General features: G+C 37.2%; 3 protein-coding genes across 4 annotated transcripts; 1 reads left to right on the forward strand and 2 right to left on the reverse strand.

Moving 5' to 3' along the window:
• The first annotated feature begins 6,245 nt into the window (after positions 1 to 6,245).
• On the forward strand, positions 6,246 to 28,346 carry MS3_00008752 (uncharacterized protein). The gene is made up of 5 exons (XM_051217093.1): positions 6,246 to 6,899; positions 7,216 to 9,769; positions 21,952 to 22,058; positions 22,092 to 22,154; positions 26,269 to 28,346. The coding sequence occupies exons 4-5, from the start codon at positions 22,141 to 22,143 to the stop codon at positions 28,079 to 28,081; spliced, it is 1,827 nt and encodes a 608-aa protein (XP_051065728.1). The 5' UTR covers positions 6,246 to 6,899; positions 7,216 to 9,769; positions 21,952 to 22,058; positions 22,092 to 22,140; the 3' UTR covers positions 28,082 to 28,346.
• A 2,229-nt stretch (positions 28,347 to 30,575) lies between these two features.
• On the reverse strand, positions 30,576 to 73,409 carry CHD1L (Chromodomain-helicase-DNA-binding protein 1-like). Its single transcript, XM_051217094.1, has 21 exons — positions 73,201 to 73,409; positions 69,391 to 69,689; positions 69,252 to 69,355; positions 69,105 to 69,213; positions 68,956 to 69,069; positions 66,623 to 66,773; positions 63,162 to 63,329; positions 60,659 to 60,772; positions 58,541 to 58,759; positions 56,921 to 57,034; positions 55,219 to 55,333; positions 53,912 to 54,068; positions 51,881 to 52,166; positions 50,925 to 51,082; positions 49,723 to 49,802; positions 45,036 to 48,527; positions 41,174 to 42,772; positions 40,240 to 40,331; positions 38,535 to 38,603; positions 34,320 to 36,351; positions 30,576 to 31,927 (listed from the first exon to the last, which is right to left on the reverse strand). Exons 2-16 carry the CDS (start codon positions 69,589 to 69,591, stop codon positions 48,191 to 48,193), a joined length of 2,427 nt encoding a protein of 808 aa, XP_051065729.1. The 5' UTR covers positions 69,592 to 69,689; positions 73,201 to 73,409; the 3' UTR covers positions 30,576 to 31,927; positions 34,320 to 36,351; positions 38,535 to 38,603; positions 40,240 to 40,331; positions 41,174 to 42,772; positions 45,036 to 48,190.
• Positions 73,410 to 79,028: 5,619 nt separating this feature from the next.
• KIF2A_1 (Kinesin-like protein kif2a) lies at positions 79,029 to 118,950 on the reverse strand. Of its 2 annotated transcripts, XM_051217096.1 has the most exons (20): positions 118,655 to 118,950; positions 117,332 to 117,426; positions 116,167 to 116,217; positions 114,841 to 115,234; positions 112,133 to 112,390; positions 110,677 to 110,935; positions 109,823 to 109,926; positions 109,224 to 109,378; positions 106,875 to 107,040; positions 105,394 to 105,482; positions 100,598 to 100,798; positions 99,417 to 99,569; positions 97,422 to 97,600; positions 89,855 to 89,889; positions 89,135 to 89,272; positions 88,923 to 89,077; positions 87,612 to 87,713; positions 84,906 to 84,978; positions 83,333 to 83,395; positions 79,029 to 80,758 (listed from the first exon to the last, which is right to left on the reverse strand). In XM_051217096.1, exons 1-20 carry the CDS (start codon positions 118,716 to 118,718, stop codon positions 80,679 to 80,681), a joined length of 2,814 nt encoding a protein of 937 aa, XP_051065731.1. In that variant the 5' UTR covers positions 118,719 to 118,950; the 3' UTR covers positions 79,029 to 80,678. The 2 variants fall into 2 exon arrangements, with proteins under 2 accessions (XP_051065731.1, XP_051065730.1); XM_051217097.1 differs by lacking the exons at positions 97,422 to 97,600; positions 99,417 to 99,569; positions 100,598 to 100,798; ... (8 more) ...; positions 117,332 to 117,426; positions 118,655 to 118,950 and adding an exon at positions 90,378 to 91,195 and having other exon boundaries at positions 79,029 to 83,395.
• Between the last annotated feature and the right edge of the window lie 21,178 nt (positions 118,951 to 140,128).

The raw sequence follows: 140,128 nt of genomic DNA on the forward strand, positions 1-140,128 counted from the left end.
TCTATCGACATAAGTAGTATGTGGGAAGCAATCAGAAGTGAAATGTCTGACAACAGAAGATTGAGAAAATCGAATTGAATTCATGAGTCAGTCAGAGCTAGATCATCATAGAAAAGCTGGAAGTACTGGATGGCAGTTTCGTCTTAGTAAGGGACACCTCAGCAGTGTGAATCCTTAAAGCTAGTACCTATCAGTCTTCAATTGACTCATGAATTCAACTATAAAATTACTAAAATCTCCACACACACACACCTTCTGATAGTATGTATGTATATACATGTTTGATTTAAGATAGTGAAATATTATTCATTGAGTAGTTCTGTTACATAATGATTATGAAGCAACATTCAGCAATTGGAAATAAGAGGAGGATTTTAATAATGAAAAGAATTATTCGAAAACTAAACAGTTGCTATGTTGCAAAATATATGTGAAAAGAAATAACGAACTAACAAAATCATTTGATGATAGGTCAGTATTGTGGTAGTTATGTAAGAATCAAGGGATGGATATTGTGATTGCGGAAAGTGCAAAAGTGGAAGTGTTATCTCTGGAGGTTAGATACTTAATATACCGTATATGGCTTGAGTAATCGAACGCTAGAACACCTGCAAGTCGCAAATCAAAAGACCGAAGACAAGTGAAAGGAATGCTATTCTAATCAGTGTCAATTATGGTAAAAGCGAAGTCATCATTATCGTCCTTCAATCCTCATACCGTGGTTATTAGCATTAATCCAATAGGGAAGCTCCATATAAGGATTGTTGAATATTCTTCCAAAAGATGATTGTGTGTAATATGTTCGACTCTTTCTGAGCTTGTTAAGGCTTCCTCGAGTTTACCCATATACTGTCCTCACAGGAAGAAATTCGAAAATAGTCTAAATATTTTTGAAGTGGAGTGTTTCATCAAAGTTCTGCTACAAACTCACTCCTATACCAATGGTCAAGGTAGTAAAATTGGTTGTACAAATTTCTTTTGGATACGAAGGTTCGGTTTGCAAACATGAATTCCAATAGCTTGACCAATTCATAAACCATGCGGTAAATTTGGTGGAATATGGTGGATAACCTTAAAATATTTAATACATTCTACTTGATGACCTGTAGTCATCGAATGAGCGAGAATAGAACTCTTAATCACTCTCACCTCTCCTTTTCTCAACCTAGACGAATAGTGTTCTGCCATTCTCTTGTGGTCAGATATATAGGTCATGAAATTCGGCAAGTTGGTCATCACATAACGACGAAGCAATATATAACCAGAGTGAAATAACATTCAAACATAGTGATACTAGTGACGCTATTGCTACATTCTCATTAAAGGAATTTGTGCATACCGAACCAACATAAAACGGTCCAGGCGTATTCCCAGTTGGTGATGAATTCGTATTCATGTATCGTTTTCAAGTGAAATCTCGAATACAGGTTATAAAATGCATTATTTAATCAGACCAATTCGTGTACTTTATAAGGATTTTTCACTAAGATATATTTATTGAGTTGGTGCAAACTGAACCATAATAACAATTACATATAGTATAAAATTGCTTTAGAATACATTTGTTCTGCATCAACAGTTGATTATTCCAAAGCAGATAAATGACTGAAGCTTCGTTGATGAAATGTATATCCAGGAATATTTTAGGTCAGTGATTATCAACTTCAAAGTGTATTATATTAACTACAAACGTTAGATCCCTATCATCCAGTGTCAAAATGTAAGGTATTGCATTCGAACTAGTAGTGTCACGAAAGCGGGTAATCTTTCGAGGAGTTGACCAAGACGTCTGGTCCATAAGACAGGGAAGAAACGTTAGGAAGTGCGCTCACATGTTAGTCAGTAACCAACAAAACGTTCATATGCTTTTCGATCTCTCTGGACCCTGTAGTTCATGTGCACCATTGGTTTGGAACGAGGAATTTCCAATCCCCATAGGTAAATGTTCAGATCCCACCAACTCGATTTATGCACTGGAATTGCGCCTTCCGTCCTCTTAATTTCCTAAACTACACAGTTGAGCGAAGGTGGTGAGTAGGACTACTCTAACATTTGCTTTATACATGTGGTCATTTGAGAGCATTGAGAGAGAGAGAGAGAGCAGACTCTCCACATCCTCGGCAATAGCAGTGCATATAAGGGCCATTAGACGCCTATCATATCATCACATTATGTTCCTCATAACACACTGATCAGTAATGTCTCATCTTCCTCAGTATACAATGTGGGTGATGTTAGTGATTCTGAGTACATACAACTGACTACATTGTTCTGAATTCTCAGAACCATTTTACATCGAAATATGACATTGTTACCTAAAATTCTCTGACAGTGTGAAAGTAAAGTGTTTATTGACTTTCGGTTAATTCAATATCTGGTTACTGTAGTTGATGGGAGTTTGCTTGGATATATGGATCTTGAAGAGGTTGAACCAATAAAGTGTTATGTCACACGTCTTAGCATATTGGTCATGTTTGAGACATAGAAGCCAGTAATTCTGGTTTCAACCGCCCAACGCATTATCCACTAATTCATTTGGACTCAGTATCTGATGAACTCACATCTGTCAAATATACATGATCAATTCTTGTTTTAAGAGTATTCTATGCTGGTCATTCAATTATCATGTCCAACATTTCACTGATCAGTTTGTAGTCTCATTTGTCTATCTGAACACTCTAATTATTGCAAAACACACGTTCAATTTGAAATTCACCTCACTGACTCCTTTGGTCGGTGTGTGATACTCTAATCTATTGAAAGAGATTTCATTCAAAGTTCAGATGAATTAATAATGCTGTTCAGTTATTTTCTATCCAGGTATACATTTACACGGAACCTCTGACTTGATGCACTTCTGAACACAGATCAACGTAGGATTCAGCACAATTTAGAAGTATACTTATTAACCAATTAGATCATATGATCAACGTAAGGAATGAACCCCAGTAAAGTAAACAAGTCTTGCAATTTGTTAGGAATATACTGTCTACTGAATAATCATAATAAGTAGAACGAGACAATACATGAAAGAGTGGAAGGGAAGTCGATGGAGTCAGAGAACGTAAAACACACATAAGATTAAGTATGGTGATTATTGTCATCAGTCTCATTCAGTACCAATCCATTCATTCGAATGTCATTACATTTATTTTTGACCAGTGATATACTCATAGAGTTTAGTGACCTATTCTCCATTTCCACTGGTTGTTGTGATATGTCGGTGATTGTTCACCATCTGAAAATATTGGTAACCAATTAATTGATGAAGTTAAGTTTGTTTATGGAAGTGTTACACCAGTATGGTCACCTGAATAACAATTCAATCCACTCGACAGCTGATCCGACTAACCAACCAACGTATGACTGGAGCGTTTGAATTGTCAAAGTGGTTGAAGTACTACTGTCTGCAATTGATAAAGAAAATGGTTGTTTTAGAGGTTTGATCGACTGAGTTCTGTTGGAAATTCAGTTGGTGTAAATGATCAAGAAGAGAAGAAGATTGAGATGAAGCAAACAAACAGGATTCACTGATACTTGTCTATTCATTCAACATCTTGCATCGTGTAAGATTCATTGGAGTTCCCCACGATCCTGCTACAAATGTAATTGTCAAGTTAGTGAGTGTATGTAAGTAAGTGTAATGGGTAGAATGTGATGATATACATCTATGTGTATGGAATTATTGAATGTAATTAGTGATGTTGATAGTTCTAAATATTAGATGATTGAGAGATATGTGTGAAATACAACGAGTTTAGTCGTTCTGTGAGGTATGGAATTAGGACTATTAGTTGTAGAAAATTGACAACGAATTACAATGGCGAACTGATAAGACTATTGTGTGCTCAGCGTTGTGCTGATTACCAACTTCCTCGTATGAATATAGCGTTGTTCAATATAAACTTCTTGGAATTCTAGTGAGAAACCGTGACCAGTTAACTCTGATTGATGTCGAGTGTGAGACAGTTATCCACCTCAGATAATGGATGAAGAGTTGAGCACGACCATGGACTGGTTTAAAGGCATCGTCTGATTATTCATCACATGTATTTAGGGTCAATGAATCGTTCAGCTGTGATGCTCTACTTATTCTGTTTCAGATAGCATACTCTAATGATCGAAATTCCAAATGATCTAATTATTTCAAGTGAGTTAATTTCCAACCAGTTTCGTATGATGCGAAAGTCCTCACTCATTTATCCTTCATGTTTGTCATAGTACATTACTTCATCGATTAACACTTATAGTCTGATACATTCTACAACAATCTATTACGTTCAAAAATAGAAATCATGAATGCAAAATACACGGAAAACGAGCTGCTCAATAATCCGAACTCACCTAAACCTGGTTAGTCAAATGACGGAAATCAGATGACTCAGGAGAATTTCTCATTTAGACTGATTTAATGTGTGTAGACCAAGTATTTGTCTACTTCGTTTAATTCGATGGTACGTGAAAATGTTGTTGATAATGGGTGGGGGTACATTGAAATGATGACCAAGAGTGATGATCACATCCCGAGTAAATTGTATAAACTTCAGTAATGACAAAAATGTATTGTATGCAACAAGCAATAAGAGAGTAACTGGATTACAAACAATAAAATGGGATCATGAATATTGTGCAATAAATTTCTAGTTACTCATAAGTAGATGGATAGAACACGATCGATCGATCGATTGAAATCGATAAATGGCTAACAACAGATTAACATAACTTTGGTTAACATTGATTACTCAAGTAATGTCAATAATTCAGATATGTAATGTGTTAGCTACACAGTGAATTGCGTCATGGTGTCGAGACAAACATATCTCACATGCTACTTATATTATTCGACAACTGATAACCAACCTGTGAATGCATCCTCACGCATAACTCCAGTTCAATTCTGTTGAAAAATGCTGATAAATTTCAATCTCCAATAATTAATCAAAACGTACTCGACCTCCAGTGATGTTTGATCTTCTCCACCTAAAGATCATATCCAACCATAATCAATATTGAACAGACGGTAAAATAGATCCGATCAATAGTGAAATGTACCTATCCACATTATTGTGTAACGATGAATTGAACTGTGATAGTGATTGTTTTGAAACAATGCACACACCGTGAAGTAGATTACGTGATCAGTATGATTGACCACACTCTCATATACAATATACATAGGACGTAATAACAAGTCGAGTCTAACACAATTGGCATTATTAACCGACGTTGCATGGATTGATCATCTGAGGACGTCCAAACTAGATCAATCTGTAGGGAGATCACCACCAACACTAAACTCATTTCGAAATTAGATGGTAAATGGTTACAGTGTTTATTCATAGTTGAAGTAACATCGTCTATCAATCGATAAACAACATGATTGTTCTCACTTCATGTTCTTTTCAGAAAAGTAGTAATCTGTTGTGAAGTGAGAATTTCATTCACCTCTCTTCTGTGTGTTTGGGTGTGCGTAGTGTGTGTGTGTGTGTTTGTGTATGTAGGTGGATGTCAGTCACATAAACACACGCACAATTACAAGGTGACATTCTTCAGTTTTCTAAATACTAACATTCATATTACACTCATTCCACAATAGATAATACCATATGATTCTCATAAATGAAACTTAGTTACGGTGGTATCCGACTCTTCAACATCTCATAATAACTGACGCGGTCAGTTCGTTTTGTACGTGGTCGAAAATAATTCTCATTCCACTCTCAATCTCAATATGTACTCACTGTAAGAAGTGTAGGATGGTGGTCGAATACAATTGATGTTCCCTATTTCCAGAACCCACAGTCTTGTGTGAAAAGATGGATGGAGCAGTCTGACAGAATTTCTGTTGAAGCATCAAATTCAACAGCTGAAATGAAAATTCTCACATCCAATCAAAACAGTTGATGCTACACTGACTTTAACTAATCAGCCAGTTGAGAGCAGGCACCATTGACAGCCAATCAATAAATTACTACGGTGAACACAATCATCGATCATGAGCACATGAGCATACACTTTAAGTACACACTTTCAACACACATCAACCAATCACATGAATTCAAGTACTTTCTTCCAGACACACACAACATTCTCATCAATATGGATCAGCATTCACAATAACCGTGACAATGAATGTCAGCCAATTTCTACAAACTCAACCAACAGACACGCACGAGCACACACTCACTATCAAGAACAATGTTGAATAACGATGAATTCATCAACCACAATCATTGGTTAACTATCAACATATGAGTTTATCAAACTGCACCTTCTCAATGGTCATTTTGAATGATCGAATCAGAAAGGAACAAGCAAACAATTACAAACTGCATATAAACGTGACAAGCACTAGTCACATTGTTTAACTGTTCGTTTCAACCAGAATATGAGGTGAGTGTCCAGTGAACCCATTCACCGAATCACTGTATCATACAAATTTCGATTTGATTGAGTGAGACGAGATGACGGTGTTTTGTTCATTTCAACCATTTCAGATACAGTTCTCCAACTGCATGATCGATTCATACTGTTCTATTCGATCATTGTCTGCCTTACCGAGTTATTCGAATGTCAACATATCTGTGAACAACTCGATTTAGAGAAGAAAGAATGAGTGTTTCTCGAGAGTGATGCATATGAATATGAGAGTAATCAGTCAGATGCTAATACACATATTCAATATCTTCATTATTATTATTCGCAATTAATTCGCCAAAATCAATCTTATCCAGTTTGTATTGGGAGTATGTTTGAAGCTGATTCGTCTCACTTGACCTGGATACACGTTGCAATAGATTCAGTCATGCAAATATGTGCATCTCTTCGTGTTATTCGTGCAACATTCCACTTACAAGATTATGGAACTGATGTCAGTATATTCGAGATTCGTGATGACGGTAAGAGAATGATTTTCTTTGAATCAGAGTGTTTACTGAATCCTCTTCTTATTGAACACATTACATTCTGCAACTCAGAGTTGCTTTCATTTATTCACTGAATCATTTCTTTGCTTTCTCTGACATTCAATTCACCTATTGATGTCATTCCATGTTCCACTTGTCTAGAGTTTGATATCTGTCAGTAAGCATGTATAACAATTTATTCAATTCATTAAGATGTCCAGTTCATTTCACAATCCTTCTTTCATTCATTCATTCATTCATTGACTGAAGGATTCCAATCAAACTGTGTGTTTCCATTCAACATAAACAGGTATGATACGAAAGTGTGGAGAAGACCAACTCGGATATGTGGACGGTCTGATACCAGTCAATTCGTATTCTCATTTTCACGTTTTCCATCACAGTGAGTTCACTCATTATTCTGTAATATTTTGTGTTGTTTGTTTCGCACATTTATTCTGCATAAATGGATCGGTTATTATTACACGGTGATTATTACACTGGAACTGACCACAGAATCATCGAGATCGAATTGATTGGATGGAAATAGTCAACCAATCAAGTGATGATATAATTGACCAAGTCAACATTAAATACTGTCCAATAGGTCAGGCAGTCATTCAATCAGTGAGTCAGTGACTTAGTTTATTCAAACTATAATAGGGGAGATATTTCACCAACACCATGTTTGTTGGAAGATTCAATGAATCACACTGATCACATAGTAAACAATAAGCGAATTTGTGTGAGATTTCAGCTCGTAGCATTGAAACTTTTGGAGTGTTAGAGTATACGTGATATCCTCCAACCCTTGACCAGCACATTCTTCATCGAATTTAACGTTCTCATGTTACTGTCTTCGGTCAGCGTTATATCTAACATTTTAACAGTTGAATTCATGAGTGGATCTGAGCTTCAGGCAAGATGATAACTCATGTGAAAACTCACTCGGTATTCATATGTATGTTTATTGAATGAAATCGATATTGACTGATTTTATTTGGATTATTTCAGAGAGATTAATCTCTGTCAAGTGGTATATTGATCAGCAAGAAGTTGGTGTAAGCAAACGTAAGTAAACGTGAAATAATTGTTTAATCATATGTGAAGTGTCAACGCATATACCTTCGTTGATCATGATCACTGGTGGTTGTGTATTGATTGCTCTCCTACATACCACGCAATCATCTCGTTGCAATGAGATGTTCAGGTCTCGTTGCAACATCAATCTTGGTTTGAACATTAGCACTGAGTGGATTTATTTAGGTATGATACAGTGTTTCATGATTGAATGTGAAACAGTGCACTACATATTTGATCGAGCGGTCTGTGATCATTGGTTGACATTGATTATTGTCACTCGTAACAGTGAATCTCTATGTTGACAGTTTGTGGCATGAAGCGTGAGATAATCTGCAACGAGTTAAGCATATTCTCTGAGCATGTTACACTGATATGTTTGTGAAATAGATCAGAAATCGAACATGATTATCTCTCATTGACTGATTGAACATTGATTCCAGTTGATCACAACCGAATCTAATAATAATGTGTTGTCTTTGAATGATACTGTAGTGATATGACGGGATAGAATGGGACAGTGGAATTTCAACTGATTGTGAATATACTTCTGCATTGAATATCGAATCGCTGTCACAATGAATGACGCAGTGACTGGTGTGAGAACATGTCAAGTTGAGTTGTAGAAGTGAAACGAATGCTCCAGTTCAATGAAGATTTGTTCATTCAATCTCGCTGAGTGATGATCGGTGCATTGAAGGAAGGTTAAAGTTTAACTACATTTCTGATGGTTCTAATTCAAACGTTGTATATACTCACAATCCATTCACTGTTAATCGATGTGCGAAATGTGTTTTAAATGAGTCACTTGCTGATCACAATTGAGATGTTGTGGTGACAGAAGTTGGATTGTCTCACACCTTGAATGTGCCACGTAGATTCTCCACTCAATTCTAAAATGATCCAATTGATATAACAAGTGTTTATGTGATGAAATCAAATCCGAAATTTTGCAACCGGAATCATGCACACATTTGCATGACTGGATCTGTTGCAACGTGTATCCAGGTCAAGTGACACCAATCACCTTCAATACATCTTCCAATTCTAACCGGATAGGAGAGATCAATACGGAATATATGTGAATAATAATAATGATGAGACTGAATATGTGTATTGGCATTTGACTGGTTACTCTCATATCCATATGCATCACTCTCGAGAAACACTCATTCTTTCTTCTCTAAATCGAGTTGTTCACAGATATGTTGACATTCGAATAACTCGGTAAGGCAGACAATGATCGAATAGAACAGTATGAATCGATCATGCAGTTGGAGAACTGTATCTGAAATGGTTGAAATGAACAAAACACCGTCATCCCATCTCACTCAATCAAATCGAAATTTGTATGATACAGTGATTCGGTGAAGGGTTTAACTAGACTTGCACATATTAAGCATTGAAGCGACACACTATCAGAGGCGTATCTACGTCTGCCCAATGGAAATGTGATGTTGAACATTTGTGAGGATTGTGCACGTCTATGTATTGTCATGTGATGAAGTTGTATTTTCGTGTTGCCTTCCAGTGACTTCCGTTTATTTTCCAAGATAATTATTGCCACATAGTGTCCTGATTAAAGCACAACACAATCCATACCGATTCACCTCAATACCCATAAAATATTTCCTATTACATGCCCATTCCTGTAATTTGACAGCTACTACATTCCAGATGGATAAAAATCCAAACACTGATATTCACAATAATACACACTCTCAACTCGTCAACATTTTCATCACGTTTCTTCTCTATGATCATTCTTACTATCCATACCATTGGTATTTGCATTATTATTATTATTATTATTATTATTATTATTATTATTATTATTATTATTATTATTATTGTTATTATGAATGTTGTTCACCGTATCAATCAAATTGATCACACCGATGACGCATTTTATTCGAATCTTCCGATTGATTGTGATCAGTTTATTGATATTGATTCTAACAGGACACCTTACACTTTACACTGAATCACTTCAATCTTTTGTGAATCACCTTGTGGTGGACCAGACGATATATAAATGCAAAATTTATCAACAAAGTTAATAAAAATCAATAGTATTATTAATATATACCAGTTAAATGTTACAAATACAATCGAAAAAGAGGGACTTTACTTAAGTTCAGCAAAATGATGCTTGTTTAGCTTTAGTCTGGTACAATAAATCCACAATTATAAATGCCTGGTAGTTCTAAACGTGTCGATGTACTTTCCAGTAGTGTAATCGAAAGTAAGGTATGGTGTATTCGCACTCACAGTCTATAAATGTAAATAATATTTGTTTTAGATCTTAGTTAACTCAATCACGAATGAAAATAGAACGAGGAATGTGTGAGAAGCAGTGTATTTGTTAGGCAGCAACAGTATGTCACGCTATGTTAGTATCACAACGGAAAAGGTGTTCAAGGTCATTTTACTAAAACAACAGGTACAATCATTTAATGATAAATATACAGACAGTTAGTGATTGGCAAAATAAACACAAATAATATTAAAAACTGTTTACAAAATAAACTTGTCAGACCTATTTACAGAAACTAATTTCGGAATTAGATGGTAAATGGTTACAGTGTTTATTCATAGTTGAAGCAACGCCGTCTATCAATCGATATCAGGCTTTACTCTAATATACATGAATATTTATACGAAAATTTTTTCATTTCCCGACGGAGTCCGTTCCCGTTTCCTATATATAGCTGAAGCCATTGGAATTCGTACATATAGCCCCAATTTATGTGTACAGAAGAAATACGTAACCCCTCTATCCCTCACTTGGCCAGTTATCATTTAACAAACGACCCTTTATTTTACTTTTGTTATCATTGACCTTATTTTCACATCTAGTATTTGTTTGTAATTTTTCGCCTCTTTCCGTTTGTATTCTTCATTATCTAATTATTTACACACATCTTATTACGTAATGATTTTAATGTTTTGTGGTGACTATGTGGTGGACCAGACAAATATGAACGCAAAAAGTATAAACAAAGTTACTAAAGATAAATAGTAATATTAATATATACAGTTAATTGTTACAAATACAATAAAAATTAGGGACGTTACTTAAATTGACCCAACGTTGCGTGTTCTGATTAGGTCCGGTAAGGTAAATCCACAATTATGAATGCTTGATGATTCTGAGCAAGTGGGTGAACTCTATAGTGATATAATCCCACGTAGGATGTGATATATTCCAATTACAGTCTATAAATAATGATAATATTTGATTTAGACTTCAGTTAACTCAATCGCAAATGAAAATAGAACGAGGGATGCGTGAATAGTAATGTATTTGTTAGTCGGCAAGAATATGTCACGCTATGTAGTAGCTCAACGGAAGGAGTTTTCAAGGTCAATGACTAAAACAACACGTACAGTCATTTAATGATGAATGTACATACAGTGAAAAATTGACAAACAAATACAAATAATATTAAAAACTATTTACAAAATAAGGTTGTCAGGTCTATCTCCACAACTATTCCAAGTCTATTTACCCATGTTTGTTTAACCTGCTTTTCCCAACGTTTAACTATTGATAAGAGTTTTGTTATTGTATTTTATTATTCTTACTACTATCAGTTCACCTGTCTTCCCTACTATCAACTTGTATTTTTACGTATTATGTGTGGTGACCTATTCTATTTCATTGTGATTATTGACCCATATTGCCTTGATTGGTTTAAAAATTTTCGTATAAATATTCATGTATATTAGAGTAAAGCCTGATGACGATCTAATTGAAAACAATTGTTCGCTTATATGTGTTGTTCTAATTTTCACAATGGGAATCTTTAATATCAATCGATAAGCAACATGATTGTTCTCACTTCATGTTCTTTTCAGAAAAGTAGTAATCTGTTGTGAAGTGAGAATTTCATTCACCTCTCTTCTGTGTGTTTGGGTGTGCGTAGTGTGTGTGTGTGTGTTTGTGTATGTAGGTGGATGTCAGTCACATAAACACACGCACAATTACAAGGTGACATTCTTCAGTTTTCTAAATACTAACATTCATATTACACTCATTCCACAATAGATAATACCACATTATGTTGATATTGACTAATTGGGTGGAATATGGTGATAGACAACGTGATAGAACGTATAATCATTGTTATTTCTACATTGAACTGAGGTCAACTGATAGATAATACAAATCAGACTGTCACATAATCTACTCTATTGTTGTTTATTGATTAGTAGTAGTTGTAGTTGTTTTCATGAGAAAGCATGTAGTTGATTAGTAGTATTCAAATAGATGTGATAATTCTGTGTGAAGCAGGTTGATTATCTGGCTGATGTGTATTTGAAAAGTTGGCTAAGAGAATATTTACCGTCCTTACAAACACGTCAAAAATGGTTAGATGAACATCGCTATTCTCAGAAAGGTGATGTTGTTACAATAGCTTTGGACGTTCCAACCCGTTTTAGGTGGCTCTTAGCAGTCGTAGTGGGTTGTGAAACAGATAATTACAGAGGGTTGACATGGTAACTGTTCATACAAAGAACAGGTTTGTTAGAAGGGATATACGTAGGTTATGGCTCTTTGAATCGCTTGAGTACTTCATTGTTATGTCAATGCAGGTAAGCGGGTAGGTCTACTGTTGTTTGTCCTACGCACTCATCTAGTGTAGATTATATTTTAGGATGAACCATGACTAAATGTATCAAAGTGTCCTTGTGTTGCATGGAGGTATTTTGTGTTCCAAAGTAAGATCCTTTATCGAGGTGTTGTGTATGAAAATAACTCCACGTGTACACATATAATCTATTCCTCTTGGTTCCTTCGGAAAAATATTCGGTTGATCTGTCGATTCCACTTGAGATTGCACTATTTGTATTTTGATGTAGGTTTTGGTTTTCCAAATGCTTCACTCAATTTTCATGTTTTCCCTGAACCACATTTAGGTTGTTTTGATTGATATTTAGTCATTGTGACAGCCATATTGGTTCGCTCACTATTTCGACTGTGTTACTTGCCTTGACTGAAATTGTTCATTTTTGATTGTGAGTTGAAGCAGTCCTCCACAATTGGGAACACTCCATGTTATAACGTATTCAAATATCATCATTCGAATGAATGTTGTTCAACGCGTCAATCAAATTGATCACACCCATGACGCATTTTATTCGAATCATTCAATTGATTGTGATCATTTTATTGATTCTAATAGAACACCTTACACTTTACACTGAATCACTTCAGTCTTTTGTGAATCACCTGCCTCAGTTTACAAATGACACAGTTTTGTAGCCAATTGTCTCACAACAGTTGCACAAGCTTATCCATTTCCAACACAACATTGTGTCATTGATGAGGATCGTGTATTTCGGCCTTTGTAACACAATCATTTTGAACTTGTCACTGTAGAGTATATGTGTGTGTATGTGATGACGAAGTTATCGAGAAGAGTTTCTATTACAATATTCTCTGCTTTTGTCATTCGTATATGGGGATTTGTTGTGGGTTCAGTTTGTGTAAATGTAAGTAGATGGAGAAATGATTTAGATTAGTGTCAATGAACTCAGGTTAGAAAGCATTGTGTAGAAGTGTTCGTCGGAACCAATATCATTTTCGATGAGAACAGTGTTTGTTTCACATAAACAAAACAACTGGTGCTTCTTGCGTCCTCTTAACACTGTGTAGATTGAGTGGTGCAATTTTGCGATTCAGTGAGCATTATGTGGTAGAATGTTACACAGAATCATTACATCTATTTGAATACTACTAATCAACTACATGCTTTCTCATGAAAACAACTACAACTACTACTAATCAATAAACAACAATAGAGTAGATTATGTGACAGTCTGATTTGTATTATCTATCAGTTGACCTCAGTTCAATGTAGAAATAACAATGATTATACGTTCTATCACGTTGTCTATCACCATATTCCACCCAATTAGTCAATATCAACATAATGTGGTATTATCTATTGTGGAATGAGTGTAATATGAATGTTAGTATTTAGAAAACTGAAGAATGTCACCTTGTAATTGTGCGTGTGTTTATGTGACTGACATCCACCTACATACACAAACACACACACACACACACTACGCACACCCAAACACACAGAAGAGAGGTGAATGAAATTCTCACTTCACAACAGATTACTACTTTTCTGAAAAGAACATGAAGTGAGAACAATCATGTTGTTTATCGATTGATAGACGATGTTACTTCAACTATGAATAAACACTGTAACCATTTACCATCTAATTTCGAAATGAGTTTAGTGTTGGTGGTGATCTCCCTACAGATTGATCTATGTTGCACTTCCTCAGATGATCAGTGTATGATCAATCTATGCAACTTCGGTTAATAATGCCGATTGTGTTAGACTCGACTTGTTATTATGTCCTATGTATATTGTATATGAGAGTGTGGTCAATCATACTGATCACATGATGTATTTATTTTTTCAAACCAATTGATATCACAGACAAGCTCACCGTTACCCAATATTGTGGATAAGTGTCTTCCACTGTTGACCAAATATATGTGCTGTGCTGACTATTCATTAGGTTTGGATATGATCTTTAGCTGATGATCTCTACTGTCGGGCACTCAGGTTTGGAATAATTTTAAGGTGCTTGTGCCGGCTAGATTATTTTTGTCTTTAATCTGTGTATAAGGCTTATAAGATAGAAATTGCCGCATTCCTAAATAAAACACCAGCTTACCTTATCTGGAGATCGTTAAATTTTCATGAATACTTAAATGACTACTGTAAGTAGGACATCGCGTATCCTTTTGTTTCACCTCGCCATTTTTTGTTCCTTAGTTTTCAGGTTTTATTTTTCCTAAATCTTTTTTCTAATATGTTTATATATATATGCATATTGCCGTTCTAAAAATCCAAAAAATCTTTGATGTGTCAGAATTTTTCGCGCTACCTCATGTTACGTATGCGCATATGTACCAGGTTTATTCCGCGTCTTTCTATCCTCACTCAAGTATGACTGCATTTCCGCTTGCATTTACACTTTCGTTTTACGTGTCTTCCAGGAGAACTGAAAGAGACGAAAATCGACGAAGAACTTACTGAAGCGAGATAGCAACACGAATCAGCAACAGAAGTGTTGGTACACACGCGGGAGGTCACTGGTCAACGCGCTTTCGACTTGAGCTTCTTTAGACGACCCTTCTTACCCAATATCGACCAATAAGTGCAGGCGGTTCACGTTTTACTTCATAATGTCACTGTACGTATACCGGCTGCAACTACAGGTTGGATTCTGAAGATCACCAGACCGAATGCATTGAGGTATATTCTGCCGAAGAAAGGTCTCAAATGACATAAAATGAAATTGCAGGTCATTGTAATGGACCCACCCGTTATAACTACTTTCAAAAGTAAACTTTTCCAAACTTCCTGAGGAAACAATTTATCTGAAGACCACAAAAGGGAGATAACCGTGATTAGCTTTGAAGCCACAATAAGTGTGGTAAATATTTTAGAATTTGTAGAGAACTCTGCAGTTTTCTGAACTCGAAACCATCCTTCACCAACCACCTCTCGTTAATGGTAGTCGTAACCGGTGGACATAGCCATCTGTGATATGTTACTGATGTGGTGACGAAATTCCTCTATTTTGTCGTCACCGACGTAAAAGTAAGTGATGTTCCTACGAATACTAATGACCGTCTGCCAGAACCGTTCTTCAGGTTACAGGTGGAAACTAAAAAACTGAACGCCATATACGGTTAGAAATATGGTTATCTTAGCGTGTGTACGCAAACCCCTTCACTGTGTTTTCGTTGTTCCAGATGTTTCTACCCCGGCCTTCGCTGTAGACCTCCTACAATATCATAATCTGTAGGAAGTAACTATTTACATGTGCAATTCTTAACTATACAAACACTACGAATTTCTGTGCATGCCATTCAGTTTAAGAAGTAAAAATATGATTTTGACAAAGCAGCTGACTACCTAGGTAGGCACCATCGTGACAGACATGACCAATAACTCACAATATTAAACTGCAGATTTTCAGTCTCCAGTAATAATCATAGGATGTTGATGAACCTGTGTTAATCTTGACAGACTGTCTTCCAGTGAGAGTCGAGCATCTTCCTGGAAATGTCCACTGATAGGGATGCTACTTGTTCGGGCAAGGCATTCCAGTCATCGACTACCCGATGAGAAAAACGGAATCCCATTTTCAGTTGATGAGATCGCAATTTTTGAACCTTCTTTCTGTGGCCTCGAAGATGATTAATTCTAAGGGGAGCAAAAAGATAAAACATATCAACACCTATATCGTAACTAAAGATACGAAATGCCAGTATAAGTTCACCTCGCGTCCTACTATATGACAAAGGGAGGAGATTTGGGTGTTTTAAACGCTCATCGTGAGTGTAGAAAAACCCATCACTAAGTTCTTTCACACACACTCAGATGTGTTAGTTTCCTGAACGGAACATAGACTGGCCACTTGGACAATGTGCTCTATGTGTGATCCTACACAGGTGAGATACGAAATCCGAAACACCTCATCAAAGCACTTGAGTGCTTGGCGAAGTGACCATAACACTCGAAAACCTTTGACGGCTACTGCCTTGCTTTTGAAATCCACCTGGAGCCCCTATGTAGCTACTGGCGGTCCCGAGCCCGGACAATGGAGAAGGGTTGGGCATGGGGTTGGCGAACCCATCCTGTAGAAAGTTAACTCGCCAAAAAACGCGTTGCTTCTGAGTTGTGACTTATTTTTACCCCCAAGTATGTGCTCCTGCATGGGAGAGATGTACCATCGGTAGTGTGCCGGCAATTTACCGTGTCCAACGTGCATTGGCACACATTGAGACTATTTAACGAATTCATCTAGGCCAGCTCGGAGATCAAGACAACCAGCCCCACTACTTATTGTTCTACCAATTTTGGCATCATCCGCAAACAATAATATCGACGACTTAGGCAATGGCGGTAAGCCATTAACATGGAGAAGGAAAAGTAGGGAGCCTAAGATGGTGGCTTGGAGTCCGCCACATTTTACCGGCTTCCGTTCGGATAGCATTCCATTGACCCTCACTCTCTGTTTGCGGTCACATAAGAAGTTTCCTATCCATTCATGCACAACACCTGTTATCACGAAACTCAAGAGCTTCTTCACAATACCTATATGTGAAACCTTGTCAAACGCTTTGCTAAAGTCTCTGAATATCACATCAACAGACAGACCATTATCTAGAGCTACTGCCCAACCCCCACTCGTAATAAGTTAGTCAAGCATGAACGCTTGTTGCGAAACCCATGTTACTCGGGAGTTAACAGATTGTACTAATCTATGTGACTTAGTAACTTAGCCCGAATTATCTTTCAAGTAGCTTAACGACTATGCTGGTTAGACTGACAGGTTGGTAGTTAGGCACAATCTGTCCCTGACCATCCTTAAATATAGAACTGACTGTAGCGTCTTTACAATCCCAAACGAGTGTAGGGGACATGTTGAAGAGCGTCACAAGCAATCTTGCAATAATGTCCGCAAGAAATGACAACAGTCGTGGATGTAACTCATCAGTGCTCGGTATCTTACAAGGTTTAAGGTTAGTGGTCAGTTGAAGAAGAATTAAGTCCGTCACATGTACAGATCCTATGGCTAGTATCTCGATGTGCTTTGGACAAGTATTTCTAACAATACACTAGAGTAGGCTTCGCTTAAATAGTCTGAAAAAGTCTCGGCTTTTGCCAGATCTGATTCAGCTAGTGAACCTGAATTTTCTTGTGACATCAACGGGAAGATATCATCATTACGCTCTGTTCGCCGTTTAATGTACGAAAACACTCGTTTTAAAACAAGTGGGACTGGCATGGGCTGTGACCTTGAGGAATGCTGGAAAGACACTAAGGCATCGGGACACATTTGAGTAGTGGTTCCCTGTGTTTCACGTTGTGGACTGCCAAAATTCTAAGTTCACTCTGGATAAGTTTAGCAAGTTGCTTTTGGGCTCCGAAACGTAGTGAAAGGGGCTTTTTCATTTGAGATATGCGGCACCTCAAAGAATTCGAGAACACATTATTCAGGTGCTACTCGGATAGATTTTCCACAATAGCATCTACGGCAGGCACTGATTTTTGCTCAGCAACACACTAGGAGTAGACTTATGATTTATTTTTATGTGAAACAACCTGAATATACGTCCGTTAGGATCTCAGCCTGGTTGATGATATTAATAGACGGGCTGCAGAAGTGGAAATAAATGAGCGCCGCCGAAACGGTGGAAGAAACTTCGTTCTTAAGAGTTTTTCAGATTGTAACAATTCGGAGCAAAATGACCCCCAAACCACTATAGGTGGTAAGGGAAAGTTCTCGACAGAATTGAAGATGTGCATACGTAGTAAACTGGCGGAGCTCAAGACAATGGTGAATGAGGAAAAACCGGATTTTATTGCCGTCTCAGAAACATGGGTAATGTCAGGAGTGTTCGGTAATGAAATTCAGTTGACTTGTTTCTTATTTAGTAGGGAGGGTTATCACATACACGAGAAGTACTTTAACCATACGGGAATTCGAGACAGTGGCACATGATTCAGGGACATGTGAACTGGTGTGTTGCAAGCTAAAATATAGACGGAAAGACATTGAATTATTTGTGATATATCACACCCCAGAATGTGTAGTAGATGACCTCCTCCTAAGCAAACGTAAGTTCTGATGTAATAGGGATAAAAACCTTACAGTAGGCGACTTTTATGCAACGTATATAAACTGGATTAACCTAGAAGTAGGGTCCGTGATAAGGTCATTCGATTACAAACCGTTATTTACCCTGGTTGCATTAGCTTTATTCCAACACATTAGATCTCATAAGATATGACTTAAGAAGCACCTCTTCTCTTTTGGATTTGGTCTTCACACAGGTGATGACGTTGGTCAAATAGCTTTCCTCTCACCACTAGGCAAAAGCGATCATTAGGTCACATCATTCGAATCCATGGCTGAGATTGCTTGTTAAACAGTTTCGCCAGCCCGTTCTAAAATGTGGGAGGCAGATATTGAGGGAATCAACTCCGCAGCATCGGCTGGAGCTTGGGAAATTGACTTAAGAGCATCAGTACAAGAGACATGGATTCATTTTCAGGCAGTTATACAATCGGGTAACTTAACCATACATACCGTGGACGGTCCCAAAGAACAAGAAGCATGGCCATCTCTGGAAAGGCCGGAATATTCGACGTTTACTAAGATAAAAGAAGAAATGCTGAAATGTTGCTATCAGTCTTGGCAAAGCAGGTACGATGGAATGCTATAGATCGATGAGAAACACGTGTGAAATTAAAATTCGAGGAGCTTAGAGAAAATATGAAATGTATTTGGCACAATCTGCACTCAAGCAGCCTAAGCAAACATTCTCGTACATGAATTATAGAACATGGATGCATCATTGAATTCCGAAACTAAATAAAGAAGGAAGTGAATCTGAAATGATAGAGTAAGATCAGGAAAAAGCAGATGCTACGGCTCGCTACTTCGGGGCACCTTTAATTCAGGAACCTTTTCTAGACAAAAAACGAAACCCACATACGGGGTCAACAAACCACCTGCTCACCGTGGACTTTGATTAAGACGACGTATTTAAGGCTCTTAGCACAGACATGAAAATGTCACCAGGACCAGATGGACGACATCCCGAAATCTTGAGACATATTGCACAATACATCGTGGCCCCACTGACTGTGATATTCAATATGTCAGTTCACCAAGGTGTGTTACCTATGGACTGGAAGGACGCAATCGTCGCTCCCATACTTAAAACAGGACTAAGACAACTTCCATAGAACTACAGACCTTTAAGCCTCACAAGTGTTGTAGGTAAAATATTTGAGAGAATAGCCAAACAGACAATAATGACATTTGTGGAAACCAATAACCTGTTAAACGGCGAACAACATGGTTCCAAAAGGGGTTTATCTTGTACAACGAACCTCCTTATAGCAAGGGAATATTAGGTAAAGGCGTTAGACAACGGAAAATCAGTGGATTTTGTCTACATAGACTTCAGTGAGGTATTTGACAAGGTCCCAAATAATAGACTGCTATTGAAGTTAGAAAATCTTTGCATTGCCGGGCCTCTTTTAAAATGACTTAAGGATTTCCTGGTACGTTGTAGACCGAAAGTAAGAATAAATTCGACGTGCTCCACCTGGAGACCAGTACTTAGTGGATTACCTCAAGGTTCTGTCCTGGGTCCTTTACTTTATATACTGTTTGTAAATGATCTACCAAGTATGGTACAGTCGCCAATGTTATTATACGCTGACGATGTAAAAAATCTGGCGAGTAATAACCGGAGACGGAGAGGCATGTACACTTCAGGTGGACTTAAATAATGTGATTAACTGGTCTAAAGTGTGGCTGATGCCTATCAACGCTCAATTGTCTGTATGAACTTTGGGGATACAAAGATTAATAGGTACAGCATAGAGGAAGTGTCTGTATCCGTGGTCCGGTCTCATAAGGATCTAGGGGTGACAGTGAGTCATGATTTTAAGACGACGGCCCATTGTCGGCAGGTCGCAGCTAAAGGGTTTAGAACCCTTTGGGCTTCAGAACGGACATTTACTAAGTCAGATAATACCATGTTCATTGCAGTATACACATCCTTAGTGAGAACTAAGGTTGAGAACTGCGTTCAAGCTGCAAGCTCCTGTTTAAAAGGTGACTCGAACATCCAGTAAAGAGTACAGAGTGCAGCCACCTATGCAATTCCAGAACTCCGTGGTTTACCATACAAAGAGCGACTGGAAAAGCTGAACCTATTTACTCTGTCCTATACCAAACTATGGGGAAATCTAAGTTTTAATGTACAAAATACTGAGAAATGATCTTGGACCTAACATATTCTCCTTTTCTTCCCACTAGATCGGGACATCTCAGAGGACATAGCAGGCGAGTAGGAGAGCCAAGAACGAACAAAAATGCCAGTGGCATACTGGAGTAGTGTGGTGTCGAGTCGTGGTTGACTATGAACACCACTACAAGAAGAGCGCGTACCAGAAAAACCAGAAGGCGAGAAGGGATCGTAACCAGATTTATTTCGTTGGCGATCTCGTAGTATCGGAAGAACACCGAGATCGTGTCAAGCGGAATTAGTGGGCGAGAGTACAAGCGTACAAGGTCACGGTCCGCGGAAGAGAGTAATGGAGGAGTAGTGGCTGTCTTTAGTACAGTTAAACAAACCAGCACAGTAAAACAATCACTGGTACAACTGGTTATAATAATGATTTTTTCCATTAAACCGATCGCGTTCTCTTGATAAAAGTAGGTCCCTACACAGGTTTTCACACCGAGTCATCAATACTTGAAACCTATTACCGGAAGCAGTGGTGCCCGAACCTTCAATTGACTCACTCAAGAGGAGACTGGACACACAAAGTAGCATACTAGAAAAGGAATAACACGCCGTAGGCCTTCTGGCCTTACTACACAAATCTGAATAAAACATATACCGTCAAGGCGATGATGAGCGGGATTTGGAGAGGTACATAAACCTTAGTTTTTGCCATATTGTAAATTTATAACAACATATATAGGCGAACAATATTGTTTTCGATTAGATCCACGTAGATCGAGACCGTCTCGAAATTATCCCATCTAGTAAATCGTCGCATAGCATAATGTCACTGAAGATTTGTCCTATATCATGCAGCACTATGATGTCATCAATTTAGTTACTCGAAGGATGGAGGCTATCAGATGTAGTATGGCTGAAGTCAAATCAAAGACAAGGTAAAAGAGGTAAGCTCCTTCAAATCTGTCCGCCGTTTCGTTTCAACGACCTTGAACGGCCTGAAAGAGGCGGTCATTCCGTATTTCAATCCCCGTGAGTTTGTTGGGTTGACTGAGTATTAAGTTTTTTTAAGTATATTTAAGTCATCTTTTGCTGCATGAAAAAGCACAAAAGACTGCTAAGAGCATTGATTTGACATTCTCTGTTTTGTAGTGTACACGTTAGCTCTGTTGTTGCTTCGTAACTTGATCTGTGATCTTAACTGCTGTAGTAAACGTCAACACCTTTATCTAATTTGCTGATAAGGTCCGGAAAACGACGTAAGAAAGATAAGATAACGTTAAAAGTTACAGATACGCCGAGTTTTTGTAAGTCGCTGTTAAACAAAGAAGTTAAGACGAAATGTCAACTCCACGGTAAGTCCTAAATATTTGTTGTACTTCTTTCAGTTAGTTGTTTTTTTTTCAAGGAATAACTTTTTAATAATTAATGCGTGTCGTCTGTAGTGCTTCATGGTCAAGTGAAGTTTCAGTGTACGTAAGCGAGGTGTTTCAACGTATAATGCTGAACAAGCGATTCGGAAGCTGGAGTGAATTAGATAGTGTGCTAAAGGATTTCCATAAAGTATGGAAGAATAATTCTATGTCTTCTCAGATTACCCATACGCACTATGTTCACGCAGAAAGTAACTTGTTGAAGGATATGAGATATAAATACTTGTCTGTGGTGTTTCATTGCACGTTTGGTCGTAACGTAAATCAGCAGGTCTGACAATGAATAAAAAGCCGTAAGGACTTTAACTAATCTGTGGCATCTGAAGTCTAAGTCGAGGAGGTAAACCATATGTAATAGGTTTTAAAGCTTATTTTTCTGAAAACTCAATCTGTGATCTATTTTTTGACTTGGAAAGTGGTGAATTTTACTTGCTTGAGTTTGTATTGTTACAAATAACCATATTAGGCCTACTAAAGATTCACCTAGGTGGTGAGCAACAAATACGTCAAACTGCTAATAAATTGGAATAAAAACTGTAACAAGCACAAACATTACGAAAATTGACGTGTGATAGAAAAAAGGCTATTATAGCTGATAAATAACGACACAAAAAATCCACAATATATTACATGTGCGCGAAAACCTCAAGGTCCTATCATGTCAGACAGGTCGGTTGGAAAGCGGTAAGACTAAAAACAACAAACCCAAGGTCCGAAGGCGAAGTCGTACTGCTGACTGTACAGAGGTGTGACAGCAGTAAAGTGTTTCCTTCAGACAACCAGCATAACAGCGATACTGCCACGACGGGGGGTGGCGTTAGAAAAGGTCGACCCTAAAAATGCACACTTCGCCCTGTCCCACGGATATCCGTCTCCGACGGTAAGGTCTCAACAAGTACGGAGCTAACACGAAAACTACTCGCAAAAAGTTAGTGTGGCCGACCTCAATCAGTTGTCCCTTGGTCACTGGGGTCACGCTCTCAGGTCACTAAAACCACCCCTGACCCAATTTCTTTTTCAGGTACCACCAGAAGAACTCTTCTACGGTTTGGGCAACCGGGAAATGATAACCGCCCTCATACCTCTAACAACATTCAAGACCACTGTATTCATAATCAACCTTCCTCTTCAATTCCTATTATTCCTCCTACATCGACTTTCAACTCTAAACTTCCTCTTTTGACTTCCTCCTCAAGTGTCACCATGGCCAACGATTCTAGTGCGCGAAACACTGTCCCAGGTCTACTGAAACCTCGCTCCACACTACACATTGGAGCCTTCAACGTACGCACCTTATGTCAAATCGATCAGCGGGCTTCCTTGGCTAAAACTCTAGAATCTCGTACCATTGATGTATGCTGTGTCTCCGAAACACGCATACAGGATTCCAGTGTGGTTATTCACTTAACCTCACCTCGGCAAAACGGAGAGCCGACGAGACACACCCTCCGTGTATCTGGCGACCCAATGGCTAGTTCCCGTGGACTGGCAGGTGTAGGCGTAGCACTAAGCATGAGGGCGGAACAAGCACTGTTAGAGTGGATTCCCGTTAACGGTCGTTTATGTGCCTTTCGGCCAAACGGCTCCGTAAGACCTCGGAAGGATAGGGACACATGTCGTTGCCTTTTTAACCATTACGTTGACTAATATTTTAGCTAAAATCTGGGAGTTGGACGTTATCCCATCTGACTGGTCACAATCACTTATCGTCCGAATATATAAGAGAGGGTCAAAATCATCCTGTGACAACCATAGAGGGGTTAGTTTAACTATTATGGTATCTAAAATACTAGCCTCGATAATTATCGGACGCCTAACTAGGACTCGTGAACTGCAAACACAAGAGAATCTAGCTGGCTTTAGACCTGGTCGTGGCTGCATCGACCACATATTCACCATTTGTCAGGTTCTAGAACATAGACATACTTATCGGCGGCCAACAATGGTGATCTTTCTTGACTTAAAGGCAGGATTTGACTCCGTAGACCGCGAGATTCTGTGGCAGTATCTGTCATTGAGAGGTGTACCTCAGAAGTACATAAACCTTGTGAAGGCTCTTTACTCGAACACTACTAGTCGAGTCAGAGCTTATGGCGAACTGTCATCTACTTTTTCAACCTCAAGTGGTGTCCGTCAAGGCTGTCCACTTTCTCCATTTTTGTTTAACTTCATCGTAGACCTATTGATGGAAATAACATTCTCGTCTACTGAATTCTCGGGTATTGATCTCCTTCCAGGAGGTCCACTTGCCGACTTGGAATACGCAGATGACATAGTCCTCTTCTTGGTGAAGACGCTGATAAAATGCAGAGTCTTTTGGTAGCACTGAGCAACAATGCCAGAATATTTGGAATGCGTTTCTCTCCCTCTAAATGCAAGTTGTTGCTTCAGGACTGGTCTGCGTCTACACCTGTACTAAGGATAGGGAATGAAGTAGTCGAACGCGTTGACAACTTCACTTATCTTGTAAGTCTGATCAGCCCTAGTGGGTTGGTATCGGACGAAATCTCAGCACAGATTCGAAAAGCTTGTTTGACCTTTGCCAACTTACTTCACCTATGGCGAAGGCGAGATATCCGTCTATCAATAAAAGGACGAGTATACTGCACGGCAGTTCGTTCTGTTCTACTTAACGGCAGTGAAACGTGGTCATCAACAGTAGAAGATACTCGTAAGCTACTAGTATTTGACCACAGATGCCTTAGAAATATTGCTGGCGTCTGCTGGGATCACCGCGTAAGTAATAGTGAGGTTAGACGTAGGGTATCAGGGAATGATGATGTTAAGTCAGCTGATAAAATTGTGAATCTTCATCAACTGAGATGGTTGGGCCATGTGTTACGTATGCCTGAACACCGATTATCATGACGCACAATGCTCACTAGTGTTGGAGATGGTTGGAAGACAGTTAGGGGTGGCCAAACCAAAACGTGGCATCAGTCAATGAAGTCACTAACTTCTCGTCTGAGCCATGTTGGGAGATGCAGACTACTTGGTTGGGGGTCCGCGTGACTATCGTAACCAATGGTTGGAGACTTTGGGTGACATGGCTCAGAATCGATCACAATGACGTAGGTGCATACACTCCCTGTCCTCCCTTAAACTAAGAGAATAATATCGCCCCATATCTTTCTTTCTACGAAATAATTCTTTCTTTCTGTACTATATCCTTATATGCAATCTTTCTTTTGTATATTACCACCATTGACTTAACCACTCACTCCTATGAATCCGGTGTTCATCTTGCTGTGCTAATGCGGTATGACAACTTGGAACGATGCATAAATGTGCCTGGTCCTACGTTGTAGCTGACTGACTGCTCATCAATGAACGATGCCACTGAGTCGTTGTCTGACCAAATCGATGTAAGTTATACATGGTAATGAACTTCGGTTCTTTGATGCTATAAAAAATATGGCAATAATAAATTTATAGGTAGATATTATAAGAAATAACCATATGATTTCGTTTAATATCAACATTATATATTATTACATTAGAGCTAGCTGTCCCCAATCACCCTATTTTGTAGGAAATTTTACTAGTTTTGATAGAATTTTGGAGGATTCGCAACAGGTAATCTTAGGGAAATGTGACACAAACCCTCAAAAGTCTTCCTGGTCAGGGTATTTTTTCTAAAAATTTCAAGTTATTCGTGGAAATCTCTTAATCGTTTGAGGAAATTTTGGGTTTTTTCTAGTATTTCCCCAGAATTTAAGAGAAAAAAAACTACGAATTGACATGATTGGGGAAATCTACAAAATAGGAAGATTGGGTCATACACTAGTTTGGGGCAACTTGATCTAAAAATCTACAATATAAGTTAATAATGTGAAAACAGACTACTTTCGTTGATAAAAATATGAATGTTGTTTTCTTCTCAAATATACCTTCCTATAGTATTAGGTTTAATTTAAATTCAATTCAACTGTCAGTTGATAGTTTAAAAATCTACAAAACGAGTAATTTTACATTTTTCTGTAGTTTGACACTTATTCAGCTAATCATTTTAATCGAACTATTATTCTACCTATAGGGATTCTTTTTTTATGGACCAGTGCATGTATCTTGCTGCTGTACAAAACTCTTCAGTCCATTTTTGGTCCGTACGATATGATAAGAATGTGTTTGAATCGTCATTGTCAAATCCAGGCATCCGTAACTTGGAGATCCCTGATTCTCCTTCCTTGACTTACAAGCCTCAAATGACAGTAACGTGTTCGCTACGGTCGATTCAGTGGGAACCTCGGTCTTGTAAGCTAGCTGTTATTGATAATTCTGGTTCTACTATTTTCTTTCGACGTCTGTATACTGGCAAAAATCATGTATATGATCAAAACGCATCAGATATAACTACTTTCAGTTTGCTATCACATAGTTTCACAGCAACTTGCATAGCTTTTCCGCAAAGATCAGGAAGATATCTAGCTGTTGGGACTAGTGCTGGCCCAATAAATTTATACAAATGCCAAAAACAAATTTCTTTTTATTCGCAGTTACGCTTCAGTAATAATTCTGAAAGATCATCTTCCAATGAAATGCAGCCTAGGTGTGTCATCTGGATTTTAAAGGACCGTGTTGTTGCTGCTGGATATAGTAATGGATCTATTGTCTTATTTTTAGCTGCGTCTGGTACGTCTACAGGTGAATGTGAGAATTTCATATTACCATTTCCTTCATATCCCGAAAACAACAGTCCTTCTACACCTGCATGTAATATTTTTAGAACTTGCAGAGGAAACAATGATTCGTTATGTTGTGGTTATTCTGATGGATCTATTATTTTATGGTATTTAGACTGGCCTATTGTTAGGCCTACAGAGAAGTTAATTTTTTGTCGCTGGGATCCTAAATCTTTTCTATCCACTTCGATAAACACGAATAACTGTGAATACTGCATGGATATGGCCTTGTCAATTGGTGGACGATTTTTTACTGCAGGAGCACCGGATATGAATTTACGTATGTGGCAAGCGTCTCGACTTAAATTATTACCAATAAAAACGTTGTCACCGATTGATGAACAACATGGATATTTAAGTGTTGCTGTCTCTTTGGACACAAACATTCTTGCAACTGGCTTAGCAAATGGTAATATTTGGTTTTATAATATACCTGATTTTACTTCACCTATCCGTTGTGTTTCCTCAGGATTGAATGCTCCAATAAGCTTGCTTTCGTTCTCTTTTGTTTATCGGACTAGTGACGAAGTTAAGTTTAGCTCCCCAAAATCCAATTGGCTTGAAAGTTTACAGGACGAGAACCTTGATGCGAAATTGTATGGAAATTCAACTTCAGTACAGAGTATTGTTACAGACACACTACTGAGTTCATCAAAACAACCACTTCATGAAGTAACTAATATTATACCTAAATGTCAACCTGATACATGGGTATCATTATTTCGTGAGTTTTCCGTACCAGACATTTCATTACATTCAAATTCCAGTATGTTTCCATCATCTGATCAAGGTTCTGTAAAATCTAATTGGTCAGAAGTGAATATCGATAATGTAGAGAAAACTGTATCATTAAGACCAGAATCTAATATAGATGTTAATGTTGTAAACATTAATCAACAATTAAAATCAGATTGTCATCATCTTAAAGATCCTGTAAATCTCAATTCAGTTCATGTCACAAATGAATGGTTAGAACAATATTTCAATGTTAAACTTCAATCTATGATGTCTCAATTGAATTGGTCACATAATGAATTATTATTTAAATTTACTAAATTAGAATGTAAACTTGATCAAATGCGTAAAGAGTTTCATAATGTTATTAATCAAATGAAACATGAAAATAATTCACTACAACATGCACTAAGTCAACATACACAATATTAACTTTTGTACTATTCGTTCTTTTGTTTAACTTTTATAATTATCCTGTATATTTATTCAGATATTATTTGTACATTATATAATAATGCTAATGAGTGGGATTTATTCTTATCAGTCAGTCAGTCAGTCAATAACAACGTAGAACTTCGTACGTACGTACCACATTAGCACAGAGATGCAGTTATCGATTCAAATCCTGTAGTGGTAGAGGTAGTAAGAGTAAAAGCAGTAATCGGAAAGGTTAGGGTTTGGAGATGTTATTTATAGAGTATAGTCCAGTGAAGTAAATTTGGGAAGAGAAAAAAAGAGACAAGGAGGAATCAGGAGATTAGAATTTGAGAGAACACAAAGAGTGGATGCACTTGCGCCATTGCAAACCATTTTGAGCCATGTCATTCAGGGTTTCTAACCATTGTACATGATTATAGTGTAGGCTATAAAAGTAAATGTGTTCACTCTAGAGTTCGATTACATTTCGTTCATTCTGGTGTTATTAAGTTATTGATTAGGAAATATGGAATAAAAAAATGAATCATTGGATTCTTTATCTGTATCAACTCTTCTTTTTACAGTATTATTATTTATTTATTTTAACACATAGATATTGGTACAAGGAGGCACCAAATACATAGGCGCCACAAAAATCTCATTCAATATATGTGAGGGCTGTGATACTGTCCGGGTGCCCAAAACGAAGCAGGTGGTTTTCTTAGGGGGCCACTCCCCGAGCCCTCGACCTGAAGGTTTAATCCACAAAGCAGTGGAGCATCGTGAGGAGATGCAGTCCCGTGGTAGCCGGTGACCAATGTTTGGTTCATACGCCATTTGTTCCCGGAGGATACTGGAGACCATGTGCACCAATGGTTTGGAATCTGGTTAAATCATCGGACATTTGCTTTTCGTCCTCTCATTCTCGTAAACAACACCTGTGGTACGAGAAGGCAGTGAGTAGGACTTCCCTGGCAGAGGCTATATACGCGTGACCATGTGAGAGCATTTACGGAGGGAAAGCGGACTCTCCTCACTCTCGGCCGTACCAGGGCATTTGGGGGCCTTTTTACAATATAAGTTTCTGTAAAACATTTATATCATTTGATAACAATAGACAGAGTATGTACTAGATTTTTCTGGAAAAAATATAGATTGTATCTCAGTACTTACTATCGTATAAGATGTATTAAGTCATGGCACTCAAATGCCCTGGTACGGTCGAAATTGGAGAGAGTCCACTATCTCTCAAAATGCTCTCACATGGCCACGCGTATATAGCCTCTGCCAGGGAAGTCCTTCTCGCGGCATTACTGTTGTTTACGAAATTGAGAGGACGAAAAGCAAATGTCCAATGCTTTAACCAGGTTGGTGGACACGGGGAGTTCACCTAGGAGAGTAGGAAAACCCTGATTCCAAACCAATAGTGCACATGTGCTCCAGGATTTTGAAGGAACAAATGGCGCATGAACCAATCGTTGGTCACCGACTACCATGGGACTGCATTTCCTTGCGTTGCTCCACTGCCTTGTGGATTAGGCCTTCAGGTGAAAGGCTCCGGGTGTGGCTCCCTAAGAAAACCACTTGCACTTGGGCATTATCACAGCTCTCACACAAATCAAATTAGATTTGTATGGCGCATATGTATCTGGTGCCCCCTTTTGCCAATATCTGTGTTCAAATAAATAGATAATTAAGTCATAAACTATAAAATCATAATTATTTACATCTTAAAAGTTATTGAAGAGCTTTTGGTAATATCATTCCTAGACCATAGTGCTATAGTATAATTCGGAAGTAGTGAAGTACCCAATATATGATGGGTATGGCTAACTATTCTTCTTTTGGTTGTTGTTTTATGTCATTTCTTTTAAATAAGCATTTAATTTCTGGATTATGGCAAATGCATCATAGATTTGCAGATATGACCTACTTCGGTTTGAACGCCTGGGCAGTATACCAGCTCTCACACAAATCGAATGATTTATGTAGCGCATATATATTTGGTGCCACATTTTACCAATGTTTGTGTTTAAATAAACAAACGCTGTTCCAAGCTTGAAAACTTATATACGATACCTAGTCATTATGTTGACAGAACCCCCAATGTTTGCTGTGCAGGAAGGTAATTTATGACTCATTTGAGTAACCACAATTGACGGATCAGAAAACAAAAAAGATCTTGTAGCTTACAGAATCCATATATATCTTAGGCAATCTAATGATGATATTGACGCAGATTAGCATTAGATTGCCTGAGATACATGTACGCAATAGCCAAATGTACAAACTGAAGTCTACGAAGCGGGCTTCGGATATAGAGACCTGCAACTAAAAGTCAAGTGCCCCAAACACTTACCTATCACTATTTCGCTGGGATGTAGAATAACCAGTCCTCTATTTTAGCGACTGCATGTCTAGATTTTAACTACTAAGATAAGCGATCAGATATCATGGTGAACTGAAACTGATAGGCGAGGCAAGTAAGAAGAGATCATATCGATTCTTAGTAAACGAAAATTTATTTGAAGATCCAAAGCTCCATGTGATGCATTTAGAAAACAAGAAACAACCTGTTGGTTGTAATTGAGCCAGTTAACTTATCTAGAACTTTAATAGCATAATTATTTGATAATACATGGTTTGCCACCTAATGGTCAATTAAAGGACGTATCTCATGTAGATTTTTAATGAATGTTAGCAACTATAAAACACAAACCTAGCGCTTTTGTAGCGTGCGGTGTTTGAGTGTGATAATGATACACAGTCTTCCTAAGAATGGCCTCAACTGACTGCTCGAATTAAAAGACAATGAGAAAAGTAGTTTATTGACGAAGCGAATCGACTGTATGTGCACTCGTATATTTATATCCTTAAAAAATTAGGCTACTGATGTATGTTTCACCTCTTATGAATGAAACCTGTTTATAGGCCATGCACGCGCACTTATTTATTTAAACACATAAACATTGGTACAGGGAGGCACCGAACGAACCAATAGATTTCTGTGGGGTCTCGGATACTGATAGGGTGCCCAAACCAGAGCGGGTGGTTATCTTAGGGGGCCACACCCGGGGCCTTCGACCTAAAGGTCTGATCCACGAGACAGTGGAGCAACGTCAGGAGATACAGTCCCATGATAGTCAGTGACCGACGATTGGTTCATGCGCCACTTGTTCCTTCAGGATACTGGACTCCATGTGCACCATTGGTTTGGAATCAGGGTTTTCCTACTCCCCTAGCTGGACTATCCGTGTCCGCCAGCCCGGTTAAAGCATCGGACATTTGCTTTTTGCCCTCTCAATTTCGTAAACAACAATAATGCCGCAAGATGGTAGTGTGTAGGACTTCCCTGACAGTGGTTGTATGCACGTGGCCATGTGAGAGCATTTCGAGAGAGAGTGGAAGCTCCCCACTATCGGTCGTACTAGGGCATTAGGGGAGTGGCAATCACGCGCATTTATCATTTGGCCAATTTCTGACTGGTTCAATGTACCATCTTTCAATCTTGACAAATCAGAATAGGTTCTTGGATTTAGCTGGTGTTAAGATGGGAGCATATTCTCCTTATCCTGTTGATTTTTTTCTAATCATTCATTACCAAGTATATGTATATTTTTAAAGAACATAATTGAATTCGTTCAATATATCACTTTATTGCTGTATACAAATAGTCAATATACAGTATTAATAGAAATCTTAAAAGGAAAGTGATATGCTTTTAGAAAAATAATGTTTACAATCTTAAAAATAAAAGAAAGTAGGCATAAAATATTACATTATATTATAGTCAGATTCTGGTAGACAGATACGCTTTTTTATACTTTGCCAAATCCATGATGCAGATAATTGAAAACAATTCTGAAAGTAAAGAAGTAAACAACAACAATAAAAAATCTGGCCATTTAAATATGATGCTTTTAAGTAATCTATCAACATCTTTGAATCAAACACGTCATTTATTGATATATAAAATAGGTATGAGTCTAAGTCAGTCAGTAACAGCGTAGAACTTCGTACGTACGTACATCAGTTCGAGTTGCCATACCATATTATCTCAGAGATGCAGTTGTCGAGGTAGTAAGAGTATAAGCAGTAGTCGGAAAGACTAGGGATTGAAGATGTTATTCAAGGAGTATAATCCAGTGAAATAAATTTGGAGAGAGAAGGAGAATTCAGGAGAACACAAAGAGTAGATGAACCTGCTCTGTTGCAAACGATTTTGGGTCATGTCGTTCAAGGTCTCTAATCATCGGTTGCTATCGTCTCGCGGATCCCAACCAGGCAGTCTACATCTACCAACATGGCTCAGTCCACCTGTTAGTGGCTTCATGGATTTGTGCCGTGATGTGGTCTGGCCGCCCCTAGCTTTCTTCCAACCTACTCTTACATCATGAAACATCGCAAGTCGTGGCAGTCGGTGGTTGGGCATACGTAACACATGTCCCAGTCATCTCAACTGGTGAAGTTTCACTACTTCATCAATCGATTTGCCATTCTTACCTAGTACCCGTTTCCTAACAACTGCATTACTTACTCGGTGGTCCCAGGATATACGAGCAATATTTCGAAGACACCTATAATCAAATACTAGTAACCTACGAACATCCTCTTCTCTTACCGGCCATGTTTCACTGCCATAAAGTAGGACGGAACGAACTGCTGCACAGTAAACACGTCCTTTGGTTGATAGACGGATATCTCGCCTACACCATAAATGACACAAGTTGGAGAAAGCTAGTCAAGCCTTCTGTATCCGTCCTGAGATTTTGTCACATACTAGACCACAAGGGCTGATGAAACTCAAGATAAGTGAAGCAGTCGACACGCTCAACTACTTCACTCCCTATCATTAGTTCGGGTGTCGATGCGACCCAATTCTGAAGTAACATTTTGCGTTTCGAGGGAGAGAATCGCATTCGGAACATGCTTGCATTGTTGCTTAGAGTGATGAGAAGACTCTGCATTTTGTCAGCGTCCTCACCAAATAGAACTGTATCATCGGTATATTCTAAGTCAACAAGTGGATCTCCTGGTAGAAGTTCAATCCCTGGAAATTCAGATGAGGAAAGTGTTATCTCTAAAAGTACGTCTATAATAAAGTTAAACAAGAATGGAGAGAGTGAGTCTAAGTACAGTATATGTAACCTGTTTGGTAAATAATGCGGATTGAAATCTAGAAGGATTTATATTAAAAAATTTGATGTGTGAGTGTAGACCGTATTTCCTTTCAATGTACTCTTTATTCATGGTAAAATATTTGATCTCTAGTCTCGTTATAAACATCCCTCGAATTTGCCAGAATTCAGATGAGATATCGTATTGGCAGAACAATTGTTCATCACCAGTGGTGACTCTTTTAAGGGAACCGAGGAATTAGGTAGGACTATTTTATTCTACACAATGTGTCTTTTTCAACTTTTAGTCAAAAGTCGACAACGTTGGATGACATTTATACACATCTTCCTTAATTTTAGATGTTTTGCTAGAAAATTATATGGGTAAATGACTCCCGAATTCAGTTTATCAATAATCAGTAAGTTATACGAAAGATCAGAGAGCCCAAGCGACCATATGTCTGATGGTTGACCATAAATAGTAATTATGAAGTTGATGTATTAATTAGACAGACTATCCATGTAAAACTCCCGGTTATGAATTCATTTATTTATTCATTCAAACACAAACATTAGTACAAGGAGGCACTAAATAGATATGCACCAGATAAATCATTCGATTTGTGTGAGGGCTTGGATACTGATAGCGTGCCCAGCAAGTGATTTTCTTAGGGAGCCACATCCGGCCTAGTCCACGAGACAGTGGAGCAACGTCAGGAGATACAGTCCCATGATAGTCAGTGACCGACGATTGGTTAGTGCGCCACTTGTTCCTTCAGGATACTGGACTCCATGTGCACCATTGGTTTGGAATCAGGGTTTTCCTACTCCCCTAGCTGGACTATCCGTGTCCGCCAGCCCGGTTAAAGCATCGGACATTTGCTTTTTGCCCTCTCAATTTCGTAAACAACAATAATGCCGCAAGATGGTAGTGTGTAGGACTTCCCTGACAGTGGTTGTATGCACGTGGCCATGTGAGAGCATTTCGAGAGAGAGAGAGTGGACTCTTCCCACTCTCGGCCGTACCAGGTCATTTGGGGGTAAAGTGCCTATCGCCCCCGGATGGGCTCGAACCACCAACCTTTCGGTTAACAGCCGAATGTAACAAATGTAACTGTCGTATAAAAAGCACTTACCTCTTTATCGATCGGTTTCATCCTCTGGTTTAATTTACCTGTGTAAATAATATGCGTAACAGATGAGTCTAGGTTGGATACTACAACACCATCATAAGTGAACTAGATTAATCAATAACAATATTGAGTTAAGGGAAGATGAAAGCTATATTCATCGTTAAAAAGTAGAATGACATTGTATCACTTGTTCGTTTAAAAAGGCTAATATTTGGTCAGTCAAAGATGGATAGTGACTAGTAGTGTATTTTAGGACGCGCATTATGTCCTATTTGGGACTCATCAGCTGAGTGATTATGAAATGTTAAAATTTTCCGGTTTAAACACAAACTAAGGTTTATTTTCTAACATCAGTGGTGTTCAGTAATGAATTCCAAATACTCTCTGTTGGGATAAGCAACGACTCAGTCATTATTTAGATACGAATTACAGTTACAAGTTTGATTGTGTTTTTGAATTGTGAATACAATTAATTTACGAGGTGCATTTCATCTTAACTGAGACTCATGAGTTGAATGTACCCGGAGATTATACTAAAACTGGCAATCAGCACCTATCGCTTTAAAGGCGTCCTAAACTTCACTGCTAACTACAATCAAGAAATATAATCTAGAATTTTCACGGAAAGATGACAGTGGGATTGGATAAGCATTTTACCTTAGACTAGAGGGAAACTATAATTCAGTAGTTTTAACTGAATCCGATATCAACTAAGGAGATTCAAAAAGGCAGATAGTATTACTAGAATTTATGAATACAGTGTGGGTTAACAGCTTAGTCAAGTGAATAAGTAACTGTTTTCCACCATAATTATATATCTATTTAAAAAAACATTAGTATGAAGGAATTTGTACAAGTTTGAGGATTTTAATCGTTTAAATCGTGAAGTGATTTAATCTAGACCATCATTGAGAATCAGAAAACACAGAAGAGCTGTTTCGTCTCAGTATGAAGCACCTAAGCAGTGCACATCTACAACCCCCTCAGAGAGGTTGATTATGAATACAGTGGTCATGAGTGCAGTTATCGCTTCCCGGTTGCCCATACCATGGAAAGGTTTTTCTGGAGATACCTGAAAAAGAAACTGGGTTAGGGGTGGTCTTAGTGACCCGAGAGCGTGACCACAGGGCCCAAGGGACAACTGCTTGAGGTCGGTCACACACTAACTTTTTGCGAGTAATTTTCTTGTTAGCTCCGTACTTGTTGAGACCTTAACCGCCGGGGACGGATATCCGTAGGATAGGGCGAAGTGTGCATTTTTAGGGTCGACCTTTTCTAACCCCACTCCTCGTTGTGGGAAGGCAGTATCACTGTTATGCTAATTGTCCGAAAAACGCACCTCTGTACATTCAACAGTACGACTTCGCCTTCGAATTTTGGGTTTGCTGCTTTTAGTCTTACCGTTCTTCAACCGACCTGTCTGGCATGATAGGACCTTGACGAACGATTATTCCAGCCAGTATAGCTCGACTGGTTCATCACGATAGATAAGCCCGACCACCACGTCAAGGTAGCAACAACAGTTGGGACAACTCCCCTAGGATATTGGATCTATTGAGCTGACATCCAATTGGGTAAATGTCTAATTTCAATCAATTTACGATGTTGTATCACCCTCATCCATTACCTATAGTGGATAATTGTCTCACACTCGAGATAGTTGAATTCTACTAGGTTTGATTTTCGGATGTAGGGTCGTGAAGGCTGTCTATCAAGGAATGTTATACTAAGACGAAACAACTATCTATAGTTTCCAGGTTCTCATTCATGATCCAGCAAATGACAGTTCGTGACCGAAACATTATATCACAAGAAAAAGAGCATAATTTTAGTCTTCTCTTAAAGTTAGTTCATACTTATCATTTCGTTTACAATCTAATTTACATTTAAATAATGAACAAATAAAAAGGATATGCAATGATTATTCGTTTTAACTTCTTCACATCACCATCATTGTCATCAACTAAAGAACTGTCAATATAGAATGATTTGCCTGTAAATAAATTATACAAATATTTGGCTGGTTGTATAGTTTCTGTAAAATAAAATAAACAATGATCAAATCATATAAATGTGTATCTAGATGAACAGATTTCTTTTTCAAAAACATTCACTACCATTATGGTGTATGCTACTGATGTCGACAGATATAAGTAGTATATGGCACCAATCGAAAGTGAGATGCATGGTGTGGAAACGATGAAAAAAAATCAAGTCTAAGACAATTGATTGACATTTTCCAAATGAAGTATATACTGTATGGTTCTTAGATTTTACGAAGAGATTCTGTAATGTTGTATCGAAATACATTCGCTTGTTCTCACTGGTGTTCTCGTTTAGTATATTTAGTGTCGCTGCCAACCAGAAGGTGGAGAGGTTGTTGTTCTGAGGACGCTGTTGTGTTGATCAAGAAAATAAAGACGCCTTTGAACTGTTAGTGGTGAGACGATAATTTATGGACGACCTTTGAGTGACGCTAGACTGACCATGAGAGTGTCAACCTAATAACCGGTACTAAATGAGGGTTTTAAACCTGTGTGAGGAATTAGAATTATGATTTGCAGTTGGTGATTAAGGTTAGGAATTGACATCAGCTATAATGCCAAAACTATTTAGCCAAATAGATGAGTGAATTTCGCTCCAAAATCTGAGACCTGCGATCTTACACGTGATTGATTCGTTCATAAATTATAGTCTCGCCATAATTTACAGATTGATTAAAACAGAATAAAATTATATGAACAGACTGGAAATTGTCGAGTTAACATGCAAAGAAAAACAATAAAAGGATGAGGATAACGGTCGGTTTATGTGTATATCAGTTCAATTTGTCACAATACACTGGGATAGCAAGATGAAGTCAGAACAAACACTAGAATAGTAGTAGATGTAGCAAGAGTATTGGTGGTAATAGAAAATATTAGGTATTTAAGAGACAATTAGAGAAGAAAATATAAACTGGTGATATAAAAGAGAATTTAGAAACATAGGATTTATGCAAAAACAAAAAATGAATGCACCTAGACCATTGCGAACGATTTTGAACCTTCTCATAGTCTCGAAGCATGGGTTGAGATAATTACATGGACGCCAACCAGGTATTCTGCACCAATCTAAGTGGCTAACTCTAATAGTCAGTGACTTTGTTAACTGATGCTATGTATTGGTTTGGACGCTCCTAGATTTCTTGCAACCGGTTCTTACCCTAGTCTTTGTTGTGTGTCAAGACAATCGATGGATGCATGTCCCAACCACACTAATTGATAAAGATTCCGCCCCTCGATAATTGACTTTCTATATTTACTTGGTACTCTGCATCTAACCTCAAAACTGTTAACGTGATGGTACCAAAATATACAACAAATGGTCCCAAGATGTCTATGATTGAATGCTTACATCAATGCATACAAGCAACTGTGAACACGGATCTGCTAACATTATGTCTAGTTTATAAATGTGAATAAGAAACACCGGTCGATCCCATGATCTGAGGTTAACTGAACAAACAATGCAAAGACATATGGAGATAAGGAAGCCTACAAAGATAATTAGTTATAAGTAAGATCATCAGAACATCTACACATGTAAGATAGTAGTGAAGAACGGTTAGATTTTACAATTATTTGAATGAAACGTTTACTAAGCTAAAGAACAAATGACAAACATTGCAATATCATTAATCTTAGTTAGTTACCTCACTTGAAGCAGAAGTGTATTCACAGTTAAATATAAATTTTTAAGCAACAATAATAAGATCATATATTGTACATTCAGACAAGAAAACTCTTATCAGTATAAGATTGTGATCATGAACCGATTGATGTTAGACCACTATTGAAAACCTGAAAGCACTGGACGGCCGTTTCGTCCTAGTATAAGACTCATCACCAAAGCGCATCCACGACCCCGCTCACGGGATTCAAACCTAGGCCCTTCAGTCTCGTGCGCGAACGCTTAACCTCTAGACCAATGAGCCGGCATCTAATGGTGTTAATGACTAACCTCAACTAATCTACGAAATTACGCGACCATCTTTCATTGTACTTGGGTAGATACTTGTCTCTACCCGACATGGATTAGCTGCATTGGTCGCGGCTTCTCACTAGAACTCCGAGAATTGCCTCACGAAGGTAGTCACTACTGAGTACATGGTAATTATCAGTATAGGGTTGTGGAGATTATTAAATACTATACAATAAAGAAAACAATTTGACTAACCCAGATTTTGATTAAAATTAATTTTGTTTTCTGAAGAGGAGATTTTTCGTTTCAGAGACTTGAAAGGTTCTATTTCAAAAAATAAATAAATAAATAAATAAAGAGTAAAATACACAGCAAATAATAATAATCAGTTTATAATTAGTAATATGAAAAGTGGAAAGAAAAAATCTACTGTCCAATTAAAATCAATATAGTGACAATGGAGATTATAAGTTATCACTGATAAGAAAGTAGAACAGTTACCAACCCAATTTCACTTGATGGAGAAACTCTGAAAGAGGTGGAAAGTTTCACGTATCTGAGAGGCATCATCGATGAACGTGGAAGATCTGATACAGCCATAAAGGCAAGGATTGGTAAAGCAACATCAGCATTCCTACAGTTGATGAACATATGGAACTCAAAACAACTGTCAACCTACATCAAAGTTACAATCTTCAATACGAACGTCAAGACAGTACCAATGTACGGAACTGAAACTAAGAGAACCACTACAACCATCATCAAAAAGGTACAAGCATTTGTAAACAGTTGTCTACTTAAGATACTCAATATCGCTTCGTCGTATACCATCAGCAACAACTTACTATGGAAGAGAACAAACCAATTTTCGGTTGAAGAGAAAATTAGTAAAAAACAATCGGGGTGGGTAGAACATACGTTGTGGAAATCATCAAATTGCATCATCAGGTAAGCGCTTACTTGGAATCCTGAAGGGAAACGGAAAAGAAGAAGACCATAGAACACACTACGTCGGGATGAATAGCGACTGGAAAGGATTGCCCAGGACAAAGTTCGATAGAGAATGCTGGTGGGCCGCCCTATGCTCCACCATGAGGGGTGGTAGGTGTAAGTAAGTAAGTAAGTTGTGTTTTTGGTAACCTTCCATCTGTATCTTGAACTAGTCTGATTTTGATAAACTATCATCGTTCAGTTAATAATCTACGTAAGTTGTAACTCTTTCTGATGGGAAAATAATTGTCAACAAGTTTTTGACATGATGCAGATGTGAAGGCGCGGATCGGCAAAGCAAGAGCAGCATATTTACAACTGAAGAACATCTGGAACTCAAAACAAGTATCTGTCAACCAACAACCAAGGTCAGAATTCTCAATGTAAATGTCAAGACAGTTCTACTGTATGGGGCGGAAACTTGGAGAACTACGAAAGACATCATCCACAACATACAAGTGTTTATTAACAGCTGTCTACGCAAAATACTTCGGATCTGTTGACCAGACACTATCAGCAACAACCTATTGCGGGAGAGAACAAACCAGATTCCAGTGCAGGAAATCAGGAAGAAGCGTTAGATATGATACACGTTGAGGAGAGCACCCAACTGCATCACAAGACAAGCCCTCACTTGGAATCCTCAATACTAAAGGAGAAGAGGAAGACCAAAGAATACATTACGCCGAGGAATGGAGACACATAGGAAAAATGAACAACAATTGGATAGAACTAGAAAGGAAGGCCCAGGACAGAGTGGGTTAGAGAATGTTGGTCGGTAGCCTATGCTCCATTGGGAGTAACAGGAGTAAGTAACTAATATTGTCATATCATGCTAGAAATGACCTTATTCCTTAACTCATTAAACATGTACCTCCACTAATTTATTATTTTTCATTGTATCTAAAAATTGTAAAATGTTCATGTAATGATCAACTATAAAACACTTAAAATGATGAAATATATTAACCTTTAGTTGATGTAGACGAACATGAAGCAGTAGATGTTGTACAGGAATCAGATGAATGATGATTATCTGCATTAACTGGACGATAATAATATCTTTAATTATATATATGTATATATAGATAGTATATAAAACTAGTTAAGAAATATAGGTTACAACACATATGTTAACATTATAATTTAGGGAATTAATCTGACCAGTTATTGATAGAATGTTTCTAACGAATTAATCGATTTTGTTGTGTTACTAAGTGACTGTATCAAAGCAAATTGATAGTATATATATTTTTTAAAATCGTCACAGACAGTGGGATCCCTTACAGTTATCATCAGTCTATATATACTTAACTCCGTTATACCTCCCAAATGCCCTAGTATGACCGAGAGTGGGGAGAGTCACCTCTCCCTCTCAAAATCCTCTCATATGGACACGTGCATACTACCACTGCTGTCAGGGAAGTCCTACTCACTGCCTTCTCAAAGCATTACTGTTGTTTACGAAATTGAGAGGATGGAAAGCGAATGTTCGACGCTTTAGACGGGTTGGTGAATATGGAGGATCCATTTAGGGGAGTTAGAAAATCCCCATTCAAAACCGATGGTTCACATGCGCTCCAGAATCATGAAGGAACAAATGGCATATGAACCTACTGTTGATCGCCAGCTATCATAAGACTACATCATTTAACGTTGCTCCACTGCCTTATGCATTAGACCTTTAGGTCAAAGGCTCCAGATGTGACCCTCTAGGAAAACCACTTGCTTCGGTTTGAGAGCCCTGTCAGTATCCCAGCCCCCACACACAAATTGGATGACTTATTGTGTGGCACTCATGCATTTTGTTGTCCCTTTGTACCAATGTTTATGTGTTTAAATAAATAAATAAGAATTTAATGGCAATGTAAGCAGATAATTACAATAACAAAGAAAAAGGATACACATATACTGAAATATGATGATGATCAACAAGATGTTTTCTTAATAATCTTTCAATTTTATACCATGTAAATGCTTGAGTTCCATGCCCTAATCGGGGAATATGAACAGAGCCTGCAAAATAAAAAAAAAATCTAAAATATTGTTAAATGTGTCATCGATATTTAAGGTATTTTTAAGTACAGTCAGTCAGTCAGCTACAAATGCCATACCTCATTAGCACAACAAGATGAACACCGGATTTAATTGACTCATGATCTCAACTATTGAAATTACTATAATATCCACAATACCCCTTTCTGATACGAGTTAGAAAGCTTAAAATAAAGAATGATAAGTTGGAGATGAGATTAAATCTTATTGGGAAACGAAATGAGTATATGGTAGATCACTCGAAATGATTTGACTTTGCCAACTATATGACCATTGTTAATCAAATGTGCTAAGATAGAGTCAAGCCTCGTTTTCGTCGGGCCCTTTCTAAGTCACTCAGGGAGATGTTCACTCATTAGAAAGCAATACGTAGCTCTATCTTGGGCAAACATGGTTTACGGTGGTCATTTAGAATGATCTGTCGTATATCTTCATCGTTTTCCAATTAGATTCGAACTGGTCTCCTACATATTGCATAAGATGTAGTGGCTCGAACCTGTAACGCTAGTTCATTTGTTCAAAAGGGACGATAAATACTGACAAATCACATGATGTATTATTCAATAATTATTGGAAAAACATCATCCACCAGCTTACATAGAATAGATGGAATATGGATGTAAGTGGAGTCTAGTAAGCGTTTTTTGTCCTAATTGGGACTCGCCACATTCCATTTATTCTATATAAACTTGGGAAACAATGGCTATTATTAAGGCAATCCGCACAGGACATTCATTTCGTCTTATTTGAGATCTGTCAGTTGTTCATAATGTTTGTGACTTAGGGCAATATCGTGGCAATCTGCACAGGATGCATATACCAATAGCAAACTGATTAACTGCAGTCCTAAATATCAATAGGAAGATTCAAACAAACAATATAAAAATGAATTAAAACTTCACCCCATTGCACAAGCTAGTTTGTATCAGGTTACAGTAGCTATGTGGATAAAGTGGTGACATTTGAAGCGAACGTTACTGAGTTTGAGTCCCGGAGTGAATACCAAATCTGAGATGAAAGTACATCCAGTTGACTAGTTTCAATGAGAACGAAACGCGATTCCCAGATTTCACTGCTAGCCATTATACATCTTTGCTAAAAATAGTGTTATGTTATAACATCTCGGTGATAAAATATAAAAAAAAACTTAGCTCTTATTATCTGGACACGAAATAAAATGGTTAATAATCTACAAATTCAATCCTTCATTATGACTTACACAATTTCAAACGTGCACAAGCCATTCCAAGAGCACATAAACTTTTTTCTAATGCATTTAGTTGTAAATCTGGAGCTTCACCAGTTGAATACGTTTTACTGGAATGTTTTTGAGCAATTAACAGGCCAGAAAAATTATTTGACCAATGATTATGGACAGTCGGTTTAGTGCTATCATCATCACTATTATCATTATTGTTATGATGGTTGGTTAAATAGTCATTAAAAGTCTACAAATGTGTTATGAAATGAAGACAAACAAGATTAGAGGAAATTAGACAATTAAATTAGACTAACACTGTATTATCGAAAGATAGTTGGTCTGTTTAACCATAATTAGATTCAATAAATACACAAACTAAAGGTTACCAAAAATTAGTTTATCAAATTTGGCTAGTATTTTTTCCATCGGTTTACATTGCTCAAGAAGTCCCTCTAAATGCCTGCATCAACACCTGAACTAAAGGTAGGGAGTGAAGTAGTCGAATGAGTCGACAAATTCACTTATCCTGGAAGTCTGATCAGTCCTAATGGGTTGACGTCTGACGATATCTCATCACAGATTCAAGAAGCTCGCTTGGCTTTTGCCAACTTACGTCACCTACAGCGAAGGTGAGATATCCGTCTATCAATTAACGGACAAGTATACTGTGCGGCATTTCGTTCTGTTCTACTTTACGGCTGAGAAACGTAACCATCAATAGTAGAGGATATTCGTAAGCTATTAGTATTTGACCACAGATGCTTTAGAAATATTACTGGCATCTGCTGGGACCACCTGGTAGGTAATAGTGAGGTTAGACGCAGGGTATCAGGGAATGATGATGTTAAGTCCGCCGGTGAAATTGTGAATCTTCATCAACTGAGATGGTTGGGCCACGTGTTACGTATGCCTGAACACCGATTATCATGACGCACAATGCTCACTAGTGTTGGAGATGGTTGGAAGACAGTTAGGGGTGGCCAAACCAAAACGTGGCATCAGTCAATGAAGTCACTAACTTCTAGTCTGAGCCATGTTGGGAGATGCAGACTACTTGGTTGGGGGTCCACGTGACTATCGTAACCAATGGTTGGAGACTTTGGGTGACATGGCTTAGAATCGATCACAATGGTGTCGGTGTATACACTCCCTGTCTTCCTTTAAACTATGGGATTGAAATCGCTTTATATCTTTCTTCCTGTACTATATCCTTATATGCAATCTTTCTTTTATATATTACCACTACTGAATTAACTACTTCTATGAATCTGGTGTTCATGTTGTTGTGCTAATGAGTTGTGGCAACTTGACCCGATGCACATATGTGTCTGGTCCTAAGTTGTAGCTGACTGCTGACCCTGGAATTCTTCAGAATGCCAACTTCATGGCTAACTCTTATTTATTTCCTTTTTTCATGACCCATATATTTGTCCCATGATTGTTTTGCACTTTCGGAGAAAGAAAAGGAAATTGCAAGGACCTCCAATTTAGTGGTGGACCTAGGGAAACGACAGAATGTGCTAGAAACTCGTGAACAATCACTGATGAATGTGTAGACATGTTTTCGAGACTCAGCATTGCACAAACGTGGTCCTATACAAATATTCACGAGCTTGGAAACCTTCACGTAGACGAAAGGGCATTTACAGTATGCTCATTCAGGTTGTTAGATTGGTTATGTTCATAAGTGAGAAACACTAATTGATAAGTTTGCATTTTTATTGAAAAGAACGCATCTATCTATCTATACATAAATAAATATAACTACTTCGATGGCTCTAGAGGTTTGCTTATAACTGTGTAGTTTGAGATGCATGATATTCTAACTGAGGTAGCAGAATTTTTTTGATGGGAATGCGGCGTATGTAGGTAATGAGAGGAAAACAGACAAGAATCTAAGAGTATAGATTTCTAATAGTATCATATTCAATAATCTAACAAATCGATCCGCATAATTCATTGTAGCAAGTCTAGATAGTAGGTGATAAGGATGAAATCACAATTCTACTTTGCACTAAACTTCGTCATATTTGTACAAACACCAGTTAGTTTATCACTAAAATGTATTTTGTACAACCTAATTCCATCACTACTGTTTCGAGAATGTTATTAATAGCGGAGTTGGAGAGGAATGGTGAGATTAGATAACCTTGCCTAATCCTACACGTAGAGGTGGTTGTATGCATTTATTCTGCCTGGAGTGTTTATGCACAGAAACTTCAAGATGTTAATAGGCTTCTCAGACATTCTCTTCTTTAACAAACAATCTAAGAGTACAATTTTATTGAATGAATCTAATGCAACCTCGATGTCAGATGAATCATAACTATTGTTAGCTTGTAACAAGTGTGGTGGTGATCCAGTATTCGATGAAGGTTGAAGTAATGATCAATACTGATCCACGAACTGAATGAAAACCAGCCTAGTAACTGCGAATTAGCGTTTCATAGCTTTTGAACAATCTGCAGAGTATGACAGAAATAAAATGAATATGCATTTAATCTTCTTACTTTAATTTCTTTTTTTGTTGATGATGAAGATGATGAATCGTCAGAATTCTCAATTGGAACAATTAAACAATCACCTAAATTTAAATCATCCATTTGACCAGCTAATTCATATGCATCTTTGATTTGATTATTACTACGTCTATCAAGAGCTCGAAATATTCCACCACGACTCCAATGACCACTGTTATCTGTAAAAAAAAAACGTATAAATTGAAGAGAATTTCACAAATGAGATTGGAAAATTACTATACATAGAATGATGTCAGGGCTGTCCACTCTCCCCATTCTTGTTTAACTTTGTTATTGACGTACGTTTAGAGATAACACTTTCCTCATCTAAATTTCCAGGGGTTGAATTTCTACCGGGAGGTTCACTTGTTGACTTAGAATATGCAGATGACATAGTTTTATTTGGTGAAGACGCTGACAAAATGCAGAGTCTTCTGACCACTCTAAGCAACAATGCAAGCATGTTCGGGATGCGATTCTCTCCCTCGAAATGCAAAATGTTGCTTCAGGATTGGGTTACATCGACACCCGAACTAGTGATAGGGAGTGAAGTAGTTGAGTGTGTCGACCGCTTCACTTATCTTGGAAGTCTCATCAACCCTTGTGGTTTGGTTAGAGACCCTGAATGACATGGCTAAAAATCGTTTGCAATGGCGCAGGTGCATCCACTCTCTGTGTTCTCCCAAATTCTAATCTTCTGAATTCTTCATGTCCCTTTCTTTTTTCTCTTTCCAAATTTATTTTACTGTATTATACTCTTTAAATAACATCTCCAAACCCTAATCTTCCCGATTACTGCTTATACTCTTGCTACCTCTACCACTACGGGTTTTGAATCGACAACTGCATCTCTGTGCTAATGTGGTATGGCAACTCGAACTGATGTACGTACGTACGAAGTTCTACGTTGTTACTGACTGACTGACTGACTGAGAATGATATAACCTGTGAAGTGATATGTTCAACAAATAAGCAACGAAAAAGTAATCTAACAAAATTAGAGATCTTGTTCACTGTCAACTAATCCTAACTCCGCCTGTAACCCCCCTCTGGGGCTACTGCAGGTCCCAAGCCCAGACAAAGGAGGAGGGATGGGCATGAAATTAGCGATCCCATCCTGTAGAAAACTAACTCGCTAAATAACGCTGACCAGAAAAAATTATTCAAACCATTTAAACTCTACCCTAGGAGTTAGAAGGTCTTCATTTAGAAGAGTTATGACGCCTAATGATGAAAGCCGAGTTCCTTCGGAAGTCACGATGATGATGCCCCTTCTGACAACCAGAGCAACCATTTATTTAGGTACGTGGAATGCTCGTATAATGTGGTACACCGAGAGAGTCTTCCAAATTGCTGCAGAAATGAGGAGATGCAACCTGGAGGTGCTTGGAATCATTGGAATCAGTCAACTAATCCTCATTTGTGGCAACAAACTTGACCTATCTCTATTTCTCTTGTTTAAATCATTTCTAGAGGTCCTTAAAAGTTAGACAATTCAGGTATCTCGTTATTTTGCGCTTTATCACCTTATGTTGTACATATAAAGCAATGGTTCGGTACTATCGACGTGTTTGGATAATTTTTTTCAGGCTTAGTTTATTAGCATCGATGTTGGTAGTTTGTCAGTAATTGGAAAAAAAGAAGTGACTACTGATATTCGATTATTTTTATCAACATAATAAGTTTATGGTCTCATGAGGGGTCGCTGGATTCAAAGTCTAATGCACTAACCGCTACACCACGGTAGCGACCATGGTCTCATACAAACAACAATCCTAGTAATTCAGTCTGTCATGTAAACGTTTTTGAAAAAAAACATCATCGTTGCTGATATTCAGGCCGATCGGCAATCAATAGACATATCAACATAAGCCTTATTGACCAATCTATATTTTTAAAAATGATCAATAACACGGGAAAGGGTGAACTAAGTATGTCGCTCAATGAAGATACAAAGAAAAATATAAATTATAAAAACCTACGAAAACACCCAACCATTTATAGAAAAAAATCGTCAGAACAGGCTGATTTGGAGTGTTTGGACTGATTAAACAGCTTTGTTATAACTTGTGCCCTGTATCCTATTAATGTATAGCATAATGATACCGCCAATAAGAGAGGAGTGAATTATCGATCGGACCAATGACGCATAAAACAAGTACAAGCAGTCTACAGTCCTTATCGGTCCTGCTTCCCGCCGAGCCCTGCCTGTTAAATCCAAAACACCAATCTTTGACTCTACGATATGAATCATGTATTTCAAACATACTGGAATTTATATACCAATCAGAGAGACCACATCGTACCATAAAAATAGGAAACAACATTTATACAAGATCCAGCCAAATGTGGCTGTGAATATAGGAGATAGTAATTGATAGATTGGACATAACTTAAGAATAATGATAATAGTCTATGGGGTCAAAATAAAGCTTATGATAAGAGGGACACGAATATCAATAGTTGGATTACTTAACAATTATACGATAAATATATATGTACAGTATTTGTCCAGAAATAGATTCCAACAATTACCATTCATTATTCTCATCGGGATATTAGAAGCATACTTCCACGTGGAGTAAACACCAATAATGTTATCCAGAACCATAATGAAAGCTAACCAATTAAACAAATGAGCTCACTTCAGATACATTATCTTTCACATTATTTTCCAAAATAAATTTATGTTGTATTATGTTGGGGGTGTTAGATCGCCAGAACTTACTTGATAAATACCTTATTTTTTGTAATTTTATTTTAAAAATTTGAATTTCTTGTTTCCGCGCCAAAAGCGCTCATTTCCACCTTCATGTTGCACTTTCCACTTCGGAGGATCTTAAACGCTATTGGTTCGTTGTATCTTTTTAGTATGTTATTTTTTAACGCTTCCCAAGGACAGTTTATGGCTGTATATATCCGTTTGATTTATGTCTGTTGTTGTTGCTTATGCTTCTGGCTGCTTACAGAATATATTTCCCCGTTCGAACTTGGACTTCTCTCTCTAGTTAGCGGGCTAGGATGCGTCAGAATAGCTAGCTTTCTGTCATTGTGTTACAGAATCCTCGTTCCGTTCTCAAATTAGGTGAACTCGTAATCACTTCATATATAGCATGTCTAAGTTTTAAATTTATTATTAGAAAGCATCAGTGATCTGAAAAGACATTAAACTTACCAATAGTAGTACATACAAAATATGGTGGTGTACCATCAATTTTATTTTCAGCTTTCATTAATGAGAAAATACTAAGTGGCTCAGAGGCATCACCAATTTTATAGTAGATTCCAGCATCAGTTCCATATGGAAACTCTTCACTTGCCATGTTATTTCTTATTTCATCTCTGAAGTCATTATCATTATCAAGTACATTCTCTAATTGATCCCTATGATTAGGATGTGGATAATGATTTACTTCAGCTATAGTTGATTCATCTCGGAACACACTGAATGTTTTATAGCCAACAGATTGCCATAAGGAAAGTCTAAAATACAAATTAGATAAATGACAATTAAATTTGAACATAAATTGAATAAACTGTCCTAATGTGATGTATAGTACTTATGTCTTTCAAGATAAGTCGTATGTAACACCAATCGGAAGTGGAATGTATGTCAACAGAAGGTCAAGAAGATCGAGTTGAAGAAAATAAAAAGGGGAATAGGAAGGGATTATCAATTTTTATTTATTTATTTTATTTGGACATAAATATTGGTACAAGAAGCCACCAAATATATATGCGCCACACAAAACAATGAGGATTCGAAGAGAAAAAATGAAGGTAAGGAGCGTGAAAAAAGAACAATAACGAACAGATTAGTGTAAGGTAGTGTAATAGTAATAAAACAGTAATAATGAGGGGAACGGAAAGGTAAAATCGGAAGAAATCCTTCAATTAGGGAAGATACAATAAATTTTTTATGAAGAAAGTAAAAAAACGTTACAGCAGGATCGCCACTGGCTTCTAATCTGAGCCATATCTGATAACGTCTATAGCCACTGTGTTACACCATCTCTAGGACCCCAGTCAGGGAGTCGTGAAGGACCAACACAAGCCAGTACTTTGCAGCTTTCTCTCATACCACCACACCATCTCATACACTGACCACCTCTCCACCTCGGTTTTCCCAACCAGTCCCAGAGTCGGCAAATAATGCAGGACGTGAAATCCTCTGGGACGACCTTTGTAGAACATGTCCAAGCCACAGAAGTCGTTGTTCCAAGATGATGACACCAATTGCATTATCGTCTCTGTGCCCGAACACACGATGCCGAACCTCTGCATTACTACTCAGACAAATTCAGACAACCAGCACAACAGCGATGATGCCTTCCCACAACGAGGGGTGGGGCTAGAGAAGGTAGACCCTAAAAATACACACTTCGCCTTATCCCACGGATATCCGTCTCCGACGATAAGTTCTCAACACGTACGGAGCTAACACGAAAATTGCTCGCAGAAAGTTAGTGTGTGACCGGCCTCAAGTAGTTATCCCTTTGGCACTGGGGTCACGCTCTCAGGTCACTAAGACTACCCATAACCCAATTTCTTTTTCCGATACCTCCAGAAGAATCCTTTCACTGTGTGGGCAACCGGGAAATGATAACCGCCCTCAAGACCACTGATGAACAAATAATGTATAAAATATCCTTTTTACTACAAAAAAGACCTAGCTTACTTTCTTTCTAAACGTTCAGCGCTCCGAATTGCTTCATTTTCTTTTCGTTTATATTCACGTTTAGCTTTAGTCTCAGCAGCCTAATTGTAAATTTTAAAATACAACAAACACATACGTTAAGTATAGATTAATAAATGCACATAATATATCCAATAAATATATGAAACGAACTACTAAGGATGTTAGTTATAGACATATCTAGACACTTTGGAAATTCATTAACTGTTGAATGTGGTTTTTCAAGATAACTCGATCGTTTATGTTGCCAAGATGATTGCTGATGCAGTGTATTTGTGGTTGGGGCAGCCGGGGCAGTATCACATTCCTCACATAAAATGAATGATTTATGTGGTACATATCTATTTGGTGCCTCCTTGTACCATCGTTTACGTGTATTTGTGGAAATTATCTGTGCACACAATTCTAACAAAATATTAAACTAATAAGAATGTAATCATAGGATGTACTGAGCTCGATTTATTTTCTGGATAACAATTTTGTTAAGTATAAAGAAATATGATTGAATTTGAAAGAAAATTTGAGCAGATGCTGGATTTGAACAAACAACCTCTGAGTCTAATTTATTTTAACATATAAATATTGGTACAAAGGGGCACCGAATACATATGCGCCACACAAGTCACTTGATTTGTGTGTGAGCTGTGATAGTGCCCGACGGACACACCTCGAGACACTGACCTAAAGGTCTGATCCACAAAGAAGTAGAGCAACATCAGGAGATGTAGTTCCATTGTAGCTAGTGACCAACGATTGGTTCATACGCCATTTATTCCCTCAGGATACTGGAGCCCATTTGCACCATTAGTTTGGAATGAGGGTTTTCCAGCTCTCCTAGGTGGACTATCCGTGTCCACCAACCCGGTTAAAGCGTCGGATATTCGCTTTTCATCCTCTCAATTTCGTAAACTACACTCCCATCACAAGAAGCCAGTAAGTAGGACTTCATTGGCAGTGGCTATATACGCATGGCCATGTGAGAGAGCATTACGAGAGGGAGGGCTGACTCTCCTCTCTCTCGGCCGTACCAGGGCATTCAGGGGCAACCTCTGAGTTACTAGCTCTAGTTCTCCTACAACCTTAATTATAAATATCATCAACTGGAATTTGAAGCTTGTTAAATAGTGTTGTCTAAGATATTTTCAAGTAATAATAACGATAATAATAAACCTAGTAAATGATACCTTTTTATTACGAGCTTCAATTTCTTCTGGTGTTAACTTTTTGCGATGGTTATTCAATTTGGTGAAAGTAGAATTCGATACACTAAATCCTGTGATATTTTCTGATGCAAGCAATTCATCATCTTCAACGCTTAATTTAGATTTGGTTAATTCATAGTCTAAAACAATAAAAAGTAATAATGAAATTGCTGTATTCAATATAGGTATTTTCCATATAGTTAGCTTTGAACTACAATCTATGTGGTTTAAATCACAAAGTGGTTATAGTTAGACCACTATTAAATACTGGAAAGCATTGGACAGCTGTTTTTTTTTACAGAACGGGGCTCTTCAACAACGATCCTCTACGGTCCTACCAAAGGGGATGGAACTCAGGACATCCGATCTTGTGTGCAAACGATTGGCTTCTAGAATACTGAGTTGGTATTCAATGGTGTAAATAAACACACATGAGAGGTCTTGAGTTCAACCCCCTATAGTGGAGTCATGAATAGGCATTGCTGAAGAGTCCTCTACTAAGACGAATCAACTGTTCAGTGTTTCCTGGTTCCTAATGATGGTCTAACTAAAATCAGTTAGTGATATAAACTACGAAGATTTAATCATCTCCACAAAACTCACTACAGTAATCACACTTTATTTTGAAGAAAGGATACTCAGGTGGTGACTACAAGCAAAGTATATGAAGCAAAGTACAAATTGATGCCATCATAATGGTTGTACACTGAATGCTTTAACGACTAAGTTATTATAACAATGCGGATCAAAGCTTATCCCTTCAACTGCTAGACTTAGGACTCGTCAGCTAAATGAACTTATATCCCAGAATAAGACTGATCGAATTTCAGTCAATGGAATGATCCAAACCATGACAAATTAACATCTATTATTTTTTTGTTATTAAAAGATACAATCAATCAGGAAAAATTTAACGTGATTACGTCATAATTCACTACCTTGTTGCAACTTTTTAACTGCTTCTTGATCAGCTTCACTAGGTTCACAGTGAAACGGTTCATTTGTGAGTAACACCCAACCACAAGAATTTATCTGTTCTTCTAAGGTGCCATTATTTATGGTGGATGGAGGAACTGGTAACCAGTGTCCGGTTTCATGATCTGTTTCACCAAGTATTTGAGTAAAATTCAGATTAACTTTCTTGTCATCCCCATCATTGTTGCCAACATTGTTATCAGTTGTCTTGAGTAGTTTAGCCAATCCAAATTTAAGAACATTATTCAACTGTGGTAATCAAAAAATGAAATAAACTGTAAGACAATAACAAGGGTATTCTATATATAAATACACTTTAAAAAAATTATTCATACTGTAGAAGACTTATTCGTCAACCACTGCCAGAGAAGTCCTACTCACTAACTTCTCGTGGCATTACTATTGTCTACGGAATTGAGAGGATGAAAAGCGAATATCCGACGCTTTAACCAGGTTGGTGGACACGGACACTCCACCTAGGGGAGTTGGAAAACCCTCATTCCAAACAATGATGCATTTTGGCTCCAGTATCCTAGAAGAACAAATGGCGTATGAACCAATTGTTGGTCAGTGGCTACCATGGGACTGCATCACCTCACGTTGCTCCACTACCTTGTGGATTAGACCTTTAGGTGAAAAGCTCTGAATGGCCCCTTAAGAAAACCACCTGTTTCGGTTTGGGCACCCGGGCAGCATCTAATCCCTCACATAAATCGAATGATTTATGTGGCGCTTCCTTGTACCAATGTTTATTTGTTTAAATAAATAAATAAATATTCATCAATACATCTAAGAATCGGAACATTGGATAAATTCACAAATCTCATTGAAATATAAATAACGACTGTACAAATATCCAGAATTATGATGAGATGGATTTCTATGAATTTGCTAATTGATCACTCAGTGATAAACATATTGAAATCAATCCAATTTATCAACCAATCAGGAAAACCATGCATAAATATGGGAACAAAAATCAAACCAATGGGAGACACAACCAAAACAAAGAAGTAAACAATGATAAATTCAAGGTCAACGAGAACCAATCAACATCGAGGTGCACAGAACAAGCTGTGAAACACATATGGAGAAATTCGAACACTTCACTTCTATCTGAAGTTTGTGCTGATGATGTCGTTCAGAAGAACGATGAAAGCTCCACGACCAAACCATCCAGCTCAGAGAACAAAACTCCATCAAGATAAACAGTGTCATATCTTCAATTCTAATCGAATGCTATTCAGGTCCAACAGATGATTAGTCGTTAACCGAATGGACCATTGTTAACGTTTACGATGAGAGATAGTAGTTCTCTCAAGATTACAGCTATAATTTAATGACGAGTGACAAATAGTATCAAACCTAAGTAAAATGAAGCTACCTACTTATTGCCTTCAACTCCCCTAACATCGAAATACATTTATGATTTCCTGAGATATTGGCTAATTTTGATTTTTAACAGAAAAAAAATGAAAATCAGGAAAATGGGAAATAAAAGGATTTTATCAACTCAAAACACATTACATTTGGAGATACACTTCGTCATGCACTAACATTCAACTGGAGAACTAGTTAATACCAGAAGAGATTTTGTGGATATCATAGTAATTTTTTAATAGTTGAGATCATGAGTCAATTGAAGTTAGACCGTCATAAAAAACCTGGAAGCACTAGACAGCCGTTTCATCTTATAGTGGGACTTTTCAGCAGTGTGTATCCACGATCCCACCATGGGAGATTCGAACCCAGGACCTGTCGGTCTCGTGCGCGCGAACACTTAACCTCTAGATCACTGAGTCGGCATCAGACAGCATAGGAAATAGCTTTACTGTCTCAGTTGTTCCTGGTTATTCGGTTTAATTTCCATCTATGACAGAGACCATTATCATCAAATTGACTTATTAAGCAAAAGCTAACACACACTCACTTTCTTGAAAAAATAAAGAGAACTGTTATTATCTTAAATTACTCTCACCATAAATTATGTTTACCTCATCGAATGTGAACGGTTTATCAGTTTTATTTTCTAGATTTTTTAAATCTGTCGTATTTAATACACGAGTTGCTAATTTTAATTTGGTCTCTGCACGAGACAATATTGCTTCTTCAACAGTATGCCGGCAAACAAGTCTTATTATTCGAACTGGCCTAATAAAAAACAAAAAACAAGAAAAAGAAATAACATCTTCATTTGAATAATCCTCTTTGATATAAGTTAAGGAGGAATTTACAAATGACTGACCTTTTAAAGAGTCAGTCAGTCAGCAACAACGTAGAACATCGTACGTACGTACATCAGTTCAAGTTACTATAACACATTAGCACAGTGATGCAGTTGTCAATTCAAATCCCATAGTGGTAGAGATAGTGAAATTATAAGCGGTAATTGGAAAGACTAGTTTTAATTTGTGGTTAGTGAATCAGTCATTTATACATCATGTATAACCTGATATATGTGTACACTGGTTTGAGTTGCCATAGCAAATCAGCACAGAGAAATGAAGTTGTCAAAAAAATACCAGAGTGATAGATGTAGTAATAGTATTAGTGGTAACAGAAAAGATTAGGCATTTAAGATATAATTAGAGAAGAAAATTTCAATTCTTTATGAAGGAGAATGCACGAAGTTACTAATTATTGGTTATCATGCCAATCTCAACCAGGTAGTCTGGATCTACCAGTAGTAATTGTCTTCATGAACTGATAACATGTCTTGGTTTGGTCGTCCCTAACCTTCATCCAATCTACGTCTATATCAGCCATAATCGTGCATCCAGATAATCGGTGGATGAACATACTTGATACATGTCGGTCGATAAAGATTCACTACATCATCAATCGATTTACTTAGTACTATGAGTCTAACCTCAGAATCACAATCTCAATGCTCCAAAAAAGTATACAAACAGTGGTTCGAAAATATCTATGAAGGAATATCCTCTACTTTAAAAGGCCATGTTTCATATGTATAAAGTAGAATGGAACGGACTGTTGTATAGTAAAATAGTCCTTTAGTTTGGAAATAGATATCTCATCTACGATACAAGTGATGCAAGTTGGCAATAATCAATCGGGTTTTCTAAATTTCGTCAGACACCAAACATCCTTCAAGAGTGATGACACTTCCAATATAAACTGAAGCGTTTCGAAGAGAATTGGTTATTTTATAGAAAGCTTTAAATCTGTATAATTTCAAGATAAGTTACAATCCTTTTTTACGTACAATGTCAGTAAGATGATAAGTTTTCAATGATATTCTTAGGAAAATTATTATTCTTTTTACATAATTAATACTTACTTGGTCTGACCAATACGATGAGCACGCCCAGCGGCTTGTACATCGATTTGTGGATTAAAATCATTATCAACAAAAATAACAGTATCAGCAGAGACAAGATTCAAACCCTGACCACCTGAGAAATAAAAGAAGATTCAAAGATATTGGTTTGATAGATCATAGTGAATTATATATTCATACTCATATCCACTTCCTGATAACAATCGTTCAATGAACTTTGTTTCAAATGATAAATAGGCTGAATAAATTTATACATTCTCAAATTTTTAATTAAGCTTCTCATATGCTGTTACAGATATGTGATATGGCAACTTGAACTGATGTACGTAAGCACGATGTTCTGCGTTGTTGCTGACTTACTGATGTGTGGGCGAGAATGATAATGGTTGGTTGTCTGCTTAATCAGACAAGTAGATGGTCTGACAGGTGTTAGATGTGTTATATATTCCCATATCCTTATTATTATTGCCCCCAAATGCCCTGGTACAGCCGAGAGTGGGGAGAGTAAGCTCTCCCTCTCAAAATTCTCTCATATGGCCACGCGTATTTAGCCTTTGTCAGGGAAGTCTTACTCACTACCTTCTCGCGGCATTACTATTGTTTACGAAATTGAGAGGATGATAAGAGAATATCAGACGTTTTAACCGGGTTGGTGGACACGGACACTCGACCTAGGGGAGTTGGAAAACCCTCATTCCAAACTAATGGTGCACATGGGCTCCAGTATGCTGAAGGAACAAATGGCGTATGAATAATCAATTGTTGGTCAATGGCTACCATGGGACTGCATCTCCTTACGGTGCTTCACTGCCTTGTGGATTAGACCTTCAAGTCGAAGGCTCCGGGTGTGGCCCCTTAAGAAAACCACCTGTTTCGGTTTGGGCACCCGGGCAGTAATACATCCCTCACACAAATCAAATGAGATTTGTGTGGCGCATATGTATCTGGTGCCCCCTTGTACCAATATCTATGTGTTGAGATGAATAAATAAATAATTATTTTTATTGATTGTTCATTGTTGTTGGATTATGTCGGGTTTCGGTGTGATAATATAGTCAGGCTAATCACGTGTTCTTGATCTGAGTTGTGTTGAAGTGCTGTAGAATAACAGACACTGGGAGGGGATCTAGTGTAGATATTCGTCTAAGGTAAATTAACCTCACATATGTGCAGACGAAATAAAACTGAGCGTTATAATACTAATGTCAAAGGAGTTACAAATTTTGAATGAGTATATATTTCTACTAGATCAGGAGTTGTGTGGAGATTTTTTTAGAAATTTCAATAGTTGAAATCACGAGTCAATTGAAGCTAAACCACCATGGAAAACCCGAAAGTACTGGACGGCCGTTTCGTCTTAGTATGGGACTTCTCATCAGTGCACATCCAAGATCCCTCACCCCACGAGATTCGAACCCAAGCCATATCAGTCTCGCGCGTGAGCGCTTAACCATTAGACCACTGAGCCAGACGGCATCCAACGGTGTTAATGCCTAACTTCAACTAATCCACGAAGTTGCGCCACCGTACATCAATGTCTTCAGCGAGTTAGTATCTCACAAAAGACTTGGTTGAACTCCAGTGGTCACTGCTTCTCAACAGAACTCCAGGAAATGCCTCCTATTTTATCGAACAATTCTTTATCAGTTTTAATTAAATTATGGTCAATATGAAACAGGAGAAGAAAAAAAAACATTTTCACCTGCACGAGTACTAAGTAGAAACACAAATGTTTCTTGATCTTCATTAAAACTCTTAACAGCTTGAAAACGATCTTCACCACGTACTGAACCATCTAAACGTTCATAACTATAACCTATGGTAATTAAAAGATAAAAAGGTAGAAAAAGTATCAACTTGAAGATCTTTTTAATTATGTACTGCTGATAATAGTTGAAAAATCATTGTAAACTAGAAATAATTGCGCAAATGGTTACGCTGTATTTACAATTTATCGTAAATAGACAGAAATGGAATAAAACTTGAAAATGAGCATATTATCTTTTAGGATTCTTAAGTTAAAGAATGAAATGGTAACTCAAAAGTTAAAGTGTTTGATATTTAGCTAATAAGTAACAGGTTCGAACTCTGTATTACCTACTTCAGCTTCGGCTATCGCTTAATATTGCTAACTCTGATAATAAGAGTGTAACTAGAAGTGAGATACTAATTTAAAGAATCAGTGAACTGATGTAGTTATTGGTTAGTTGGAAATTATGTTCAGAGAGGAGTTTTGTGGAGATTGTAGTAATTTATTAATTGAATTCATGAGTCAATCTCGTGGATCAGTTGGAGTTATACATTAACACTGTTGGATGCCGGTCGGCTCAGTGGTCTCAAGGTTAAACATTCGCGCACGAGACCGATAGGTCATGGGTTCGAATCTCATGAGGCGGGATTGTGGATGCGCACTACCAAGGAGGAGTCCCACAACAGAACGAGACGGCCGTCCAGTACTTTCAGATTTTTCATGGTGGTCTAGCTTTAGTTGACTCATGAATTCAATTATTAAATTGAAATTATGTGTTGTTTTTTATTAGTCGAATGTGTTTCGTATTTTGAAAGAAATAATGGAACTCATCCATTTGATCAAATGTTAAGTACAATTTATGGTCTACACTAGGACTCTCTAATAAAGGACACTGACGAATTTGCGAAGTATGGGACACTTAGACTTTAAGATATCATATGGAGCAAGTATTATCTTTTAGAACATTCCAGTTAGAATTCAATAGTTTACATTCTGTGATGAAAACTATCCTCACAAATCTCCTATGATGATTAAAAAAACCAAGTACTTATTAGTGACAAACTCCGAAAATTCTTTTCAGAAGTCGTAGTCGATGGGGTGAAATCACATCATGAGTGAAACACATATCACTAATCAAAATAGATTATGGTCATGTAAAGTCGCAGGTTGAATGAAGTTGGAGATATGAAATCCTAGATGTAAACTTAGTGATCTGAAATATAAAATAAATACATAAATTTAAATCATTGACCAGGTACATGAGTAGTAGCCAAACCCTGATTAGGATGACCAACGATACTACCGCTACCCGAAATCGAAGTAGGTAAAACGAGATTCACAACTAATACTTACTGGCCAAAAATTGGACAACTTAACCGTTTGATCAACCACTTTGAAATATAATACAATCGACGCATGATGTGAAGGTATTGGGTTCAACATCTAACTGGATCATAAAAGGATTTCATTGGAAAGTCTTATAATACAAGTACACATAATAAAACCAATTGAACTTTCTACAATTTCATGTCAATAAACTTGAATGATCATTTACAAATAATAAGAACATACCTCTTAAAGTCATATAATCTTGTATAATATCAAGCATACGAGTCATTTGAGAAAAGATTAAAACTTTATGTATAGGTTTTGAATTAGAAGAATAAAATGATTTATCTAAATTAGAATGATTAGGATTATATAGAAATTGTAAAAGAAGATCTAATAAAAAAAGTTTTGAACTGGTTTGAATTAAATGTTCACCAAGTGTGAATGGTTCTGGTTCTATACCTAAATAAATAGAGACAAATATAATAAAATGAACATCTTTTTTTTTCTTGAATAGAATGTTGAAATCATTCATTGAAATTCATTTATTTGGACATTGAATGTGTAAGTTTATTCGATGGGAGGGGTCGAAAAATATCCCCTACCAAAGTCTATAGAAGTACAGAAAACGCCAAGATGTGTTTTATGTAATCACGATTGAATAGAGGCATCTCAGAAATGTCTACATAAATGAAGGACCATATATCATGTTTTTGACTGAATAATTAGTTATGCTATTGTTATATACAATATGCTTTCAGAAAGCTCTAGAAGATCAAATTCACATTAAACGATAAATACTAGGAGTAAAGCTCCTATTCATAAGACAACTTTGTCTACGGTTTGAGTTGACATCTCTAAATAGTCTAGAAATATTGCTCGCATCTGCTGGGATCACCGCGTAAGTAATAGTGAAGTTAGACGTAGGATATTACGGAATGATGATGGTAAATCAGTTGGTGAAGTTGTGAGATGGTTGGGCCATGTGTTACGTATGCCTGAACACCGATTATCACGACGCACAATGCTCACTAGTGTTGGAGATGGTTGGAAGACAGTTAGGGGTGGCCAAACCAAAACGTGGCATCAGTCAATGAAGTCACTAACTTCTAGTCTGAGCCATGTTGGTAGATGCAGACTACTTGGTTGGGGGTCCACGTGACTATCGTAACCAATGGTTGGAGACTTTGGGTGACATGGCTTAGAATCGATCACAATGGTGTCGGTGTATACACTCCCTGTCTTCCTTTAAACTATGGGATTGAAATCGCTTTATATCTTTCTTCCTGTACTATATCCTTATATGCAATCTTTCTTTTATATATTACCACTACTGAATTAACTACTTCTATGAATCTGGTGTTCATGTTGTTGTGCTAATGAGTTGTGGCAACTTGACCCGATGCACATATGTGCCTGGTCCTAAGTTGTAGCTGACTGACTATAAATAGTCAGGAGTTTAGGAAGTCAGAAATAAGTGTTCCAGTAACAGACATCAATAAGATACACAATTTACAACATAAAACTGATGTCAGTATAGGATAATACAAATACAATATATACACGGATCGAAGTCATGAGAAGTTTACTTTAAAAGATTCAGGGTATATTAATTTTAACCTCTTCCTCTTATATTTCACAATACTCAAAATTTGTGGCAGGACACTTTTGAAATTAGAATTGGAAGTCCTCAAAAGTTAAGATTTTCAGCTGTTTTGTTGTTCCACGTTTTATTAACTCTGTACTGTCTAACTTGCTTTTTCCCTCATGATCATTTTGCAGTTTAGGAGAAAAAATAAAATCACATGAGAATGATTTAGATGAGAAAAGAGCATCCTTTAGAGCTGTGATCGCATTACAGATTAAAAACATACAGACAGTCACTAATGACATATATATCAACTCCAGTTGGCTTCACTATGTTCATGGAGTAACGATTTATTTTCATATACTAAAATAACTGATCCCCCATAAAACAGGTTATCATCTATAATTGAATGAAATATCTTCGGAATATCTTTTTAGAGCTTCCTCGAGTTCACCCGTGGACGGTCCTCACACACATATTCCTATATTGATTATGGATAATATTTACAATTAACACTAATATTATTACTACATCTACTATTCTAGGATCAATCTTGACAATTTCATCTCACTCTCTGCTAATAGGATCCTGACAACTTGAATTGATGTGTTATATATGTATCAAATTGTAAGTTGAATACGACCGAATAACTACCTTATGCTTATTTGAGAAAATTGTCATATAATTAGAATCAATCGAGATCATTAACAGAAATATACCATATTGAAAATTACATTGTCAATTTTAATCAAGAATAAAACGGTTAAACTAACCATCAAATAAATATGGATGATTTACACATTTTCTTAAATTCATAATCAAGTTCTGTAAACGATTGTGAATACGTAGATTATTATTATGTTGACCAGTAATAGATTGAAATAAATCTGTAAAACATTAGATAACGTAAAAATTATAAAGTGTACAAATTAATTAAATGAAACAAACACTAAAACATTATAAGATAGATAGTGACTAGTAGTGGAATTCATGATGTGCGTTTCGTTCTATTTGGAACTCGTCAACTGGATGTACCTACATCTCTGTGTTGATGTTTACTCTGGGACTCGAAACCAATAACGTTTGCTTCAAATGCTATCGCATTATCCACTTAGCTACTGAGTTCTGATAGTCACTTGCTTGTGCACTTCATCAAGAATCCAAAGAAAGGAGATCGGTGAAAATGTGAGAATCAAAGAGGCATCACACTACTATCGGAACCAGGAAAGGTTTTCAACAGAGTGCTGCTGAACCAGATGAAAGATTCAGTAGACGCCCAACTACGAGATCAACAAGCTGAATTCCGTAAGGATCGGTTGCGCACAGACCAAATTGTGACACTATGGATCATCGTTGAACAATCAATTGAATGGAACTCGTCAATATACATCGAATTCCTTGATTATGAGAAAGCATTTGACAGTGTGGATAAGAGAACATTATGGGGACATCTTCGACACTATGGAGTACCTGAGATCTTCAACATCATACATAATCCATACAACGGATTACACTGTAAAGTCGTTCATGGAAGACGGCCGACAAATGCGTTCTGACTGAAAATCAGTGTCGGACAAGGCTGCTTATTCTCTTCTTTTCTCTTTCTTCTGGTGGTCGACTGGATTATGAAGACCTTTGCATCTGAGAGGAGACACGGAGTACGATTGAGAACACGGAATCAATTAGAAGATTTGGACTTCGCAAATGACCTAGCTCTTTTATCCCATACACACGAACAAATGCAAGATCCCTAAATACAACACAGAGAACACCAACACAATCACACTTGGTAGATAAGCTATAGAACTTCTGGAATCTTTCATGTACCTGGGCAGCATCATTCTTGGACAAGGAGGATCTGATGTAGACGTAAAAACGAGGGTTGATAAAGAAAGGGCTGCATTCCTACAGTTGAAGACCATATGGAACTCAAAACAACTGTCAACCAATATCAAAGTCACAATCATCAATACGAACATCAGAACAGCCATACTGTACGGAGCTGATACGTGGAGAACTACTACAACCATCATCAAGAAGGTACAAGTATCTATAAATAGTTGTCTATGTACGATACTCAATATCCGTTGACCGGATACCATCAGCAATAGCCTACTGTGGGATAGAACAAACCAGCTTCCAGTTGAAGAGGAAAGTAGGAAAAGACACGGAAGTGGATAGGACATACATTACGGAAATCACCAAACTGCATCACGAGGCAATCGCTAACTTGGAATTCTGAAGGAAACTGAAAAGAGGAAGACCAAAGAACTCACTGCACCGAGAATTGGAACGTGAAAAGGATGAATAGGAACTGGAAAGAACTGAAAATTATTGCCATTACAGAGTTGGATGGAGAGCGCTTTCACGTTTTGAGCTCTTGTTCTCAGTTCGATTGTTGACAGTCATTATCGACACTAAACACAGGTATCACAGCCTGTAAATGCCCTGGTACGGTCGACAGCAGTGAGAGTCAGCTCTCCTTCTAAAAACGCTCTCACATGGCCACGTGTATACAGCCACTTCCAGGAAAGTCCTACTCACTACGTTCTCGCAGCATTACTGTTGTTTAAGAAATTGAGAGAACGAAAAGTAAATGTCCGGAGCTTTAACCGGGTTGATGGAAATGGACGATCCCCTTATGGGAGTTGGAAAACGCTCATTCCAAACAATGATGCATTTTGGCTCCAGTATCCTGAGGGAGCAAATGGAGTATGAACTTATCATTGGTCACTGGCTACCAAGGAACTGCATCTCCTTATGTTGCTCCAGTCTTGTAGATCAGACCTTTAAGTCGAAACTACCGTGCGTGGCCCCCTAAGAAAACCACCTGCCTCGGTTTTGGCACCCAGGTAGTATCACAGCCCACATACATATCAAATGACTTGTGTGGCGCCTATGTATTCGGTACCCCTTTGTACCAATATTTATATGTTCAAATGAATGAATAAATAAGAAGGTATCAGCTATCATTCGCTCTATTATACGCTGTAGTCGATCATTCTGCTGGAGTCGATTTCCCTTTCATATATACAGGTCTGATAACTACTACAGATACCTTATAAATTGAAGTTTGTAAAAAATAGAACCATCTCCTAGAGAAAATCTTTATTCTTTAAATGTACATTTTCACGTGTATCTCAGAGGTGTTGGTTGAATACTTCGTTAGATTTAACATTAACCAAACAATAACAGTAACAATGACTGCAGGCCTCTTATCATCACTGATGGAAAATTTTGTTGTGAAAGATAACTACATAAAGACAACAAACTAACCTGCATTTCGTGTTAATAGGGCCCGATAAATTTGTGTTTGTAAACTGGTTAATGAATGATAGATTAAAATATCTGCACGTGGTGGTAAATCAGTTAAGACATTTTGTTTAATACGCCGTAAAAGGAATGGACGTAGAATTTTTGCCATATCTTGATCTGTTTCATCTTCTTGATATGACAAAAATTAAAAAAGGAATCTAATATGGTAATATACATATACTACTGAATAAATTATAAAGTAGGATAGTATGAATTGAATACCATTGAAGTCAGTGTACAAAACAGAGTTATCATAGTACATTTACAAAGCCTCAAATATGTCTATTTTTGAACAGTGAAATTAGTAGGATGATTTGATTAAAGCTTCTACTATATATTTCTTGTTTATTTATTAGCCAAAACTTTGTATCTAATTGTTCAAATCGTTGATATTCAGTTAGTGCCAGGTTTTGTGGGGTTAATTCAAATGTTAGTCTGTCTAATAAGTACACAAAGTGAAGTCATAAAAGTTTTATTTTACGGAATCTAAGGCACATTAATCTGATTCCCTTCAAATTACTCCTCATTTGTGAACAATATGCTCTTTGTATCTCTATTTTCTCTTTCTAAAACTTCCATAGAAGTCTTTGAAAATCAGACTTGTCGGATGTTGTGTTACTTTATATATCTTTCTGAACCATTGGACCAATAGAATTCAATCATTTCAAATATCAACAGGATGAGGAGAATATGCTCCCATCTTAACACCAGCTAAATCCAAGAACCTATTCTGATTTGTCAAGATTGAAAGATCGTACATCGAACCAGTCAGAAATTGGCCAAATGATAAATGCGCGTGATTGCCCCCCCCGATGCCCTAGTACTGCCGAGAGTGGGAAGAGTCCACTCTCTCTCTCTCTCTCTCTCTCTCTCTCTCTCTCTCTCGAAATGTTCTCACATGGCCACGTGCATACAACCACTGTCAGGGAAGTCCTACACACTACCTTTTCGCGGCATTACTGTTGTTTACGAAATTGAGAGGACGAAAAACAAATGTCCGATGCTTTAAACGGGTTGGTGAACACGAAGAGTCCACATAGGGGAGTAGGAAAACCCTGATTTCAAACCAATGGTGCACATGGGGTCCAGTATCCTGAAGGAACAAGTGGCGCATGAACCAATCGTCGGTCACCGACTACCATGGGACTGTATCTCCTGACGTTGCTCCACTGTCTCGTGGATCAGACCTTTAGGTCGAAGGCCCCGGGTGTGGCCCCCTAAGATAACCACCCGCTCTGGTTTGGGCACCCTATCAGTATCCGAGACCCCACAGAAATCTATTGGTTCGTTCGGTGCCTCCCTGTACCAATGTTTATGTGTTTAAATAAATAAGTGCGCGTGCATGGCCTATAAACAGGTTTCATTCATAAGAGGTGAAACATACATCAGTAGCCTAATTTTTTAAGGATATAAATATACGAGTGCACATACAGTCGATTCGCTTCGTCAATAAACTACTTTTCTCATTGTCTTTTAATTCGAGCAGTCAGTTGAGGCCATTCTTAGGAAGACTGTGTATCATTATCACACTCAAACACCGCACGCTACAAAAGCGCTAGGTTTGTGTTTTATAGTTGCTAACATTCATTAAAAATCTACATGAGATACGTCCTTTAATTGACCATTAGGTGGCAAACCATATATTATCAAATAATTATGCTATTAAAGTCCTAGATAAGTTAACTGGCTCAATTACAACCAACAGGTTGTTTCTTGTTTTCTAAATGCATCACATGGAGCTTTGGATCTTCAAATAAATTTTCGTTTACTAAGAATCGATATGATCTCTCCTTACTTGCCTCGCCTATCAGTTTCAGTTCACCATGATATCTGATCGCTTATCTTAGTAGTTAAAATCTAGACATGCAGTCGCTAAAATAGAGGACTGGTTATTCTACATCCCAGCGAAATAGTGATAGGTAAGTGTTTGGGCCGCTCGACTTTTAGTTGCAGGTCTCGAGATTCGAAGCTTGCTTCGTAATTTTATTTATTTATTTGAACACATATATATTGGTACAGGAGTGCGCCAAATATATATGCACCACACAAAACAATGAGAATTTAAGAAAAAAAGTGAGGAACGTAAAAAAAAACAATAACGAAGAGATAATAATAATAGTAATAGTAGGGGAACAGAAGAGTACAATCAGAAGAAATCTTTCAGTTAAGGAAGATACAACCACTTTTTACGAAGAAAGTAAAAGAAGGTTACAGCAGGATCGCCACTGGCTTCTAATCTGAGCCATATCTGATAACGTCTCTAGCCACTGTGTTGCACCATCTCCCGAACCCCAACCAGGGAGTCATGAAGGACCAACACAAGCCAGTCCTTTGCAGCTTTCTCTCATACCACCACACCATCTCATACACTGACCACCTCTCCACCTCGCTTTTTCCAACCAGTCCCAGAGTCGGCAAATAATGCAGGACGTGGAATTCTCTGGGACGACATTCGTAGAACATGTCCAAGCCACAGAAGTCGTTGTTCCAAGATGGTGACACCAATTGCATTATCGTCTCTGTGCCCGAACACACGATGCCGAACCTCTGCATTATTGACATGGTGTTGCCACTCGATATCAGCAATCCTTCCGAGACAGCGATGATCAAACACTGAGAGTCGTCTAACATCCTCAACTCAGAGAGACTAGGTCTCACAAGCATAGAGCAAAACTGCTTTCACTCTACTCTCGGCCACACCAGGGCATTTGGGGGCAATAGTATACTATCGAACCAACGAGGAACGAAAAAATTTATAACGCAAATTTCGAATAGTTAAGAGCTAGTGTTAAGGGTTAGATGTTAAAGTTTGATTTCTTATCACGAACTAACATCAACTGTAACGCGTGAGTCCTTGAAAATATACTTTAATCTTAATTCATAGTATGATAGTGTAGTCAATCATTCATTTATTTTTGCTGTCTGCTGATTGACCGGAACGATTAGCACCTCAATGTAGATCACTAGTATAATTTAGGTGTATCGTTAGAATTATCTGGAAATACCGGACGGCCGTTTCGTCCCGTTGCGGGACTCCTCAGCAGTGCACATCGACTCTCCCGCCTCACGAGATTCGAACCCATGACCTATCGGCCTCGCGCGCGCGAACGCTTAGTCTTTAGACTACTGAGCCGGCCGGCATCCAACGGTATTAATGTCTAACTTCAACCAATCCACGAAATCGCGGCACATGTCCACCATTGTCTTAAGTGAGTGACTATCTCACAACAGACCCAGTTGAACTCCACTGATCACGACTTCTATCTAGAACTCCAGGAAATAACTCTTGAAGACATTCACTAGTGAGCATATGATAGTTTATGTATTTATTAAACAGGTCATGTACTAAGAATAAAATATTGAAATGTTAGTTTTATGTTCAAAATTAAATGAACTAAGCTATTTCTAATCAATGTACTCACTTTTATCTGCATTGCCAAAATGAGTTAAAAATGTAGAACGTAATTTTCCATGGAAATAGTTAGGTGCGACAAAATGCAGTAAATTGAACAACTCTTCTAAGTTATTTTGAACTGGTGTACCAGTTAGTATAAAACGAATTCCTAGACATGTCTAAAAATAAACTACTCATTAAGATTTGTGAAATGTTGATAAAAAGGAGATTAAAAACATATAAAATTTGGTGGGAGAAATGACTCCCCACTCTCAGCCGTATTAGGGCATTCAGAGGCCACTCTAAAGTAAATGGAGTGTGGTTGGCAGTGGAATCCAGGACGCGCGCTTTGTCTGATTTGAGACTCGTCAACTGAATTCGCTTGTATCCCCGAATTAATGTCTACGGTGGGACACGAACCCAATAACTTTCGATTCAAACGCTATCGCGTTATCTAATTAGCTGATGAGCCCAGAGAGCCAACCACTATATCGAGACAATCCGAATAGTTTTTAATTTTTACTGACCCTGACATTCGAATCCATGATTAAACAAGTAAATCCAAGCAACCTAAATAGACGAAACAGGATGGTGACTATTTATTTTTCTACCTCATGTTTGTAAACGATGTTAGCATTGATATATCAACAAATACAACATATGAGAAAAAAATCAAACTTAATTTTATCATACCAACCTAAGGTAATTTTTGTACAGTTAACTTCCTCACTTTCCATGAATTATATTCAATAACTTCGGTAGTATTTAGTTATTTCATTCCCCATCCACTTTTTTGAGTATCTATAATTTTCAGAATCTCGCACTATGTAGCACTATAGTATCGATGAAGAGTGCAACCAACTAGTTTTGATCAAGCGTAATTCAATATTTATAGTCAGACAAAACCCGACCGTTGTTGCTACCTTGTAGTGGCCTATCGTGACCAACCAATCGAGCTATACTGGTTGGAAAAATAATCCCTCAAGGTCCTACCATGCCAGACAGATCGGTTGAAGAACTGTAAGACTAAAAGCAGCAAGCCCAAAATTCGAAGGCGAAGTCGTACTGTTGACTGTACAGAGGTGTGACAGCAGTAAAGTGTTTCCTTCAGACAACCAGCATAACAGCGATACTGCCACGACGGGGGGTGGCGTTAGAAAAGGTCGACCCTAAAAATGCACACTTCGCCCTATCCCACGGATATCCGTCTCCGACGGTAAGGTCTCAACAAGTACGGAGCTAACACGAAAACTACTCGCAAAAGGTTAGTGTGTGACCGACCTCAATCAGTTGTCCCTTGGTCACTGGGGTCACGCTCTCAGGTCACTAAAACCACCTCTGACCCAATTTCTTTTTCAGGTACCACCAGAAGAACTCTTCTACGGTTTGGGCAACCGGGAAATGATAACCGCCCTCATACCTCTAACAACATTCAAGACCACTGTATTCATAATCAACCTTCCTCTTCAATTCCTATTATTCCTCCTACATCGACTTTCAACTCTAAACTTCCTCTTTTGACTTCCTCCTCAAGTGTCACCATGGCCAACGATTCTAGTGCGCGAAACACTGTCCCAGGTCTACTGAAACCTCGCTCCAAACTACACATTGGAGCTTTCAACGTACGCACCTTATGTCAAATCGATCAGCGGGCTTCCTTGGCTAAAACTCTAGAATCTCGTACCATTGATGTATGCTGTGTCTCCGAAACACGCATACAGGATTCCAGTGTGGTTATTCACTTAACCTCACCTCGGCAAAACGGAGAGCCGACGAGACACACCCTCCGTGTATCTGGCGACCCAATGGCTAGTTCCCGTGGACTGGCAGGTGTAGGCGTAGCACTAAGCATGAGGGCAGAACAAGCACTTTTAGAGTGGATCCCCATTAACAGTCGTTTATGTGCTGTTAGGCTAAACGGCTCCGTAAGAAATCGGAAGGATAGGGACACATGTCGTTGCCTTTTTAACCATTAGGTTGACTAATATTTTAGCTAAAATCTAGGAGTTGTACGTAATCCTATCTGACAGATCACAATCACTGATTGTTCCAATATATAAGAAAGGGTCAAAATCATCGTGTGATAATCATAGAAGGATTAGTTTGACTAATATAGCATCTAAAATACTAGCCTCAATAATTATTGCACACCTAAATAAGACCATCTTAGTGTAATTTGAAAATTAAACTGACTTATATAATCAAATCTCAGTAATGATAATTTGTATTAGAACGTTGTATAATTACTGAAAACCAAAGTAAATAGAATTAGATTTGTACATTGAAACTGAATAGATAAAATTCAATTGTATCAAATTCAATAATCTAATGAATAGTTCAACAACATATAAGAAAACTTACCTCATTTAACATTGAATACAATTGAGTATTAGAGTTTTTAAGACGATGCCCTTCATCAATAATGACATAGTTCCAATAGAATGTTTTAAAAAATGCTTCATCATTAATACAAATCTATTTATCAATATAAATGAAATGAAATATGATACCTCGTAAGTAGTTAACAGGATTTTAATTGATTTATTATAATTAGATTGTAAGTTAGAACGTGTTACTTTGTCACCGATATAAGTCATGAATGAAATATTAGGAGCAATACTAAAAATTGATGAAATGAAAAAAGAATCTATACAAACTTTTGAAGTTCACATCTCCAATTTTCTATAACAGAAAGTGGAGATACAATTAAAAAAGTAGCATTAGATTTCCAATTACTGATAGCTAAAATAAAACAAATAACCTTTATATAATTAATAAAATAATTGCAATACAAACCTGACATGTTTTACCTAAACCCATTTCATCACATAATAGTCCACCATGATTTTGTAAATCACAATTTATTAACCAGTTAATTCCTTGTAGTTGATATTCACGAATGACGATTCCGGTTAAGCCAAATTCCACAAGTTTTTCAAATTCAATAGAACAGGTAGGGTTGACTAAACTTTCACAAGATTTTATTAAATAGTCCATTGAAAAGCGATATTCTGAAAAATCAAGTAGTAGGTACCGGGACGTGGAATGTACATAAAGTTTACAGAAACATTATTAAACAAATTTCAATTGCACGTCTAAAATGAAAAGGATAAAGACAAGTTACAACCAAACTACACAAAACATTTTATCAATAGATAATAACACAACTTTACCTGTAGTCTTTCCAGAGTTACTACCGATCACAAGCTCAGATAAAAGAGAGCTAGGAATGGGACTAACAACCCTATACCTTAAAAAACAACCTTGCTAAAAAAACGCCTCTAGATGAAAATCATTTAAACCGTTTAAACTCTTCCCTGGGAATTGAAGGATCTTTAGTTACAAAAGTTATGACAACTCATTGTTACATCCGGGATTCTCTGGGCCTATACCGCTTCTACAAACCAGAGACTGGGAAGACCAATAAAAAAGTCACGGAAATGTAGAGATACAACTTAGAGATTCACGGAATAAATGAGACCCAATGAACGGAAGCTGAACAGAAAAGATTAGATTCGGGAAAGATGCTGATGTACCCTCGTCATGAAAAAAAAAATGTTTCGCACACACAAAGACGTGCATTGATGCTGACCAAAGACGCATGAAAAGCACTTATAGAATAAGAATCTCTTGGATTCCGAATCGTCATAACATTCTTGAAAACAATGAGCGTTATTCAGTGTAATGCACCTACCAATGATAACAACGACGATAATAAAGATCAATTTTAAGGGAGAATGCAATCGATCGTATAGAAGTGCCTAGGAAACGACCTGACCACTCTGGTGGGAAACCTAAATGCCAAAGTCGGAGTGGACAATAGCGGATATGAAAATATTATGGGAAACATTGACTGGGAGAAAAGAACAAGAATGGCGAAATATTTTCATATCTCTGTGCCTTCAAGATATACAAAAAGCTACGTGGGTCTCACCGCGTCACACTACAGAGGACCACATCGATCATATTGGCATCGCTGAAAAATTCAGAAAGACAATGAAAGATGCGAGAACCAGGAGAGGGGCTGACACATTCAGATCATCACCTGGTGGTTGCCAAGATGAAGTTGAAGCCAAAGAAACACTGCACAGTTGGAGAAATAGCAGTACAAAGGTTCGATACAGCTTTCCTACGAGATACCAACAAACTCAACCAATTTAAGATAACTTTCAACAACAGGTTCCAAGCCTCACAACATCTACTTGAAGAAGAGAAAACTACTATGGAGGACAAGTGCAAAGGGATCAAAGAAGCACTAACTTCAAAGCGTCAGGAGGTTCTGTGCTACAAGAAGCATCATTATAAGGAATGGATCTCTATGGGAACCTTGGACAAGATTCAAGAAAGGAAGAACATGAAAAAAGCAATCAACAACAGCCAGCCGAACAAGTGCAGAGAAAGTCAAAGCACAGGTCAAATACACTGAAGCAAACAAGCAAGTGAAGAAGAGCATCAGAACCAACAAGTAGAGATAAGCAAGGGACCTAGTAGCGACAGTGAACAAAGCTGAGAGAAGGAAATATGAAACAACTACATGACACAACGAAGAAACTGGCAAGGAAATATAATCAACCAGAGAGACCAGTCATAAACAAAGAAGATGAGACAATCACCGAGACTCAAGAACAGAAGAAAAGATGAGAACACTTCAAGGAACTCTTGGATACACCTGCTTCATTGGACCGATGTATATACGTGCATGGTCCTATGTTGTAGCTGACTGACAGATGCATTTCAAGTGACAGTTGGTATCAGATAAAGATCTTTACTCTCGCCCTTACACTTTCTCCTGGTGTTTGACTGGGTTATAAATACCACCCCCCACCACAAGCGAAGTACATTATACAGTGGATAACTTGAATACAGCTAAAAGATTTGGACTTTACATATGACCTAGTTGTCTAAGCATGGTACTCGACCCCTTGACCGGGTACCATCAGAAACAACCTATTATGGCAGAGAACGAACCAACTCCCATCTGAAAAGAGAATTAAGAAAAGAAGCTGGAGATGGGTGGGACGAATCTAAAGGAAATTATCAAGCCGAATTACGAGGCAAAGCCTAACTTGGAGTCGAGGCAACAGGAAGACCAAAGAACATAATGAGCCAGGAATTGAAAGACGTCAAAATAACAAATAACAACTGGAAACAAATGGGAAGAGACCAGTACATAGTACATCAGAGATTGTTTGTCGGCAGCATATGCTATATGAGAGGTAACAGGTGTAAGTAAACAATAACACAGCTACGAACCTGAGCCAAAAAAATAGTTCAATCGCTAGTACTAACTAAATCGAGTTTCGTAAGTTAAATAGCAAACGAATCAAAACATGGAAAACAAGAAAAGTGACATTAAGAGTATGAGGAGATTAAAGTTAGACTCCATGTTCAGTAGTCCCAAATAATTCTACATTGACCAAATAAACACTTAAATTATCAGTGAGAATATAATTTATGGACGACCTTTGAGCGACGCTAAGGTGACCTTGCAAGTGTCTACCTACTTACCTATTAAGAGAGTAAAACATACAGGATTCTGGAGTACTGGTCGCGAATGGCAGAATGCTGAGACCATTCGCTGTAACAGCCTATCAACAGCAGTAGTTGGGACATGTAGCACTTATGTACAATGACCCACAAACTCGATTACAAGCGGTGGTTTAGGAAAAAGTAGGTTTGAAGAAAAAAACAGGGAGATGAACAAAAACATGGCATATAGCGATGAGACCAGTGATATTTGAGTTGAGAAATATTAGCTGACAATACACGAGACTAGTGACGTATTTGTAGACAATGAGTGACACATTAAGTCCGTTTTATCTTCACTTCCATCTGAACCCCAGGTTTCGGTATTCCATATATAACTATATTTGAAATCACGTGATTTCAAATCTTGATTAAATGCACATTCCTTATAGATAATACATCACCTGTTCCTTCTTTTGCAGATAATTTCAAATAACAATGAATTAGCAATTGCAATGGATATGCAAAACAATCGATGCCTAAGCTTCTGCTCTAATGTTGTACAATAATACGCTTTTCCTCTTAAATAAAATTTCTCAAAAACATACCGGTTTTCCAGTGCATTACAAATTTATTTTGGTCTGTTGTTGAAAATAAAGGCGAACATAGGAGACCTTTAGGGTTATGTCAATGGATCGAAAATAGGTAGTTCTGCGTGTATTTAGACGAAAAGTAGACAATTCAGCGGACATTTAGGCGAAAAGTAGACAATTCAGCGGATATTTAGGCAAAAAGTGAGTAATTTGTCGACAAAGCCGCGAAAAAGGGGGAAATCCACATTATTTCCCCCGGGCAGGCGAAAAAGGCGACATTCTGGCACGTTTTACCCTTTATTTCTCCTTTCTATACCAAAACATCTACCCCTTTATTTCCTCTTTGTTCGCCTTTATTTCCCCTTTTTTGGTTGTCTGGGCCTTCGTTTATATAATACATGTATTATATAAACATGGCTGCAGCCATGTTCATAGCGATAGAAAATAAAGTAATGAACTACTGTCAGTATTTTGATGGTCAATAACAACACTTTTACAAAGTGTAGACTTTAGATTATTCGAAAATGAGGAATGAAGTCCCACGTACTATATTTACGTAGCCCCGACCTTCAAATGTCAAGAGGACCGCGAAGTCTCTGGGCAGTTCCAATATCCAATAACTCGAAATCTGAACAGAATAGCCTGCCTGATTTATTTGCATTTTCTTTGTTCCTTTTTGATAAAGTTACAGATTTTAGATCATAAAGGCTGCTTTGAAGATCTCTTTCACAAACGCAATAGTTACAGTCAGTTCGGTAATAATAATAATAATAATAATAATATGAGAGGATATGTTTACCCCGTAATCTAAGTGTGTTCGTTTCAGAGAGTAATAGTTTATGAAAATAGGAGCTGAGACGTGCTTTTACGTAAAGTCTTTGTTCTTAAATGTCATTTGTTATCTAGGAAAGTTCTTCGGGTTGCTATTGATAGGCCGTTTGTCGTGGGACTAAAGAAATTAAAAATCCTCAATGTAGGAACTTCTTGTTGGACCATAAAAAAACACTTGTAAAACGCTTCAGTTTCGAAAAGAATCAACGTCACCTGCATAGATTTACTGACAGCTCAAGAACTTTATCATTCCGTTAGTTTCATCAAAGCTTTTAACTAGACGATTGAGATATGCTGGAAGTCAATTTTCAAAAGACAAAGATTTGTATGAAAAACCGGTTAATTTTTTGTGGAATAGACGCAGAATTGTTACAAACCTCAACTTTAGAGTTGAGGGGTATGTGTCGGCTAACGCTTCTGTGTGTCTGTAAATAGAAAGCTTTCCTTTATTGATTATATAACGAGTAATTATAACATACCTTAAGGTAAATAAGAGTGTTATTAAGCGCAACTCAATTTCGTAAATGTGGCTTTTAGCTTAGCAACCAATCAGAATGGGGCGGGAATCATTATATCCGCCATCTTCATAAGCAATGGCGGTCGGCTTTCTTCATTCTGTGCTTTTTTCAGCTATTTCTTTTGTGTAGCTATGTAATCTAATGTTTACCTACTTACGCCTGTTACTCCTAATGGAGCAAAGGCTGCCGACCAGCATTCTCCAACCCACTCTGTCCTGGGTCTTCTTTTCTAGTTCCATCGAATTCTTGTTCATTTTTCTCATGTATATCTCCATTTCTCGGCGTAATGTTTTCTTTCGTCTTCCTCTTTTCCTTTGGCCTTGAGGATTCCATGTGAGGACCTGACTTGTGATGTAGTTGGATGCTTTCCACTTCCAGCGCTTCTTCCTGATTTCTTCCTCCGCTTGAATCTGGTTTGTTCTCTCCTACAGGAGGTTGTTGCTAATAGTGTCCGGCCAACGGATCTGAAGTATTTTGCGTAGACAACTGTTAATAAACACCTGTATTTTCTGGATGATGGCTTTCGTAGTTCTCCAGTTTTCCGCCCCATACAGTAGAACTGTCTTGACATTTGTATTGAAAATCCTGACCTTGGTGTTGGTTAGCAGTTGCTTTGAGTTCCAGATGTTCCTCAGTTGTAAATATGCTGCTCTTACTTTGCCGATCCGCGCCTTTACATCTGCATCAGATCCACCCTGTTCATCAATGATGCTGCCCAAATACGTAAAGGTTTTTACATCTTCCAAATCTTCTCCGTCAATTGTGATTGGATTGGTGCATTCTGTGTTGTATCGGAGAATTCTGCTTTTCCCTTTGTGTATATTGAGACCTATTGCTGCTGAGGCTGCTGCCACACTGTTCGTCTTCTCCTGCATCTGTTGTTGCGTTTGGGATAGAAGGGCCAGATCGTCTGCGAAGTCTAGATCATCCAACTGCATCTTAGATGTCCATTGTATCCCGCGATTCCCTTCAGACGTTGACGTCTTCATGATCCAGTCGATCACCAGGAGAAAGAGAAAGGGTGAGAGTAAGCAACCTTTCCTAACACCGGTCTTCACTTTGAACGACTTTGTCAACTGTCCTCCATGCACGATTTTGCAGTTTACTCCATCATATGAGTTCTGTATGATATTGACTATCTTCTGAGGCACGCCGTAGTGTCGAAGAAGTTTCCATAGTGTTGTTCTGTCCACGCTATCAAATGCCTTTTCGTAGTCAATGAAGTTGATGTAGAGTGATGGATTCCATTCAATTGATTGTTCCACAATGATCCGTAGAGTTGCGATTTGGTCTGTACACGATCTATCCTTACGGAATCCTGCCTGTTGGTCACGAAGTTGGGCGTCTACTCAGTCCTTCATCTTGTTTAACAATACCCTGTTGAAGACTTTTCCTGGTATTGAGAGAAGAGTGATGCCACTGTAGTTATCACACTTGCTGAGATCGCCTTTCTTCGGTATTTTGATCAGAAGTCCTTCTTTCCAGTCTGTTGGTACTTGTTCCTCATCCCAAATCTTGCTGAAGAGAATGTGGAGTATCCTTGCAGTTACTCGTACATCTACTTTCAGTGCCTCTGCTCGAATGTTGTTTGGTCCTGTTGCTTTGCCACTCTTGATTTGCCTGATGGCCATGCTGATTTCTTCAATTGTTGGTGAGCCAACATCGATTGGGAGGTCCGTGGGTGCTGCTTCGGTGTTGAGTGGGTTTAGTGGGGCTGGTCGATTGAAGAGTTCTTTGAAGTGTTCTACTCACCTGTTTCGTTGCTCTTCAGTGTTGGTGATTACCTTGCCTTCCTTGCTTTTCACTGGTCGTTCTGGTTTACGGTGATTTACAGAGTGTTTCTTTGTTATGTCATACAGTTCTCTCATGTTTCCTTCCCCCGCAGCCTTTTCCGCTGTCATTGCTAGATCTTCCACATATTTACGTTTGTCAGTTCTGATGCTCCCCTTCACTTACTTGTTTACTTCTGTGCATTAAGCTTGTACCTTGGCTTTCTCTGTTCTTTATCGGCCGTTATTGATTCCTGCCTTCTTGTTCCTCCTGTCTTAAATCTTATCCAGTGTATCAACAGTGATCCATTCCTAGTGATTGTGCTTCTTGTGGCCCAAAACCTCATAACAGTAAAGTTATTGCTTCCTTGATCCCTTTTGAGTCGTTCACTATGGCAGTTCCCCCTCTATTGAGTAGAAAGGCCTGGGACCTTTTGCTGAAGGTTACGTCGAATTTGTTGAGTTCGTCAGTATCCCCAAGAAATCCTGAATAAAACTTTTGTGATACTGTCCGCCCCGTTTTCCAGTTCTTCTTGGATTTTAATTTCATCTTGGCGACCAGCAAGTGATGATCTGATGCTACATCACCTTCTCTCCTGGTTCTCACCCCCTTCATCGTCTACCTGAACTTTTTGTTGATGCAGATATGGTCGATTTGGTTTTGCGTAGTGTGATCCGGTGAAGTCCATGTGGTTTTATGTAGGCGTTTATGTGGGAATGTAGTGCCACCTATGACCGGTTTATTGAAAGCATATAGGTTTGCAAATCTCTCACCATTTTTGTTTCTTTCTCCCAGTCCTTGTCGTCCCATGATGTCTTCATATCCAGTGTTGTCCGTTCCAACCATGACGGTGGAGTCTCCCATCGGAATGGTCAGGTTCTTTCTTGGGCACTTTTCCACGATTGACTGCAGCCTATTGTAGAATTGATCTTTAACGTCTTCATCGTAGTTTTAGGTATGCGCATAGCATTGGATGGCGTTCAGTGTAATGGCCTCTTTCTTTTGATGATCCTTGGTCTATGAGATTCCCACCCCATAAGTGCCCTTTGTGCTTGTTTGGATAGCAATAATCGAACTTCTCGAGTATGTGGGGCATTTTCTTCTTCATGGCTGGAGTACAACAGCAGCTCTCCTGAGGCCGGTCGTTGTTGTCCAACCTGCGTCCAGTGTGTTTCAATGATTTCGAGCAGTTCCAGGTTGTATCTCTCCATTTCTGCAGCAATTTGGAAGACCATCTCGATCTCCAATATTGTACGAGCATTCCATTTGCCTAAATAAGTGGTCGCTCTGGTTGTCAGAAGAGGTATCAGCCTCGTGACTTCCGAAGGAACTCGGCTTTCACCATGGAGCCTCATAACACTTCTCAATGAAGAGGGCAGAGTTTAAATGGTTTGAACTATTTTTTTATGGTTAGAGTTTATTAGCGGGTTCGTTTTCTACAGGATGGTCTGGGTGTGCCGCTTCGATGCCGTTCATAATTGTTGGACGGGGCGATTCATTTTTCAGACACTTGTAAATAACTCAGTCAGTTTGTTAACGAGATGATTGCTACCATCTCTTAAGAGATCCAGGTTTTATCTTTTGTGCACGGTGATTAAGGACGCTTCAAATGTTTTTGTTCCTTTTGGAACTCCGTCTCGTTTGGTGGATCAGTCGTTACAGTTTGATTGATGTTTCCGGGGGCAAGAGAATAGCTGAACTGTTACTATATCAGTCGATGTTTCTGATAGACACCACATAAAATTCACAGAATGTTTCACTCATACCAGGTTTCTTGCTGCCAGCTACTCAAATGTATTGAAGGAGTTCCCAGTAGCTACCAGATGCAGCAGCTTTTGTCTACTCGTTGGCAATGTCAGGCTTCTCGTTGCTTGTGCAAAGTTTATACAGTATTGTTATATAACAATCTTTATTTATGGTCAAACCTAATGTTTGGCGGAGAAGTCTGACTTGCTTAAATGAGTTATTAGGAGCCTATACAAACCCAGTGCTTATAATCGGGATGTTTTGCGAAGCCGCAAGAAACTTTAGCCAAAGTCTGTGAAGTTGTGCATTCGCAGTCAATACTCATCGATACTTTTCGATGGGCTGAACACGTAATGTAAGATTAGTGCAAACGAGAGCATTATCAGTCCATAAAAGTACTCCTAAAGAAACGGCACATTTGTAATCAGCCACGCCAGCAGTAGGTGATGATGTGGTGCAGAGATAGGATGTCAGGTAACACATCGACGATAATTGTGCCAAAAGTTAGTGCTAAACAGAAACAGGTTATAGTCTGCGCAAAGTTGAAGATGGTCAACGTTATCTGAACTGAAATTAATAGGTCCTAATCAGCCACCCAAATCACTCATTTCACAGACGCCTGTCTGCAGAACATTTGACGGGTAATAAGAATAAGCTTTGACCACACCCGGAATGAAGTCGGTCGAAGCGTAGGGCGATGACGAATAGAGATCGTGTCTCACACTTATTTCAACTCACTGATGCGTTTTCTAATTTAGCAACATATAACTCACTATACACGACGATCCAATGGACCAGTGTTGCTTCAACTATAGTGCTTAGCGAAACAGTAACGCCAGCAAAATGAGACGATGCCAGAGGGTCCCTGGGCAAGCGCACGTGAACGAACTCTTCGAAGTGACAACTGGGGACCAATGTTAGGACTTTATAAAAAATACAGCCAACCCTATCTGTTGTTTGATTTGCGTTAGTGTGAGGACGTTGAGTGAAGTCAGTTCGAAAACCATACGTGGTCTCAGAAAGGCTAGTTAAGCATTCGTCTTTGGTAATAACATTGAACTTTCGACTGTTCAGTTACTTGAAATCGTTTAGATAGTAAAGAGTCCACAACATAGATGAGCTGCCGTAGAACGCGAACAACAAAAACACATACGAAGTAGGGTAGAGGAATAGACAAGGGACGCGTGGAAAGATGTACTGAAGTGCTTACCATTTCGTTCACGTGTGCTAGGACACTGGCAGTTGACTGACAACGGGCTCACACGCCACTTGTCCTCTCAAAACACAGGGGCCCACGCACACCATTGGTTTAGGATCGGCCCTATCAACAGACCGCTTTGCGTCCTCACAGTTTCATGGAAACTCCAGCCACGAGGTCATTGAGTAGGACCTTACTGACAGTGGCTGTATACACATGGCAATGAGAGAGAGCAAACTCTCCCCACCCTTTGCAGCACCAGGATAGTTTGAGGTTATCGAACTATAACTATGAGGACTTATGCTTAGTGGATTCAAATGGCAAATAATTGGATCGTTATCACGAAGCGCGTCCACCTAACTATTTTGAAGTTGAAATGACGAAATATTTAGCAAGGCACTTACGTATTGACCAGCTAAATTACACACTTGATAATAGAGGTCTCTCAAAGCAATCCAACTCGTCCTATCATTAAGTGAACGATGACAATGTCAGATACAGGGTGTCCGGGGGAGTTGGAAAGTCGATTGATAAGGTCGTGAGTCGTTATCTGTGGATTAGAACGTTTCAAAACCAGTCATTTTCATACACCTAGTTTGTCCTACTGCTACCGATACGTCTATAATGGGATTTGTCTTGAAGTAATCCCAACACATTGTGCAAACGCGGCTTATGACTAACTTACTAAAATCTCATCACATTGTCTAAACACAACGTTACCGAACAGGAAGTAAATATTCATGAAGGTAAATGGATATGTTGAAGACTGCCATGTAGTGGAGAAACAAAAATACTTCCTAAAGCAGAATTACACCTGCTTGGATTCAACTCTGTATGTTACACAGTCGATAATTTGACTAACATATTTAGGAGAAAAACAGATTCTATTGTACTCAAACCTAAACTCATGACGTTTACATTTGGTAAGTAACGATGGAAACACACAAACATAATGAAAAACATACCAACTTCGATCAAGTGTTCTTTTCGATCCTAAGAATGTATTTGTTATAATATTGAATGAACAAATGAAGAGGAAATTGTTCATAAAAACCAACAACTCTGGCGTCTTTAGGACATGTGGTGATACTATCAATATTGTGAGGTTACACTATTGCCTCTTAACATGCAAAATAGTAAATGAATACGAAAGCAACTAAAAACAGTAATCAATACATTGCGATTGCATAGATACATACATTCCATTTTATGTGAGAAATGAATCAACATTAGTTCAGTGCACAAATAGATCATTGTTGCATTAAAATGAAGGGGAGGAAATGTAGATAGTATTTTAAAGAAGAAGAGCATTCAATTGGTTGAAATGTAATGTTAGACTTGACAACCAAAATCACAAAATGATGATGGTATATGCATTTTGAATTGTGTAACGCTTATACTTTTAAAAATGATAATATGTAAAGAGAGAAAGCATGAGGAGCTACTTTTTATTTGGTATAGGTGTAAATAAAAAAAATAGGGAGAATAAGAATAGTGAGAACAGAAAAAAATACAGTGAACAAGGATTGATGATACATAATCAGACCATATCTGCACACGCTTTCCATGTTTTACAGACATACAGATACCAGCAACCATGTGTTCAACATGGTGCAACAGCATAAAACACAACAGGAGTGTGTTTAAGACAAAAGATCTTCTCAATGCTTGTGTTGATATGCTTATAACCGCATACAAACTGTAAAAAGAACATAGTTCATAATCCTATTTATCGTATCACAGTAAATCTTTAATTGACAAAAAATATCTAATCCAAACTCTAACCAACAAAATATGTTGCTGACTAGGATCACTTTCATCAAGGTCGGGAATTTGTAAACAGACAGACGGATACATACATATAATGCGAAACATTATAACATGATTGATTCAACAATTACAATCCATATTATTTATGTTATTGACTTGTATTGATTTGTTATCAGTAAAGTGAGTTAGAAACTATAATTTATGATTTCGTTGTAAATTAGTGCTTAGTTCTTCTTCTTGTCTTAGATCACGGCGCCATAATGTCACTTTATCTGTGAAAATAGAAAAAAAATTTTCTGACGAGGTAATCGAGAAAGGATGATAATGAAAAACAGAGATGAAATACTCTCTCATCAAATAAAAGCTTTAATGTAAATTAGAAAATGATTAAGGATTTCCAGGCACTTTATTGTTTGTTTGTTTTCTCTCTCTTGTAAAACAATGTCATCAAACATGTTTGATACTTTAATCTCACATATAACCAGTTGTATAATAAAGATACATTATTGAATAATAAATTCACTTGTTATTGTTTTACTTGAATCTGCCTATTGATGTTTACGACTGCAATTGATCAATCTCTTATTATTGGTATATGCGCATGTACGCTTCGTTTTATTTAAGACTCGTCAGCTGGATGTACCTGGCATCCCAGGATTGATGTTCACTCTGGGACTAGAATAAATTACCGTTCGCTTCAAACGCCATCGCGTTATCCACTTGCTCGTACAATGGGGTGAAGTTTAAATTCACTTGGTATTGTATTACTTGAATCTTCCGATTGATGATCAACACTGAAACTAATCAGTCTCTTATTGGCATATGTGCATATTGCTTTAATTCAAAAGTATTTGACGTCTGAAGCGAACAGTACTGGGTTCAAGCTCCGGATTGAATATCAACTCTGAGATACACGTACATCCAGCTGACGAGTCCCAAATAGGACGAAGCGGCGCGCGTCCTGTATTCCACTGCTATCCACTACCCATTTTTGGTTATAATTATTGAATAATAGTTATCATATTCCGACTACAGTTATACTTTATTTGTATAGAGGCCTATTTGTATTACTGACTGATTTCGTAAATTATAAATATGTACAATTGTTAGAATAGAATCTACATTAATTCACCGAGTGAAAAAAATTGTATGTCATAACGATTGCTTCACTTGTAGAACTAGTCAGTGGTAGAATTATCAAATTTGAACAAAGTTGATAAGATGTTTAATTTCGTCTTCAGATAAACAACAAAACACAGTTTGGATTTCCTCCATTTGTTGATATCATAGACTGTATTCAATCAGCCTTTATTGTAAAACAATAAGTTATTTAGGTAGTAACTTATACGACAAACTGATTTCCGATGAGTAAATGTCGTTTTATTTTTCTGAACTGGGTTGTGTAGATGTGGTGCTGAAGAGTGACTAATGAACAGATAGACAGATCTAGTTGACTATTTAATTTATGATCTTCTTTCCTCATATTGAATTCGACTCTGAACTAACTCACTGAGTGTAAACTGCTTGTAATTGTACTGAGTAAAATATTGTCTCATTTATACCCTGATTCTCTATATTTGGTCTTAATTCGCGCATTCTGTAGAACAAGACCCCGATCTGTTCACAACCTATCAGTCGGAGTATCCAGTTCAGGGGTAGTAGAATCCGTTATATCTCGATAAGAATAATGAATGGTAACTATTGAGATCCATTTATGGACTAATACTATACATATATATATATTTATCATATAATTGATAAATAACTCAACTATTCATAATCGTGTCCCTCTTATCATAAGCTTTATTTTGACCCATAGACTCTCATTATATGATTTGCCATTGTTAAGCTATACCCAGTCTATCAATTACTGTCTCCCACATTCACAACCACATTTGGCTAAATCTTGTACAAATGTTATTTTCTATTTGGCGGTACGATGTGGTCTGTTTGGTTGGTATATAAATCCAGTATGTTTGAAATAAATGATTCATATCACAGAGGCTGAGATTGGTGTTCTTGACTTAACAAGTAGGGCCAGGCTGGAAGCAGGATCGATAAGGACTGTAGACTGCCCGTACAGGTTTTATGCGTCATTGGTCCAATCGATAATTCACTGCTCTCTAATTGGCGGTATCATTACGTTATACATTGATAGGGGTACAAACCCACAAGTTATAACACAATCTTAAGTTCACAAGTTCTACTGTTGAAGTAAACAGAATTTATCTTCATTCAACCGTTATATCAGATGCATTAATTAAGGCCAACTTCAAACTTACGTGCTTAGTTCATTTCTACTTAATTTCAAAGATAATATTTATGTTTATGCAACAATGACAGTGCTATCAGTCAGTCAGATACAACGTAGGACCAGGCACATATATGCATCAGTCCAAGTTGCCATACCTCATTAGCATAACAAGACGAACATCGGATTCATAGAAGTAGTTAATTCAATAGTGGTAATATATAAAAGAAAGATTGCATATAAGGATATAGTACAGGAAGAAAGATATAAAGCGATTTCAATCCCATGTGATCGATTATAAGCCATGTCACCCAAAGTCTCCAACCATTGGTTACGATAGTCACGTGGACCCCCCAACCAAGTAGTCTGCATCTACCAACATGGCTCAGACCGGAAGTTAGTGACTTCATTGACTGATGCCACGTTTTGGTTTGGCCACCCCTAACTCTCTTCCAACCGTCTCCAACACTAGTGAGCATTGTGCGTCGTGATAATCGGTGTTCAGACATACGTAAAAGTGCTATAGTATCACTAATAGAAATAATGATAATAATAAACTGACTATTAAAAAAAATTATCAATATTATTAACTTACCTTTTAAAGAGGATAAAATTTTAATTTGTTTGCTAAGTAGATATTCTAAACGAGCACTATATTCTGTTACAGGAAAAGAATAAACAATAAAGAGAGTGAGAATAACAACTGATTTTACAATATAACACAAATTAATTTTCATGGTAACACAACAACCAATAAAAAAATGATCAACTTGGACTGATGCACATATGTGCCTAGTCCTATGTTGTAGCTAACCGACTGACAATAGTAAAGCATAGAAATGAATAATATAATAGTCTATTCATAACGGTACAATGAATAGAACATGAATCAGTAAGAAAATGGTTAGTTTATATGATCTATCCAGTAGTAAGCAAACAGACATTGGTGACAATGGTGATAGCAAATTCATATAATCACGGGGAGTAATGAATGGCAAAACAAAAAAAAGAATCTTGGAAATGAGAAAATTTAGAAAACGTTGATAATGACATCACTAAAGTATCAAGACAGTGGTTAAGATTTGTGGCTAATGTGGGTGACTTCAGAAGAAGAATGAAAGCCACCTAAAAGAGAACTAAACTACGCTGACATTATAACAATGTGCCTGTATATCCGACAGTGATTGTTTACGAACTTTTGATTCGACAATAAGATTACCGATCTTACTGATTAGACTTAAACTCTTGAAAAATTTGTCTGATTGCGAATCACGAAACGATTATGCGAAAGCTGAAGTGGGATGATATAGAAAATACTAAAGTCGAAATAACAAAGTAGCTGAAAGGCAAGAGTTTTGAGGACTTTCATGGATATTTCAAATAACGGAAACGAAGATCGAATAAGTATATTTTCACAAACACTCAGTACTTTCTGAACACTGATGTCTCCTAAATCTTGTGAAATCAAGTTCAGATCATGACAGCTAACGTATTTATGGAACCGATTCACAGTTGACAAAGAGTAATGCGAACATGAAAACCGAGTAATAAACGACGACAACAAAAAACAAAGAAGCAATAAATAGTCGTTTCGTTCTAGCCCAAGAAATCTCAATTTGCAGTTGTGCATTAATCCAGATTTATGGAAGTTAGAAATGTAAATCACTGGCTGGCGACTCAGTAATGAAGTGGGGTGCCTACTGCAAGAGGCCTGAGTTCAATAGCTGGTGGAGTTGAGGTGTATTCTACTTATATCGACAGACATAAGTATTATGTAACACAAATCGGAAGTGGAAAACCTAGCAGCAGAGAATTGAGATGATCGAATCGAAGAGAACGAGAACAGAGATTAATTGTTATGTCACCGAAGGAACGATGAAGTTTAAGACAATTGATGGATGATTCACGAAAGAAGTATTGAACGTATGATTTCCACATTTTGTATAAAAATACAAGGGGTTATCCCTGCCTGTGTTCTTGTTCACAACAAAGTCACCGAATGCACATCGCTGATGGACAAAAAAAGCCATCTAATGCTTTCTGATTTTCAATAATTGTCTAAGTTCTATGAAGTATGTTATAGAAAATAAAAATCTCCACAAATCTCCTGTACTAAAAATCAATATAATTGGAATATATAGATTTAAAAATTTACATATAAAACTAACCTTCAACATCGAATTCCACTTGATTTGATATTTTGTATAAAGAATAATGTTCTTTAGTCCAATCGCTCATAGACTATAAAAATAAAATTATGAAATAATCAGATATAAAATTATTCGAAAATTAGAAAAGTTTAGACAGGTATTTAAATGTATAAAACATGGTTCACTATTGAACATTAAACTAAGAAGTAAGATAATAAGACTAATCACGTTATATCAGATCCAGGATTTACAACCCAGAATAGAAAAGTAGATTAATATTAGATAATAATATATTCAATACAATTACAAATAGTCACACTCAGTGAGTCCAGTGTAGAGATATTCAATGAAAGGAAGGGAGATCACATATTTAATAATTTTTAAACTGTGGCTATTTCTCCACGCTCAACCATTACTACACATCAGTAGTTTAAGCATTCGGCTTTTCAACAATCATTGGTAGATTGAATTCAGCAGCGTAGTATCCTTAGCACACCACTTACACCTATAAAACATGACTCAGAACAGAGTACATAAATAAGTCTCACATGATATCGAAATCCATGACACCACAGAAAATAACACAGAGAAACCGTAGTTATTAAAGGGTGAATTGATAATGTGAAATAATTCAAGCAACAAATGAACCAATTATCGTTGTCTTATGGCCGCTGAGACTCAAATCAACATGGCCAGTCGCTAATCAGAATCCTGATTTTAATTAGGTCCGTTCCGCAAATCCTATTTCCTTGATAGCCCAAGTGTCCATGAATTGCACAAATACACACCCAACCAGCAGAATCGACGAGCTGGCAACTAAGTTTCTCATAGGTCAGCAATTCTCTAGTACCTCTCTACAACCGACCTTAAGTCCAGAAGTACCATCCAGCCTCTACTATACTTATATTTCAAACAGGTGTGATTTATATACAGACATACCAGATAACATTACATCATATAATGAAAAATAAAAATACAAAATTGGCTATGACTAGGGGAGATTGTAAATAATAGGCTGGCAACAAATTAAGAATAGTAAATCGTACAACAGTAGTTAATAAATCAACTGAAAGCTTGTGATAAATGGAATATATGTACATAATAATCTAGTCACTTATTGATTATACAACAAAATTACGATTAATAATAATAATAATAATAATAATAATAATAATAATAATTCGAAAAAACCAGTTCCAATTTCTAAACTATTACTTTCATCATACCAGTTATAATTTGCTTTTGATTTACTACCCATTGAAATATTATAAATATATATTATAACATAGGTACATTTTGTGCATTCAATGTGCACCAGACTTTCTAAATAACAGTCACAGCAATGTATAGGGAATTAAAAACTGCAATTAGGAAAACATGATTACTTCAAGTGTATTTTGCAAGACATTGTAATATCTCAAATTTTAACTTTGTAATCTATGGGCTACTACCCTATGAGATTTGTTGTGTTACAGGTTATAGTTCGTAGATATATGAATAACTTGGTCTGAAGTGCCACTTTGTGAGTATACAAAAAGATTACATTATGAAAACTCTGAGTTTGTAAAACAATACAATTGACCACTACCTTAAGATTGCCAACGTAAATTCCGAAAAATTACTTATATACTATATTTAATCTAGATGTAGACATGTTCAAGGCAATTTTAGACTCTGGCAAGGTTTGTCATTGAAAAGTGTACTGAAATACATAAACCTTGCGAAGGCCCTTCAATCGGAAACTATTGACTAATTTAAAGCTTATGGTGAATTGTTACTGGCATTGTTAGTCTCAAATAGTGTTCGATAAGGTCATCCACTGCCCTCTATTTTATTGAACTTTGCCGTAGATGTCGTCCGAGAAATCACACTTTCTCCAGGAACTGATCTTTTCAGGAGATTTACTTATCGTTTTGGGATATCGAGACGACATAGTTTTCTGTGCCGAAGATTCCGAGGAAATGCAGTTAGTCTGTTCATTATCTTTATCAACAATCCAAGAATATTTCAGACTGCCCTATATCAAAGCTTAAACAAATAACGAGTGAATCGGTTGAGTGGACCGAACTCTTATCTTGAAATTCTCATCAGTCTTGGTGAGTTTGGTAGCAGACGAAATTTAAGGACGATTCAGAAAGTTCAGGTGCCTAACCACCATTTGACAACCATAAACAGGAAGAGAGGGAGACGTTTTTAATGGACGACCAAAACATCCAGCTCAGAGAACAAAAATCCATCAAAATCATCCACCTGAGCTACACATCTTCTTCACCATCTCAGGAAGAAGTTTGAAATGTAATATAATTTGGAATAAACCATTGACTGTGTGTGATGATAAGAATTCGATTTCATGAAAGATAAAGCTCAATATATGAAGTAAAATACCTCAGACTTAATCCAAATGCATCGTCGCACGATATTTCCCTTCAATTGTCAGCTACTTCATTCATCTACGGTGATTGAGCACAAGGTGATTCAACACGGCGTATACCGCATGAATGTTAAACAGTTGGAAATGGTGTTCCTTGTACAATTTCAACTCACCACACTCCTTCTTAACTACTGATATGCTTTACTGACCATTGCAAGGTGGCAGGAAACCAGATTACACAAAGTTTCATGTCGATTCCTTAAAACCATTTATATTTATATATTCCTATAAAACCTTTTTTTTACACAAAAGTTAAAATTTCTAATCAACGGAGGCAAAGCAAGATTGCTTACATGACAAACAGCTTTGTGATCATCACAAATCTCCTCTTCCATACGTTCAATCTGATCGATAACTTCATGAAAATGAAGAACTTCCTCAGGTACTTCACCTTCCTATTGAAAAGAGCAAAACGAAGTATAAACAACGCCTACAAAGGTAGATTTGCAATTTACTAAGATTACTAGTAAATAATCAGTATCATGAAATGTACACTATTTCAATTACATTATATTAAAGTTGGTAAACAATGAGTAGCACATGATATAGAGTCAATTGATTGCTTTATCTTCGCATAACAAGGAAAAGATAATTTCATGAAGCTAATTATAGTAGTAATGATAGTTGCCTCACATTCAATGTCACATGCTTGGTTGTAGTAAACAATTCTCAGCATAAAATATATGCAATGCTTAACCTATTCAGTTTAATATCCATTCAACTATAACATTTAAAAGGTGTGTGTGTAAAAAGATATTACCAACAGTTCTGTTCAAATGATATCCTTTTTTATTCAATAATTTATATGAAGCATGGACGTTTATTCATTATTTATTTAATACAAACATTGGTACAAGAAGGCACTAAATAGACATGCACCACGTAATTCATTCGATTTGTGTAGGGGCTGGGATATTGCCTGGGTACCCAAACAGAAGCAGGTGGTTTAATTAGGGGGCCACACATAGAGCCTTTGACCAGGTCTAATCCAAAAAGTAGTGGAGGAGCAATGTAAAGAGATGTAGTCCCATGGTAGTCGGTGACAAACCATTGGTTCATACGCCATTTGTTCCTTCAGCATACTGCAACCCATGTGCACCACTGGTTTGGAATCAGGATTTTCCAACTCCCCTAGGTGGACTCTCGGTGTCCACCAACTCGATTAAATCGCCGGATATTCGCTTTCCATTCTCTTAATTTCGTAAACAACAGTAATGCTGCGAGAAGGCAGTGAGTAGGACTTCCCTGATACTGATTGTATGCACGTGGTCATGTGAGAGCATTTCGAGAGGAAGAGTTGACTCTCCCCACTCTCGGCCGTACCAGGGCATTCGGAGGCAAGCATGAACTTCGTCACAAACGAATAAATGAATCAGAATTATTTTAAAAAAAAAAACATGATAGAACCTCTTCACTGACGATTCTAGAAGATTAAGAGAAGTAGTAATTAGAAAAGGATCTTTGAATAATACCAAGCAAAAGAATAGGTTTTGTTAACGTGTGTTTCTTTTTCAACAATGTTAAGTAGGAAAATTACGGGATATATACAATTTAAAATTAACAAACAAATATAAAATAAAGGCGAATTTCAAACAAAAACTTACATTAGCTGATCGAAGCATAGCTAAATCACCGTCACCGCCAGCAATTGAATTAACATGATTATTTGTTAATGTATCATTCTGCCAGTTGTTATTACTAAAATCATTATTATTGGATGAAGGGTAATAATTTTTCGACAAGATATTCCCGCTTGTTCCTATAATTTTTTTGGTGGAGAGAAAAAGATAACATATTACTAAGTTGACAAACTCACCTATATTAGTACTTGGAAGATTCCGAAAGTTGATTTGAGGAGCCACCGTGCCTCCAGCAACGGTACAATTTGAACTACGAGATGATAACTGTGGTTGATTAGTATTACCAGTTGCCGGTAGATCAGTATTACTATTACCTATAAGAATATTTTAGTCAAATAAAAAAAGATGTAATATACCGAATAAGAAATGTAATAATTCCTAGTGAACTGTAAACTTTGAGGTATATACACACATAAGAACACATAACTCGACTCAAGGAAGCTCTTTAGGCATCAAAATTCTGGGAATAAATAGTTGAGCTCGACCAACTAGATATTGTAATCATTGAAATAAGATTTCAAGCCTGAACACTTACAGGATGATACATGATACACTGAAAGCACGAGTGATTACTTACAAAGAATAGGAGTAGATAGAAGAACTATCTACATGTCAGTTAGCAAGTTAACAGTAACAGAAATTCTCTAAAAGTGGTCACTTGCTTACTGGTTAAATCAAGTCAACTTCCGACTAATACGTGTTAAGTTTGAATAACACCTACTGCGATGCACCTAGCTCAGTTCAAGCTAGCGGACAATTAGTGTTGCTCAAACTCCAGACATAGTGTCTGTTTCAAAACTATACAAACGAAACTGGTATTTGACAAGTGAGCTATAATTCAATAATGTTAAATAACTTGTAATGAAGAGGACTTTTAAACAAAACAAAAAACATACTTGCCGACAAAGTTCCTGGTCCAAGTTCTTTCACCCTAAAAATAAAATAACAAAATGCAAGGAAGTTTTTAAAAATAACTAAATGTATATATATATATATATATATATATATATATATATATATATATATATATATATATATTCGATAATATGAAATCAACAGTTCACTAAAGAAAATCATATCCATCGTAATAATGACAGTATTGCATTGCAAAACATATCACAAAAAGAATAAATAAGCAACGAATATTGTAATTAAGATACAGCATTAATACAGTGAGATAGGATTGCTTCAAGTCACATACCAGAGTAGTAGACATAGTAGCAGTATCAGTAGTAGAAAAATATTGATAGAAAAATAAAAAGTGTATAGCGAGACTTCGAAACTCAGATTCTGTAGGAAAGCTAGGAATCAATGCACTTATGGTACTGCAAACGATTCTCATACATTAAACTGAAAGTCACTAGTGATTAGTTAGGAAAATCACACGGACCCTGGCTAGGCTAATCAACACCTGCTTACATGGCTCAGTCAAATGGTCAATCACTCCTTGGTCAGTCAGTATCAACGTAGAACTTCGCACGTACGTACATCAGTTTGAGTTGCCACACCACATTTGCACAGAGATGCAGTGGTCGATTCAAATCCCGTAGTGCTAGATGTAGTAAAATTATAAGCTGTAATTAGAAAAATTAGGGTTTGAAGATGTTATTCAAGAAGTATAATCCAGTGAAATAAATTTGGAAAGAGAAAAAAGAAAGGGACATGAAGAATTCAGAAGATCAAAATTTGGGAGAACACAAAGAGTGGATGCACCTGCGCCATTACAAACGATTTTGAGCCATGTCATTCAGGGTCTCTAACCATCGGTTACTATCATCTCGCGGTCCACAACCAGGTAGTCTACACCTACCAACATGACTCAGTCCACTTGTCAGTGACTTCATGGACTTGTGCCATGTTTTGGTCTGGCCGCCCCTAGCTTTCTTCCAATCTACTCCTATACAACAAAACATCGCACATTGAGGCAGTCGGTCGTTGGGCATACGTAACACATGTCCCAGCCATCTCAACTGATGAAGTTTCATTACGTCATCAATTGATTTGCCATCCTTACCTAGTACCCGTTTCCTAACAACTGCGTTACTTACTCGATGGTCCCAGGATATACGAGCAGTATTTCGAAGACACCTATGATCAAATACTAGTAACCTACGAATATCCTCTACTCTTACCGGCCATGCTTCACTGCCATAAAGTAGGACGGTTGATAGACGGATATCTCGCCTACACCATAAATGACGCAAGTTGGTAAAAGCTAATCGAGCCTTCTGTATCCGTGCTGAGATTTCGTCACACACCAGACCACAAGGGCTCATGAGACTTCTCAGATAAGTGAAGCAGTCGACACGCTCAACTACTTCACTCCCTATCATTAGTTCGGGTGTCGATGCGACCCAATTCTGAAGTAACATTTTGCATTTCGAGGGAGAGAATCGCATTCGGAACATGCTTGCATTGTTGCTTAGAGTGATCAGAAGACTCTGCATTTTGTCAGCGTCTTCACCAAGTAAAACTGTCATCAGCATATTGTAAGTCAACAAGTGAACCTCCCAGTAGAAGTTCAACCCCTGGAAATCTAGATGAGGGAAGTGTTATCTCTAAAAGCACGTCAACGACAAAGTTGAAAAAGAATGGAGAGAGTGGATGGCCCTGACGAACACCACTTGAGGTAATCAATTCTGATGACAGTTCGCCACAAGCTCTCACTCTACCAGTTGTGTTCGAGTAGAGAGCCTTTACAAGGTTAAAGTACTTCTTTGGTACTCCTTTCAGTGACAAACACTGTCATAGAACCTTACGATCGACAGAGTTGAATGCTGCTTTAAGGTCGAGAAATACTACGATTGCGGGGCGTCTGAACGTGTGTTTGTGTTCTAGAACCTGACGTAGTGTGAATATCTGATCTATACAACCACGTCCAGGTCGAAAACCAGCCTGATTTTCTCTAGTCTCCTCTTCACTAGCTTTAGTTAGGCGTCGAAGTATTATTGAAGCCAATATTTTAGATACTATATTTGTCAAACTGCGTCGTAACCGGTGGACTGCAGGTTAGATGCGCAGCGTATTATCGATCGCTTCTGTGACACGGAAAAACACGTAGTGAACGGCCTAGGGTTCTGATTGGTCCCGCTTCCCTGTCTAGCCCAGCCAGTTGAGTCTAGAACGCAAGTCACAGCCTCTGAGTTATGAATCGTTATATTTCAAACATACTCTATTTATATACCAACCAAACAGACCACATCGTACCATAAAAATAGAAAACAACATCTGTACAATATTTAACGAGTGAAATAAATAATGTCCAATAGGGTCATTTAGAGTCCATTTAGAGTCCAAGGACATCATTAGACTTAACATGATAATGATTGGTATATTATTCTGCATCCATAATACCTCCCCTTTTTTTGAAGCTCCGGAGTTGATATCCGGATTTCTAAAATTTTCTGCGTCCGTCCTCCCCCGCGAAATAATGTTGGGTCCTCATATACCCAAGTAACAATTAGTCTGATTCTATTTAAGGCATATTTCCCGTATTGGGTAGAGGGTCCACTAGAACTGACTAGATGATGAGGATCAGCGACACTAGATATGAGGTCATTAAGGTTTGATTCTTATGAAACATATTCATCAGACCTCTTCAAAATTCCATCAGTGGATAATAGATCACTAAAATAAACAGCATCTTTGAAATTTGTATTAGATTCCTGACCATTATTTGATGCATGGGACACATTTTCTAGCACGATGGGTTCTTGTGAGCTGGATGCCTCACTGTCTGTACATGTTTCAGGCACAGTGGGATTTGAACCCACGACAGGGCATGCTTCTGAATTGGACATTTCTGGATCGCTGGACGGATCATGAGCGACTGCCTTGTTTGCATTACTGATCATCAGGGATTCATAGAGGCTTTTGTTTTCATATTCATACGTCCTGCAGTCATTTTCGAGTTCAGTATGCAAGTGAGAAATTAATTCATCAATTTCTTTCACATCTCCGAAACATGGGAGATTTAGCAGTTGCGTGCGTAAATTGTCCGAAACATTCAACTGGCCCTCTCTGAAACGCTGCTTATCAAAACCTGCAGTCCACGCGTTACAACAATTGGAGACGGGGTAGAGAAAATTTCGAACCCTGTAATTGGACGAGATTCAGCCTATTTATTTTGGCCAATCAGCATTCAGATTGATAGTCTGTGTTCTTGGAAGTCATTGGTTGTTACTTGATCACAGTATTTCTCATTACCCTGCTGATTCAGAAAATGACTATCCTTCCCGATCAATTGCAGCTACTACTTGATCGCCAACAGCAGCGTTTCAGAGAGAGCCAGTTGACTGTTTCGGACAATTTACGCACGCAACTGCTAAATCTCCCATGTTTCGGAGATGTGAAAGAAATTGATGAATTAATTTCTCACTTGCATACTGAACTCGAAAATGACTGCAGGACGTATGAATATGAAAACAAAAGCCTCTATGAATCCCTGATGATCAGTAATGCAAACAAGGCAGTCGCTCATGATCCGTCCAGCGATCCAGAAATGTCCAATTCAGAAGCATGCCCTGTCGTGGGTTCAAATCCCACTGTGCCTGAAACATGTACAGACAGTGAGGCATCCAGCTCACAAGAACCCATCGTGCTAGAAAATGTGTCCCATGCATCAAATAATGGTCAGGAATCTAATACAAATTTCAAAGATGCTGTTTATTTTAGTGATCTATTATCCACTGATGGAATTTTGAAGAGGTCTGATGAATATGTTTCATAAGAATCAAACCTTAATGACCTCATATCTAGTGTCGCTGATCCTCATCATCTAGTCAGTTCTAGTGGACCCTCTACCCAATACGGGAAATATGCCTTAAATAGAATCAGACTAATTGTTACTTGGGTATATGAGGACCCAACATTATTTCGCGGGGGAGGACGGACGCAGAAAATTTTAGAAATCCGGATATCAACTCCGGAGCTTCAAAAAAAGGGGAGGTATTATGGATGCAGAATAATATACCAATCATTATCATGTTAAGTCTAATGATGTCCTTGGACTCTAAATGGACTCTAAATGACCCTATTGGACATTATTTATTTCACTCGTTAAATATTGTACAGATGTTGTTTTCTATTTTTATGGTACGATGTGGTCTGTTTGGTTGGTATATAAATAGAGTATGTTTGAAATATAACGATTCATAACTCAGAGGCTGTGACTTGCGTTCTAGACTCAACTGGCTGGGCTAGACAGGGAAGCGGGACCAATCAGAACCCTAGGCCGTTCACTACGTGTTTTTCCGTGTCACAGAAGCGATCGATAATACGCTGCGCATCTAACCTGCAGTCGACCCGTTACAACAGACTGATTCCTCTGTGATTGTCACAAGAGGACTTTTGTCCTTTCTTATAGACTGGCACAATCAGTGATTGAGACCAGTCAGATGGGATTGCGTCCAGTTCCCAAATTCTACCTAAGACCTCAGTTAATCTCACTGCTAATACTGAACCACCATCCTTAAAAATCTCAGGAGTGAACTTGTCAGGGCCTGCTGCTCTCCCTTGCTTCACATTTCCTATGGCTTTTTCAACTTCGTAAACAGACGGAGGACCTACATTAACTTGCCATTCGGGTTGACTGGAGATCGTGGGAAACCGAAGTGTGGCTGAAGGCCAGTTGAACTGATCCCTAAAGTGCTCTGCCCATCGATCCAATCTCCTGGATTGAGAATGCATAATATGTCCATCTTTCTCTGAGAATGTTTCGCTAACAGTCGGTTTCCTAATACCAGTTTCCTTAACAAGTTTGAACAATTGTCTGCTATTACCTATTGCCGCTGCCTTTTCCATCTCTCTTGCTTTCGATACCCACCACTGTTCACGATCATTGAGTAGACTTCTTGTCAGCTTGCGCTTAAGCTGACTCCGCTCTTCATTATGTTCAGAGCCAGGTGGAATGAGTTTCCGAGCATCTATCAGTGAGATAGATGCTGCTGAGATCCAGTGTTGCTCCCTAACCTTCTGGTTTACCTTACTAGCAGATATCACTGCTGTTTCCACAGCTTTTCGGATATCATTCCATGCTGCCTCGGGGTGGGCATCACATACATGGCTGCCTAACTGTTTCTCTAGTTGTTCCTGAAATATACTCTTAGCTGGGATTATCATTAAGTAGGCCCCTAAGAGGTTTCCTTGCAGCGTCTTTCCGACGTCCAGTAAGACGCAGGCAAATACGCGCTCGTACTAGAGCATGATCTGAATCTAAGCATGTGCTCCAGAATGAGCGGCAATCTTCTATCGAGCCACTCCATCGGTGGCTGATAGCGATGTGATCTATTTGGGTCCAACGTTGGGACGAATTAGGGGGTCGCCATGTTAAAAGATGTTTTTCCTTATGCTTAAAGTTAGTATTTGCAAGGAACAGGCGGTTATGGGAGCAACAGACGGTCGCCATTATCTGTTCTTTGAGCCACGATGCTATAAGATCCACCCAGATGTCTTTCCCTTTCGCTTAGTTTACCTACTTGAGTATTAAAGTCACCGGCCACTATTACTACATCCGAGAGCTTAGCTTTTCGGAGAAGGTCCGAAAGCTTTCTGTAAAACTCATCTTTTACATCATCTGAGCTGCAGTCAGTGGGAGAATAGGCAGAGACGACGAAGAGGCAACGACGAGTGTCCCTATCTTTCCGGATTCTTACTGTTCCGTTCAGTCGGACAGCGCACAAACGACTGTCTACTGGGATCCACTCTAAGAGAGCTAGTTCTTCCCTAGGACTTAATGCTATACCTACGCCGGCGAGGCCACGGGAAGCAGAATCAGGGCTTCCAGATACACGAAGTGTGAATCGAGTCGGTTCTTTATTTTGGCATGGTGAGGTCAAGTGAATGACGCTACTTGGATCCTGTATGCGCGTTTCGGAGACGCAGCACACATCGATGGCGCGGGATTCTAAAGTCCTAGCTAAGGAAGCTTGCTGTCCTATTTGGCACAGTGTTCGGACGTTAAAAGCTCCTACGTGTAGTTCAAAGCGTGGTTTCAGGAGACCAGGAATAACGTTCCGCGTACTCGAATCGTTTGCCCTAGCGGTGCGAGGTGATAAAGAGACGTGAGGATGGTTAGTCATGGAGATAAGAGAGGTATTAGGAGGTTTAGGAAGGACTTGAATGTGACCAACTTGGTCTCGTGTGCTGTTACGGGTATGAGGGCTGGTGTCACTTCCCACCTGCCCACACCGTGGAAGGGTATTTCTTGAGGAACCTCAAAAGGAAATTGGATTAGTGTTGGTCTTAAAGACCTGGGAGCGTGACCGCAGAGCCCAAGGGACAACTGCTTGAGGCCGGTCGCGCACGGCCTTTTCGTGGAAGGTTTTTAATGTGTTAGCTCCGTTCTTCAAAGGGCCTTACCGCCGGAGACGGAAATCCGTGAGGTAAGGTGAGGTGTGACATTTTTAGAGTCGACCTTTTCTAGCCCCACCACTCCTTGTAGGAAGGTAGCATCGCTGCAGATGCTGGTTGTCTGAGGGAAACAGCTTACTGCTGTCACACCCCTCTACAGTCAGCAGTACGACTTCGCCCTCAGACCTAGAGTTACTGCTTTTAGTCTTACCGTTCTCCAATCGAACTGCCTGGCATGGTAGAACCTACAAGAACATATGTTCCAGCCAATATAGCTCGGTTGGATCATTACGATAGGCAGGCCTGACCACCGCGTCAAGGTAGCAGCTTCGGTCGGGTCACTCCTTGGACTAGTGTCACAGCTTGGTTTGGCCAACCCTAGCTTTTTTCCAACCTACACATATACTAGATAACACCGCTCGTTAAAGTAGACAGTCGTTGCGCTCATCCATACGAAGACTGCGTATCAATAACCAGACTCGTACAACATGTTAAACAGTAATTACTGATGTGTCCATTACGCTTTACAGAAGTCAAAACAGCCAATAAAAAATTAATACGTTCCCAACTAGTCTTCTGTTATAAATTCTGGTTGCACAATCAAGCGGCAGTAACAAACTGTAGGGAATTAGTATATGTCTCTTGAAATATTTTGCCGATCCACTATTAACATCACTGGTACAAGTTGATACGCAATCTGTCCAATGAACAGGTCAAGTAAAGTTAACCAAACTAATTTTCGGTACATCAATCTTAATATCCATTTCAAAATACTCTACTTGTAGCAGGATATTTGTCCCATCTCCGAATATGGAAGGTACATTGTTATTCTTTAGAATCACACAAATTAAGTTGGAACCAATCCATCAAGTGTTTAAGAAACTTTACTATTAGTCTTTCAGAAAGTCTATAACTAAGAAGCCTTAATAGTTTTGTTCATGCATTTTATGAGACAAATTATAATTTCATTATAATTGAAATTACAATTAGAATGATAAAATACTACATGTTTTTAAAAAATAACCCATGATATTAAAACAACGTGGTGACAATTCTTCAACGACAGTTAATCACATAAACATACGTATACACAGAACATGAGAAGAATCTTACCGATCAGCGTAACGTAGTGTATTTAATGTATGTTCACAGCTAGACATACCAGGTGATATCATAGCAATCATACACGTTCGAGAACGATCTCCAATAAATGAATCACGCAGTACTTGAGTTAATTTACTCGCACGAAAAGGTAGATGTGCACCACGCCGACCAAGAGCACGAATGCATTCCTACACACGGAAAAAAAAAGAAAGATTTTCAGTAAAAACACTTTTCGTTGAGACAAAATGTTTCATACGAATTTTCATTAAACATGCACATTAAAACGATCTGAAAAACCTGACAAATCATTCCTGTTATACAGGCCCATTATTCAGCTGATCATTTAGAGGTTTATTGTTTGAGTTTGGTAGTAATATGAACTTACTATTGAATATTTTAGTTAAATTTGAAGTACTAACATCAAGCTTACAATCTCTCCTAATACTACCACGAACAATTGGAATACGTAAAACATAATACATAACATCAGTCAGTCAGCTAAAACGTAGGACCAGGCACATTTATGCATCGGTCCAAGTTGCCATACCTCATTAACACAACAAGATGGACACCGGATTCATAAAAGTAGTTAATTCAGAGGTGGTAATATATAAAAGAAAGATTGCAATAAGGATATAGTACAGGAAAGAATTAGTTCGTAGAAAGAAACATAAATACTGAAAGCAAGAAATCACGTGAAAATTTATTCAGGTGATCATGCAACAGGGATTAGTCAAGAAGATGAAGGAGGAGTGTTCAACTAAAGGTATTGATTAGTATTAGAAAGATATACTGATTAAGTTCCCTCAATAACGAAAAACAACTCTGTTAGCAATGAGGGAGTATTACTAGTACACTTATTAAACAAATCCTACATAATAAATGTAAGAAAAGGCATAGAATGAAATTGATAAACATCTTTGTTTGCAACGAATGCAGTTAAGTGCCATTTGAATCAATCACAAAAAGTAGTGTACTTAAACTACTTGAGATAACATATGAAATATTTACGTGTTGGCATAAAGCAGTATGAATTGATACAAGTAGATCAACTGAATTGAGCAACTTTATCCATCAAGAAGAGACAATGAATAAAACAAAGTTAATCATGTACAACCAAGAAAAAAAACCCAGGGAGAATAATGGAATAATGAGGTTAAATAGTGACACATTACATGAAAATATTTAGTTTGGTAAGGACTGTGTGAGAAAACATTTTACACAATGTGTCGCAAAACATATTTTAAGTAATATAGATCAAAGGATAACACAGCCTGAAGATTATTCCCAGTCTTAAGTCCGGATAACAGAGGAGGGTTGTGTATGAGATTAGTTATCCTATCTCGTACGAAAGAACCTTGATAAAAAAGATGTTAACCAGATAAATGTCATACTTTAACATTTAAAGAACGCATTACTGATTACACAATGTGATGTTTTCTACTCAGTTCATAGTTTCTATTTAAAGTAGTGTCAAATATAGACACGATAATATTCATGTAAACAACTATTAATCATATCCGGCTCAGTTGTCTACACGTCATATTCGCACGCGACGGAAGGTCCTGGGTTATACTCTCTGATGTGCAGTCGTCGATCCCCACTACTGAGGAGTCCCATTGTAGAACGGAAAGGTCACCTAGCGCTGTCAGGGTTTCAATTGTGATCCAACTAAGATCAGCTTGCGATTTTAAATTTACATCGTTAAGGAAATATTATGCTTATGTGAATAGCATGGGAAACATGTATGTCGATTAATACTTCAACAAAAAATGGTTATACATCCAAATATGTTTACTTACATTATATCAAATCAAATCAGTTAATTATTGAGACAAACAACTAAGTCGGTTACCATAAACTTTGAAATACGAGTATTCTCGTGAATTGTCGACAAGTGCTAGATAACAACACTTACGTGATAAATTGATAAACGCTCTACGAATATTCTTAAAATAATATTGATATCTTATACATCAAACACAAAATGTATGCTTAATTTACCTTTAAAGCTAAAAGACTTTTATTAATTTCAGCGCCTTCCATTCGAGTATGTCTATCAGAACTACTTGTATCCACACCACGTTCATTACCGGCCAAATCAATAAGTGAAAATTTACCATGAATTTTCCCCGTAGATTGTTTCTTTAAAATCAACTATATTTAGAGTAGGCAATAAACATTTTATTTAGACAATCATATGACAATTAGAAAAAGACAATAGTTATTCAACATTTTACAACAAAAAAGATCAGTCAGTTTGTCATAATTTTCCGACTTTGTAAATCGAGCCCAGTATATTAAAGTGTTATTTTATGTGTGTACACATTTGATTGAACAAATTGAGATTGATACAAAATATATTTTCTTAAACTTTTACATTATTAGAAGATTCATAAGCTCATTGAGTCAGTCAGTCAATCAAACGTAAGATGGAACCTAGCATATATGGGCATTAGCACAATGAAATGAACTTTTCAAGAGAAATCTTAAAGAAGTAGTGACAACACCAGTGGTAGAAACGATTAGGTATCAAAGAATAAATGATAAACAAATTTTGAGACTCACGATGTAAAATACAAAGAATGAATGTATTTACGCCACTAAAACAGAATCTCAGCTATATAATACAACATCTTTAACCATTCATTGTGGTTGTTGCATAGATTTAAACCAGGTAGTCTGCACCAACTTAAACGGCTCAGTCCAACAGTGCCACGTCTATGATCAAATACTAGCAACCTACAAATCTCTACTAACACCACTGAACCTACAGTTTATTGTTTCGATTATCATTATTAAGCTATTGCAAATGATAATCACTTTATTGCTCAGTCACAATCAAAGTGGACAGTACAAAAAGCTTGTATTATTGGAACATATATAAACTATACATGTGAATTGTATCGAGGTTAGTTGGCTATGAGATAAACTTAAAGCCTTATGTGGTGTCACAAAAATGTGTACCCAAATCTTGCTTACAGCAAGTTAATCTGAATCGGTAGCAACTGATATTTCAGAGTTCCACAGTTCTATAATAATAATAAGTTTTCTATTGCCAAGCAACAGAAAATATGTACCAAGTATATATATATATATATATATATATATATATATATATATATATATATATATATATATAAAACAAGAAAAGAATAAAACTATTAAATCCTAATATGCTTTACTTGAAAGACAGCATGGGAACGACTAGAATGTTGATTAGCTGATGTTTGACCACTAGTTCGAATATGTGCACCATGTTGTAGAAGTTTTAAAACACAATCAACTGAATTCACTTCTTCTTCACGTAATCCAACTATTTGTACTTGACCTTTAGCATCTTCCAGAACTCGAAGTTTGGCTTTCTTATTTAACAAATCAAAAACCTGTTCATAAAAGTTTCAATGAAAGTAAACAAAAAAACAATTATGTGATACGAACATTTTTTATATCCTAACGAAGAATAAATGAATGGTAACTGCTAGGTACTATTTATGGATTATTATTACGTATATTCTTATTGGATAGCTATTAAGTAACTAGATTATATATATTTATATTTCTCTTATTACAAGCCTTCATTTGACCTATTGGATATTGCGGTACGATTTACCATTCTTAAGTTATTCCCAAGCTCTTAGTTACAGTCTCTTACACTTACAGACACTTTTGGCTTGATTTCGTATAACTGTTGGGTAGTCTACTTGTGTATAAACTACGTATGTCTAAAATCCATGATTCATGCAGCGGAGGTTGAGATTATGTCCTGGAATCAAACAGACAGAGCTAGGCAACAAGAACCAATAAGGACTTAGAGTTGACTGTAGGCTGTTCGTGCTGTTTAATGCGTCATTAATTTGACACAGGACCAAGGCCGTACAAGTTGATGTTCTGATTGGTAATATCATCACATGATAGTTGACGGGCTATATGACATAACTACACTAGAAAATTGAAAATTCTCCCCTCCCTCACAGCCTAATAATTAAAACGAATTCTCTATGGATATTTCAATTCATGATCAAATTGCATACAAAGAAAAAAAAACCTGATTTTATCTTCAAATCTCAATTTAATTGAAAACTTAACAACAACTAGTTAAAATGAGGTTATATCAAAACACCACGATTTATTGAGATCACAAATTAAACGATGATAAGCTAAAAGTTATCTTATTACAATTAGATAGGTGAGACTATAATTTATGGAAGACCTTTGAGTGAATCTAAAGTAACTTTGAAGATATCCACCTGATAACTAGAACCAAATGAGGGTTATAAACCTGTGTGATGAATGAGAATTATGATTTACAGTTGATGGTTAGGATTAGGAATTACACTTAGGGTTTTCATCACAAATCGACATCATCTACTATAATGTAAAAACCCTATTTAGTCAAATGGATAAATGAATTTCGCGCCAAAATCCGAAACCTGTTTGATTGGTTGATTCGTCCATAAATTATAGACAGTAATTGTAGAACAGGTTTCAATTGATATAAAAATGAAACCTTATTTTAAATAATTCATCAAATCATTTTCTTACTTTGATAATTCAGATCAAATAATGACTTGATAAAATTTACCTATACAGGATACGATTGATAAATATACAACATTTGTGGTATTATGGATCAAGAATTTCATGTTGAAATACAAATAGTGAATGCTGTTAACTATATATTTTCCAGTGAGCTTCGTGGATTTATTTTTATTTATTTAAACACATAAACATTGGTACAAGGATATGCGCTAAATATATTATTCGATTTGTGTGAGGGCTGAGATACTGCCTGGCTGCCAAAACCGAAACAAATGGTCTAATTAGGGGGCCACACATAGAGCTTTCGACCTGAAGGTCTGGTCCACAAAGTAGTGGAACAACGTAAAGAGATGCGGTTCCATGATAGCCGATGACCGAGGATTGGTTCATACTCGATTTATTCCCTCAGCATACTGGAGCCTATGTGCACCATTGGTTTGGAATCAAAGTTTTCCAACTCTCCTAGGTGGACTGTCCGTGTCCATCAACTCGGTTAAATCGCCGGACATTCGCTTTTCGTCCTCTCACTTTCGTAAACAACAGTAAAGCTGCGAGAAGGTAGTGAGTAGGACTTTCCTGGAAGTGGCTGTATACACGTGGTCATGTGAGAGCGTTTGAAGAAGGAGAGTTGACTCTCCCCACTCTCGGCCATACCATGGGGGGGCCATGGATTATGTGTAATTAAATTTATGTGAATTGACGGATATTGCATTATTACAATGAACCTATATATATATTGAGCAGTGAATAACTAAAAATTCCTGATCACCAATCCAATCTCCAACGCAGATAGGTCTCTTTATTAATCAGGGTAAATTCTATTGTAATTGAAGTGTGAAATATTCATAGGATGAAAGTATTGAAACAAAGACGAAAGCAACACAAAATAAATTAATCATAAAATACAGAAACACTTGTTGTTTATCAATGTTTTACTTAAAACAGAGAAGTGCAATATCGTTTTTTTATGAGATAGCTGGTTCATACATAAATAAGGTGAAACATTTGAACTGAGAAATATTTTTCGTAGTTGTCAATGGATTTTAAGGTCATCAGATTATAGGATCATTCCTTTGTACGTAATACCAATAAACATAAACATTCAAATAAATATGCTTTTTGTAAACACACACACACACGCACACAAAATGTAATTTAATCTATGAATTCAATATCTATAGATAAGAGTTGTATGCAAAACAGTTACAACCTGCATTGAAATACACTTACACTATTCTTATATAATCTTTTTTATACTCCTCTACATGAATAATCTACTTGATGTTACTGTTTTTTGACCCATAGAGGTCAAGAAAATAGTCACATGGTAGTATTATACAGTTTAATATTCATTATGATTATTCATAAATCAAAATGTCAAAGGTAGAGATAGAGAAACAGAGAAAGAAGTTAACAAGAATATTCACATTAATAATAATCCAAACAAAACAGAAAATCAAAATACACAGAGGAATACTGGTAACATCACATTTTCTGCAATAATTTCGTACACAGATCGAATGAGCTAAAACGGCACAAGACCACGAATACAGCTCTTTATTGACATGTCAGTGAAAGTAAACAGATTTTCTTGCTTAGTTTATTTGGGCCTATGAGATTGAACTGTAAAACAGGAAAGCAGTTGTATTGATCTAGTCTGAGTACTGATTAGCTCATCTCGTCTGTCTATATAATAACAATGGCACGATAAATATGAGATAACAGCCGAGAATAATATCAAACGACCATGAGTTCAAAACTCAGTTTCCCACTCTCATTCGCCCGATGGCCAAAATAGAGAATAATTCAACAACCAAACAACCTCTAAGTATACAGTTCAAATTTACGAATCACTCATACCATAAAATTGAGCAAAATCTCAACCACAGATTAACAATTAAGAAATTATAATGTGGGTACAGTCACGCCGTAAGAGGAAGAGGACTAAGTGATGGATTTCGAGAGGTAAAACACAAAAATTTCTGTATCTAACAAAAGCTTACAAGTAGGGGAATACAAAGATACAATAGTTTGTTTTTAACAATTGTACAATAAAAAAAATATAAACAATAACCTCAGACAGGATTGTTCCGAACATTCATCACTGCTTAATATTTATCTCGACATAGTAATGTAGGGTAACTGAAAGAATATTATCAACGAGTTTATTTCTCCTTCACTGTGAAATACTCCTTTAGGAATGATCTACATACTTATTTATCTACTAAAGGGTCGGTATACTACGTGGTCCACTCTACTTTACTTTAGGCCCATGAAACGCAACCTCTGAATGTATAGGAGACTAATGAATTACTAGGGTTTGCTAACACCTTTGAAATATTTCTCCTGTACAGTGGAACAATCCTGCTTCGGTTTGGGCACCCGGGCAGTATCACAGCCCTCATACATATCAAATGAGATCTGTGTGGCGCATATGTATTTGGTGCCTCCTTGTACCAATATGTGTTAAAATAAATAAATACAGTGAAACCATTGGAATATTAAATTGAGATGTAATGTTGGTTGATAACACCACGAGTCACCATCAATTGAAGTGGTTGGGACATGTGTTACGTATTCACAACCACCACCTACTTTGACGCGAAACGATAACTTCTAAGGCAGATTGTCAAAAGTAAAAGGCAGTTAAGTGAAGATGCGATGTCAATAAATGAAGTCATCAATTGTTAATTTCGATAGTGTTGATAGATGTAGACTACGTGATAGAGGTTCCCACACGATAACTCTGATCAATCGTTGGAGACTTTACGTAAAATGGCTCGAAATCGGTCACGGTGGTTCATTCATTCGTCACCATACAAATCTTGAGTCTAGACATTGAAGCTACTGGATCCCGCCCAATGCCATAGTCTAACGGTTAAGAGTTCACACGAGAGACTGAAAATCCTGGGTTCGATTGCCTATGATGGGGTTGTGGGCATGCACTGGTGAGTCCTGAAGTAGGACGAAACAGCTGTCCAGTGCTTCCATGTTTTTAATGGCGGTTTAGCTAAGACCAGCTTATGATTTGGAAACTGCGAAAATCCTACAGTCTCTACAAATCCCCCTATACTAATAGTAATCATCTGTTTATTAGTGGCTGGCTTTAAAATGCAATCCCCGAAGTTCTAGTGAGAAGCTGTGACCAGTGGAGTTCAAACACATTTTTGCTTAGTCTTTCAGACTATACCTAACGACATTATTTTGTTCCACCCTTTCGCCATCATCTTATCCATTTCCTATCATTATATCAGAGTGGTCTGGCAGCCTAGGCCAACATACATTTACAGCAAATTAAACATTGATTATGAATGACTGACTAAATATAAATGAGGTGTATAAACAAGTATGCATATTATGAAAATAATGAAAAAAGCATGGAATGAGTAACTCATACTCATTAAAAATAAGAAGAAAAAGAAAAAGAAGAGACACATACTTTCCCACTGTATATTTCGAAAAATGTTGCAACAATTCGAAGATTCTCATTCCTATACGTAGTTGTATTCAAATCGAAGACATCAGCAGCTGAACAAAAATACAATATGATAATCATTAAGAACTCTTATCCATGTAAATAATTAAAACGAAGATTTGTGGTTCATCATTGTGGTTGCATACATCGTGCATGGATTGGTTGTATACATTCAAGATACAATTCATTTAGACAACCAGTGGTTCTGTTTTTATGTACATGTTTGATTGAGAAATGAAGTCTGAATTTGCGAACTATTATCCACTCAGTAGCTTAAATGATTATTGATTAAACCGTTTCTGTATTTGATTAATTAGCTGTTGCGTTACAATACTAAAGCAATAACTGTTAGAAGAATCCCAATAATATAATCAAAACAATCTTGAAGATTTGATGTACAATTAACTTAGCAAGCCCAAAATTGTAAGAATATCAAAGAGGATGTGTGATAAATGCGTGTGGACACTATGATAGCATTATTAAACTTCTCTTACTATTTATCTACTGTGCAATTATAGAAATGAAGAAGTCATCAAGGTGTACCTGTAAGATTGAGGAGACTGGTGCTCCCTGGCAGATATGGTCTCATGTCACCAATCTTCATAGTCATGAACATAACCACTGAATTATTTGAGCAGCAACTGACAACCTGTAGGACTGAGGTATATTTACAACTGGTTAATCACTGATTATTTACCAATGTCAAGTCGTTCTTATAGCAGATTGGATTTAATCGAACAAGTCGTTATGCGGCTACCAGTCTAAGTGACTGGACATCATGTCTACTAGGTTGCCAATTAGCACGAAACCTAGGTCAAACAGGGTTTCCTGTCAACAGCTTCCATTTACCACCTTGAATATCAATATAGTATACGAGATGTCACTTGTACTAATGACCATATTGGAATTTAATTGATAGAATTCAATCAAGAACGAAAGAAAGAATTAATGTGCATGACATTGGTTATCACTCAGTGATCGATTAATTGTAAATGGAAATGAAGGTTCTGTTTTAAATTTATTTTACCTATGTAATTATGGATGTTAACAGCAAGTTCTCACGTAATTATCGTGAAACCAATTACCAAAAAATCCATATAGAAGGATCACCCTTGTCTGTTTTTTTTGAGAAATGAAAAGTAAAATGAAAAGAAACTCAAGTATCAAATGCATGCAACCATTTATCATGCCTTTCAGAAAATCTACTTCCATAATTACTATGATGGGCTTAGCAGAGTACTCCAGAAACCCACTGAGTCCCTTCACAGTAACGAAATCCTCGCCAATTTTTTTTAAAATGATAAACCAATGTGCCATTAAGTGAAATAAACACAGTCCAACTATTGGCTAAGGTGATTATCATTGAAACTGATAAAACTTTACAGAAAAATATATTCACTAAGTATAATTAAGATGATTATCAATGTGAATAGTCAAAAGTTTACCTGCTAAGGCGTAAATTCCATTAGAACAATTTTGTTGACCACGAGCATGAAATTCACCACCCATTGTATGTGTTTTCCCAGATCCTGTTTGACCATAAGCAAAGCATGTGGCCATGCCACGCTGAAATATACATTCTACTAAAGGTTTCGCAGTATACCGATACACCTATATGATATGTAAGCAAATAGAAATAGTTATTAACTCTAGTTACAAAAATCTTATTTTTTTTCTATTTATTCGATAAATCTTATTTTATACATATCAGGTCAATTGAACAGGTTTTGTGTTATTTACAAATTAAACATGTGAATAATCTAACAAAATAAAAATTTATCTAACCATGCAAAAATTTTGTTAGATCAATGATTCAAACAAATAATACGATCTGTTGACTTTCAATTACATTAATCCAAAGAAACCAATGCCAGGGAAGTCCTACTCACTGCCTCATCACCACTGGGGTGTTGTTTACGAAATTGAGAGGACGAAAATCGAATGTCCGGCGCTTTAACCGGGTTGGTGGATGTGGAAGATCCACCTAGGAGAGTTGGAAAGCCGTCGTTCCAAACCAACGGTGCACATAGGCTCCAGTATCCTGAAGGAACAAATGGCGTATGAACCAATAGTTGGTCACCGGCTAACATGGAACCGTATCTCCTTACGTTGTTCCACTACCTTGTGGATTAGACCTTCAACTCGAAGGCTCCGGGATTAGCCCAATATGAAAACCACCTGCTTCGGACTGGGCACAAGGGCAGTATCCCAGCCTTCACATAAATCGAATGACTTATGTGGCGCATATCTATTTGGTGACTCCTTGTACCAATGTTCATGTGTTTAAATAAATAATAAAACAACTCAAAGAAAGTGATTATGCTAAACAATTTTACAAATATTCATTCGCAATTAACCAATGAGTACATGAACGTAGACGTAAAGGCAAGGATTGCCGAAGCAACAACAGTATTCCTATAGTTGAAGAACATATGGAACTCAAAACAACTGTCAACCAATATCAGTCACAATCTTCAATACGAACATCAGAACAGCCATACTGTACGGAGCTGATACGTGGAGAACCACTACAGCCATCATCAAGAAGGTACAAGTATCTATAAATAGTTGTCTATGTACGATACTCAATATCCGTTGACCGGATACCATCAGCAATAGCCTGTGGGAGAGAACAAACCAGCTTCCAGTTGAAGAGGAAAGTAGGGAAAGACATGGAAATGGATAAGATACACATTGTGGAAATCATCAAACTGCATCACGAGGCAAGTGCTAATTTGGAATCCTAAAGGGAAACGGAAAAGTGGGAGACCAAAGAACACACTACGTCGGGAATCGGAAGCAGACATGGAAAATATAAATAGCAGCTGGAAGCACGTGGAAAGGATTGACCAGGACAGAATTGGATGGAAAGTGACGGTAGGTGGTTTATTCTCCTCCACGAGAGCAACAGGCGTAAGTAAATAAATGTATTATGTGAATTTGAAAGGGGTTAGTAGCTTACTCCATTTTAAGCATCAAAGATGACAGCATACAAGAAAATAAAAAGATCTTTTTTACTAACGAATCAACTATTAAAAACATACGTAATGTAACAACAACAAGAAGAAAAATTATTCACACTTAAAATGTCATTAGAAATGTTTTCCTACGTGTTTGAAACTCCTATGTGAAGTCAAGCGTTTTGTGTAGCCACAAAAGCATTTACTTAGATCATTTTTGGCAAAATAAATGGAGTCAGCGTTCATGTACACTATTTTGATAAGTTGACAACTAACTTTGAATTTCAGTTTCTTCTTTTTATCGATGCGAAAGCATAAGGGTTTACATAAGTGATTAAAAAGTAGTTGTAGGCAATCTAGTACACATATGTGTTATCAGTAAATGATAGCTGATGATGACTAGGAACATCCGTGGTTTTTACAAAGCTGCAGAAAGCAGTTCCCACTAACCAATTGAACGACTCTTCTTTGTCCCTAGACATCTGAACCATTAATTGAAATCCCCAACTAATACAGTATCTGTCGAACGCGCTTTGATGATATTTGGTTATAGATGGGATCCATTATTCAGTTCATTTAAGCTGCAATCTGTCGACGTGTAGACGAAAATTGTAAAAAGATATAGTCTCCTACATGTTTAATTGATAGAATACGGCTACCACTAAGGATGAGACGAATATGACAGTGATTACTATTATCCAATGATTAGTCAATTTAAAAAATCATTCGTAAAGATTTTTGTTTTGTTATATTCACAAGTACAGAGGTTTTCTAACCAACTCCAAGACGATTATTAATGTTACCAGTTGAAAATACTAAGAATACAGAACTTACAAGTTCATTATCCGATGTATCATCAAATGCATAATCAAAACGGAATTGTTGATTTTCAAGATATTTCGTTAGATCAACTTTAGTTTTTGGTTCATGGACAAGTACATGTTGTTTATTCGGGACTGTGATCACATCAATTTCACGACGGCCAAGTTCTATTAATATTATAAATGAAAAAAATTGAAATATTTTTTTACAATCAACAGTACAATCAGTTTAAAAATAATAGTATTGTGTCTGGTACACAGAACACTCGACATATTGACAGCTTAACTAATTCCAAGACTTCTATACTTTTCGATACTTGAACTCTGAGTACACTGTAGGTGGAAAATATGAATATGTAATATACAACATATATATGACAATATCTATGAAGTAAACAATGGCTGTGCTTCAGAACGTATCTTCGGTTGTATAAAATGAATGTGGAGGCTCAAAATATTAACAAACATTGAGTCATAAAGACAGACATACGTATGGTCACATTTTATACCTTAACAATCCCTCGCAATACTGATCATGTTAAACATGAATAGAAATGACTGATGATCGAACGATAATTCATGTGTTTTTAAAGACAAAACATTATAACTTACCTTTTTTGTTCATAGGACGTTTACGTACACAAACACATATTTGATGATCTTCTATTAAATCTGTATTGGTTAAGGGTCTGTATTCCAATGTATTTCGATATTCACTAAAAATTTAAAAAATATACTTTTTGAGCTTAGTTATCTACTTGACGCCAGATTAACCATACTTCTCAATGTTCAATAAAAGTAAAATATTCAGCATTATCAAGTACTTTTCTGTTCATTTAGTGGGTGAACATAATTTTTATTGGGGATTTTATTTCAATGATCTAAAGCTGTGAACACATGTATTCTATGAACACACCATTGTAGAGTATCCCAACTTGCCAGATGAAAAAAGCAAGTACAGTGGAAGCTAGACCTGGAAATGAAATCATCAATGAAAACTATGCTCTTATACTCAATATCTACCAAATAAATGAACTGAAAATGCTAGACACCTCATATGTAATAAACATTAGAAAATGGATGAGTTACAAATTTGAGGACACATATATTATTACAAAATTAAACGATGTAGAGAGTGAAATTGATATGAAGAATAGTACAACTAACGAAAATACAAGTGAACGTAGAAGATAAATAGATAGAGGGGCAAAAGGATATACGGATGAATGGTGGTGAATTAACAGCTAATCATTGTCAAATAGCTTTTCAGGATGTCAGAATTTGATCTCAAAAAGTTTAAAAATTACAGTCAAACTAATAAGCAGTACTTTTTGCTTTCAGTACTTCAATTAACTGAGAACTCATAATGAAACAATTTCGCTATGTGATATTATGATTATATGAAAGCAAAACGATGACATCGACGGCCATTAGTAGGAAAAACACAAATACAACACAACACTTACTGAATCATCATATGAAACTCATAACTAGGATTGGTTGGGTCTAAATCAATTTGATCACGAACTGCTTTCTGGGCAGCACGTCGTTCTTCACGTCGCTGTTGTATTCGCTCGATTTCTTTCACACAATTAGACTTGCGTAAAGTTCCACTACCACCGGCGGCACCAGCGTTAATACCAGGAGCAGTAGTAGGTGAACTTGTATTCAGTGCAGACAATGTACTATTTACAATAGGTGCGCCTAAATTAGAATTTGCGCGACCTAAGTTGAAAGTAACAACCAAAAAAACTTAAACAACTCTACACTGAGAGCATATTGACGTCAAAATGTTTTAATATGGAAAAGTAAACACATATGTACAATATAGCTCCTAAAGATCAAATAGCATGCATAACGAATTCATATACACAAGCATAATATGAAAATTACAAGATGTGATGTGTACCGGCGCTAAACACTTGTTACTGGAACTTTAACAACCAAAATCAGATGGAGATTTTATTAGAAAGCTTGTTTCAAAAATTCAATCAAACTCGGTCACTGACCAATGTTATAAAATATTGATTCCTTGTCTATCAAAACCTTCAATTCTCAGTGAAATAACATAGCAAACTGGGTCATTTAAGTCCCACTAAAAGTTCTTATTTTTAAAAAATTTATTAACTAATTGCGTTTTTCTTACTTATTTGAAAACATTTTGACTGAGATGATTTTGAAATTTCTTCTTACTTATTATTACGTTACATTTCAATCGCTAACTTCCCATCCCCTCTGGTAGTAAGCAATACATCAACACCTTGTATTTTCCCTTTACATTACAACTAGATTGGCGGTAACAAAATGTACTTCATAATCTTAGCGTCATAGTGTTCGTTAGGTGTTGGTTTTCTATAATAACCGATATGACAACTAATTTAAGCACAATATAGAAATAACTGAGGTAACTAAATTGGTGATTTTCTTTACGAGATTAATGCTTAAATCTCAATTGCATTAATTTTAGAAAATGAACCCCCTAAGTTAACTGACTAACCCCGCGCGGAGCCCCTCTGAGGTTACTGCCGACCCTAAGCCCTGAAAAAGGAGGGTTGGGCATGGCGTTAGCGACCCCATCCCGTAGAAAACTAACTAGCTAAAAAACGCTAGCCGGAAAAAATAAATCAAGTTAACTGACTGGACATATAATATTGAGAAATTAGAACTCTCATTAATATACCAAGTATTATGCCATAATAGAGTGACTACGAGCTATTTATAAGATAAAAAATGACCAATCGAAAATGGGATTGAAGACAAAGTGATTAATGACTCTTCATTTCATCCAGTAATTTTTACTGAGTATACAATTTGCACTGTGCATCAACGGTCATCAAAACTTAATCATGCCAATGTTTGTAAATGTGAAAAAAAATAAGAAGTTATAATCTGACATGTTCTTTTTATTTCAATGTTTCGTACCTATCAGACGGCGAGAAGCATCACCTACAAAGCCACGGTTCCCATTGATTATTCCTGATTGAAGGTTATCTTCAATTACATCGCCGATATCCTGTTCCATCCGTTCAGTGAGTAAAGTATTATTTTCAGGTTCCCGTAACATACTGGTCACATGATTATAATCATTGTGGTCCAGTTGAACAGATTCTGATGGTTCCAGATCTTCATCCATTGGCTCATCAGAAATTGCACGATGTTGATGTATATTATAACGGAATCCTAATTATATGAATGTAAAACATAGGCGTAATATAAACAGATATAAAGGTCTGAAAATGAAATGTCATGTATGGATACCTGCATAGGTTGTCATACTTCATAGATTATGAAGAAAAATTACTCGAGTTTTCTTTAAATGGATACACTTGCTCTAGTGCAACTAGTTTTTACAGATGGTGATTACTTTGTGAACCTCAACCTTTTTCTAGAACACCCTAAAGCGAGCACGTCAGAGTAGTTGGCGGGTAGATACGTATGGCACATGTCCCAATGATCTCAGTCGATCAAGATTTACAACTTCACTAACCGACTAAACGTCACTACCTAGTACTCCACATTTAACCTTAGCATTAGTTACTCGGGGATTTCACCTGGCGCTAGGAATACTCCTAAAATACTAACCAATCTTTACTTTAAAAATTCATATTTTCCAACCGTAAAGTAAAAAATGAGTTGAAACTTATATGTTTTACATACTAATTAATAATCAGATACACATCTCACTTGTGTCATAAGTTAGCAGAAGCCAATTGAGTTTTTATTACCAGTCTCGTGATGTCATTAGTTACTAATTCGCAATCAACTAGCACTTTATATTTTACTTAAATAAAAATGTTTGTCTGTTATTTAACCTGCACAAATTTATGAAACAATCTCAGCATAAACAATATCGACTTTATACATACTAAATAAATCTATATTTCGCAGTGATAACGTGAAATAATAATGAGAGTATGACTAATAGCATTGTGTAATAAATGTTTCATCTGTAGGTGTATAATATGTAGGCAACACAAATGGTAAAGATTTTTAAGAATGATAAAAAAGAACAATATCTTCACAGGAATGATATACAATGGTAAAGAATGAAACATTACGATGTCAGTGACATAGTATTTACATTTACTAATAATGTATGTCTAGTATTGATTGGATCACGTATATTTAAGCATGAAAAATAGGAAAGACTTATAGTGTAGATTTGTGTCGAATAAAATCTTGAATTCATGAGTCAAGTGAAACTAGACCACCATCAAAAACCTGGAAGCACTGGACGGTCGTTTCATCTTAGTATATGACTCAGTAGCGCGCATCCACGATCCCGACCCGCGAGATTTCAACCCAGGACCTATCAGTTTCGCGTGTGAACGCTTGACCTTTAGACCACTGAGCCGCTACCCAGCGGTGTTAATGTCTAACTTCAATTATAAATTTCCGAGATGACAATTTCGTGAAACATGTTATGGTTATACTTTACAACAGTAAATCTATGTTTATTTAGATGTGAGGTTGTAGGTTTAAACGTCTTTACTTCTAAATCAATTTGAGTAACAGTTTATGATTGAAAGATGAGTACATAGGTCTGTACTTGGTTAATGAGTTGCATCAATCAGTCAACTAATTACTTAATTAGATTCTTCACGAGATATCTAGCTTTCTACTAATAAATACAATGATATTTTAAGTTTAAGAACTATTTCCCTAATTCTAAACTTTGTTGAAGTGAATTTAATGTGTGCATGCATCAATAACAAATAACCACTTTTAATTTCAGGTTACTCATCACAAAAGGAACCTAATTGTATGTTGCCAGTGTGAATTAAACGGATTTACTTTTTTCCAACCAATCACAAAGTACTTCAAATTCCTAGATAACACAGTAACCGACACTTCAGACAGTAGTGACAGACAGAAGCAGTAGCAATAAAGAAACACAAACCTGATTTGTGTCCCGAAAGAGACAGTAATCAACTTATTCCTACCTTGGTAAATCTTTTTTTGTTGTCGTTGTTATTATTATGATTACTGGTGTTTATTTTGTTATGACATCTTCGCTAAACTAATTCTTATTCTACATAAACTAAGATCATCCCTTCATCCATCGGTTTTCTCATTCACTTGATTCTCTAAACTTATGTAAGCTATTCGAATGCTCTTCAACCATTACGCAACCCATTCGGTCAACTTCTGATTCCAGACAATTACTAATTCATAACCAGGTGCCTTCTATGTCTATTTTTACGTGATTTGAGTCTGAAGTAAACTCTTTGCAAATTCGATAAATATCACAGAATTTAACTGTTTCTAGACTTCATTTAATCGGTGCAAAATGTAACTAGAGAATCTTAGGCGCGCTTAACATGCCAGATTCTAAAGAATTACAGTTTATACACACATCTTCAAAATTTAATAGATAGATATCGTCATTTTATGGCTTTTAAGTGTTTGAACCGATGATTTTAGTTAAGCCTTTCAGTCGTACAAAAATATAAGTGATTGCTAGGCTCCTACACAAAACTAAATTAATATAAACTTGTTACCACATAGTGAAATAAAACTGATATTAGATAAACTACTCTGTAAGGTTTTAGTTCTTTCATACATGGAATTACCCAACAAACGAACTTTAAATTATTTCCGAAATCATGCTTATAAGGGAAAAAACAAACCTTCATTGTGAGTGTGACTAATATCCACAGAATTATGTACCGGGAGAGGAGCTTGAGATCGAGAAGAGTTATTTGTACGGTCATCATAGGCAGATATTGTTGTAGAGCGAGTGGGAACATGGCCAATAGGCACACGAGAAGACGGGACAGGAACGCGTGTTGATGGGGCAATCAAACGAGATTGATTACTAGATGAGTATTCTATTTGAGTGGCGTTAACTTTGTTACTAGATGGAGCGAGAACAGAAGCAGCAGCCGCCACAGGAACAGAATTTTGAGACTGCCGTATATCAGTAGGAAGATTGACTCCGGGACGGTGTGAGGAATTCGGAACTTCTTTAACTAAATTGTTTCGACTGATATCAGCATTCCCATAAACATTATCTACGATGGGCTAAAAATTTAATTTGCAGTTGATATGGAAAAAATTATATCATTTGACTACCAATTCCAAATTCGTAAAAGCATATATTTATACTGAAATAGTAAAAACCAATACACCTGTAATTAAATTATTTGTTTAGCATAACTGCTAGTTAATGTATGGTCCCTCCTAATCCCACTATGAAGCAACTATTATTGACTTCTCATTTTAAAGAAAACGAGGCTACACGTTATGCAGCAGCTCGGCTACAGAATTGACAAGAACGAACCCAACATAAAACAGCTTACAACCGTATTTACATTTTACCTTCAATAACTCTGACCAAACAATTAAGAAGATGGGAGAAATCAGGAGTAACTGCGTGACAGCAAAAAAAGAGTAAATTTGTGAAGGTGATCTTGTGAATCGACCATCTATACTCTTGAAGAAACGAACTATAATCAACATTACTTCCTATGCGTAAGATAGGATCAACTACCAACGGGTTACAATAACTTAAGTGAACTTATGGGTTTCATTACGAAAATGATAATCATAAAGAATTACGTAGATGTTTATTTTTTAGGGGTTTACAAACATCATTCAACAGTATTTCTTTCATTAAGATAGACACTATAAGAATTTGTAACCGAGAAAACTCCGCGCTATTAGATCTTAGTTCAGTGTCTGACACCTGGTTTCAATAACATCGTTAAATGAAACATGCTCACAGTGATACATACGTTGTTGCTATTACATCCCATCCAGACGCCGGTACTCACCAAAAATGAAAATCTACAGGTTGATATCTGGCAGTCCCTGAAAACGGACGAATCCGGTTAATGCAAGTAAGTACTACCGAAGTGCCTGAAGATTTCGACTAAGTAAATACTATGTCATTGACTTTTAATGTTAAGAGAAAAGGTGTACTCAGTGCAAAACCTTAGATAAAAATGACCTACACATGAATATCTTAAATTCGGGTTCAATTGAAGTATTGCTTCCAATTCTATCTGAACAAAGAAAAAAATAAAACCAAGAAATTGGATGACTATAAAAATCATTCACACAATCAATTTTACTAACAATAATAAAATGAAGGACTGAGAAAGCAATCACTAGTGTTGTTTTTTACTTCTACATAGTGCAAATAATATAATTATATATGCCTAAACGGCTACACAGGATTCCATCATCCTTTTCAATATGAACGTTTTTCATGCCCGATCTTTGGGTGATTTTATACACTACAAAACTAAATTAGCTCGTTATTGGCATTAGCAAAGCAGACTGTAGATATCTTAAGAGCAATATCAACGTTATCTTACTAACAATCGATAAGTGACATTTAGATCCCCGTGTTTGCGAATCAGCATATATACGAGTGATCATTTGTTATTGAATCTAAATAGATTAGTAAACAGATAGCTAAACTCTTAGATTACTACCCTCATTAGGAAACCTTTTGAACTTGCCCTGACCTGCATTACTTAAATTGAAATCATTCTCAGACTAACTGATTATTAGGATTACGATTAGTAAGACCTAGAACTATGTCCAAGTCCATAAATCTTAAAAGACTATCAGTGGGCTTAGAATTTAAGTAGAGATCTTAGACTTGCAAAATCGTCAGTGACATAAAAATGTACATATAATCACGACTAGTGGCTGGAGATTGAATGGAATGATTTGGAATGCGTCACAATGGTCCAGTTCCATTCACTCGTTATCTTGATCTCTCCTTAAATTCAAGTATTCTTTCATACATACCTTTACATCATCTTTTCGAATTATATTCTCACTGCTTATTCGTTCTCATTTTCGCTGCTACTAAATTATTTTGACCTCTTGCTATTCGTTCTGTTCACTTCATTGAGTAGTGCTAACATGGTACAGTCACTTAAGGCAACACGCACCTGTACCAGGCCATGCTGACGTCTACGTTAACAATGACTCACTGACTAACCAGTAATATTCGTCATTGATTATTTACTTAGAAACACAGCTATTTTCAGTTAATCAATTCTAGTTATGACAAAAGTTTGTTGCATCACTGTCCGTTTAAGAACAATCAGAGTTAACTGCAATGTTAAAACAGAGCACCAAATCAGTTAATACCGTACTAACCTCCTTTCCTTTAGCTTCTCCTTTTTCATACCATTCTACTGTCACACTTTTTGTGTTGGGATTAATACCACTCACAATAGCCGAATGTACACGACCTAGGCACAAAAGTCATGAAAACAATACCTGTAAAGAACTTTACGCATGAGGTGTTTAGACCAAAGAATATACATAACTCGTGGAAATTATGTACAATGAAAAAAAAAACAACACATGATAATTCATTATTCAACTTATTTTTTAGATGATAAACTGGATCAAATCCCAAATTTAACCTCATTACGAATAGCTAGCCGGGTTGACTACGACACACGTCATGATGCACCTCAACTACCAAACTTTTTGAAGGAATAATACTTAATTGATGGTTATTCACCGAGTTAGTCCATAAAATTAGTATGATGTACATTACCTGCATTCATCATATGTACGTAGAAAACCCTCGTCTCACCACTACTCGCTTTCAGTAATTAATAAGGCCAGGACAACGAGCCCGATTAAAAACTCATTTAATTTCGTGGTTTCTCCTCAGGCGTTTAAATCTGTGCTTTTATAATAGAATACTAGGTAACAAACACTAGTCACCAGTGTTTTCCTAGGTTTGCTAAAATTTATAAAGATAATTAGATGTTTGAGCTAAGTTAAAATTTGGTGAGTTGTAGCTTACAGAGTGAACACAAGCCTGCACAATGGATAACTGGCGGCTCTTGAGAGCCAGTGGTATTAAAGACCGAAACCACTTTACTGAGTGTAAATAATACTGGGAACATGATGGGTGTTATGTACTCGGTACTTTGTTAGAGGCAACACCCAGTCGTATAATCTGGGTATAATTTAAGCCTGAGACCCGTAAGCTGGAAACAGATTGCTCCACCAACATGGAGTGCCAATTTAAAAACTTGGAGTAGGGAATTATTTCCAAGGACCTACGGAAAACACTCCAACGAGAATGTAAAGACTACTGGACAACCGACTTGGTCATCTTGGCAATGCAGCACTTCTACTACTAATAACCCACAAAAACAATGCTTAACATGTCACCAGGAAATTTATTTGAAATCTTCCAACCGACTTAGAAGTAATATATATTTTGGAATCAATGAAGCAATACTTCGAAAATTATGAAGCACATTCTATACTCATACAGTTCTAGATTTTTTTAGAGCACGATATTCAAACATCTTAGACATTCACACATTGTCTTACGAGTTCCGAAGACACTGGACATACAATCCTCTCGTTTCGATAGTCAAAACTGTTTACTATACCCGATATGGACGAAGTATTTATGGGCACAATTCCTCACACTAGACTTGATGTACTCACCATCTGTTCTCTGTATATCTACATTTATTCCAACAGCTAGAACGCCACCATCATAATCCGCCATATTTCATTGGTGCATAAGACCACAAGAATCAGGAGACCCCCTCAGATCCATTCAAACTCGAGCTAAGTTACGCAAAGTCCAGATCAGTACAACAAGACACGATGCCATGGTGACTACGTGGTAAGTACCAGAAATACACTTTATTGTTGATTTTCTGATAAATGCGTTTGAAAAAGGCTAAATTTATGGTCTTAGTTACAAAATGTATCAATGGCGCGACTTTTGAAGCTAGTGGTTGTAACAATGCATGCTTTTATTAGTCTCATGACCTAGTAACCTGGTTGGTTATTTTACTACGTTTTTGAATAAGAATCGTGTATCTTAATCTTCAGGCGTGATATTTCTTCAGCACTACGAATAATTTCACTGTAGAGAGCAATCAAAGTTCTTGACTCGTTGATACTCTGTACATACATCTTTAGGGGGCAAAAATCCTGACCGGTAATTGCCATCGTCTGTCCACATAAATTTCAAGATAAGTTTTTTCCAGGTTATGATGTTAGGCAGGTTCAGTAGTCAAGTGTCGGTGGAAAAACATCTGAGACTTCTCATAGGATCGTGCTTACTTACTTACTTACGCCTGTTACTCCCAATGGAGCATAGGCCACCAACCAGCATTCTCTAACTCACTCTATCCTGGGCCTTCTTTTCTAGTTCTACCCAACTTTTGTTCATTCTTCTCATGTTTGTCTCCATTTCTCGGTGTAATATGTCCTTTGGTCTTCCTCTTCTCCTTTGACATTGAGGATTCCATGTGAGGGCTTGTCTTGTGACGCAGTTGGGTGCTTTCCTCAATGTGTGTCCTATCCACTCCCAGCGCTTCTTCCTGATTTCTTCCTCCGCTTGAATCTGGTTTGTTCTCTCCTACAGGAGGTTGTTGCTAATAGTGTCCGGCCAACGGATCTGAAGTATTTTGCGTAGACAACTGTTAATAAACACCTGTATTTTCTGGATGATGGCTTTCGTAGTTCTCCAGTTTTCCGCCCCATACAGTAGAACTGTCTTGACATTTGTATTGAAAATCCTGACCTTGGTGTTGGTTAGCAGTTGCTTTGAGTTCCAGATGTTCCTCAGTTGTAAATATGCTGCTCTTACTTTGCCGATCCGCGCCTTTACATCTGCATCAGATCCACCCTGTTCATCAATGATGCTGCCCAAATACGTAAAGGTTTTTACATCTTCCAAATCTTCTCCGTCAATTGTGATTGGATTGGTGCATTCTGTGTTGTATCGGAGAATTCTGCTTTTCCCTTTGTGTATATTGAGACCTATTGCTGCTGAGGCTGCTGCCACACTGTTCGTCTTCTCCTGCATCTGTTGTTGCGTTTGGGATAGAAGGGCCAGATCGTCTGCGAAGTCTAGATCATCCAACTGCATCTTAGATGTCCATTGTATCCCGCGATTCCCTTCAGACGTTGACGTCTTCATGATCCAGTCGATCACCAGGAGAAAGAGAAAGGGTGAGAGTAAGCAACCTTGCCTAACACCGGTCTTCACTTTGAACGACTTTGTCAACTGTCCTCCATGCACGATTTTGCAGTTTACTCCATCATATGAGTTCTGTATGATATTGACTATCTTCTGAGGCACGCCGTAGTGTCGAAGAAGTTTCCATAGTGTTGTTCTGTCCACGCTATCAAATGCCTTTTCGTAGTCAATGAAGTTGATGTAGAGTGATGGATTCCATTCAATTGATTGTTCCACAATGATCCGTAGAGTTGCGATTTGGTCTGTACACGATCTATCCTTACGGAATCCTGCCTGTTGGTCACGAAGTTGGGCGTCTACTCAGTCCTTCATCTTGTTTAACAATACCCTGTTGAAGACTTTTCCTGGTATTGAGAGAAGAGTGATGCCACTGTAGTTATCACACTTGCTGAGATCGCCTTTCTTCGGTATTTTGATCAGAAGTCCTTCTTTCCAGTCTGTTGGTACTTGTTCCTCATCCCAAATCTTGCTGAAGAGAATGTGGAGTATCCTTGAAGTTGCCGCTATGTCTACCTTCAGTGCCTCTACTGGAATGTTGTCTTGTCCTGCTGTTTTGCCACTCTTGATTTGCCTGATGGCCATGCTGATTTCTTAAATCGTTGGTGGGCCAACATTGATTGGGAGGTCCGTGGGTGCTGCTTCGATGCTGGGTGGGTTCAGTGTAGTTGGTCGATTCAAGAGTTCTTTGAAGTGTTCTACTCACCTGTTTTGTTGCTCTTCAATGTTGGTGATTACCTTGCCTTCCTTGCTTTTCACTGGTCGTTCTGGTTTACGGTGATTTACAGAGTGTTTCTTTGTTATGTCATACAGTTCTCTCATGTTTCCTACCCCTGCAGCCTTTTCCGCCGTCGTTGCTAAATCTTCCACATATTTGCGTTTGTCGGTTCTGATGCTCCTCTTCACTTGTTTGTTTACTTCTGTTAATTCAGCTTGTGCCTTAGCTTTTTCTGCTCTTGTTCGACTGGTATTGATTGCTGCCTTCTTGTTCCTTCTTTCTTGAATCTTATCCAGTGTATCAACAGTGATCCATTCCTTGTGATGGTGCTTCTTGTGACCCAGGACCTCATGACATGTTGAAGTGATTGCTTCTTTGATCCCCTTCCAGTTACTCTCCACAGTAGTTCCTTCTCCATTGAGTAGATCATGAAAGGCCTGGAACTTGTTGCTGAGGACTATCTTGAATTTGTTGAGTTTGTTAGTATCCTGGAGAAAGGCCGTATTGAACTTTTGTGATATTGTCCGCCCCGTTGTTCAGTGCTTCTTGAGTTCCAATTTCATCTTGGCGACCAGCAAGTGATGATCTGATGCTATATCAGCTCCTCTCTTGGTTCTCACGTCCTCTATAGTCCTCCTGAACGTTTTGTTGATGCAAATATGGTCGATTTGGTTTTGTGTAGAGTGATCCGGTGAAATCCATGTGGTTTTGTGTATGCGTTTATGTGGGAATATGGTGCCGCCTATGACCAGCTTATTGAAGGCACATAGATTTGCAAATCTCTCACCATTCTCGTTTCTTTCTCCCAGTCCTTGTCGTCCCATGATGTCTTCATATCCAGTGTTGTCCGTTCCAACCATGACGGTGGAGTCTCCCATCGGAATGGTCAGGTTCTTTCTTGGGCACTTCTCCGCGATTGACTGCAGCCTATTGTAGAATTGATCTTTAGCGTCTTCATTGTAGTCGTTGGTAGGCGCATAGCATTGGATGATGTTCATTGAAATACCCTCTTTCTCTGTTTTGAACGAGGCTTTGATGATCCTTGGTCCATGAGATTCCCATCCTATAAGTGCATTTTGCGCTTGTTTGGACAGCATCAATGCAACTCCTTGTGTATGTGGTGCATTTTATTCTTCATGGCCGGAGTATAACAGGAGCTCTCCTGTAGTTAGTCGTTGTCCAACTTGTGTCCAATGTGTTTCACTGATCCCAAGTACCTCCAGGTTGTATCTTCTCATTTCTACAGCAATTTGGAAGGCTCTCCCGGTGTCCCACATTGTACGAACATTCCATGTACCTAAATAAATGGTCGCTCTGGTTGTCAGAAGGGGCATCGGCCTCGTAACTTCCGAAGGAATTCGGCTTTCATCATGAGGCGTCATAATTCTTCTAAATGAAGACCTTCTAACTCCCAGGGCAGAGTTTAAAAGATTTGAATAATTTTTTCTGGTTAGCGTTTTTTTAGCGAGTTAGTTTTCTACGGGATGGGGTCGCTAACCCCATGCCCAACCCTTCTCCTTTATCCAGGCTTGGGACCGGCGGTAGCCCCCGGAGGGACTCCAGGCGGAGTTTCATAGGATCGTTGCCTCAAGTTTTCAATACTTAAAGTTACTTCCATACCTCAAGTCAAATCTAGTGTGTGCTTACAAAAATATAACAAACCGAATAGAAACGAAGACTTCCTATCAGTGGTAGCGATGACTTCAAGTTCTTTAGAAAATGTGGCGGATGCACCATATCTGATGTCACTGTCCTCCTGATGGCAGTAGCCTGTGCTTGTTAATATAATTCACCACTAATGTCACATTTATGCTGTACTGTCATCAAGATAGCTTTAAGGTACGAACACCATGAGAGTGAAATTCGTGTCAGGTATTAACCACGAGGTGTGACTTTGGACGTAGGCCCAAAGGTCACGCTATTCTCGTCCAGCTTGAGTATACCCCAAGCAAGAGATGTTTTCTTTCGTGAGACTTTTGATGGACACACTTGTGCTTACCGATAATATTGTTGGAAATTTTGTCACTGAAACCCATAATACTGATTTCTGGACCACATCCTGTATTCCCAGATTACACTTTGACTTAAGTAGATGAAAAGAAACTAACTTCAAGGTTAGATAGGTACAAAGGCTGATTCAACTTATGTAGTTTTATTTGGCGTCAGTCTTTAAGAGCTATCTGCAAACGTGGGAAATGTGGCAGCGGTATAGTTAATTAGTCCATCAAGAATGTGACATGGTCCTTCATTTTTCTAAACCCTCTCGAAGGTTTAATGTCATTCCACAGACACGATAAGTGTATTTACAATACCGCACAAGCAATATGTACTGCCTGAATAACTCATTTGAAAAATTTGCTAGCAGAAGGGGAATTATATTACCTGTCTCTCCTGGGTCCTAATCCCTATGCTAGGGGTAATGAAAGTACTGATGAAGTCTATTATGCGCTACCAACAGCGAGACGATTCAGATCACGTAAACACCAAGTGCTTCTACTCAATTTAAAATGATTACAATTGAAACTAATTGCAAACAATTAAGCCGTCAATTTTATCTTTATGTAAAGGTCAGTATGAGATATAATACGAAGCTTATTGAGTGAAATAAACTATCAGCGAATGTATATAAATGGAAGAAATTTCCATGGATACTTGCTTCTCCATTGGTTGCAGGCATTATATTTACTATTTCTTTCTGCTGAACAACTGTCATTCACCTATGTGCAAAACCTCCGGACCGCTTACTTCCTAGCGTACTCAAAACTTGCGCGATATGGGATAGGCATAGTTTTTCTTCTCGCTCACTGAACAAAATTATGCGCGTAGTAGATGTAATGAATGAAAAGCTGACGCTGTTTTAGAGGCCCTGTATCTGACTTCAGTAATATCGTATGATTGGTTGTTATTGAAATATACATATCATCAATCCTCGTATAAAATTATCGCATCAATGTATAACGGAATTAAATAAGTCAAATGCGAGAGCGGATTTTGGATACATATATTTTGAACACTCATTGATCTGGACAAACAAGATGGATGAAGCAAAGAACGCGAAGAGAGGAGAGGGAGCGAAACGAAACTGTGCGCAGTAGAGAGGGCACATAAGCCAACTAGATTTAATCATACATCAATCAACATCTATAATCAAACAAAATAAGCTACAGACATGTGATGAGCAAGATAAGATGTACACACAAATGCGCTTATATAAAAACAGTCAAGGTTGACAGGCGAATAATTGGCAAGGTCAAAACGTGACTCAAGTAGAATGAATAGATTAGCCTGTCCGTAATCTAGAATAAGCTATGTGAGCTTAACATAGTAACAGACGTTACGTTATTACAGGCCTCGTGCGACAGAACGGAGAAAACTATTGAGAATGAAATTGGCATTCCGGCGTTTTTATTTGTATGAAAATATCGAAACTTCATGTTATCTCGTTTACTCATTAATTCTGTTCGGCCTTGTTTGCGTTGTGCTTAGTTCATCAGAACCTTCTGTTTCACGATTGAGGACAAGCGGTGAAGTGAATACTTAGGAGAGTGACTATTTTTTGACTGTGTACTAAATTTAAGAACTTTTCTGGTTGATTCTGCACCATTTATACAATATTTGTGCAAGTATTTGTGACTCACGGCTGTACCAGGAAACTGAGTTCTGAGAAGTACCGTTGCATATCAATAGGCGACAAAAGAATCGCAGAGATAGTCTTCTGCAAACCGTATATTGGCTGTTTGTAGTCCATCAACTACAAGTTGCCCATGAAGGTCATACGTTTTGGAAAATATAAAGACCTTATTACACAACGCTAAAGACATTGGAAATACTTTAGCTTCCGAGGATAGGTTGTGAGTCCTTACATATGTAGTACATTCATCTTTTTATGCTCAATGTGTGTGCAATATCTTGCATGTCTGTACTCGTTCGAGAGGTGGATACTACATATAAGAGCATAATTTGCAGTAGAAATTTCATTTTCATCTTCAACTTTCTGTTTTCTTGTCTCTTCTCCCGGAAGTTGGGATCCACCTCATGAACGACAATATGCAGATAGTTTTAAACTGCTGAAATGAAGTACCGAAAGAGAAGTACACTCATATCTGCAGCGCTGATACACTGAATGAAGGTTAAATGTTCGAGAACGCTTGATATTGAACTTTTTATTAAGCACTGAACAAGGATCCATATACAGTTTTGAATCAACTTACTCATCGCTCCTTAAGAGGTTAGCTTGCAATTTAAGTAGTCGTCAGCTAAGTCCTATAGGTCGGTCTGGTTAAGTTAGTTCCAAAGTACAGATTACCACTAGATTGTGAGTCCCCGATTATTGAGACAAAACGAACAACAGGGTGGGATACATGAATTGAACGGACAGTGATTATTCAATAACTTAAAACGAATAAAGGCCATATATGCAAAACGTTTTCCCACAACTATACTGTTATAAAAGCTGTTTGGTGACCAAATAATTATTGGTCAATATCTCTCATATATTACCCCCTGAAACTACAACCAGTCGTTTTACGGTTAGTAGAACGTGGACATTCTAGTCAAGCCGCTTTAAGGCAGTTATAACCATATAGTTCAACTATCTCAGCCCCAGCTCAGTTTCGTCTAGCCTTAATACCGGCTTTTTCATTCCTTACCCTAACCAAAAGACGAGGCAGTTAGTGGAATTTCAAGCGTAATCCAATAAGAAAGTTGAAGTCAATAGTGACTTTCTAAACTTCATCTGGTCTCTTGCTTCTATTTGCTTGATCTGTAAGTTATCTCAACCTTATGACGATAACATTTGCCAGATACTCTTCCTCATTCACTAACATGATTTAGGGTGGTATACTTGTAGGCTGCCAAAACGGGCTCAGCTTGTAAAGCAATTGTCACAAGGACTAGTATGAAGCAAGTCAATACTTTCAGCTATTAGCTCTTGTTGATGCACTAGCTGTGATGGACAATAAAACGTGAAGCAAAAATATTACATCTACCTTGCCTGGGAAAACTAAATCCTACTGTACTATTTGCGAAGAAAAATTATGTGTTTATTCAAATGACAATTTAAACGGGATAAAATACTGTTGTGCCTAGATTTTCATTATGTGGTCTGAAGGCGGGAAGTTATCCAGCACTTTAGTAAAGGTTTAAAGATGTCATGGATATTCAAGGCTTAACAATGCTTTCATTCACAATACCTGTATGATCATGAATCGCAAAGCTAGTCAAACTAAATGTCAGAAATGATGGAGTGTGATATCTATAAGTATGAACTAAGAATCTCAGAAATAACGTAATCGGATCAAGAAGTACTAGATAACCGCAAACGAATGTACTGTATTTAGAATTCGAAATCAAGCATTCAAGAAGTACAAAGGTATCAATAGTTCATTCGAACACCACATGGAGTCCGAAAGTATATTTAGGAGATTGTTGATGCATCGAGAAGTATTTAGTTTAAGCTAACTAGTAAATGATAGGGATGTGTAGCATGGCGTACTCAGTCCTGATCTGGTGTGGATGTATGACCGAGCTCATTAAGCTAGAGTGTATCAAGCAAAAGCGATGTGGTCAGTGTCAAGGTAGAAGATTTACAGAATTATTTATTTTGAGAATTCATCTACTTTAAAAGTTGAAATAAAAGACAGTGAGAATGAATTAACATTAGTGTTATTCACTAAAACATTCCGGACTCATTTTCATTAAACTCGTTCTGTTACAATACTTATTTGTGTTACACCTATCGACTACACCTAGACAAAACGAATTAAGACCTCTCTAAAGTGTTTTGTTGGATTATATGTTATTTTCCGTGGATATTCTTGGCTAATTATCAAACAATAACTATTTTGCAACTGGTTAGGCTGAATGTAACGAAACATTCAAATTATTCAATACAAACAACAGGAGATTAACCTTGGCAGAAGCTGAAAGCTAACATAAACTGATATCCTTCATTACGTTGTCATCAACATGTTTAGTAGGTCTAGACCTAGATCAATGCTAAATACCAAAGCACTTGGCCAACATAAACACTTCATTTCCATAATAGCAACCCAGATCACTGTTTAAACGATGCGATATGAAAGCAATCAATTGTTAACAATTCTGCGTTCCCTAAAGTGGGCCACTCCCTTTGTGTTATGCTTGTTTTGGTTTGACGAGCTATCATCGTGACTTCAAATCGTAAACAAACTACTACTCATTGTGTTAGGTATGCTAAAGTGTATAGAGTGCACTATTCAACAAAACAGTTTACAAAAGATCAACAGTTTGACAAGCTAGTGTTATAAGCCCACCAAAGTCAAACCCATCAGTAATGGTAAACTAAAGGCATAAAGGTTTAGTTTTCAAAGAACGGTGAAAATCTCTCAATTAATCTAACACCATGGCACACACACTGCAACAAAGTTTTCTTTGCTTGTCAGAAGTAAAGAGCGGAGTTAGAGAAAATGGACATTCTTTGGTGAAGACAGATAGTTCCAACTATATTTTCCGACTCTAAAATTTGAGACAAAGAATATGACACCAGGTGAGAAGTTTCTAATGCCCCTCGATGTCCCTACGGCTAGAAAATCGATAGGAACATTTTGATAACTAAGAGATGTGGGAGAATTGAACCAACAAATTAACCTCTCCAAGATACCGTAGTGGTAAGGGTTCTATAATGTTTTGAATTATTTGAATTATAGCACGAACTAAGAGTACCAGAAATAACGCAATTGAATTAAGAAGTGAGACACAAGCACAAACGAATGTATTGTATTTGGAATTCGAAATCAAGCATTCAACAAGTACAAAGGTATCATTAGTTCATTCAAACACCACAGGTTCTCAACTGTATGGCCTTTAAAGTTGAATATATAATTACTGAGGTCGACATTCAACGTGTGACATTTAGTGAAGGTCAACGGTGCTGAGCGTTGGGACAGTGGGCCAATATAGAATGGTTCGGCCATGCAGGCGTGGCCACCATATAATGCAATCTTTTTCATGTCAAACGTATTCTATCTCCAGCCGAGATGTGTTTCTTTAGAAGTGCTTAACATTATATTGCTGGCTGTCTCAATAGGACGAGTTAGTATCGCCAATGTGACTCCCACATAAGAACCCATATATTAGATAGTCACATCGTGGTCGATCTGCAGTTTGGGGATTAGGTCTTTTATTATAGGAGCAAAGACGTAATAATATTGACTTAGACTGCAACACTACAGTACCATCTAAAATAACTGGAATAATTATTCCACGTAGGGAATCTCACCCTCACTGAGGAGGTCGTTGAGCTCAGTAATGCATACAGGTGATCAGGAAAACCGTTGTAAATTCATACATGTGGCTTATCCCTTTCTTGACTTTATGAAACTTGCTGACCTTTAGTGCTACACAAAACACAAGTTGTATTTCGATTACAATGTACTATGTATAAATTTTGTTATTAGATCTTAGTGAGGATCCAACACCTGTTGAAAATATAGGTTCGTTATGCTAGAAAAGAAAAGTGATCCAGATATAAAATGTAGAACATATATATATACTTATTCAGTGTTTTTTTGGTTCGTTGAATGTCTGTTGATAGGGAGTAACCTATGACACATGCTTAAAAATATCCTCAAAGTTTTGTGTCTAACAAATAAAGATTCAGAAATAAATTATGAGTCTAAATGACCCAAGTCTTCTAGAAGAAAAGAAGTGATGTTATCTCACGCTGAAGTATTTAGTGTTTGAATGACGGAGTGATCATACTATGAATATATGAATTCATAGAACCAGACAAACATTATTTCTCTTACCTTTCAGTAAGAGAGACAAAGTATCACGGATATCAAATACTCTCATGATCTAGGACTAATGCTAATGTAAATCGAAGATGTGAAATTGTTTGTATGTTGCATAAGTTATTATTTAGAAAATTTACATGGAATCTCTAGGGTACAGTGACATTTAACTGATCCTACAAGCGTAATGGTTTGTGTCTGAGTACAGGAATATAGTAAGCAATTACATAAAAAGAATCTGGACAGTATACAGTTTCCTAGTTTTCCTAACTGAAAATGTTTTGAATATTGCGTCAGCCATATATACACATACGATTTATGTCCTATTTCACTCATGAAATCAAAATATTCATTACTTGATAATATAACACTACTTTATTCAGCAAGCCCTAAAAGCCCTGGCATGGCCGAGGGTAGGGAGAGTTGGCTCGCCATCTTGAAATGCTCTCACATGGCCATGCATATACAGCCACTGACAGGGAAGTCTTACTCACTACCAATGTTCAACGTTTTTACCGGTTGGTGGATATGGAGGATTCAATTAGGGGGGATGGAAAACCCTCATTCCAAACAAATGGTGCACATAAGCACCAGTATCCTGAAGGAACAAATGGTGTATGAACCAATTATTGATCACCGGATACCATGGGAATGCATCTCCCTACATTGCTCCATTGCCTTATGGATTAGACCTTTAAGTCAAAGGCTCCCAGTGTGGCCCCCTAAGGAAACCACCTGCTTCGGTTTTGGCACCCAGACAGTATCTCAGCACACACATAAATCAAGTGACTTATATGGTGCATATGTATTTGGTGCCCCTTTGTACCAATATTTATGTGTTCAAATAAATAAATGTAAATACACGTTCAACATAATCCTCAATTTTGTATCATCTCTTCACACAACACCCAAGCATTTTCTAAAATTTAGTAGTTGAATTCATGAGTCAATTGAACCTAGATCACCATGGAAAACCTGGAAGCACTAGACAGTCGTTTCGTCCTAGTATGAGACTCCTCATAGGTGTGACCTCACAATCCTGCCTCGCGAGATTCATTTTGATATTAGTACGAACTGTAATTAAATTTCTTGATGGATGACTCCTATAGTCAATCCGTCATGTAACTACATTTACAGTTACTCCCAGTATAGATATACTTAATGATTAAATCTGAAGTTAACTAATGAAATTTGTTATATTGAATTAATTATTGGCCTAACGATGGAGTTGAAGTTATATCTCTTTTTTCTAGTGTGATTTCTGGCTAAAAAATATGAAAGAGACAGCTTTTTAATATCACTATATGACTGAGCATAAACGAATTTCTGATAAAATATCTTTTACATATGTTATATCTCGATGAGAATAATGAATGGTAACTGTTGGAATCTAGTTCTAGACTAATACTATAGGTATATTTTTATCGTATAATTGATAAATAACTAAACTACTCATATTCATGACTCTCTTATCATAAGCTTCATTTTGACCTATGAACTATTATTATACGACTTACCATTCTTCAGTTATACCCAATCTATCACATTTTGTTAAATCATACACGGATGTTGTTTCCTATTTTTATGGTACGCTGTGGTCTGTATGGTTGGTATATAAACCCAGTATGTTTGAAATAAATGATTCATATCGCAGAGGCTGAGATTGGTGTTCTGGACTCAACAGACAGGCACGGCTAGGTGGGAAGAGGAACCGATCAAGACTGTAGACTGCTCGTACTTGTTTTATGTGTCATTGATCCGATCGATAAATCACTGTTCTCCAGTTGGCGGTATCATCACGTTATACATTGATAGGGGTACAAACCCACAAGTTATAACAACATAATAGAATATCATTTTTTTCCTTATAAGAGCAGAAAAACACCTGATTCATTCTTTTCAGTAATACTCCATTTTGTGAAATAGTGGAGTTCATATCTCTTAAGTACTGTCGAACGTGATTGTTATAGCTTTCAATATCCTTTTTTTTTCAAATAAATTACCCATTTTACGTTCGTCTGTGATTCTAGTGTGGTGTGAGTTACTGATGTCAACAGGTATAAGTACTATGTATCATCGATCGAAAGTGAAATACCTGGCAGCAGAAGGTTAAGAAGATTAAAGAAAAGAAAACGAGAACAGAGAGAGGTTGGTGTGTAATCGAAAGAACAATGAAGTATGAGACGATTGGTGGATATTTCGCAATTGAATTATTTACTGTATGGTTCTCAAATTTCAATAAGATGTTCTGTAATTCTGTATCCAAATACATTCGATCTTCCCCTCTTGTGTTTTTGTCCACTACACTACATTATCCCACACTTATATTATATGAGATCTCAATGTTGATCTAACTTAGCAGTATACAAAAACCAATCAGAATATGATAATACATAACATAAAAGTTCAAGGCGGTACAATAAATGTGCTGAAGATTGAAATACTCATTCCTCGTTAGTTCCTGTCATTAAAGTAATTTATTATAACGTACAGTAAATTCCAATTATGTCATTGAAACATAAACGTTTTTCAATGTTGATAGGCGAATCATGTGAATCTGTGAATTGAATTCGAGCTGAAAAGTTACACTTGTAATAATTACAAAATCTTTAATGTATGCAGTACTGTAGATAATCGGATTGATACGCTCCATGATCCACATTAACCCCTTCTCAATGTTGTTGGAATGGACGCATCGAATATATAATGGACAAAGATAATAAACACAATAGCTTAGTTGATGACAAACTTTCACGACTGAAAGTTACAAATACTGATTAGTGAATGACACTGTTAACAATAATGTATTGTTGAAATAATTTACAACTTAGATGTATGTTTATGTGAATTCTTTACTGAAACAAAATTATTATAATTATTTTTTGACAAGACTGCTTACTTTCCTACTTACTCTGTCATTTGGTGATCAACCGGATTAGGAAGATCTCGATATCTGAGGGAAAACATGGAATACAATAGATAGTTCGGAATCAATTAGAAGACCTGAACTACGATGATGAACTAGCTATTTTATCCCATGCACATCAACAAGTATAGATGAAGACAACTAGTCTAGTAGCAGTCTCTGCATCAGTAGGTCGCAACATACACAATGGAAAAACCAAGGTCCTCAAATACAACACGGAGAACACTAACCCAATCACACTTAATGGAGAAACTCTGGAAGATGTTAAATCTTTCACGTAACTGGGAAGCATCATCGATGAAAAAGAAGGATCTGATACAGGTGTAAATGCAAAGATTGGCAAAGCAAGGTCAGCATTCCTATAGTTGAAGAACATATGGAACTCAAAACAATTGACAACCAATATCAAGATCACAATCTTTGATATGAAATGAACATCTTAGATTCCACTGTTCATCACAAAATCCGAAAGTAAAATAAAACATTTACCAAATATTTTCATTTTTTAAACTTTTGATCTGCTTGTTTAGATAGTACCCAGTGTAGTTCCCTAAAAGCTTCGTAACAGCGTCTAACCTGTAGATGAGCTAGAGGTAGCCAGATCGAGGTATGATTTAAAGCTGTGAGTTGATCATTAACTGTGTTTGATTCCTGAGTTGTCGATTATCATTACTGAGGAGTCCTATGCTAGAACGAAACAGTCGTTCAGTGCTCTCAGTTTATGGATATTCGTTCAAACTAGAATGGTTTAAGATATACACTATTCCATTTAGAGTATTAGCAAACATCCTGGTCTGAATCAGTACAATGATTGCAATAAACGGTTTGAAAATTTTCCATAGCAATCACTTACTTACTTACATACGCCTGTTACTCCCAATAGAGCAGAGGCCTCCGACCAGCATTCTCCAACCCACTATGTTCTGGACAATCATTTCTAGTTCTATCCAATTTTTGTTCATTCTTCTCATGTCTGTCTCCGTTTCTCGGTTTAATGTTTTCTTTCGTCTTCCTCCACTCCTTCAGCCTTGAGACTTCCATGTGAGGGCTTGCCTTGTGACGCAGTTGGGTGCTTTCCTCAATGTGTGTCCTACCCACTTCCAGTGCTTCTTCCTGATTTCTTCCTCCACTGGAATCTGACTTGTTCTCTCCCACAATAAGTTGTTATTGCTGATAGTGTCTGGCCAACGGATCCTAAGTATTTTACGTAGGCAACTGTTAATGAACACTTTAATGTTGTGGATGATGTCTTTCGTAGTTCTCCCGGTTTCCGCTTCATACAGTAGAACTGTCTTGACATTCGTATTGAAAATTCTGACTTTGTTGTTGGTTGACAATTGTTTCGAGGAATGCTTTATTAATCTTCAATCTTCCCATAAATTTTCGGCTGAGTAATTTATTCCCTTAGAATTATTTTCCTCTCTTTTGTTTCCTATTCACTTAGTTTCCTCTCTCATCGTACTGGTGTGAGGCGTGGCCATAGGGGGGGGCGATGCATATTCACATCAGGTCTTAGGTTGATAATAAATGAATTAAATGAAATCATCTAAAAAACTGAACTTGACAATTTGATAACACAATCACACATTTTATAGGATAAAACGTCTACAAGTACACTTTCCAGTTACATCAATGCTCAAAAAGATGAATTAACTGATCACAGTGAATACAAATGTCAGGCAAGATTTCCCGTCCTGAGTTATGACAATGTAAAAACAAGCTTTTAATTCAATAGCACTTTATGTCACTAGTTAGTTATAAGATATTTTGGAAATCACTATTTGATCATCAATTGTTACAACTTGAGGTAGTTCCTGAATATCAACTGTTGAGATATTCGTCAAATATGAAACTAAATCAATGCTACCAGGTAAATGATACCGTGTATCCCTGACGCTATGAAAGATAGATGAAAGTCAGGAGCTCAAGAAAATGCTTGATATTCAAACAGTTCAATCTGAAGTAGATTAGCTCTCTATATATAATAACAAACATGACCTTGGGACAGATAACAAATCGGCAAGCCCAAGGTGTTTACGAGCAATTAAACATCGTCACGGAAATGAAGATAGGAAAAGTGTTGGCGCAGTTATCCCCACAAGAATGAACCAACATTCACGGATAAAAACTGGACAACTTAAGGCTCTTCTAACCACTGACCATTGATAAATCTTGTCCATCGTCAGTATAGCTGACCTTAGTTCAGTAATAAAAATAATATGTCGTCTTGAAATGATATGTTATTGAAAACAAAATGAACATAATTCTCAATGGGTTACTAGGCTAATGTGTTTATCCAAAAAAAGTCAAATCTGTAGGGAGTATCTCGAAAATCAAGTTCAGGTAAACAACCATTGAAAACCAAAAAAAGCATTACACTAGCTATACTATCACAATACAGTTTACATTGACAATCTTATCTACCATTCACCTAGAACATGTGACAACAAAAGATAAACAAAAAGAAATATGAATGTAGTAAACATGCTTTTCCTAAGATTGTTATGTTTAAGAACTCGAAAAAATATTTATCCATGGAAACCCAAAACGGAGTATCAGGATCTACTGTTGTGAACGAAAACAAAAGACATGACAAACAATGTATCTTAATACAATGGTACAGAATATCTTCATGAAATATGAAAACCATACATTGAATAATTCATTTACAACTTTCCAGCATTTGTCTTTTAAATTCTATACGCAATTACTTTCTATTTCCGTTTTTATTCTCATCAACTTGATCTTCTTAGCTTTCTACTGTCAGGCTTTTCACTTCCAATTTGTATTATATACTACTTATACCTGTTAACATAAGTCGTATACACCACACTGCTACTGTAGTTTAACCTTGCCACCAAAAAATAAATAGACAGTCTTAATACAACATTGTATTGAATCTTTCTATTAGATAACCAATACACTTTCATATCAACATACCACAGTGTCTATAGATTAGGTCAAGTAATCCTGTAGAACGTTAAATTCTACAGATCAAATCGGCAATAGCTAAGTATGTCACATTCACCAACCATGAAGCTGATGTTAGAACTTTCTATATAATTTAAAAAGAACAGTTTATTCAACTATGAATCCTACTAGGTTTCATGGAGTGCTTGTGGGTGGCCTATGCTGCTCCACGAGGAGTAACAGGCATAAGTTAATAAGTAGGGTTTGGTAGAAAAATAAGCCAAACTAAGCAACCTCCTATACAAGATTACACCACGAAAATAAATATAAAAGAAAATTACGAGATTATACCTTAAGAATATTACAAATGAATTTCGCATGGTTTCACCTTTGACCTAAATAAAATGATTAACCTTATTTGAATAATTATCAAAAGAGAGTTTTGTGGAGATTTTAGTCATTTAATATTTGGATTTATGAGTCATCTGAAGACCGACTACAGTGGAAAACCTGGAAGTAAAACAAAAACACTGTTGGATGACGGCTCAGTGGTCTAAAGGTTAAGCATTCACGCACTCGAGACCGAAGGTCCTGAATTCCAATCCCACTTGTGGGATCGTGGATGCTCACTACCAAGGAGGGGTGCTACCTATCATGAAACCTAAGTATAAGGGATACTTCTTAATATCCTACAACAACAACGACAAAATATTCTGTGTAAACAACACTGAACTGCATATTATCAGTGATCACATTAAAATTCATTCACTGAAATGGTTATTCAATTGAAATCAAGGATTAGGCAAACATCACATTGGTTCCTATTCAGTGAACAGTCAGCAATAGAAAAACGTTCACTGAGATCAATATAAATTTGATCATAGAGTTTCAATAATTCTCTATTATATGAATCATTTTGTAAAAAGTCTAAAAACCAACTTCTCCTTAAACATTGGAAGTCTTTATTTTCTGAGAAACATTTTAGGTTTCTAACGAGTCTATTGTTTAATAAAAGTCAATGTTTCATGTATATTAACAGTACATTCGATTGTCCCTACTAATATTCTCGTTCACTACAATAGAATCAAGAAACATAATCATGAATAGATACGTTAAAAAGTGTATACACAGGTAAACTGATCAAAAAGTATATATTACTAACCTATTAAGTCATTGAATTTTTATCCGTAACAATGTAAGGAATAAAAAGTTTCGTACTTGAGATACTCAGTTGTTGTACTTTACTGTTAAATTCAGTCATTAATGTAAACTTCATTAAAAGCCGCATAATATTATTTAAAACTCATGTCTATGCAAGCAAAGATGGATAGTGGCTAGCAGGGGAATCAAGGACAGACATTTCATCCTATTTGGGGATCATCAGCTAGATGTACCTGCATCTCAGAGTTGATTTTCACTCTGGGACTTGGACTCAGTACCATTCGCTTCATGTATATGCATTATATCTATATATATAGGTCCAACATATTCCTGCTGAGAGGAGTTTAATCGAAGACCCAGTTAAATTTATACCTGAAACTAATAAAAAAAAACAGTTTAAATTCCGAAATTTTTACTCCCAATCTCAAACACTTTACGATAATTTTTCTTTTTCATATTTCAACTATTCAAACTATAAACTTTAGATGATCAGTGACTAGTAATGGAATCCAAGATGTACGTTTCATCCTATCTGGGACTCATCACTTGGATGTACCTGCATCTAGTAGTTGATGTTTACTCCCGGAGTTTAACCTTGTAACGTTCGCTCCAAACTCCATTACGTTATTACTTAACTACTGAGTCCTGATAGCCACTTGATTACGTAATGGGATGAATTTTAAATTCACTTGATGCTATTTATTTAAATCTTCCCGTTGATAATTAGGACTGTAATTGATCAGTATCTTATTGTCATATGTGCATATTGTGCGAATTACCTCAATATTGCTTTAATTGACAAACATTATATGTAAAGATGGATAGTGGCTAACAGTAGTATCCAGAACGCGCGTTTCATCCTATTTAGGACTCGTCACTTGAATAGACACGTATCCCAGAGTTGATGTTCACTCCAGGATCATTCACTTCAAACTTAATCACATTCACCACTTAGCTACTGCCTTCTAATAAGTGACTAATCAACTCCAATCCCAAACATCAATGGAATGATTCAAGTGTACTATATCAAGTGAATATAAACTTTAGGTTTTCATAGAAAATACCCAAGTATTCATTCCATTTTGTATTTAATATTTAATTTACAATCAGACAATGGAAATACAATGAGAGAAAAAGAAAACAGTCAAGAACTATATCAAGATCACTATTCTATTCAATCGAATATAATTAACTCCATATTAAAGATTCTATCATTCTCCTATATAGTACACATCAATGGATGTATATACATTCACATATGTATATATATATATATATAAACTATTCATAAAAACCTCCAATCTAAATCAGTCATATAGAATGTAACTGTATGAAACTGTATGAATAGTCATACTATTCTATTAGTTATGAAGTTGAAAACTTTAAAAAGGCAAACAATCAGCGGCTAAACTTCATTTCTTAATGAATTAGTCGGTTTAAAAAAAAGAAAAATGAAAAAAAAAGAAAACGAGAGAAAGAAAAAGAAAGTCAAGTCAAGTATAAAGATAGTAGATGAACGACAATTAGAATCTACCGAAATTCATACCTTTATTAATATTATGCTTGTTCTAAAAGATCATTCATACTATTCAAAGTACCCCAATATATATATTCATAACATTTATCTCTAAGGGAACAACAACAACAACAATTGGAATGACACTTATTCAACTTATTATCTCCATATACTTAGATATATTATATAAAAATGATCTATTTTAGTCGAATTCTTATTAAAACTTTTTGTCTAGACTTGAACTATTCTATTCATTAGATAAATATCTATTACCGACTTAGTTCTATGATTCTATTCTAATTTTAGAACAATGGCACCATTCTAATGATAGAAAAAAATTTTTTTTTATTTTTTCAAAATTTTTTTAGTATTTTTCTTTTCACCATCTTCATCGGTAAATTATATGATTACATAATCAAACAAACATTGATAACACCTACGCACACATACACGTACGTACGCACGCATGCACACACGCATAGGCACGCAAACACACACGCACACGCACCAGAAAACTACTTTTTTGTGTTTTTTTTTAAAAAAATTAAAAAAACAACCGGATTATCATAATTAGAATTGACATTCACCGCCTCCTCAACTAGTCTAATTGAGACCAACTTTTGTTACTGTGACCATTGATATTAGATTGAAATATTCATATGAGTAGAATCGACACGTTTTTTGTTTCATTAAAACAAAACGGAATTATAACAAACAAACAAACAAACAGAAAAAGTCTGACAATATAAATTTTTCAATTAATTTTTAATTATAAAATTATAATTTTAATTAGAAAATCAGTAAACGTTTTAATTTATTCGAATCAGAATTGAATATAGACATAGTGATTAAGTTATAATAATAATAATAATAATAATAATAATAATAATAATAATAATAATAATAATAATTGTCTGAGTAAAATCAATAGGACCTCGACATCTGAAGGAAAACACGGAATACAATGGACAGCTCAGAACCAATTAGACGAATTGGACTTCGCAGATGACCTAGCCCTCCTATCGCATACACAAGAACAGATGCAGATAAAGACAGTCAGTGTGGCAGCAGTCTCTGCATCAGTAGGCCTCAGCATACACAAAGGGAAAACTAAGGTCCTCAAATTCAAAGCGGAAAACAGCAATCCAATCACTCTTGATGGCGAAACTCTGGAAGATGTAGAATCCTTCACAGACCTGGGAAGCATCATCGATGAAAAGGGAGGCTCAGATGCAGACGTTAAGGCAAGGATTGGAAAGCAAGCACAGCACTCCTACAGTTGAAGAACATATGGAACTCAAAACAACTGTCTCTCAATCAATATCAAAGTGAGAATCTTCAATACCAACGTCAAGGCAGTTCTACTGTATGGAGCTGAAACTTGGAGAACTACAACAACCACCATCAAGAAGGTACAAGTATTTATAAATGGCTGTCTACGCAAGATACTCAACATCCATTGGCCGGATACCATCAGCAACAGTCTACTTTGACAGAGAACAAACCAGCTTCCAGCTGAAGTGGAAATTAGGAAAAGACGATGGAAATGGATAGGATATACATTACGCAAATCATCAAACTGCATCACGAGACAAGCCTTAACTTGGAATCCTGAAGGGAAGCGGAAAAGAGGAAGGCCAAAGAACACATTACGTCGGATAATAGAAGCAGATATGAAAAGGATGAATAGGAACTGGAAGGATCTGGAAATGATTGCCCAGGACAGGGTTGGATGGAGAATGCTGGTGAGCGGCCTATGCTCCTTCACGAGGAGTAACAGGCGTAAGTAAGTAAGTAAGTAAGTAAGAGTAAAATCAATCCATGACGTATACCTCGATGTCCTGGTACAGTCAAAGGGAAGGGGAGAGTATGTTATCCTAATCGAAAGGTGAATGTCTTGCACTATAATAGAGATGAAGGATCAATCTAGGCGAGTTGAAAAACTCTGACTTCAAATCAATGATATACATGGACTGTAAGATACTGAAGAAATAAATGTTGCTCTACTGTCTTGTGGATCAGACTTTTAGGTGTTCAGTCCTGGCAATCAGGCAATATCACAGTTCAAATACAAATCAAGTGACTTGGGTGGTGTATATGTATTCACCACCTCTTTGTATTAATATTTATGTTCAGGAGGGGTTTGTGGAGATTTCAGAAATTTCACAGATTGAAATCATGAGTCAATTGAAGTTAGTCTTGGGTTTGCGTCTCGCGGGGTGCGGGATCGTGGATGCTCACTGATGAGGAGTCCCATACTAGGACGTAACGGCCGTCCAGTGCTTGCAGGTTCTCCACGGTGGTCTTGTTTCAGTTGACTCATGGTTTCAATCTGCGTAATATTTATGTGTTCAAATAAATAAAATAAAATAAATTGGGGCAGCTCAATCATCTAACTTTTGACAGCTTTTTAAGAGTGTTTTAAACAAATGGAAAGAAGATAGGTGATATGTCACCCTTAATGACATTTATTAAAGGTTTACAAAAATAAAATTTGTATCATTTCAATTCTCATAATGAATGAATTGCATAGACTATGTATCTAAAATTTGAGTAGTAAATATCAATATTCCTATACACATTAACAAATCCAGATGAAGACAACTAGTATAGGAACAGTCTCTGAATCGGTAGGGCTCAACATATATAAAGGAAAAAGCAACATCCTTAAATACAACACAGAGAAGACAAATCAGATCACACTTGATGGAGAAAATCTGGAAGATGTGTAATCTTTCAAGTTCCTGAGAAGCGCCATCGATGAAGATGGAGGATCGGATGCACACGTAGAGGTGAAGATTAGTAAAGCAACAACAGTATTCCTACAATTGAAGAGTATATGCAAATCAAAACAACTATCAACCACTATCAAAGTCAGAATCTTTAATAAGAATGTTAAAACATTTAGTTCTATGGTATGGA

The sequence above is a fragment of the Schistosoma haematobium genome, chromosome 6 (assembly GCF_000699445.3).
Source record: "Schistosoma haematobium chromosome 6, whole genome shotgun sequence".
NCBI lineage: Eukaryota > Metazoa > Platyhelminthes > Trematoda > Strigeidida > Schistosomatidae > Schistosoma > Schistosoma haematobium.

What these genes read in the sequence shown, in the direction of transcription:
- KIF2A_1 (XM_051217096.1), bottom strand. Translation starts at nt 118,718, where the DNA reads ATGGCGGATTATGATGGTGGCGTTCTAGCTGTTGGAATAAATGTAGAT. An exon ending in ATACATCGGATAATGAACTT is followed by an intron (nt 107,041 to 109,223) that starts GTAAGTTCTGTA and finishes CATATCATATAG; the next exon opens with GTGTATCGGTATACTGCGAA. An exon ending in TCTTCCAAGTACTAATATAG is followed by an intron (nt 89,078 to 89,134) that starts GTGAGTTTGTCA and finishes AAAAAATTATAG; the next exon opens with GAACAAGCGGGAATATCTTG.
- CHD1L (XM_051217094.1), bottom strand. Translation starts at nt 69,591, where the DNA reads ATGGACTATTTAATAAAATCTTGTGAAAGTTTAGTCAACCCTACCTGT. An exon ending in CATCGTATTGGTCAGACCAA is followed by an intron (nt 54,069 to 55,218) that starts GTAAGTATTAAT and finishes GTTTTTTATTAG; the next exon opens with GCCAGTTCGAATAATAAGAC. An exon ending in AACCGTTCACATTCGATGAG is followed by an intron (nt 52,167 to 53,911) that starts GTAAACATAATT and finishes TGATTACCACAG; the next exon opens with TTGAATAATGTTCTTAAATT.